Genomic DNA, 144179 nt, shown 5'->3' with positions numbered 1-144179 from the left:
TCTACCCCAGAGGGCTGTGGATGCTCAGTCGTTGAGTATAAACAAGACTGAGTTTGATAGGTTTTTGGACTCTAAGGGAATCAAGGGATATGGGGATCAGGCGGGAAAGTGGAGTTGAGGTTGAAGATCAGCCATGATCTTATTGAATGGTGGAGCAGGCACTGGGGGCTGTATGGCCTATTCCTGCTCCTATTTCTTATGTTCTTATGTTCTTAAATACAGGCAGACTGCATCACTGTAAATGGGTGCTGAGCCACTTCTGCTACCCTATTCCAATTATTGAGTTCTCTAACCCCATTTCACCTGGAGACTAAGGCCCTGATTTTAACCCAACCCGCTCAGCTGAAATTGGGCAGGTCCATGTCGGTCGCCTGTTTTACACCCCGTGTGATTGTACTCTCCATTGCCTTGAATGGAGTAAAATTGGACAGGGTGTAAAACAGCCAGACAACCTGAGGCTGCCCATTTGCTGCCAGGCAGGTTATGTTATATGTTGTTCTTAACTCTCTGTGTACCATGACACGTACGATCCAACAGTAATGTATTCAAAATTTAACATCTGCAAGTACTTCCTGTCTACAAAATGTTATTTCCTGTTGTCATGTTTTTTGTCACACTCCTGTTCCAACTTTAACACATTATAAATTTTGATGTTCACATTTAAAATGCCTATGTAAACTTGTCAGACTGTAATTGAACCCTCCTGTCAGCCACAGCACTGTACCACTCCAATTTTGCATCTCACATCTCCTCAAAAAAACTCCTATACTGCAACCAACTCAACTTCTAATCCCCAAATTTCTGTACACTGTGCTATTTAATTATAAATAATATCAAATCAAAGTTATGTATAAAAATGACAGAATATATAATTTGAAAATGGGTACTGAATTACATACGTGTGTCCTGGTCTATTTATCCACCATCCTCTATACCTGTTTCATCTGCAGACTGCACATGGTCTTAACTCCCTTACCTCTTGTTGACATGATTTTGTATTATAACTTTGCGACCACTCCCAGTTATGTGTCAGCCATGGCTCAGTGGTAGCGCACTGGCTGCTGAGTCAGAAGCTCGTGGGTTAAAGTCCCACTCCAGGGAATTGAGCATAGAATCTAGGATGACACTTCAGTGCGGTACTGAGGGAGTGCTGCATTGTTGGAGATGCCGTCTTTCAGATGAGATGTTAAACCGAGTCCCCATCTGCCACCTCAGGTGGACGTAAAAGATCCCACTGCAATATTCAAAGAAGAGCAGGGGAGTTCTCCTGATGTCCTGGCCAATATTTATCCTTCAACCAATATCACTAAAACAGGTTATCTGGCCATTATTTCATTGCAGTTTGTGGGATCTTGCTGTGTGCAAATTGGCTGCCTCGTTTCCTACATTAGAACAGTGGCTACACTTCAAAAGTACTTCTTTGGATGTAAAGTGCTCTGGTGTGTCCTGAGCTCATGAAAGGCGCTATATAAATGCAAGTCTTTATTCTTAAAGGGAAGGGAGATGCACGAGTCTGGAGTGAGAGAAACAGAGATTGAAGTGGAGGTTGTAAGAATGGAGCCATTTACAGAGGTATGAAGGGGCCATGCAATGAATGGATTTAAATATAAAGAGAACTTTGAAGTTGAGGTGTTGGAAGACCAGGAGCCAATGCAAATCAGTGAGTTTAGGGGTGATGGACAAACAATTCTCGGTGGAGCATTCAATATGGGCAGCAGCATTCAGGTTGAGCTGAAATTTACAGGGGGTGGAGGATGGGAGATCGGCCAGAAGAGAATTGCATTCATCGAGTCTGGAGGTGGCAAAGATATGGATGAGGGTTTCAGCGGCAGAAAGGTTGAAGTAGGAGGAGGGCAGTGAAAGGTTACAGTGAAGCCTGGAAATACAACCCCCCTTCAATCTCTCTGTTTCTCTCACTCCAGACTCATGTGAATCTCACTTCCCTTTAAGAAGAAAGATTTGCATTTATACAGCGCATTTCACGAGCTCAGGACACCTCAAAGCACTTTAATAACACAAAACTTGGAAGTGTAGTGAATAGTGAGGAGGATAGTGAAAGACTTCAAGAGAATATAGACAGGCTGGTGGAATGGGCGGACAAATGGCAGATGGAATTTAACGCAGAAAAGTACAAAGTGATACATTTTGGCAGGAAGAATAAGGAGAGGCAATATAAACTAGAGGGCACAATTCTAAAAGGGGTGCAGGAACAGAGAGACCTGGGGATATATGTGCACAAATCTTTGAAGGTGGCAGGGCAGGCTCAGAAAGCAGTTAAAAAAGCATATGGGATCCTGGGCTTTATAAATAGAGGCATGGAACACAAAAGCAAGGAGGTTATGATGAATCTTTATAAAACACTGGTTCGGCCACAACTGGAGTATTGTGTCCAGTTCTGGGCACCGCACTTTCAGAAGGATGTGAAGGGCTTAGAGAGGGCGCAGAAGAGATTTACTAGAATGATTCCAGGGATAAGGGACTTCAGTTACGTGGATAGACTGGAGAAGCTCGGGTTGTTCTCCTTAGAGCAGGGAAGGTTGAGAGGAGATTTGATAGAGGTATTCAAAATTATGAAATCTAAACAGAGTACTTAGAAACTGTTCCCATTGGCAGAAGGGTCAAGAACCAAAGGGCATAGATTTAAGGTGATTGGCAAAAAAAAACAAAGGCAACATGAGGAAAAACCTTTTTACTCAGCGAGTGGTTAGGATCTGGAATGCACTGCCTGAGGGGGTGGTGGAGGCAGATTCAATCATGGCTTTCAAAAGGGAATTGGACAAGTACTTGAAGGGAAAAAAATTGCTGGGCTACAGGAATAGAGTGGGGGAGTGGGACTAGCTGGATTGTTCTTGCAGAGAGCTGACATGGACTCAGTGGGCCAAATGGCCTCCTTCCGTGCTGAAACCATTCTATGATTCTATAATTCTAAGTATACACAGGGGCAATCAGCAGCTCAGACAGTCTTCATGTCATGACAGTCTGATACGGATTCCACTTTGTCCTGGGCCATTTCTTATTTCTCCGCTAGCTTCCAGGCCTTACTGTAACCTTCACTTTCACCGTGCTCTCTGATATTATATTCTCTATTGACAGCTTCTATTCCACTTCCTGGCCTGCTCCCACATGCTTGATTTCTGTTCCTTTGCTTGGACTTTGCACTCTACACTGGGCTAGCTCTGATCCATTCCTGCTTCTGCACATCCTTTGCGATGTCCGAATGCCGTGAAAGGTGTTATATCAGTGCAAGTCTTTGTTTCTTTTCTTTCTTCCTGAGATGAACCAATCCACCGAATATACAGCCTGTCAACTGGCAAGAGTGACTTCTGCTATCTTCAGCTGACAGTTCATGCTGGGATATATATGAAGATCCTGTCAATGAGAGTTCTGTACTGCTAAGAGGATTAAATAGCAATTTTCTTCATTATATATAATCCACTAATAAAATGACATTATCTCTTATTCTTCTAGTGGGCTCAAAAGTTTAGAAAGAACCAAGATTTAATAATTGGTTTTATTGACATTATGATTCTATGATTCTATGATTCAGTGAATTTGGCTTCAGGTACCAAGGTCTCATTTCTTTGGGCGTAAAAATACACCTGCCAAATAAACACAGAGGGCCAAGTATTTTTCTGAGAGAGAAGGCTACATTGTTTTTTGCACAGGAGGGAATGAGAGTAAATTGACATAAGATTTCTTTTTAAATGGAATCAAGAAAGCAAGATACCTATAGATCACTTCTAATTCCTCGGTCCCAATTCTGTGGGGCTAAAACGACCTAATGGTAATTCAAATATCAGCAAGATAGGGTGAAATGAGACAACGGTCAGTCAGTAAGAATTGCAGCAAAGCCATCTCCAGAATAATGCCACATTTATTAAGAACTGAAAGTAAATAAATAAAAGACAAACTAAAGCAGCAAAGTAACAATTAAAATGCAAGTGCAAATATACCTCTCGTACACACTAACATAGAAAACACAAAGAAATCTTTGGTTTGAAACTTGACAGTTATGTACAGTAAATAATCCCAACTCTTAGCATTTACATTGGTATTTTTCATAAATAAAGTAGAAAAATAGATCAATGCAAGAAGAGGTTATGTAATTTAAAGATTTAAGAAAAAAAGGCAGAGTTTTTTTTTGAAAAGTTTTTTTTTTCATCTGAACAAAAGCTAAACTTTAAAAATAATAACACATCATATCTGCTTACACATCTTCCATGGGAAGAAATCAAAGTTATAATTTGAGCATCATTTCATTGTACAATAGAATGACTTGGTTGCATCTCTTTTCATGTCAGACACAGAAATCTCTCCAATATCCACTTGTAACCTTATTGCTTTGATTTGTACTCCAGGCACCTTTCAGCAAAGGTGTGTAAAACTGGGGTGGGGGAATCAGTCATCTACCTCATTGATTTAGATCTCCATACTCCATGGTCTATGCACGGATCTATGTAGCTGGTTGTGGGTATCTCTTCCAAAATGTAAGTTTGCACTGTCATAACAAATATGTTATGCGCACGTTGAGAGAATTCTTGACAACGGGGAGTAACATTTAAAAATCCTTGTAGGACCGAGCCATCTGGCGGGAGGGCTTTGTGCATTCAAGTGAATACTGAGTTTAATTTTATTCAAAATCAGATGTACAGTACCTTTTTATTTAAGGTGGAGAGTTTAATTTTCCGTATTACACGTACACATATATGAAGAACATTCTTATTTAGCTGAGACGCTTGGATTACAGCCAATCAATAGAATAACTAGAGGTCAGAATGGATACTTGTCACTGCTGGTACCTGCTTTCCCTTAGTTCAACTCCATTCCTGCAGGTTAAAGATAATACAACAGAACATTGGCTCAAAACATGCTGGGTTTCACTAAACTCTAGTTAAGTAAATAGAAAAAGTACCAATGTTAACATCTTTAACACCTTAGTGTCTGTGTTTTATTAAGATTGTTTCTCAATAGACATATATAGGTAATTTAGTTAACTAATAGTACTATAAATGGACTATTACTAATACCAGGGCAGGAGTATGACCTGCATTCATCGGTACTAAACCCACACCAGTAACACATGGGGCACATGGGGAGATGAGTACTGGTCCAATTTGAGACCATTCCTACAAAAGTTTAATTCCTGTGTTATTTCCCAGTTTTATGACATATTTTGACCTTACAATTCCTGGCTCTGGCCAAAACTAAGCACTATTTCAATTGGATTAGACTGGTACATTTAATGCTCTACTATCTTCTAATTAGTATAGTCAGACCAATCGAATTACAACAAGAAGTAGTCAATGAAGAAGTCATGAAGTCTCTACCAGACATTTTTGTTTTGTAGAACTTTAAGTGCCAGCCTCAGGATAGGAGATTTTAGCATTCCCTCAGTCACTAGTCAGCCTTGTAGTTATTGGGTGGTTACCGTGTGAGGGGGAGGGGGGGCAGGGATATGGACCATAAACCACTCTTTACTGTCCTATTATGGGCTGTGAACAACCAGATAGATTTAGGATTCCCAAGGCACCCTCATATCTGAATATCTACTGGACTGAGATTTTGTAACATCTGAAATAACCTGGTTTAGGATGACTGGAGTTAATAGCGCCTTTGACTCACCAATAAAGTTCAACGCTCATCTTTCTCGAGTCAATCCTGAAAACTATTGTAGATAAGGAATAACCTGGAAAAATGTCTATATTTACAAAACTACAGTCAAAACTCCCAACTTTCCTGCAATTCTCCAGAGAGCACAGCCAACAAACACCCTGCAGTGACCAGGGAGCCATGCCCAGTGGTGTTCATGTACCAAACAGGAAGCAGCAATTGCCTCATTTACATACAACCTCCACCTCTTAAACACCAGTGTTTGTTCATATGTGAATTCAGCTGTTGTGAAGCAAAGTAGTTTAAAAAATGATAGTCTACCTGCAAACATCAATCCACAGCACTATGCTTTAATCAGCAGCTTTGTTATATAGTCCCAATGAATTGTATTATTCTCTTTCAAGAAATATTAGCTGGTGAGCGCCCTCCCCCATATTAAAGCCAAGATCTTTTACTGACCGCATTTGATAAACAGGGTTTTAATGCTGCTCTGTGTCTGCTTGTCATTTTCAGATCAGTGTCTATCGACTGCAGAAAACCTCTAGTAGGATTGATAGATCCAAACTGCGACACAGTGCAAGTTGTCTATAAAAGTCACTAAATACCCACTGTAATCCTTAGTCCGCATTGAATTATTGGTGTGGACTGACAATGCCTCATTAGCACCACATCCCATTAAATTCCGAGGGAGAACAGTCACTCCCTGAAGCCCTCAATTACCTCTTGGCAAAAGCAAATGATTAATGGTTCAAACATTTTGCCGGCTAACAGTTGAGACTGTCTCGTTTCTCCTTTTAAGGGGGCAAAAAAGATTTGTACCATATAGAGAGATTCTGGATGGGAAAATCCCCTTTAATCTACTAAAATGTCAATGTTTCAATATTTTCTTCCCTGGTACTTGGGCCAAGTCATCTCAAAATCTGTAATGTCACACTGGAGGCAACACAGTGGGGTAGCACCACACCAGCATTAAAGCTTCAACTTGGGTTGGAAAAACGTAAATAGAATTAACCTTATGAATTCTGCCTGTACCTGCTAGGCACAAAGATTTTCTTTGCATTACTTTAACTGTTGCCCATTCCTTACTAATGCTCTAAGCATATTGAAAACCCAGGAGTATGTAAATCATGATCAATATAATCAATCAATTCAGAAACCTCCATTGCAGGGCAGTATTGTTCAAGAATGTGCTTACTGTCACTTAATAATGAGAATAAGATTCTGTTGAGTTTCATTGTAAAATAAAGGAAAGAGCTTGCATTTGTATGAATGCTTTCCTTGTTTTCAGGACATCTCAAAGTAGTTCATAACCAATGAACTATTTTTGAAGTATAGTGATTGCTTTGACTTCAATGGAAAATAAAATTGGGTGGTGTGTAAAATGGTCGGCCTAAGCACTATCACACCAAGGTTAACTTCACCCCCAATTTGCACACATGGTCCCACAAACAGCAATCAGGTAAATGACCAGCTAATCTGTTTTGATTGTTGGCTGAGGGATAAATGTTGGCCGGGTCGCTGGGAGAACTCCCCTGCTCTTCTTTGAAGAGTATCATGGGGTCTTTTACATCCACCTGAGAGGGCAGACAGGACTTCAGCTTAATATTTCCGACAAAAGACAGCACCTCTGACAATGCAGCACTCCCTCAGCACTGCACTGAAGTGTCGGCCTAGATTATGTGCCCAACTCCTGGGGTGAGGCTTGAACCCACGATCTCCTGAGTTAGAGATGAGAGTGTGCCATCGGAGCAAGGCTGACACTACAATTTTAAGGGATGTTAACGTGCTGCCTCTTGTGCCTCGTGGCCACGGAGACTATTTTAATTCTAAATTTAATGAAAGCATCTTCAAAGAAACAGGCATACATGGGTCTAAGCTCTGTGTTTTAATTTGCTTTTGTTGACCTTATAATGTCCTGGAATGAACTGAAGGTTACAACGTAACTGTGTCACACTGGAGGCAGTTACGTCTGGCAGTGGCGGAAAACTGGTGGAAGTGGATTGGCTGCCCGTTATAAAGCCCGCTCGATATTCCTTTCCAAGGACTTCAATCGGGCAGGCTGTATAACGGGCAGCCAATCCGCTCTCCCCTCAATTTTCCGCCACTGCTGAAGGTGAAAATGGCCCTCATTGTGTTTTAAATATACACCAAAACTAGTCAAATAGGTGGAGGGTCCACGCCCGAAACACAGGGGGTGAAACTGGTCTTCAGCAATAGCACAAAACAAGCAATAGTGAACAGGCAGCCCGTTTTACACCGCCATTTTAGTCAGCACCAAAGATAAAAGGGTGTGATGTGAAGCTGTTGCCCGTTTGGCACTAACACCAAAAACCGCTAACCCCCATCATCTCCCTCCGTTCTCCCCACGGGTTCTGAATGACCCTTCGAACGTTGCAGCATTTTCTGTTTTTGTTTCAGATTGCCAGCATCCGCAGCATTTGATTTTTTGACTATTTCTTTAATTAAGACGTCTTGCCACGTGTCAGTTGAGGAAATAAAACTATTTTGTCAACTTTTGCTATCAGTTAGGCATATTAGCCCCTGTGATGTCACGTAGCTGTGGGTCTCACGTACGTCTGTTACACTGACTGTGAGGTGACGTAGAATTTCACAACTTTGTTTACCGCTATTCTAAGATTGCAGAGCTGACCTTGGTTGAAGAAAGCCTCGGGCTAGACTGCACTGGTCAAAGGGCAAAAGGCAGCCATAGTGAGGTTCTTCACCATTTTCTCACCAACTCTATTAACTAGTACAAAGAACCGTAGGGTTGATTTGAACTTTTGGCAGAAAGTGGTCAATAGTGGATTGTCCACCTGTTGTACACCAATGGAAAGAAAAATCGGATGAGAATATGACAGGCAGCCGATCTGCTAGCGCTTATTTTCTGCGTATAACTTCTTTAGGTGCAAAGCCTTTATTTCACAGCATCCCAGCTGTATTCTATTGATTTTCTGTATGTGATAAATTGTGAGAAATGAATATTAATTAAGTTATGCAAATTGTAAAATGTGTGATCTTTTTACTCACACTATTTTCTTTATCATTAAATCACAGCCTGTGTAAAACTCTTTATTACCCAATGCGAGTGGGTGTACCACACATTGCTGCTAATTGTTTTTACACATGCAAATCTAGTTCAAATAAGAAACAAATTCTACTCATCTGTGGATTAAAACTAATAGAGCAACCACAAGGTAATAATCCAGTCTGGGGATTCAGGCAACATCATAAGCAAAGAATGCAGGTATCATCTCAAGGTTTTGATAACCACTGTCAGATCCTTGAGGTGATGCCACAGTGTTTAAGTTAGGTTGAAGGTGATGGGATGTTAATGCTGGGGAATGGAACACTTTCCACTTTACTGTGCTAGTATCAAGGAGTCCCCGGTGAGGTATAGTATGGTTAGATAGAGTGAAGCTTTCTCTACTCAGGCCAAACAATGGAGGTGAAATTGTTTTGGATAGTCACTGGGGTAGACCTTGACTTTGTGTGGTAGTGTAAAGGGAGTGATAGTGAGTCATCCCATTTTACATCTCTCCCAATTAACTTCAATGAACACGGGCTGCCGATTCGCTATCACCTGAGGCACATTATCTCACAAAGTCAAAATCTACCCCAATGTAACAACATAGAATTACCATTTTTTAGCTTTTGATTTGTAACAGTTGTGTTAGTGAGGCTGGATGAAATTGAACCGTTGCACTATTCCAACAGTATTGAATTAAAGTAACTGAGTTAACGAATGAATTAAAATTGGACACAAAGGAATATCACGCGAATATGCCGACACGTGTGTTACAACTCCCGCTGATGGTAGTTACTTCTCCAGTGGGCCTTGGCCTTGATTTGAGAAGAACACCCCTTATGGACCAGTGTGACATTTTCCAATTCTGTGGCCTCTTTGGGTGAGACTGCCAGTTCTGGCCCAATTAATGCCCAACTAATATCTGCTATTTTCAATACAAGTTGAAATTGTGTTGAGTGTTGATGTTGATGCTGTTGATGCTGAGGGACTTTGTGACACTATTACTACAGATTTATAAAGTAACCATCTGCCGTTAGTTACCAAGAGTTACTGTGTCCTGTATTTATTAAACAAAATTTAATTTGGCCTCCAATTACGTACCACACACAGACGGGTTGACTATTTAGCACAGTGCAGTAATGAGTACAAGATATTCATTAAAACCATAAATCTTGTAAGAAATGTTAACTTAACAGTTTGTAGAAAATAACAGGGATCGCTATAAAACAGAGATCTGAGTGACCCTGCCAGTCAGGTTTATTCAGCAGTGTTCCCAATATAGATACAAAATCATGCACCAAAATTAATGGGGTCACTTAGGGTTTCATTAACTCGATAACATCCCTGTAGCATCCAACCTCCTTAAGCATATATTATTTGAAGCTGTTCAGCACAATAGCTTCTCTTTAGATGCCATGAATATTAATAAGCAGAATACTAACAGCCCTTCTCTGCATCAATAATAAACCTATAGCGTGACGGAAAACAGAAATCCCTTAACTGTTTGTCGACCCCAAAATAGAAAGATAACAGCTCTGAAATTAAGCCACAGGCATTAGCATATGAACACTTAACATGTTTGCCTGCAATTTATCTCCACAATGTTAGCAAATGGCTTATTGCTTCTGCTAAAGTAGCAGAGTGAGAAATTTCAGATGAATGTTAGTCCGTTAGTATCTAACAGTGAAATGTGTAGGGACATGAAACAGGTTGGAGTGCTTCACTTACTATCGCTCTCATGGGCCTGCCCTAGTTGGGATGGGTTTTTGTATTCTAAGCCAGTTATTGTGGTGTAGTGGCTTAGCAGAACACAAAAGCAATGGCCATCAAATATGGTGAGAGTAAGGGTTTCTGTCAGTGCACCGAGTATCAGGACAGTCTGGAGAGATGTCCAGTACAGACAAATTGCCCCTCCCCACCCAATGACGGACAAATCATGTGCCCCTTGGGATCTCAGTGTAATACTAAAAGGGAGCTGGAGATAAATCCCGTGTATGGCCTCGCAGACAGGGTGCTGTCAAGAGATAGGAAGAGGAGTAGGCCATTCAACCCCTCAAGCCTGTTCCGCCATTCAATTCGATCATAGCTGATCTCTGCCTCAATTCCACTTACCCGTCTTTGCTCCATATCCCTTGATTCCCATACCTAACAAAAATCTATTGATTGAAATTGACCCAGCATCCAAGGCCTTCTGGGGGAGACAGTTCCAGATTTTCAGATCTACAGAAACAGCAGAAAATAAACCTAACGGAGGAAATAATAACATTACATTGTAGACCTCACTCCACTACAGACCCACTGACAGTGGAACATCAGATAATAACACCAAGAGATGGTCATAAAAGAGTTTGGGATCTCAACCGTTCTTGGCTAAAATCAGTCATGTGATGCAAGAAGTTCTGTGCATGAAAATACTGTACTTAGAAAAATGAGGTCAGGAATAATCGTATGTTTGAGCGTTTTTCAATTTTCTCACATGGAACAATAAAATGAAGAGGAGATCAATGAAAAAGAGCAGTGAGGCATAAAAATGTAAACCACGGAGTAGTTTCTGGGTCTAATAACACGCTTAACATAGCAGTTTGATATGAGGCCAAGATGTTAATTGATAATTATATTTTTTCACCGAGCATTGCTACCAAGTTGCATACTGTTTATATAATGTACGTATTAGCTTATAGTATTGTACTTCATATCCATATTTTACAAATTTATTAACTTTGTGGCTTTACCTGATGCATTGTAGAGGATTAACTGTTAAATAATTGCAGGGCTGTAATATAACAGCCTTATAAGTAATACAATCTGGAGAGACTCAGGACTAGAAACTTAACAATGTCTCTCGCTGCCTGTAGTATAAAAAATGATCTATGGTTTTTACACTTTACTAATTCTACTTTATAATAGTAAATATTAAAATTTTCATTCAAACTGTTTTGAGGTGGAACATATAAAGAGCTTGATGTGAACACTGCAACTCACACTATGAACAGCTTCAAAACACAGCCACAGTCACAGGCCTGGCACCTCTCAAAGCCTCGTGCTCCTCCATGGACTTCAGGAGAGGTGAACAATGCAACTGATTTAAAGGTCCATCGCTTTGTTTCAAACTCAAATAACATTTTAGGAGCCCAAACCATACAAATTACAAATCTACAACCCTTTCTGTTAGCCAGCCTATGCAAGAATAAGTTCTAGATAAACATGTGTCTGGTTCAAACATGGAGTCACTGCACCAAATAATTGTCCCTTCACTTCTTAGAAGACAGATACTGCGCATTCCTGTTAGGTTTAGCATTTCAAAACTAAGAGCTCCTTTAGACTCTTAACTCCAATGTTCAGGGATCCAATCTTGGATTAAAAGAGTCAAAGTACAGGTGTGGGAATGATACTCTACTCAGACATGTCTTTGACAGGCTGGTCACTGAACGTGCTAGGGAAATCAAGTGATAAGACAGCAATACAGCATTGGTCCTTATTTTTATTATATTAACAGAATGTCCATATTGGACATCGTTGGTATTAAATTGGCCGCTTGGACATATGACTAGATTTAACCTTGGTGAGATAAATGACTTTATGAGTGTGAGGCACCCAGGGCTAACAAGCACTGCAGGCCCCACATAGCTCAGTTCAGCTTTTGTGGCAGTGCCTGAAGGTTACTGGTCAGATATTCGGTGTAATGGACATGGCTCATGGCAAGGCCTAGAGATCATTTGGAATAACGTCCAGGATATTTGCTGTAGTCCATTGATTCTGCAGGCACTGAAATTCCCAATCGCACACACAAAATAAACCCTTTCACCATCAAACCTGGCCTATAAGTGACAGCTTCATGTCTTCCAACTTTAAAAGTCTAGAAGAGTCCAATTATTTGTCGAACCAAAACGGTAAATAGAGGGGGGCAATTAATAGACTGATGCAATTTAATATGAGTTACTGGTAGATACACAGGCCTGATCCAGGCTTTATATATTTCCTAACTGGTCCTGATTTCAGCGTACTGAACATGTCAAACCATTCCCAAGTCAGAAGTGTAATCTTTAAAACTGCAACACCAGGCAAAAGAACAACCAGTAAAGTCTCTGCACTGTTCAAACTTCGACTCAGCTGAGAATAAATGACTAAATAATTTTTTTTTGTAAAATTTGTACATTTTTAAACCATTTGTAGAACTCCTAATGCCATAAAAATGCTGATCTAAATCCTTCCTGGTAAACTCATTGTGTATTAAAAGGGAACTCTGCTCCAATACATTGCAGCAATAATTCAGTGTTAGAACTGCACAGGGAAAGTAATGCAGTTCCTGGAAGTGTTAACTCTGCAACTCTATCAATCTCCTGTAGGCAGCTTCCTTTACACAGGACCATATCTCCCTCCTCCGTTATTGAAGTCAGTGCACTCTTTTGGAACAAGGTACTTACACATTGCCCCATGCCCTTTCCTTGTTTTTGCAGTTAATTCAGTGTCAGTTTGGTGTACCAAGGAGTTGAATGTGGCCTTTACCACTTCTCAGCAAGGTTCAGTCCTCTAGAGAAACCATCCTGCCTGAAGATCATCCATTATAAAATGATTGGTAATGATCGTAAAATAGCTTACACTCTTTCAAAAAGAATGTTTTTTTTCCCAAGGAGTTCTGTCAGGAGAGAAGCAGTACCCATCTCTTGTGTTTTATATTAAAGGCAAAATTGTAAAAGTCTGATGTTCAGCCATTTTGATTTCCATAGTGCCTTATTGTACGTCAGCCTCGAGCTATTGTACATTCTGTAGTAACCGCTTGCTGGCTATACATGTATACCCGGGCCGTTCGTGCACATTAGCTGTGCCCTCATGATCTGGATGCTGCTCAGAATCTTCTTCTGATGTCCCATCAAAGTTATTCCAAGCCTTCGGACATCCCTGTGATTGAGCGGCAAAGAGAGGAAGGAAAAGAAAAAGGCAATGAGGAGTTTACACCCACAGCAAAGAGTCCAGAGTCACACAGAGTTCACAGCTTCTATGGAGCTTAATTACATTCAGTCCCAATTAGTTCCTGCATGGATATTCGTTCTTTAAGCTGAGTGGGCAGAGTGCTAAAATCAGTACAAAAAAATAGGTCGTCATTATCTAAGTATTGAGTTCCATTCCATGGAAAGCAACAGAACTGAATGCTAATTGGCCTTTGTGTAGGAAACATTTTCTGAACTGTTTGAGTGTCAGAATGATGCCTGCCCTATTACATAAAAACACTGAGCTAAAACCAGTCAGCAAAGGTTATCAGTTAGAGGAGGAACAGAGTTTAGGGAGTCAAAGCTTCACAGATGCTCAGCCAATGATTTCAGTAGGTAAGCAGCTCGTAAAGATGGATCGCCGTATTTGAAGCAGCACCACAGCACAGTGCCAGAGAGAGTTCAGACACCTGTAGGCCCCCACACGCTGGACTTATGAGCCAAACTGTGTCACTAATAAAGCAGAGGAGGTGCTAAACAGAGGCCAGGCCCTCTGCACAGAAAAGGAGCAGACTGTGCCCCTGCTCCCAGGCACCTGCTGTTGATTAGAGAAGGTGGAGGGCTGGAGACAGAGCATGTGGCCTCTCCGTTTGAGAAGGTGCATCATGCTGGGAGATTCGAGAGTGGGGAACGAGGGGGAAATATCTCTAAATGAAGAGTGAGCCTCAAACAAAGAGCAGCCGTATTTAAAGGTATGATGGTCAGAGCCCAGAATTTAACATGAGAGATTTCAAAGCCCTGTCTTTCCAAAACAAGTTTTAATCTATTTTGTTAGGTGAGAATCTACCAGTGAATCAACTGGTCATAGCATGAAATGCAGAACGATACACTGATTCCACTCTAAATGAGTTGAAGCTGAGAAAAGGGACAATGAATGGACAGATCAAATAGAACTACTTCAGATAATGTTTGGAAGGGACTACCCAGGGAAATGATTGAGGCTGATAACTGCGATAATTTTAAGAGGGAGTTAGACAGGGATTTGATGAGAAAACCAATTGAGGGATATCGGTAGGGAGCTGTGTATTCTGTTTGAACTCTGTGGCTGGCCTGTACGTTCCATCATTTCTATATCCATATGAAAGTTACCAGTCTTACAAAGGAGGACATGAAAATCACAACTGCACATCACCTCAAGCTACCTTTTAACCTCCTGACACCTGGCTACATTGTGAAGCTGTCAGAGCCCTGTGAGCAGGTAATCTAATCCTCCCCCCTCACCCTCACCCCTTCCTCACCCTCATCCCCGTCCTCAGGTGCAGATGGTTCACTAGACTTATGGTTCACTTGGACAGACGAACCACAACTTGGGGAGAAAAAGAAAATTTGAAGCACTGAAGCCATTTTGATGCACACGTAAAGACCCGTCAAGGGTTCAGCCAGGAGGAGTGTCATCAAGTGGACTCGCCGTCCCCAAGTGCGGTGGTGAAGCTGTCGGGGGTCATTATTCCAATTTTGAGCTGTCGACAGGAGCCCCACTGGGAATTTCAGTGCGCATCACACCTGCATTTATAGTCAGGAAACTCAGTGCCACGGCCCAAATTTCCGACATGCATGATCGTCGGGACAAGGTGTCCCGCATTTAGCAGAAATGGGAAGATTATCCGTATTATACCAGAAGCTCGCTGAAACTTTGCGGAGAAGCTGGGAAGCAGGCTGAAAGCCTTAGGGAGCATGAGTTAATAAAACCTGTTTGTTTTTACACAGCCGATGTTTTTATAGGAAGAAATTCCCCATTCTGGGAGAATCCTCATCATACGCGCACTGATATTTTAAAACATTTGTAGGTGTGTCTGCTTCTGTGAGTGCTGATTGCCACATGTGTACATCCCAGCAGATGTCTGTCTTTTAATTAATCATAACCAACAAAAAATGAGAGACTTGAGCTTCAAGACACTTTTGTTGAAGTATGGAGTTGCAACCTCCAGGCAGAAACATCTCAATCACTAGAATAGTTTATTCTGTTTATGGGGATAGAGCAGACTGTTGATTGATGGCAATTGGACAGATGGGAGGAAAGTTTTTTTTTTCTGTGACGGCTGATCAAAGCAAAATGGGTTTCAACAATTTCAATCCCGTTCCCCAAGGATGCAAGCCCACAGCATGCAACTGGCAGTAATTTGGCACTAATTGAGCAATCTCATTCAGAGATACCACAAGGTTTGATGGTATGGGATATGGAAATGAAGACCTGGTACAGTAAGGGTAGCTGAGGTAAGGTTATGGTTGTGGCATGTACCTGGAGTTTAACCTGTGACCTGCTGACTTGATCCTTTCACCGCAAACAAAGTGAAAATAAAGCTTGCATTCCCTCACCTGATGAAGACTACAATTCGCGAAAGGATTTTTATTTTCAAAGTCCACTGATGTGAGAAAGAGAAAACTTGCATTTATAAAGCGCCTTTCATGACCTCAGGATGTCCCAAAGAGCTTCACAGACAATGAATTACTTTTGAAATGTAGTCACTGTTGTACGGTAGGAAAGCAAGGAGGCCAATTAGTGCACAGCAAGCTCCCACAAACAGCAATGCGATAAATGACCAGATAATCTGTGTGTTTGGTTGAAAAGAAACAATCGTTCAGTTGGCTTATTTTGCCTGACTTGTGTTTCCGATGTTGTGCCAAGGCGGGTGTGGGTCAGTGATAGGGTTCCTGGACTATTGTCTAAATCGTGTTTCGGAACACCAACACTGGCTGAAGGCAATCTGCTAACAGAGTCCTGAGGCACCCCAGTCTCCTTGCTGTGTCACTAGAGCCTATTACAGCTTCTGAAATCGGTACTCAGAACAAAGCAAATGCTTTTTTTAAATGCAGTAAATATTTGATGAGGCGGCAAAGAAAACAGATGAAAAGATCAAGTTATATCAGCAATGAACGGAGAGCTGTTCCATCAGATACAGATCCCTGGCTACATCAGACTGTGGGCACTTTGTATATTAACCTCTCCAGCTGAACAGCTTTCACTGAAAGCTCCAATACAATAAGTGAACTGCAAGCTTCCTGATTGTTGATCTTTAAAGGACTAGTTCCATTTGAGGAAGAGTCTTTCACCCGAATATTAACCTTGATGGACCTGATGAGTATTTCCTGCATTTCTGTATTTCCAACATTTCCAGTAGTTTTTAAAATTTTTATTTTAACAGGATCTTTATTTGATTTCTTCAGTAGCTGCGTACGTATCAGTGCTACACAGGGTTTTAAGCAGAGCATTTCTTTGTGCTATGATGCTTGGAGCCCATTCTGTTTACATAGTCTTGCCTAAATAAATAAATCAAAGCTGCTCCAATTGCTTAGTGGGTAATTGCACTGCCATATCTGGTACTGAGCCGCACAGGCCAGGAGGACCAGCGTGTGTAATTGTAGCTGATCTCAGCCAGGGTTATAGCACAGGCACTTAGTGCCCCTAGCTTAAGGAAAGCAAAATCAACCATGGTTCCTGCTCCTGATTGCTAACCAGTGACTCCTGACAGGAAGTGCATGTTCGTGGCCATCTTGTGAGGGTAAGATCAGAATCAGTTGAATTGCCGTTTTTTGTCGTTCATGGGATGTGGGCATCGCTGGCAAGGCCAGCATTTATTGCCCATCCCTAATTGCCCTTGAGAAGGTGGTGGTGAGCCGCCTTCTTGAACCGCTGCAGTCCGTGTGGTGAAGGTTCTCCCACAGTGCTGTTAGGAAGGGAGTTCCAGGATTTTGACCCAGCGACGATGAAGGAACGGCGATATATTTCCAAGGCGGGATGGTGTGTGACTTGGAGGGGAATGTGCAGGTGGTGTTGTTCCCATGTGCCTGCTGCTCTTGTCCTTCTAGGTGGTAGAGGTCGCGGGTTTGGGAGGTGCTGTCAAAGAAGCCTTGGTGAGTTGCTGCAGTGCATCCTGTGGATGGTACACACTGCAGCCAGTGGTGAAGGGAATGAATGTTTAGGGTGGTGGATGGGGTGCCAATCAAGCGGGCTGCTTTGTCCTGGATGGTGTCGAGCTTCTTGAGTGTTGTTGGAGCTGCACTCATCCAGGCAAGTGGAGAGTATTCCATCACATTCCTGATTTGTGCCTTGTGGATGGTGGAAAGGCTTTGGGGAGTCAGGAGGTGAGTCACTCGCTGCAGAATACCCAGCCTCTGATCTGCTCTTGTAGCCACAGTATTTATATGGCTGGTTCAGTTAAGTTTCTGGTCAATGGTGACCCCCAGGATGTTGATGGTGGGGGATTCGGCAATGTCAAGGGGAGGTGGTTAGACTCTCTCTTGTTGGAGATGGTCATTGCATGGCATTTGTCTGGCGCGAATGTTATTTGTCACTTTTCAGCCCAAGCCTGGATGTTGTCCAGGTCTTGCTGCATGCGGGCTCGGATTGCTTCATTATTTGAGGGCCTCCCAAAGTTGAACAGTCTTTCAGCTGCCTGGGCTCACTTGGGCAAGGTCAGTCAGCCGATCTCGATGTGTGCTTGAAGGGTGGGAGAGGGGATGCTACGTGGCTCCCGGTGCTGGGAATGCTCTTATCTGATTCCTGAGCACAACATGAAGAAAGCACTCCAGGAGGAACAGCAGCAGAAGGATAAGCTGGGGTTGGTCACTTCTTCACAAAGGAAAATGGTTCGAGCATCTGCACCAGACCACCCCCCTTGCTAGAAGCCGATGCCGTTTATCCCTCCTCAACATGCTCCCTCCATCTGCCCCTTTTGATCAGAAATACTCAAAACAATTTTTTAAAAAATAATTTTCAGTGCTTCTCCTTGAACATTTAATTTGGCTGGCTGATGAAAGATATTGGAAAATAAAATATATATATATAAAAATACATTAAATGTTGAATGTCTGCATGCACTTTCTGTGTCAATGTTTTCCATTATAAATTCCTATGTCTAGATTTATAATGGAAACTGCCTCTGTAAACTTGTCACACTATAATGACACTTTCCTCCCAGTGGAGGCAATGTAGTGGCTCAAATATGTGTCTCCCAGCTCTTGTACTGCAGTAAAACTCCTATACTGCACCAAACTCTATTTCTTTGAATCCCAAATTGCTGCAAGTTTTTTAAGTATATTATATAAATAAAAAAGGAGTGAATATATGACTATAAAATGCAGACTGAATTACATCTGCACAAGCTGGACCAATTATCTTCCACTCTCTAATCCCATTCCGCCTGAACAGGGAGAGAGACAATTAAATCAATTATACCTAAAAGATCTTTTAAATTTACTTTATATTTTCGAAAACATCAACATTTATTTAGATTGCCTGCAAATTGTAACAGAAATATTGGAAAGAAGACATTTAGTTGATTATTTAGTTGATTATTTAGTTGATTATTTAATTGATTACACTTTAGATTTTTTTTTACTTTTAGTTTCTAAAATTTAAGAACCTCATTACATTTTGAGCCCTAATACGTGCATTAATTTTTTATGAAAATACAATTACTTTATTAATTATGCTTTAATTATTGTTAGACATAACATGCCAACCAAAGAGGATTGAGCTTGGTTGCATGAATTGGTTGGCACGTGTACAAACTTCAAATTGTTAGCGAGACCTCTGTTTGAAACGATTACATTGTTTTGGATCGATGTATGGACTAGTTGGGACTACAGATTCAAAACTGATGTTGTAATCCAGAGATGGCTGCTCACTTAGCTGTTAAACAATCACACTTCATTTAAACTCTGAGTGAAGCCAAGCTGGTTCCACTCTACAGTGAGAAACCTCATGGACCCTCATTGTGTTTGACTGAAGATTCACTTCACAATAAAAGTTCACCTGATAGGATTGAAAGAAGGGCTTATTTAAAGGCGGTTTCAAGTCATCAGTGAGATCAAGTCATCTCAGGTTGATGTTTTGGAATATGTCCTGTGAAACGACACTCCAATCCACATCAACAGGTCCAACTGGAGTACACTGCACTGTCACACACTGCCGTGTAAACTATCACTACATTACTGAAGCAGAACTGGAGTCATGCCGTGTTCTGTGCCTTATGCTTTTTACATTAAATTTATGATAAGGATAAAAGATTTTAGTGCCAAACACATAACACTTTATCTCATTTTACGCACCGCACCAGCTTGGAACTGCCTCCACTCTGCCCAACAACCTACGTTTACTTCAACCTTAGAACACTGCTACCTGCATAAACATAGGAACAGGAGTAGGCCATTCAGCCCCTCAAGCCTGTTCCACCATTCAATTAGATCATGGCCGATCTGTACCTCAACTCCATTTACCCGTCTTTGCTTCATGTCCCTCAATACCCTTACCCAACAAAAATCTATCGATCTCAGTTTTGAAAGCCTATTTAAGGGGAGGGAATTCCAGATTTCCACTACCCTTGTGTGAAAAAGTGCTTCCTGATTTCACTCCGAAATGGCCTAGCTCTAATTTTAAGATTGTGCCCCTTTGTTCTGGATTCCTTCATCAGAAGAAACAGTCTCTCTGTATTGGATCCTTTTATCATTTTAAATACCTCAATCAGATCACCCCTTATACTTTCAAACTCAAGGGAATACAAGTCAAGTTTGTGCAACTTGTCCTCCTAATTTAACCTTTTAAGCCCTGGTATCATTCTGGTGCATCTGCGCTGTACCACCTCCAAGGCCAACATATCTTTCCTGAGTTGAGAACTGAGTGCAGTATTCCAGATGGGGTCTGACCAAGGCTCTGTACAACTTAAGCAGAACTTCCTTCCATTTGTATTCCAGCCCCGTTGTGATGAAGACTAACATTCCATTCACCTTTTTGATTACTTTTTGTACCTGTGCACAAGCTTTTAGTGATTTGTGTACATGAACACCAAATCACTTCGCTCCTCCACAGTTCCCAGTCTCTCACATTATGAAAATATTCCAATTTGTCTTTCTCAGATCCAAAGTTCATGACCCATTATTCCCCACATTGAACTCCATCTGCCACAGTTTTGTCCACTCACTTAATCTATCTATATCCCATTGTAACTTCCTGCTCCCATCCACACAATTTATTGTGCCTCCTAACTTAATGAAATATCTGCCTTTCACTTTGTCTTCTTTGTGGTCTCTCTGAAATGATCAATTATGTGGAAATTAATGTCAAATTATTGCACTGTAGACAATAATGTATCTTTTGTTAGTCTGCGGGGAGGGTGGGGTGGGGTGTGGGGGGCTTATATCTTGTGGTGGGATAGTGCATCTGAACTGAAATACAAAAAGCTCATTGCAAAAGTTCATGTTGCAGAATAACCCTGTGTGGCATCTCGTTTGAATGAATGCACACACCAATTAGCCAATTGTTCATGCGTCGATTATGGGTAAACTGTGGGATGAAATTACTAAATGCTTAGAAAGGCACAGGCTAATCAGGAACAGTCAGCATGGATTTGTAATGGGAAAGTCATGCTTGACTAATTTAATTGAATTTTTTGAGGAAATCACAGAGTATGTAGGTAAAGGGAATGTGATGGATGTTGGATACAAGATGACACATGAGAGGCTTGCGATGAAAAGTATGACACATGGTATTAAAGGGAATGTAGAGCATGAACAGAGGGACGGCTAAGAGACAAAAAGCAATGAGTAGGGCAAAATGGATGCTCTTCAGACTATCAGAAAGTGGATAGTGGTGTGTCCCAGGGACTTGTGCTACGACCTCTTTGTTTTCCATTTATATAAATGATTTGGACATAGGCATGGGGAACAATTCAAGTTTTCGGATGATGCCAAAATAGGTAGAATGGTTAACAGTGAGGGAAACTGCATGGGATTAACAGAGTGAGCATGTTGGTGGTAGATGTAGTTTTATGCAGAAAAATGTGAGTACTTTATGGGAAAAAGAACAGTGAAAGGACATATACCCTAAATAGTAAGGCCTCAAATTTCCCAAATTTCCTCAGGGGTTCCACCGGACTTGCACCATAACTCCGGCAGATCCTACTGAAATCAGACCAATTGCACCGGGGAAGAAGGGGGGGTGGGCGCGGAAGGGGGGCTCGATAGCAATAGGCACAAATGGCAGGCAGGCCCTGGATTTTTTGGTTGCATGGGGCTGGGGGGCACTGGAGATGGACCTATAGTGGCACAGGTGCCAGCTGGTCCCAATCAAATGACTTTACATACTTCACTGCTAGTAGAGTAAAGGAACAGAGAGATCTAGGGGTGCAAATATATAGATTGTTAAGGTGGGAATGCAAGTAGAAAAGGCCATAAAAAGAACAAATGGGCTTGTAGAGTTTATACATTGGAGCATTGAATATAAAAGTAAGGAAGTTATGTTGAATTTGTACAAGGAATTGGAGAGGCCACAGTTGGAGTATTGTGTGTAGTTCTGGAAACCCCATTATAAGAAGGATATTAGAGCCATGGAAAAGATATAGGGAAGATTCATAGAGCAAATGAAACGTACAGCACAGAAGGAGGATATTTGCCCATCGTGTCTATGTTGGCTCTTTACTTGAACAATTCAAAACTGACTCCACTGCCCATAGCCTTGTGTTTTTCTCTATGTCCAATATCAGAATCAAGAGCTCCCAGGTCAGGCGTGCAGCAGCCAGGTCTACTCTCGCCTGTGCAGGAGGGCATTACCTATTATACCAATGTGACAACTTTTCCATGTCCCACACCAGCCACCTCTAGGCCTGAGTGATGTTACAGATAGGCGCCAGATTTAGCACAGCTTCATTCTGTAGGTCGATGCCCATCAAGGGCTGGATTACGACAGGACAAGCTCATTTCACACAGGTTGCTTACAACCAACAGAGGAGACTATCAGCAGTCGGATTTAAACTCTGATCCCAGGATTGAAAGACCATTGTGTAATCACTGCACCATCCAGTTCCCGTTTACTAAACTGGTACCAGGAAAGAAAGGTTATAGATACGAAAAAGGGTTGAAAAATGGGAACAGAGCAGGTTAAGAGGGGATCAATTGGAGGTTTTGAAAATTATAAAAGGCTGTGGAAGGGTAAATAGTCAAAGATTATTTCCAATGGTTGTGAATCAGTAATAAAGGTGCAAAGGCTCAGGATTATCACTGGAAGATAAAAGGAAACAATTAGAAGAAATAGTTTCACACAGAAAGTTGCTTTACCGCAAGTGTTAGTCATAGAGTCATAGAGTTATACAGCACGGATAGAGGCCCTTCGGCCCATCGTGTCCGCGCCGGCCATCAGCCCTGTCTACTCTAATCCCATATTCCAGCATTTGGTCCGTAGCCTTGTATGCTATGGCATTTCAAGTGCTCATCCAAATGCTTCTTGAATGTTGTGAGGGTTCCTGCCTCCACAACCCTTTCAGACAGTGAGTTCCAGACTCCAACCACCCTCTGGGTGAAAAAGTTCTTTCTCAAATCCCCTCTAAACCTCCCGCCTTTTACCTTGAATCTATGTCCCCTTGTTATAGAACCCTCAACGAAGGGAAAAAGCTCCTTAGTATCCATCCTATCTGTGCCCCTCATAATTTTGTACACCTCAATCATGTCCCCCCTCAGCCTCCTCTGCTCCAAGGAAAACAAACCCAATCTTCCCAGTCTCTCTTCATAGCTGAAGCGCTCCAGCCCTGGTAACATCCTGGTGAATCTCCTCTGCACCCTCTCCAATGCGATCACATCCTTCCTGTAGTGTGGCGACCAGAACTGCACACAGTACTCCAGTGTTATTGAGGCAGAAACTGTAACATCATTGATTTTGTTATATTGTTTCATTTGAAAGTCCCCTCAGCGATGAAGCAGCCTACAAATGGTGCAGGAGCTAAAAGTTTAATTCAAACATTTTTCCAAATCGAGGAAATAGTCACGCAGAACTCAAAATCTAACACAGGGAGTGATTTATTGGGCTGGGGAGAAATGGAAGTTAAATAAAGTTTAATTTCGATATATTTTACTGCAAAATGGGCATTTAAATCCATCATATTAATTCACTGTATTAATCATCCCCAGTTTCTCAGTACTTACTCGATGTTCATTCTCATTACCAGACCCAGTGATAAATAACCTGCAGCTGCAAAGTTGTCTTTATATCGTCCCATTTTAATGACATCCAGCCATTCATCCACCGAGGCAAAGGATGTGAAGTTGGGAATGTTTCTGTTTAGGAATGGACTGTTGAGTCTGCAAGATAGAAAGTGTTTGGCAACATAAAACTGATACTGAGAATCCCATCATTCATTAGACATTGTTCCGTGGTGACTGTATTATGTCAATATATTCTTCTACAGCATCTGAAAGAAATTGGAGACATGTCCTTGCCTGTAGCCTTTAAGTCTTAATTATGAAGTTTTAATTCATGTATTAGTCACCCCGGAGCTTCCACATTCTGCTATCGAGAGCAGCGCATTTAATTTTTCAAATTTGTAGCTAATCCCATTTAAAAGACACCATGTAAATGAGACAGCCTGAATCAATCTGGACAAATTACAAATTAAGTCATGGATCTCATTTTCTCCCGAGTGCAGTGTTTAAGAAGAAATTAAATGGTGCCCGGATGTTAAAGGGGAATCGGTGTCATAGGAACATAGGAACAGGAGGAGGCCATTCAGCCCCTCGAGCCTGTTCCCCCATTCAAATAGATCATAGCTGATCTGTATCTCAACTCCTTTTACACAGCTTGGCTCCATATCCCTTGATATCCTTAATTAACAATATACCCTTACCTAAGGGTACATGTCCTTTTGGAGAAATTTAAATTCCTGGAAAACAGAAGGGTGTCTCTCCTCTGGATAGTCCACTTTAATACTCCTGTACTAGCTGATAGAACAATCTGTGATGTTCTTGATGTGATTGTTTTCATTTATGGTTTCAGGGAGTCGGTGGGATTGTTTTAAGAGGCTTGATAAAAAAGTAACTTTTTTTGCACAGTGTTGTCATGCGTCACGAACTCCATTACTGCACATCTCCATTTACAACCAGTTGGTAAGATTATTAACTCCTAGTTTGGCCAGTGCCCCTTTAAGTTTTGTCTAGTATGTTTAAGTGTGGTTCAATACTTTCAATGCCAGTTTCTGCTATCATTTAAAGGAGTATTTATTAATTAAAGGGCTCCCTGAAAGCTCCCCTGTTGCCTTCACAGGCCAGAAAGTCTCAGGTTTGGTCCCCAGTTTGTCCAAAGATAGTTGAACTAAGCTGAGGCAGCTGATGGGGTACTATAATTAGCCTCAGTACCCCCGGGGTAGGCTGGGGAACTATTAGCCATTGTTCCCAGCCCTATTCCATATCTAGTTACCCTTCCTGGTAAGTGCACTTGCGTAGATGTTGGGCGAGGACAGGTTGCATTGTAACTCCCCCCATGGTCAAATAGCCAGCTGACACTCACTGTCTAGACAATCATGTAAAGAATGGTCACTTGGGCAAAGTACTGGAGGGCTGCTGGTTCCTGCGGAACCCATACATCAGGTAGAGTCAACTCCTTTAGAAGAAGAGTGAAGAAAAACTCCAAAGAAACTCTCCTCCCAGATACGTAAATGCTGTGACAGTGGTCGGGAAGGAAATCCCTAATATAACTGAGCAGTGACAATCTTTTCTTAAATTTGTTCTCAAGATGTGGGCGATGCTGGCAAGGTCGGCATTTATTGCCCGTCCTTAGTTGCCCTTGAGAAGTTGGTGGTGGGCCTTCTCCATGAACCTCTGCAGCCCTTGTGGTGATGGTGTTGCAGCTGCATCATCCATCACACTCCTGACCCGAGCCTGCAGAATATCCAGCCTCGGTCCTGCTCTTGTAGTCACGCCATTGATATGTCTGGTCCAGTTCAGCTCCTGATCAGTGGTGATCCCTAAGATATTGATGATGGAGGGCTCAGCGACGGTCAGGGGAAGGTGGTTGGACCTTTTTTCATTGGGATGATCATTGCCTGACAGTTATGTAGCGCAAATGATACCTGCCGCTTGTCAGCATAAGCCTGGATGTTATCCATGTCCTGCTCTTGGCTAGCATGGGCTGCTTCAATATATAAGTTGTGAATGAGGCTGAATCACTGTGGAATCATCAATGAACAGCCCCACCTCCTGCCCTTATGGCTGGCTCGGCCGAGGACCCTGCCCCGAGGGACTACAGCGGTGATGGCCTGGGACTGCAATAATGGGCCTCCAGCAATCACAGTCATCCTCCTTTGTGCTCACTGCTACCTTTTGTTTTGTTCAATATAATCCCAAGGCAAGGGATGTCAGCCCTGGAGAACAGGACACTCTCAGGACTGGTACACCAAAGGCTAGAAGGAAATTAAAGTACCCTCAACACTACCTCAGTCCCTAGATGATCAATCTCGACTACAAGATAATGGCGTTTCCATTTGTCCCACCAGTAAACCCTTCTTTCTTATGGCTTGTGTGAATGAGACTTCCAAATTAGTGTCAATTTGTGGTTAGTTTTGTGTAGTAAAATACCTTTACTAGGATTTCGGTTGGGATTATTCATCATGCCTTCAGGAGATTGTTGGTATGGCCCTGTACTTCAGACATGTATGAGTAGCGTACTCCACATATCCTATTCATTCTAACAGGATCGCTGACATCCTTATGTAGATGGGGATTAGATTTAATTTAATTTATTCAATTTGTTAAACAATATCTGAATAGAATCTGAATTCCGAATGGAAGTGGGGTTTCAGAGAACGTAGCTCCAGGCAAAGATTGCCGCCATCAAGCTTCAATCAGTTGCTTTGTGATTTATTGCTGAATTTCGATCAAAGCAACAGTGTTTCTCTAAAAGTATTTTGAACACCTGCATTAAATGTCAATGGGGCTTGAGGTGAAAACAAATATACCAGACTCTGTACAGCTACAAACCTGTCACTTAACATACCACTATTTTTGATTCTGAAAGTTGCATTTCATTGAAGAAGTCTTGGGAGAAATTTGGGACACAGAATAACATTTAAGTGTCAATGTTTACAATGAGACAAGATGACATGGAATAGAGCTCACAGTTACAGAATGTCTGTAACATCATTTCATATGATGAAAGGTAACTCCAGCAAAGCATTTAATACCTGGCCTAGTGGGCCATAAGTTTGAACCCAACCTTGGCAGATACTTGAACTCTGATGACTTTCACTGGCAGTATTTTGCCAGTTCACTGTGAGCTCCAGGGCTTCAAGTTGAAGTCTGCCATTCCATCTAGGGTCAGGAAGTGGAAGGAAATGAACAGGCAGGCAAGTTGCACCAATTGCTGACCAGTCAGGGTAGAGTTATAACTGTAGGTAATAGCTACGAAACAGTCCATAGTCAACACCAACCCTTCCTCCTAATGGTGGGAGACAACAGTGAGGAAACTTCAGTAAAAAGAAAAAGTATATCTATTGGAAGAAAAGGGTTTTCTTAATTAAGTAAAGCAAATACTTTCAGCAGCTCACTTTGATCTACCCCTCTCACCTTTTCTTCAAAACCTTCATTGTCCACCCCACACCCAGCTTCTTTCCTCTCTTTCTTCCCTCATCCTTAGTTATTTCAATCTCCGTCTCAGCTTTCCTTGCCATCTCTCCTCCAAATTCACCACCCTCCAGTCCTTCCTAAACCTTTCCCTCCGTATGAATTACTATCCATATTCAGGGCTGTCTCCCATGACCTCTACTCCTATGGTCTTGATTACTGACAAGGTCATCTCTGACCAGTTCCTTGTATCACTCACCATGCACACCCTCATCACTTTCCAACCCTACTTCCTTCTGCATCTATTTCTGGAAAATACTCTCCTCCAAGTCACTTACAACCCATTTTCAAACTCCCAACTGCCTAACCATTATGCCTCTAGTCATCATGATACTTCTGCAGCTGTTCATTTTTTCAACCAATCTTTTACCTCTACCTTTGAAACCCTCGCCCCAGGCAAAACCTTCACTGTCTCCCAACCCTGTTGTCCCCCTGATCAAGCCCCCATCTTTGCTCCCTCAAATGCAAGGGGCAAAACCTTCAGCATACCTGGTACACAACTATCAACTGATCTGGGCCAACCGCATCACCGGACTCTACCGGGCCTCACTCTCCTCTGCCAAAACCACCCACTGCTCCAGGATAATCCTGGGGACTACAGATAATCACCATGGTTTGTCTTCTCTACAATCAACCATTCCCTCTCCTCTCCACCTTCATCAAGACAGAGGCCATCCATTCGCCCCTTCCCCTTGCCCAACAAGTCAAACCTTCCCTTCTAATCCTACCCTGAATGAATGAAGAGTTCCTACAGCTCAATGTCAACAAGACTGAAACAATCTTGTTAAAACTCCTGCCAGCACCAGTGCACCTCTGTCTCCAACTCTGTCATCACAGGTGCCCAGTCAGGCTGAAGCCGATAGTGTGAAGTATCTGTAGTCTAGCTGACTCTGGGCCGAGCTCTCATAGAATCATAGAATCATAGAAATTTATGGCACAGGAGGCAGCCATTTGGCCCATCATGACTGTGCTATACAGAGCTATACAGCTTAATCCCATTTTCCAGCACTTGGTCCACAGCCCTGTAGGTTACGGCACTTCAAGTGCACATCCAAGTACTTTTTAAATGAGTTGAGGGTTTCTGCCTCTACCACCATTTCAGGCAGTGAGTTCCAGACCCCCACCACCCTCTGGGTGAAAAAAATTCTCCTCAGCTCCCCTCTAATCCTTCTACCAATTACTTTAAATCTATGTGCCCTGGTCACTGACCCCTCTGCTAAGGGAAATAGGTCCTCCCTATCCACTCTATCCAAGCCCCTCAAAATTTTATACACCTCAATTAAATCTCCCCTCAGTCTCCTTTGTTCCAAAGAAAACAACCCCAGCCTATCCAATCTTTTCTCATAGCTAAAATTCTCCAGCCCTGGCACCATCTTCATAAATCTCCTTTATACCCTCTCTCGTGCAATCACATCCTTCCTGTAATGTGGTGACCAGAACTGTACGCACTACTCAAGCTGTGGCCTAACTAGTGTTTTATACAGTTCTATCATAACCACCATACTCTTATGTTCTATGCCTCAGCTAATAAAGGAAAGTATTCCGTATGCTTTCATAACCACCTTATCTACCTGTCCTGCTATCTTCAGGGATCTGTGGACATGCACTCCAAGGTCCCTCTGTTCCTCTATACCTCTCAGTATCCTCCCATTTATTGTGTATTCCCATGCCTTGTTTGCCCTTCCCAAATGGATCACCTCACATTTCTCCGGATTGAATTCCATTTGTTACTTTTCTGCCCACCTGACCAGTCCATTGATATCTTCCTGCAGTCTAACGCTTTCCTCCTCACTAGCAACCACGCGGCCAATTTTTGTATCATCTGCAAACTTCTTGATTATACCCCCTACATTCAAGACCAAATCATTAATATATACCACAAAAAGCAAGGGACCCAGTAATAAGCCCTGTGGAACCCCACTGGAAACAGCCTTCCAGTAACAAAAACACCTGTCACCATTACCCTTTGCTTCCGGCCACTGAGCTAATTTTGGATCCAACTAGCCACTTTCTCTTGGATCCCATGGGATTTTACTTTTTTGACTAGTCTGCCACGTGGGACCTTGTCAAAAGCCTTGCTAGAATCCATGGACACTACACCAAATACTTCACCCTCATCAATCCTCCTTGTTACCTCCTTAAAAAATTCAGTCAAGTTAGTGAGACACGACCTCCCCTTAACAAATCCATGGTGACTGTCCTTTATTAACCTGCGGCTTTCTAACTGACGATTTATGCTGTCCCTCACAATTGATTCCAATAATTTGCCCACCACCAAGGTTAGACTGACTGGCTTATAATTACTCAATCTTTGCCTTTCTCTCCTTTTAAACAATGGTACAACATTATTAGTCCTCCAATCCTCCAGCACCACGCCTTTCAACCCCATATCTAGACCATCTCTAAGGCAGCCCTCTTCCACCTCCAGAACATTATCCATTTATACTCCTACCTCACTCTCACTGCTGCTGAAATTCTTAGCCACACCTCCACCACCTTCAGGTTTGATATCATAAATTCTCTCCTTAACAGCCTTCTCCATCTCCACCCTTCATAAGTTTCATCCTATCCAGATTCCTGAGTGCACATAATCTCATGCCTAGCCATTGTGATAAGTATGAAGCAGTTTTGTCTTGTTTTTGTCTGGCAACTGTCCCTTTAAACCAGGCACAATGTGAATTTTTGAAAAGCTAGCCATAGCCTCAACCTATTATTTGTAGACAACTGGTTGTTATAGACAGGGGTTACTGCTGGTACGTACATCGTTCCACCACTTCCCCCTCCCCCCTGTGAATTTAATGAACAGGAAAATCAGGTGCTGGTGATCCACAAGTAGAAATTCCCAGACACTGTCTCCCTGGTAACAGGCTCGACAGTCAGTCTATATATTCAGACTTTGTGATTGTTTCAGTTATTAATACGATTGTCTGTTATTTTTTGAATGCGGCTGGTGGTTATAAACTCATCACGAGCCTCGGCAGCAGGCTGAGATTATATTAAAAAGGAACGAATAAGCGGGAGCTCGCTCTGTGTAATTGGATCTCATGAACTGAGATCTTCATAGAAAGAAAGAAAGATTTTAGCAAATTCCCAAAGCATGTAAGGTGATAAAAAAGAGGGGATCTGTGAATATGATAGTTGTTTATAGTGAAACAGGTTAGCATTTAGATTTACAATCTTTTATTGTATCTCCTCCCTTTGAGAAGATACATAATAGAAATTCTACTGTAAATGCACATAATATAGTAACAGGCAGGAGAAGACCTTCAGTCCATCTAGCCCACCTATCCACATTATTCCCTTGGTGTGTTTCTAATAACCCTGAGTCCCATTTGTTCACAAGAACCTGTCTAGTTCCTGTTTGAAACCCATTAAGGTTTCTTGTTCCACCACCTGTGACAGTAATCTGTTCCACATACTGTCCACTCTTGTAGTAAATAAGTTCCTCCCGCAATTCCTATTTTCTTTCGTTGCCCACATATATATGTGTATATATATTTACTTATTCATTTTTTATTTAATAAATTTGCTTAATATTTTCAGACCAAATAAAGGCTTGATGCCTGGAGATATTGTGGAGACATAAGAATAATTCCAGTAGGTTAAAAATATTTGAGAGGAGCAAGGATTCTGTATCTCAGAAATCCACCTCACCCTCAACTTCAAATCCCTCCACAGCTTCACCCCACCATATCTGGGAGATCTTCTCCAACCCTTCATCCCAACCCATACCCTCTGTTCCTCTGACACCAGATCTCCTCGGTTCCCTCTGCTCGCCAATGGAGGCAGATCTTTCGGTCTCTGCTCTCTGGAATTCTCTTCCAAAACCACTTTAGCTTGCATTCTTTCCTTGCTGTTTTTTTTTTAGCATTCCTTCTGTCTCCCTTCCCCATCTTGCTTCAATTTGTGCTTAGTGTCCACCTCTCCTTTTTACAAAGCACTCCATGATGTAGATCTATCTGAGGAGTGCCACATAAATGTAAGATGGTTCTGTTGTACGTTGCAAGTCATCCAACATGGCAATGGAGTCACTTCTGTGACCAGGACAATTTGTGTTGAAGCAGCCTATATTCTATCACCTTAGATGGTGGACATCTTCAGTTCTCTTGCCACAGGTGGAATCCCACAGTTAAAGACAATGTAGTGTACTTTCTCACTACCTCCCTTGTCGAGAAAAAAACAATAGTTTTGGATGAAATGGACGCTTTATCCTCACATAAGTCACCACAATGTTGCAGTGTTGAATGACTATTAGTGAGAGAACAGATTCTCTCCATTCCCCACAGGTGGGGTAATTGCACTAACTCCCTCTTACAAGGTAGTACACTGGATGCAAACTTGTCTCAGGACACAGGCTGAGAGATACCGAATGATAAATTGAATAATAAAATATTAACACATATTGGAACAAGAAGGATATCTTACTCCACCAAGAATATCAGGGTATAAAAATTGTCTGTATGCACTCTCTCACTCTGTCAATGCTAAACAGTCCTGTCTCTACAGAAGGCTAATGGAAAAAGAAGCAATTCCACAGGAAGAATGAAAGGATCATCCAGGAGAAAAGTCGCTTAATTACTTTTTGCTCAGTTACCGCTGGTTAATGTCTCATGTAAGTCCCTCTAAGGTTAGCAAGAAGGGAACAGACAGCATTTAATGAAATTACTGTGGGTGTGGTTGTCACCTTACTGGATTTTTTGACCGTTTTCGACAGAAAGGATTTGGAGAAAAAAATGTTATATTTCAGGTTTGTATTTTAAAGCAAAGTGTATTCACACAAGTTTTTATTTAAAAGGCATTGATGCCAAAAGATAGTTAAAATGTTGAAGTTGTTTCCCTAAAGACTGCAAGCAATATGTAATGCATTTCTCTCAGTGATCAATAAACACCTCACACCCACAGTAGTGGGAGGTCACTAGTCCTGAGCACTTGGCAAGGCTTGTCTGACATTACCACTCCCCTCTGCTTGTAAAGACAGGGAGATAAAAAAGAGGATAAAGGTACATTCAATCATTCAGGTGTTTTTAAAAAGCAGAAAGCTGCCAAGGCAGTCGGATCAAGCAAAGGCTGCAGCAAGGCTAGTATACAGGAAAGTAGTTAGAGGCAGTCAGGCAAGACAACCCATTAATGCGGGGAAGTATAGCATATTCATTATTTTGTATTAATATGTGAAGACAAGTTGTACTGATTGAAACTGCCATGAATGGCGGAACAGGCTCGAGGTGCTGAATGGCCTATTTTTGTTCCTATATTCATAAGTGACTCCAATCATAACTCTTCACTATCTATGAAATAAAGCAGCAACAATTCGTATTTGTACTTGTCTCACTGAGTGTTTTCTCAGTCCATCTTTGAAAAGATTGAAGAAGCACCTATGAGGTACCATGCAAAAAACACAATATCCAGTTTGTATGTCAAGGGGGACATGTCGTTACAGTGGTGTATTGAGACAAGGATTGATTCACTGTGTGTAAATAAATCAACAAGCTGTGTTTGTACCAGCACTTCCAACTGCATCTGAACCTTGATTAAACCCAGACCTGCTCCACAGCTGCAGTAGCTGAAGGATTACTACATTAGCTTTTATGCAGTGTGCACTGTAGTTAATCAAAAGTAACTGCCTCCCAATCTTTGTTCCATTATCTTGATACTCTAAATATTCTATGAATTTCCAGCATTCTGGACATATTGTAATGAAGAGTTCTTCCCAGCCTTCACCATTGCAGCAGTAAAGTGAAGGTATCATTAGTCCTGTTATGTGCAACTTTAACTGAACCACTGTCTTTCAATAATTCAGAACAAAAGATGTTAAAAGTAATGGGGTAGATCTTGACTTTGTGCAATAGTGTGAAATGGATGATAGTGAGTCAGCAGTCCATTTTACATCTCTTCCGATTTTTATTTCTATTGACTTCAATGGAACTAAAATTTGAGAGAGATCTAAAACGGGCCACCGATTCACAATCATCCATTTTACATTATCGCACAAAGACAAGATCTTCCCAATGTCTGAAATAGCTGAGACGGTTGCTCATTTAGAACAATGGTATGTGCAGGTCTATGGAGTATAGCACAGCTCCTTCCTTATCACATCCACTGTCTCTGCCCCATATTTGAATGCAGCTGCCCCCCGACGAAACAAAGCTTTTGTTACTGGTTTCTCACCTGCTTGTGGTATCAATAATCTTGAGGGTGGTAGGGTTCCTAATGAGCTTGTCCAATACACTGACAATCTGGATGAACTTGGGCCTCTCGTTGCGGTCTTTCTGCCAACAGTCTAACATTAGCTGATGCAGGGCTGCTGGGCAACCCATGGGGGCTGGAAGACGATAGCCTTCCTCCACGGATTTAATTACCTGCAACACAAAATAATAATGCGACTAATCTTTAAAACAGGAGCTCAGTGTGTGTTAGCAACAAAGAAAAACATCTGATACCCGCAGCTGCAGCACATTAATTCCATACAGCAATTCGTATCACACGATGAACCATGAGACAAAACTCGAGGAATTTATGAATGCCAGTGGAACCTAGAAGTAGACCTCTATCATTTATTAATCTTTAATATAAAGTCTGCCACCTCTACTCAGTCATGTCTACATGTGATTCGAGTCCGCACTATCTGGTTGACATTTAATGCCTTCTGGAATGGTGTAGCAAGCCACAGAGTTGTCATGGCAACTAGGGATGGCCAATAAATGCGGCCTGGCCAGTGTCACCCACCTCCCAAAAACTGGGTGTCAGCCTTGGCTCAGTGGTAGCGCTCTTGTCTGTGAGTTTGAAGGTTTAAGTCCCACTCCAGAGTATTCAGCATAGAATCCAGGCTGACACCCGTGCAGGACTGAAGGAGTTCTGCACAGTCGGAGGTATTGTCATTTGGATGAAATATTAAACCAATGCCCTCTCAAGAAGACATAAAAGATCCCACGGCACTATTTGAAGAAGAGCAGATGAGATTCTTAGCCGACATTTATCCCTCAACCAATGCCACCAACACCATATTGGAGCACAAGTCGCTCCTGGAATAACGGAGGAGCTCAACAGCGCTTTCCGTTTTTAGTGGTGAATTGAAGGACCAAGTTCCGATGTTCGCACATGTGCAGTGAAACGCGGAAATCCGGAACTCACTCCTAGTGGTTCGCCGGCAATATGACAGCTTTGAATTAAAGGGCCATCGCACGCTGCAATCAGGGAAATCATTGAAAAATCGCAAACTTACTTATCTGCCCAGCTGGAAAGTAACTAATTACTCCGCCAAACAGGTACGCTTAAAAATACAGGTCTAAACAAAGTTTTAACAGCTCATCTTCATGACTGCCAAACATTACTCCTTATTTTAATAGTTTTTGGTCATTAAATTTTTTTTTAATTAAAAAATTATTTTTTTTTACTTTTTCCTTCTGGCTCTTTTATTTAATTCAATTATTTCCCTGGCTTTTTATTTTAAAAAATTAAATTTTTATTTACAATTACATACAGAATCCTAACTTTCAATGAGTGAAGTCTGCTTGCCTGCTTGAGCAATGCAGACTGAATCTGTGGGCGTGTCTTCTCCTCTCACAGACTTTTCCAATCTGGCAACCCATGCTGCTCAGAGACCGGGTGGATAGCGCACAATTTTTTTAAAGTTCAAATTCCAGTAATTCGACACCACAGAGCCCGCAGTAAGTCATTTTGTTAATTTTCGTTGCCTCGCTGCTCCGAGTGATTTCTGGCCCATTACCTGGTCATTTATCTCACTGCTGTTTGTGAGGCCTCGATGTGTGCAAAATTAGCATCCACATTTCCCTACTTTATAACAGTGCCTACACTTCAAAAGTACATCATTGGCTGTGAAGTGCTTTGGGACATCTTGAGATCTTTCTTTCTTTCGCAAATAAAGAAATATATATCATGATCTCCAAGGAAGTGCATAAATATTGCACAATTCAATACAAATCTGGTGGAAAGTACACAGACTGCTGTTTGAGACTAGGTACACTTGCTTTTTTGATGGGTTTCCTGATAAGATATTTCTGGTGATGGCTAACAGTGAGGATATTTGTTACTGGATCAGAGCATTGTCTGTGATGATTAAATATGATGACATAACAGGGTATATTTTCAAATCAGTTAAAGAAAGACAGAACTTGCATTTATATAGCGCCTTTCATGATCTCAGTATTCCTCAAAGTGCTTTACAACGAATTACCCTTTGAAGTGCAGTTACTGTGGTCTTGTAGTCAAATATGACAGCCAATTTACACACACAAATGAGATAAATGACCAGTTAATCTGTTTTTTAGTGGTGTTGGTTGAGAGATAAATGTTGGGGCCAGGATAATGGGCGATCTCCCCTGCTACTGAATCTTTTACATTCGCTTGAGAGAGCGGATGGGGCCTTAGTTTAACACCTCAGCCAAAAGGCAGCACCCTGGACAGTGCAGCACTTCCTCAGTACTGCACTGAAGTGCTCAGATCCTGGGGTTGAATTTTAACTCATAACCTTCTAATATCAGAGGCAAGAGCGCTACCAACTGAGCCAAGGAGCTCTGATTATTGGTCTTCAGGCCAGATCCTATTTTCTGGAAGAATTTTTCACTGGCATCAGAAATGCCTATCAGTTTGCTGTTAATTATATTAATATTAGGTCCTGATGATGTCATTTAGATGTGCACACAATTTCTCAGCCAGTATAGTACTCAGTCATCTACCTGTTCAAACAATATAAGTGCCCAGGAATGGTAGGCTGTGCTATTTATATAAGTGTATTTTAAGAGCCCAACAGCAAGCATTTTGACGATTTTCTGAACCTTTTTCTTGCTTTTTAAAATGTCTTTCCTGTTCCCACCAAGTTAGGAGTCTTTGTGCCAAGTGTTCTGGCACTGCCATTTATTTGGAACATCCCTGATATTTGCCCAATGGGCTTCCCAATGGGAATTCTCCACTATGTATGTTTTTTTAGAGAGAGAAGAAGAGGAACAAGGGAAGGATTCGAGGCAGACTGTACCAGAGCTGACTACATCCATCTACCAGTTCTCTCTGACCCACGTTTATAGGCAGAGGTGTACCTACCTGCCAAGGACCATGCAGAACTTGCTGCATAGGCTCCAGGTCAGAAAGCTAGATGCAGAACTGTACCATCTGTTGCAAAAATACCTGCGGCTAACATGCCATCGAGAGCTTACAATGCCAATAGCTGTAACAATCTTCTGCCTCCTTCCAGGCATCCTGCAGTGCCATCCTATGTGGGTACCCTGGAGTGGTAAAGCAGGACCACCCTCCTTACTATTACCCTTTCCCATACCACCCTTACTTCACCAGCCATCAAACAGGAGTTTGGGCTGTTGCCCAATCAATCTCTTGGCCACAGATTTAATCCTTGCATCCAAATTTATTGGCCCAGCCACTGGGATTTTCCATGGCATTTTTGTTACCCAAATCGTCTTTACCAAAATAAAAAAAAAAATAGCAGTTTTTGTAAAGGCTACCAACATTTACATCTTCATGTGCAACCACTTGCCTTTAAATGTCTCCATCCCTTTAAATTTACTCATCACCCTCGTAAACAGTTTCACACATGATTCCCCATGCTCCCAATAGGGAGCTCCTAATACCAGTCCTAATATGAACCAGGAGCTCACTCATATTATGGAAATGAAGCTGACCCTGTAAAATCAGGCTTACTCCTGAATACAAGGAGTTAGTGTGCTGACAGTCAGTGTGCTGACCCCAGTCATTCCCCATAACACCTGGTGTTGGATGTTGGTGAGAGGGAATGACTGTCAGCAGGTACCAATATGACACCAGCCTAAAACCCAATCAGAAGCCCAATTGATAACTCTAACTCTACTGCAAAAATGGCCTCTTTCTAGAACGCATCACAAATGAGTTCCAGAACAATACACTGCATCAGAACAAGAGGTCCAAGATTAAGCTAATAAATATCTGTTAATATTCCAGGTTTTGAACTTAACAGGTACACATTAAAAAAATGGTGATGTGATTCAATTGTGTTGAACATTGATTTCCCTCCTTGCTCTATATTATGCCTTCAGTAGGGTGCAGAAGTTTTAATTTAGATCTTGCATGTTATAGTTGTGTTAATTCCATAGTAATTCATATCCTTAGATTCTTAATTAATCTACTTTGCCTTCATGGACACCGATGATCTCACAGCCTCAAGTGAGGCCAAACCCAGTTTTTGTGCATTTAAAATCTAACCTTTTTCTAACTGTGGCACCATCCAAAATAGAACAAAAAACTCATTTTAGATCACTTTGCATTTATCTTATTCCATTTTCTAACCGTCGCTGTATAATGCCAGAAGAAAATCAGTTTTGCGGATATTTTACGAGAGGAAGTGGCAGACTGTGCGCTGTGAATCCCGGAGATGTCTTTCAGTTCTCAAAGAGCTGACAGGAATTCTCAGCTCCCAGATGTGATTTTCTCTTAGTGTTAGACTGATGCATATTTTGAATCTGCCTCTCCGCTTCAGCCTACTGTATTATGTAAAATACCAATCATGGAAGGCTCTATCCTACTGCAACCTGGGGGCTCAATTTTAAAAGGGTGGTGAGATGGCAGCGGCGGGGGGGGGTCAATGGGCTCTCGGCAAACCTGAATAAAAAAATCTTACCTTTCCCCACGCGATCGCAAGGTAATTGATGCTCGTTAATCTTGTTTCCGGGTTTCACACCCGGCAGACAGCCTGATTGGCACAAAGATCGGGGGGGAGGGGACAAAGATGAGGGTGACACAAAGATGGGGGGGGGGACATCAGACATTGTGCGGGGGGAGACATCGGGAGTCATTGGGGGGTGGGACATCAGAGAAGAGACATCGGGGGGTGAGACATCGGGGGGTAAGACATCAGAGAGGGAGACATCGGGGGGTGAGAGATTGGGAAACGTCGAGGGGTGGGACATCGGAGAAGAGACATCGGGGGGTGAGACATCGGGGGGGGAACATCGGAGAGGAGGACTTCGGAGAGGGAGACTTCGGGGGTGTTGAGACATCGGACATCGGAGCAGGAGGGTGCAGGTGACATCGTTTGAAAGGTAGGTTTATTTATTTTTTTAACTTTGTGAAATGTTATTTTATTTAATTTATTTAGTTTATTTTTGCCTGATCTGGCCCTTTACGTCTGGTTTTACCTGGCATGAATCTAAAGCCGCCCAGGTAAGTTGAAAATCGTTGTAACTACCTACTATATAACAAATAAAGTACCTTAAGTACCTCAATGAGGTATATTTGCATCTTTAAATATCGTCCCGCCGGCTTTAATTGCCGACGGGACTTCCAGATTGCAGAAGTGTGCGCGCACCCGGATCCGTCTGTGTGAGACGCGGAAGTCGGCGGTTGGAGCCGGGTTCCTTACCCACTCCGGGTTTTTTGCTGCCCCCCCCGCCCCGTCATAACGCACCTGGACTTTCATTTGATAATCGAGTCCTGGGTGTCTGAAACTAATAATGTTTTAAGCATCTGTTACAATACCAGAGAAGCTGAGTATTTCCACTGAATGATGTAAAGTAGATCCTGCTTACCTTTAACCCCAGATAGAGTCAGCCAGTCCCATAAAATCAGGTTTTAGATGTTGGTTAGAGGGGTGGCTGGAGAACTATGATTGAAGCAGTGGAGTATTCATGTAGATATCTTTTCTCATACTTTAGGCATGATTTTATCTCGGAGCCGGGAACCCGGCGTGTCCGAAGATATTCGCGTGGGGAACCCAAAAGCCAAATGAGTGCGTCTCAAATTGTGATCGCAACTCAACTGAAGGTGAGTACTTGTGCTTCTGGGTTTTCCACATGCCAGGCCTGTCAGGAGGGAAAGGACCCTCAAGTCAGAGAGGGAAGAGGGAGGGAGGGAGAGATCGTGGGCCGTGGAAGAAGTCAGAGGGTTGGGGGGGGTGCGGGGGAGGTGGGGGGACGTGGACGACATTGGGTAGGCCTTGGAGAAGATCGGGCAGTCTACCATCGTGGGGGGAGGGGAGGGGAGTGTCCACCATCGGGGGGTGTCCAACATCAGGGGGAGGGGTCCAGCCGATCACAGTGGTCCTGTCAGCCAGGTGATCGTGTTCAGCCTGGATGAAGCCCTCCTGCTCCTCCAGGCCCACAAGCAGTGCAATGAAGGCCCCCACTCACCTCATGGATCCTGCCCTTCTCGCCTGCTTTCACCTGACGTGAATCAGAAGTGATGGGAAACTCGAACTGGTAAGGTTAAATTTGTTTTATATTTCTAATACACAAAAAATTAAGTGCCTCAACTATCGTAATGAGATACATTGTCCCTTTAAGTGTTGGCCCGCCAGCTTCAAGTGGGGACGAGACTTCTGGGTTTCTGTTGCGTGCGCACATCCTAACGTACCTGGGTTATACCCGGAAGTAGACGCGTTGGAGCCGGGATGCGTCCCGCTCCCATGTTCAACTATTCTTACTGCCCACCCGTCCCCAACCCACACGTTTTGGGGGTTAAAATTACCCCCTTTATAATACTCGTTATCTGAAATGTCCAGACCAGTCATGTGAATGGAAATCCAATGTATCGATCAAGAGGGTTTGGTTTGTTATGCAATTATTTTTACAGTGATTTTTACAGCTCGAAAGCCTAGCAAGTGTCAGCTGACATCATTACTGCAACATAGTAACAGGGGCAAATACTCTGCCAGCCCAGAGCAGGCGGTGGATACAGGGTAATAGTTCTGTGGCAGTAAGGTGTGAGGTGGCAGTCCTGATGGTTGTAAACACTCAATCCATGAGTGAATGTTGGAGTTGAATGATATTCTTCATAGTACACAGTCTGTAATTTATTTCTTAAATTTTCCATTAAGTTTCTTCCCAATATGGGTACTAAACTAAACTTCATAGAGGTGGCAGGTGGAAGGTTAATAAAGATGGCATGACTGACAGTATTGTGTGATCCTGCACTTATTCCAATGTTCTTTGAAAGCAGATTAGCAGGAATACATCACATGCAATACAATGCAGCTTCTTGGGTCTATTAAAAATCTTGCATGAAACAATCTGCAGCAGAATGAATCCATTATCTGTTGGACACAAGTCTATTACTGCAAGGAAAACAGATAATAGAAGTGAATAATAATCCGATAATTCAATGTCAATTAGCACTGATTCAACAATGCTCCTCGGAGACACTCAGGGATTAGAAGCTGAGAAATTGCAATGTCACGCCTCGAGGTTGTTCTGAAGGGCTAAGTTACTTTGTCAAGTCAACAAGGAGTTCTGCATTGCATCTGGTACGTTCACAATACCCGCTGGGACATCCCAAGGCTCAGTCAGCAGAAGGCAGGCGCTTTCACCACTGGGGGTGAGGTCAAATTGTTGGTCAAGTAGACCAGGGTCCCTGCTTCCCTCGCCCGCTGCTATTCTGCTGTAACCATTTACACCTCCTCTGGACCCATCTTTTGTTTCTACACTTGCCCAATACCACTCCCTTTTGCCTTGCACCAACATCCCTTTTGTCATGTAATCACTCCTGCCCTCCACCCTTGCACAGACCTTTCCCTTCTGTTCTTTTCCTGCCCCCTTTTCCCTGGCTCTGCACTTGCTTAAAAGTACATTTCTAACATCGAGTAACATCGAAACTACAGCACAGAACAGGCCATTCGGCCCAACTGGTCTATGCTCCACACGAGCCTCCTCCCTCCCTACCTCATCTAACCCAATCAGCATACCTTTCTATTCCTTTCTCCTCATGTGTTTATCTAGCTTGCCCTTAAATATATCTATACTATTCGACTTAACTACTCCGTGTGGTAGTGAGTTCCACATTCTTACAAATCTTTGGGTAAAGAAGTTTCTCTTGAATTCCCTATTGGATTTATTAGAACATAAGAACATAAGAAATAGGAGCAGGAGTAGGCCATCCAGCCCCTCGAGCCTGCTCCGCCATTCAACAAGATCATGGCTCATCTTCTACTTCAACATCATTTTCCTGCACTATCCCCATGTCTCTTGATGCCTTTAATATCTAGAAATCTATCGATCTCTGTTTTGAATGTACTCAATGACTGAGCCTCCACAGCCCTCGGGGGTAGAGAATTCCAAAGATTCACCACCCTCTGAGTGAAGAAATTTCTCCTCATCTCAGTCCTAAATGACCTACCCTTTATTCTGAGACTGTGACCCCTCATTCTAGATTCCCCAGCCAGGGGTAACATCCTCCCTGCATCTACCCCGTCGAGCCCTGTAAGAATTTTGTATGTTTCAATGAGATCACCTCTCATTCTCCTAAACTCTAGAGAATACAGGCCTAGTCTACTCAATCTCTCCTCATACGACAATCCCGCCCTCCCAAGAATCAGTCTGGTGAACCTTCATTGCACTCCCTCTATGGCAAGTATATCCTTTCTTAGGTAAGGAGACCAAAATTGTACACAATACTCCAGGTGCGGTCTCACCAAGGCCCTATATAATTGCAGTGCGACATCTTTATTCCTGTACTCAAATCCTCTTGTTATAAAGGCCGACATAGCGACTATTTTATATTAATGATCTCTAATTTTGAACTCCCCCACAAGTGGAAACATTTTCACTACATGTAACCTATCAAACCTTTCATTATCTTAAAGACCTCTATCAGGTCACCCCTCAATCTTCTCTTTGCTGGAGAGAAGAGTCCCAGCCTGTTCAACCTTTCCTGGTAAGTATATCCACTCAGTTCTGGTATCATCCTTGTGAATCTTTTTTGCACCTTCTCTAATGCCTCTATATCCTTTCTATAATATGGAGACCAGAACTGTGCACAATACTCTAAGTGTGGTCTAACCAAGGTTTTTTTACAAGTTTAACATAACTTCTCTGCTTTTCAATTTTGCATCCATCTAGAAATGAACCCTAGAGCTTGATTTGCCTTTTTAAAGGCCTTATTAACCTGTGTCACTACTTTTAGTGATTTGTGTATCTGTACCCCTAGATCCCTCTGCTCCTCTAGCCCATTTAGACTCTTATTTTCCAAGCAGTATGAGGCCTCCGTATTCTTCCTACCAAAATGCACCACCTCACACTTATCTATATTGAAATGAATTTGCCAATTATTCGCCCGTTCAGGTTTATCAATGTCCTCTTACATTTTGACGCATTCTTCTTTTATATTAAAACTACACCCCCCCAATTTAGTGTCGTCCACAAATTTTGAAATTGTACTTCCGATTCCCGAATCCAAATTATTAACAACAGTGATCCCAGCACCGATCCCTGTGGAACACCACTTCTCACCTTTGGCCAGTCTGACCTTTAAACCCTGCTCTCTGTTTTCCGTTTTGTAGCCAGCTTGCTATCCATTCTGTTACTTGTCCTCTGACCCCACATGCTCTGACCTTAGTCATGAGTCTACAATGTGGTATCTTATCGAAAATCCAAATATAATACATCTACCACGTTCCCCTTGTCTACTCTTCCTGTTACATCTTCAAAGAATTCAATAAGGTTGGCCAAGCATGACTTTCTCTTTTGAAATCCGTGCTGACTGTTCTTTATTATATTTCCACTCTCTAGATGTTTTTCCGTTACATCTTTGAGTAAAGATTCCATTATCTTTCCTACCACCGACGTTAAGCTAACTGGTCTATAGTTCCCTGGATTTGTTTTATCTCCCTCTTGAAATATCTTCCAGTTCTGGTGAAAGACCTGAAACATTAACTCTGTTTCTCTCTTCACAGGTGCTGCCTGACCTGCTGAGTGTTTGCAGCATTTTCTGTTTTTAACAAACACTCTATGGCTTGTTGCAGTCAAACACAAACAGGCCACATGGCCAAAGAATGGTGAATAAATAAAACAAAGCATCCCGAGAACCAAAAATTAAATTGTCTTATTTCTCTTCATCCCTCACATGTAAGAGAGCTTGACAATCTCCTCCAGTGGATCAGAAGGTAGATGGACCATCTGGTGTTACAGAGCAGCACAGAGCAAAGTGGATCCCGATAATCTTCATTGCCATCTGTCCTGTTTGAACGGAAAGGAGCTGTCCAAAAATATATCTAGAATATAAACTGGTTACCAAAGAGCTGGGGGGATAAATTGGATAGGGCCTATAATTGGGCGGGGGTAGCACAATCCGTTATTGCCCCGCGCCCAATGGCCGCAGCGCAGGCAGGACCAGACTTTCGTCAGGCGTGAGGATTCACCTTAAAGCAGCGTTCCGAATCAGTGTTGACATGAGGATTCAATTCAATTCACACTTTCCATCAGCAGGGGAAGCCTCAATCTCTTAAAGGCAGGCTGTCTCTTAAAAACCTCTTAAAGGTAGCTGGTACTTACTATTTGCTGAAAATAACAGCCTGCTGTCTGCATGGAATCTGAACGGAAATCAGACATCACACATGCAAAACACAGATGCAGCTCCCGTCCTTATGTTTACAAACTGATCAGTTATGTTAACACATTTAACAAAAGTTGCGCACTACTAAATCCCACATCCTCCAATCTGCACGCCAGACCTCACCAATCTGCCGATCTGAGTTGGTACCAGGCCTGTGAGAGTGCATGCACCAAGGTTCTCTACTGATGCACTAGAGACCTTGGTGCAAGAGGTGGACAGAAGGAGGGACATCCCATAGCCGCAGGGTGGGGGGGGGGAGCGCGGAGCAAGTGGTCCTCCAGACATATACTCAAAAGACAGTGGGAGGCAGCGGGGGACGAAGACAATGCTGGGGGCACAGCATCATGAACATGGATGCAGTGCAGGAAGAAGTTCAATGCTTTGACATGAGTGGTCAAGGTGAGTGAGGTCAACTGTCAAGTGGTGTCTCCTACCAGCTGCTCCACACACTACACCCCCATCACCCACATACCAACAAACTCTTTCCATCAGTACTCAACTCTTCCAATCAGATGCTTCCTCTCACCCACACACATTACCACTGTTTCAAGCCGCCCACCCACAACTCACAGGCCACACTGGCAGCTATTCAACCATGACAGGCACATCACCCAGACACACGTCCCGCTTTCTTGCAGGAGAAGGTGGTGCATAACAGGAGGCAGCAAGTGGCAGTGGCATTTAGCCCCTTGAGCCTGTTCTGGCATTCAATGAGATCATGGTGGACCTGTGACCTAACTCCATATACCCGTCTTAGCCCCATATCCCTTAATACCCTTGGTTCGCAGAAATCTATCAATCTCAGATTTAGAATTCACAATTGAGCTAGCATCAACAGCCGTTTGCAGAAGAGAGTTCCAAACTTCTCCCACCCTTTGCGTGTAGAAGCATTTCCTAACTTCACTCCTGCACGTCCTGGCACTAAATGTTAGGCTATGTCCCCTAGTCTTAGTATTCAAGTATAGGAGACCTCCAAAAACAGTCACAAATATCTCGGCAGCCAGAAGCAATCTGTAAATCCTGCATGGTCCCTTTAAATAGCGCTGGTGGAGGCTCCTCCAGGCACTCTAAGACATGTTCAGATGGTCGGGGTTAAGACTATGCATTGAGTTGAGTGTTAAGTCCCAAAATGGTGTCTATCACTTTAAATCGCGTTACACACTGATTGTATCCACTTTCTTCTTACTTTACATGCAGCCGGCGTTCGTTTTTTGAGCAGGCGCTAATTCCTATACCAAGATGGCGTCCGGCGCACAAACACCGAAACAACGGGCGCTACACGGCCCAATTTAGTGCTCCTCATGTTCTGAATTTGCAATCCCAGCTGGAGAATCTCGTCCTCCAGTCACACATACCTGGAAATCACACGTGCACTGGGCATGGATTTACATCCGTTACTGGACTGCAAACTGTGGGCAGTGTACCCCTGATACATGGGATATGGGCGAGGGCCCCTTCTCGTAGAACAAACTTGGAACAATTATCCTCCCCCAGTGTGTTTTCGAGTGTGAAACTTGCCTCTTCCCTTTCTCTGGAACCGCACAGTCTCTGGCCTTATTTCAGCAGCACCTTGTCAACTGGGAGATAACAAAACTCACCCCAACCTCCCAACGTCCTACTGCAGTGCAGCCTCTCACTGGCTGAGAATTTCTGAATTTACATCGTCTCTGGCGTAGCCTCTTTTAAGTATCACATTAGGTCTCTGGGGAGTCTGCACTTGGCGAAGCAAAGTGCCATTTTATCCGTCGGGGCGAGGCGGCTCTGTCAATGATCAGTTTTCCCATTTTTATTAAGACAAAGTTATGAAAACATTGCACTATCGTCAGTTTACCAAATGAGAGCGTTCCTTTACGATGCACTTTAATATGTGATGTTTAGATATGTCAATGTGATGTTGGTTGGAACAGTTCATCCTGTCTGGATATGGAAAGGTGGAAAGGATTTGTGTGAACTCAAAGAAGGTGAAATTGGTTTTTGCCCATGTTTGACCTGAGGCCATGAGACTTCATGGGGTCCGGAGTCAATGATAGGATTCTCAGGACCTCTCCCTCTGACTATATAATACTGTGTTTGCACTAGTCAAGCAGCAGCATCATAGTCATACCCACAGAATTACATCTATCAGGCATCACCATCCCCGGTAATGTCCTGTCCCACCGGAAGGGCAGACGGGTCTGCCCTTCCGGTGGGACAGGACATACCCGGGGATGGTGATGCCTGATAGATGTAATTCTGTGGGTATGACTACGATGCTGCTGCTTGATTGGTCTGTGGGACAGCTCTCCCAACTTTGGCCCCAGTCCCCAGGTGTTAGTGAGGAGGACTTTGCAGGGTTGACTGGATTGGGTGAGCCTTCGTCCTGTCCTCATTTGATGCCTGGGTCACAGCCGAGTGGTCCATCCGGTTTGATTCCTTATTGTAGCTGGTTTGATACAGCTGAGTGGATTGCTAGACCATTTCAGAGGGCAGTTACAAGTCAACCACGTTAGTGTGGGACTGGAGGCCCAGACCGGGTAAAGACGGCAGGTTTCCTTCCCTAAAGGACATTAGTGAACCAGTTGGGTTTTTACGACAATCTGTCAGCTTCAAGGGGCTTGATCGGGTGGATGCGGTAAGGATGTTCCCAAAGATGGGTGAAACTAGAACTAGGGGGCATAATCTTAGAATAAGGGGCTGCTCCTTCAAAACTGAGATGAGGGGAAACTTCTTCACTCAGAGGGTGGGAGGTCTGTGGAATTTGCTGCCCCAGGAAGCTGTGGAAGCTACATCATTGAATAAATTTAAAACAGAAATAGACAGTTTCCTAGAAGTAAAGGGAATTAGGGGTTACGGGGAGCGGGCATGAAATTGGACATGATTTTAGATTTGAGGTTAGGATCAGAGCAGCCATGATCTTATTAAATGGCAGAGCAGGCTCGAAGGGCCGATTGGCCTACTCCTGCTCCTATTTCTTATGTTCTTATGTTCATGGTCGCCTTACTGATACCAGCTTTTCCAGATTTATTTTGTTTTTTTTAAACTGGATTAAAATTGACAAACTACATTCATTGTGCTGTAAAGTTGGAATGAGTTGAGATATTATCCAGTTGGCACTGTGCCAGAGCTTGGTCTGTGGCCTCCTTTACAATGCTCTTAGGAAGCAGCTTGTTTTATGTCTTTCATCTACAGACAAGCAAACAGAAAGCAGCTGATCAGCTGGAGCAACACCTGCTTCCATTGGATTTACGACTATGATCCCTGTGCTCTCCTTGATGACTCAATAACAATGACATTTGCATTTACATGGCGCCTTTAACATAGAGACAGGCCCAAGACGCTTCACAGAGGTGTAATCCATTGTTAAGTGTTTACAAAACCAGGCAGGTTATAAATTCAATCCTACCTCCGGGCTGATTTGAACTGGACTGATGCTACAATTGACCTTAGTGTCCCTGGTTAGGGAGTGCTCCTGGTCCTGAGCTCGATCCAGTAATTCCTGTGGAAAGGGGCTGCCCTGTGAGTATGGGATGATTCTGCCCACCGTGGATTCAGCCAACACTCAGACATGAGGAGTGGACACTAGTGTGAGGTGACAGAAGCTGTCGACAGCTGTGGAACTGTACCTGAGCCTTCAGTGAAGGAAGGGAGAAAAATAAATTTAAAAAACAAATGGTTTCCGTTTGCCATTTTAAGCCACTGAGGTCGACTTTAACCCCCAGTGGTTGGGGGACAGGGCATGTGCGGAACACACTCACTGGCCTCAATTTCAGGCTCGGGTTATTTTAACTCGTTCATGTGCCTCCGGTCAGTTGCCCGCCTGAAATGGGCAGAAAGCAGCAGCTGGCTGACGGCAACGGAGGTTCAGGCGGCCAGAGTTCACTGGCCGATACCAGAAGAAGGCTCGTTGGCAAGAAGGTAAGTCTCGGGGAGGGGGTTTCAGGAGGAAAGGGGATGGTGGTTCTGGGACAGGGAGGCCTGGCCCCAAAAAAAGGAAATTTTTCCACATAACTTGGAGGGTCTCTTCATCCTCCCGATAGCTGCCGACCTGCCTTTACCTGGTGGGAAGGCCCTGGTGGTTTCCCCACTCGGAACTGGTTTACTTTCCATTGACATAATGGGACCCTGATTCGTATTAACTCATGAGGCTCCCAGCAGGAACCTCAGCCTGCATTAAGTGGTTAAAATGTTGGCCAGCGGGAATGGGGCAGTGGGGTCGAACACTCCATTTTAAAGGTCCCCCTGACCCATTCCTGCCGGGTGGGGTGAGTTAAAATCAATTCCTTTCTGTATCTTTCCCAGTTAACGCAGGTCCAAACAAAAGACCACGGAAGAACAGACAAGCAGAACCAGTGAGACACAGAATTCTCGTTCTGATTTGGCAGAAGCTTTTGGATTTTCAAACTTGTGCAAAGAGATAGAAATTCCACTGTTACATGTGCAAGTCTTGGAATCTTCACTCACTAAGAACATAACAGTTCTTGCTGAGGGAGGCACCAGAATACTGTCCATTAAAAGTAATATTTATATAATATGTGAGCATTTCAGTTTTGTGCTGGCAAAAAACCAATCAGCACTGGAGATTCTCACTCAGTGACTTGCCAGGAGCAAGTAATATTAAAGCTTTGGTGAATTCAAGAACAAAGTAATTTGTGTTCATCCTTGCAACTCCAATCATTCAACATTGTAATAATATTTGTATAGGCAAAGCTACAAATTAGGCACTTGCTGCAGTTTAAAAGTTCACAGCCGCTATTAGGTTTAACCAGATGGAACTAGTTGGGGCTACTGCTGTTGCCACAGGGCTGTGTAACAGCAAGGAATCGGCAGGAAAGGAGCTGTCTTGTCAGGTCTCTTGGGAATCCCTCCTCTCTTTGCCCCATCATTGGCAGCCGCGCCTTCAGCTGCCTCGGCCCTACGTTCTGGCGTCCTTTCCCTAAACCTCCCTGCCTCTGTACCTCCCTCTCCTCCTTTAAGGCTCTCATTAAAACCCACCTCTTTGAACAAGCTTTTGGTCACCTCTCCTATCAGATCTTTTGGCTCAGCTCTGATTTTTATCTGCCAGTTTTTGTTGTTGACTATGAGTGCAGAAGCCATCTTTACAATCCTGATCATTTGTACAATCTGCAATCTAAGGCCTGGGTGGGTTTAAAAACTCATCCACTGCTCCAGAAATGAGGTCCAGGGTATTTTAACTCCTGGGCCTCATTTCAATCCGTTCTGGCCGAGAAATCTGAATCCTATTTGTCCTCCAGCTCCATCTCTAACCTCACTGTCTTCTGTCAGGTCCTCAAATACATTGTCACCTCCCAGATCATTACAAATCAATCCCAGTGCTCCCTGTTCGAATCCCTCCAGTCCGGGTTGCACCTCATGGCGCAATGGCTGACCTAGTCAAGGTTAGCAGTGCCATCATCCATGATTGTGACCATGGTGTTCTCTGTCCTTATCCTTCAAAACCTCTCCACAGCCTTTCACATGGCTAAACATGGTCTCCATCACCTCTGCTCCTGACTCCACCAAAGTATCTGGAGTCAGGGGGAGGTTACATGTAACTGGTGTCACTATGGTTGGGGTTTATAATGCAGTGCTGGGCAGTCATCCATTTTGTCTGCCATCAGTCCCAGCCTCAACACCAGTGGCAGTTTTTCAAAGGTTGTCCGCCCACTTGTAAGGAGGGCTGATTTCTTCCCACAAATGGCATTTTCCTTTGACCAAGTAGGCTCCATGATCGAGGGGCAAGTGTCGGTGTGCCTGAATTCCCTTCCCCTCTGATATCAGTGTCCATTTTCGGGGCCGTCTGAGGTTCCATCTCAAACAAGCCCCGCGGAACGTCAGGATCTGATGTATCCGGGCCCCGCCCAATTTATGGACTGTGTCCTGCCTTCCTGACAGACGGGTACATCTGAGGGCCACCATTCTTCAGCCCCAGTATCTAAATACAGGGCTGCTGATACTGCAACAGGTAACACTCCCTCACTCATATTAGAGGAAAAAAAACAAATATACATGAAAGCTTGAAGGAGAATATACAACCGGTGAATTTCTTGTGGGCCTGGAGGCAAGACTACTCCTGAAAATGTGAGTTTTTACATTGATAAAGGTGAACTCTTGTTCATTTTAAGCGCCTATATGCTTTACAATTGATAAATATTTAATCTAAATATATGGAAAAAAAATCTTTTGGATTTTCAGCAGATTACCCAGACCACCACTCTTCCAGGTCAAATCACTCCCACCCCAGTTCACAGAGACTCTCTACTCCCTCCACACCTCCTAGTTCAGACTCCCTCTCCCCTTCCAACTCATGCTTCCAGTCTCCTCCCTCCCCCACTCCAAAGCACTGCCTCACCTCACTGCCCTTCTCTTACACCTTCAGTACCGTCTACTTCCCTCTCCCCTCCCCAACCCTCCTGATTGCCACTGGTAACAGCAGTGATGACCCCCACTCCACACTCCTGTTCCTATAAGAATTGTTGCCCACAGCATGCAGTGCCCAACATCACTCCCACCTTTGACTCTCACCTTTGGTGGCAGAGCCTTCAGCTGCTCCAGTCCTACTCTTTGCAACTCCCTCCCCAACCCTCCCACCTCCCACCCCCCACCCACCAACTCTCCACCTTCCCCACCCAGCTTTAAAACCTTCTCAAAATGCAAAATCTCCTCAGTCATGCTTTTGTCACTCCTAACCTTCCTACAAAATCTTGGCCAACTCATTCTTAATTTCATCCACGAAGGACATTTTTCTACCTTAAAGATGCCATATAAAGGGTTAAATTGCTTAACCCCCGAAAATATGTGCTGGGATCGCAGTGCATGATTAACCTGTGCCCGGTCGTTGAGGTGCAGGTAGCACATAACATTGGTGCTGCCTGCTGTTTTACATGATTGCTGCGTGTAGTCAGCCCTACCTGTACTGTTGAGTGGCTGCTCACCATCAGGGGACCCAGATATCGCGAGTAGCTAGCACCACTTAAAGGCAGCCTGCACCTCTTGAAGGGAAGGTGCAGTGTGGCTGCAGGAAGTGGTGGAAGTCAATGGCGAAGTGAATTTATGCTGCAATATAGTGAAGTACGGTGATGATGGGAACTCTGGAATTTTTAATGAGCAACAACTTGGCTGCTCAAAGTTTGCGGGACTCTGATATTTTCAAAATATAAGATACAGTGTTGGAACGGAGTCTGATTGGAGATCAGAAATCGCACACTAAAACACAGATGCAGGTCCTGTCCCTATGTTTAAAAACTGTTGAGTTTCTTCAAAACATTGAATAAAGATTGCTCAGTACTACACCCCCCCGTCACCCACATACCAACAAACTCTTTCAATCAGTACTCAACTCTTCCAATCAGATGCTTCCTCTCACCCTCACACATTACCACGGTTGCAAGCCGCACACCCACAACTCACAGGTCACACAAACTGACAGCTATTCAACCATCACCCAAACATCTTGCAGGACACTCACCGACATACATACTGCATTCTTGCAGGAGAAGGTGGCGCGTAACAGGAGGCAGCAAGTGGCAGTGGCTCCATGCAACATGAACCTGCCCTTCTCTCTCAGGATGACAGCATTCCTGTCTCACCCCTGCCACTCTGCCAGTGCCCTTGCTGTTGCCTGTCAGCTAGCCCACTCCCTATAGAGTATTGAAACTTTATTATAGAAACATAGGAACATAGGAACAGGAGTAGGCCATTTAGCCTCTCAAGCCTGTTCCACCATTCAATGAGATCACGGTGATCTGTGACCAAACTCCATATACCCGCCTTAGCCCCATATCCCTTAATACCCTTGGTTAACAAAAATCTATCAATCTCAGATTTAAAATCAGCAATTAAGCTAGCTTCAACTGTCATTTGGGGAAGAGAGTTCCAAACTTCTACCACCCTTTGTGTGTAGAAGTGTTTCCTAACTTCACTCTTGAAAGTCCTGGCTCTAATTTTTAGGCTATGTCCCCAGTCCTGGTATTCAAGTATAGGAGACCTCCAAAAACAGGTACAAATGTACAGCAGCTAGAAGCAATAATCCAGCAACTAACCTGTAACTACTGCATGATCCCTTTAAATAGCGCTGGTGGGAGGTCCTCCAAGCTGTCTAAGACCTGTTCAGTTGTGCAAGGTTAAGGCAGTGCATTGGCTGGAGTGTTGAGTTCCAAAATCGCATCTGTCCCTTTAAATCAGCGTTGCACACTGATCTACATAATGGACGCTACACAGCGCAATTTAGACCCCAAAGTGTTTATGTATCTCCCCAATATATCAACCAGCTGTGTGTGTGTGTGTGTGTGTGTGTGTTACTTCATGTATATGTGCCTGTGTGCCTCTGTGTATGCATGTGTGTCTGCGTGTGCGTGTCTGTCTGTCTGTGTGGGTGGATTGTAAGCAGACAATGTATAATTTGCCAAAATGCTTCCCATTAACACCTCCACCTGTGTCTCTGCAACACTGAAAACTGGAGGGACTAAGTTGCTTGGTGACAGCTAAATCAAAATCAGAAATACTGAAATAATTTAAATCGTGATCACACCAGAGGCCAGAAGCTCAGTAGTTTTCTTTACACTGTAGCAGCTTTCTAAGGGTTTAAACGATGACTAAGGTGGGAGATGAGGGGAATTTTTTTAAAGCAGTGAGTTGTTATGATCTGGAATGAGCTGCCTGAAAGGGCGGTGGAAGCAGATTCAATAGTAACTTTCAAAAGGGAGTTGAATAAATGGGGAAAGAGCAGGGCAGTGGGACTAATTGGATAGCTCTTACAAAGAGCCAGCACAGGCACGATGGGCCGAATGGCATCCTTCTACAGGGTATGATTCAATGATTCCATGTGTGGAGCATTTATACACGCAGGCAGTAAGCTCCACACACTAGTCTATAGCAGGACTTGGTACTTACATCTCTGTTTGTCATATTCCAATATGGTCTCTCTCCGTACGATGTCACCTCCCACATGACAACCCCATAGCTCCACACGTCACTGGCTGAGGAGAACTTGCGGTACGCGATGGCCTCTGGAGCTGTCCAACGAATCGGGATCTTCCCTCCCTGAGCACAAAATTTAACTTTTAGAACAGGTTCGAAAACAAAATCATGCTGAATATATTATTTCACTCTACATATATTAGACACACCTGCAACCTTCAAGGCCATAGAAATAATTAAATATTGAATACTTGATTAATACTTGAAAAGGAAAAATTTGCAGGGCTAGGGGGAAAGAGCAGGGGAGTGGGACTAATTGGATAGCTCTTTCAAAGAGCCGGCACAGGCACAATGGGCTGAATGGCCTCCTTCTGTGCTGTATGGTTCTATGATTCTATGACTCTATGAATATTTAATAGCCATTATGCATTAAGAAAGAGCAGTAAAGGGTTACAAAGAAAGTGGTAAGAGCCGCAAAAAGGAAATACGAGAAAAAAGATTGTGAGGAAAATCAAGGAAAAGACTAATGATTTTTACAAGTATATTCAGAGAAAGAAGGTGTCTAAGAGTAAATATAAACAGAAAATGCTGGAGAAGCTCAGCAGGTCAGGCAGCGTCTGTGGAGAAAGAAACAGAGTTAACGTTTCAGGTCAAAGTCCTTTCATCAGAACTGGAAGATGTTAAAAGAGTGAAAGTTTTTGAGTAGGGAAAGGGGGAGGGAAAGGGGGGGAGGAAAGAACAAAAGGGAAGGTCTGTGATAGGGTGGAGGGCACGAGAGATTAAATGACAAAAGGGATGATGGTGCAAGGCAGAGTGGGTGGTAATGGGACAGGTTAAGGAACAAAAGATTGATCAGGAGTAGCTGTAAATGGCAGCAGCAGAACCATTACCAGCACCTGCTAACCGAAAAAATGGGAGCAGTGGTTATGATCTGAAGTTATTGAAATCAATGTTGAGTCCGGAAGGTTGTAAAGTGCCTAAACAAAAGATGAGGTGCTGTTCCTCGAGCTTACGTTGAACTTCATTGGAACAGTGTAAGAGGCCGAGGTCAGAGTGGGAGTGGGACGGGGAATTAAAATAGCAAGCGACCGGCAGGTCAGGGTCACACTTGCAGACAGAGTGGAGGTGTAGAGCAAAGTGATCACCCAGTCTGCGTTTGGTCTCCCCAATGTACAATCCAGGTGAAACAGTGATTTACTTGTACTTCTTTCAATTTAGTATACTGTATTCACTGCTCACGATGCGGTCTGCTCTACATTGGGGAGAGCCCTATATAATTGCAGCAAGACCTCCTTACTCTTATACTCCAACCCCCTTGCAATAAAGCCTAACATACCTTTTGCCTTCCGAATTGCTTGCCTTACCTGTGTGTTAACTTCTGTGATTTGTTTGCAAGGACACCCAAATCCCTCTGAATACCAACATTTCTTAGTCTCTCACCTTTTAAAATATATTCTGCTTTTCTATTCTTCCTACCAAAGTGGATAATTTACCTTTTCCCCACATTATTCTCCATCTCGCCCACTCACTGAACCTGCCTATATCCTTTTGCAATCTCTTTGCATCCTCCTCACAGCTTACTTTCCCATCTAGCTTTGTACAATCAGAAAACTTGGATACATTACACTTGGTCCCCTCGTCCAAGTCATTGAGATAGATTATAAACAGCTGAGGCCCAAGCACTGATCCTTGCGGCACCCCACTAGTTACAGCCTGCCAACCTAAAATGACCTGTTTATTCCTACTCTCTCTTTTCTGTCCATTAACCAATCTTCAATCCATACTCATATATTACCCCCAATCCCATGAGCCCTAATCTTGTGTAACAACCTCTTGTGTGGCACCTTATTGAATGCCTTTTGAAAATCCAAATCTGTATGTAGATTAAAGTCACCCATGATTATAGTTGTACCCTTCTTGCATGCGTCTCTAATTTCCTGTTTAATGCCCTCCCCTATATCTCCACTCCTGTTTGGGGGCCTATAGAAAATCCCCACCAACGTTTTCTGCTCCTTGGTGTTTCTTAGCTCCACCCATACAGATTCCACATCCTGATTTTCCGAGCCAATATCCTTCCTCACTATTGCATTGATTTCCTCCTTTACTAACAACACTACCCCACCTCCTTTCCCTTTTTGCCTGTCCTTCCTAAATATTGAATACCCCTGGATGTTCAGTTCCTGTCCTTGGTCACCGTGCAGCCATGTCTCCGTAATCGCAACTATATCATAACCGTTAATATCTCTCTGCACTGTTAATTCATCTACCTTATTGTGAATGCTCCACGCATTAAGACACAATGCCTTTAGACTTGTCTTTTTAAGATTGCTAGTCATCTTAGTTTTATTTTGCACTATGGCCCTATTTGTTTTTCACCCTTGTTTTCTCTGCCTTCCACTATTGCTTCTTCCCTTTCTGTCTTTTGTTTCTATCCTTGTTTCCCCCTCCTCTGTCTCCCTGCTCAGGTTCCCATCCCTCTGCCATTCTAGTTTAAACCTTCCCCAACAGCACTAGCAAACACCCCCGCGAGTACATTGGTCCCGGTCCTGTTCGGGTGTAACCCCTCCCGCTTGTGCAGGTCCCACCTTCCCCAGAACCGGTCCCAATGTCCTAGGAATCTAAATCCCTCCCTCCTACACCATCCCTGCAGCCACGCATTCATCTGGTCTATTCTCCTGTTCCTATACTCACTAGCATTTGGCACTAGTAGTAATCCTGAGATCATGACCTTTGAGGTCCTGCTTTTGAATTTATCTCCTAACTCCTTAAATTCACCTTGCAGGACCTCTTCCCTATTTGTTGAGCATTATGAATTATTTCTTTAAATGTTTGCCATTGCTTATCTAACGTCATATCTTTTAATCTAATTCCCCAATCTACCTTAGTCAACTTGCCCTTTATACCTATATAATTGGTTTTGTTTAAATTTAAGACCCTAGTTTCACACTTGACTACATCACTCTCAAACTCAATATGAAATTCTATATTATGATTACTCTTTCCCAGAGGATCCTTAATTGTAAGATTATTCAAATTGGCAGGAACGGGACTTGAACCCACAACCTTTTAACTCAGGGGAGAGAGGGCTACCACTGACCCACAGCTGACACCTCAGATGAGGTAGCAGAAACAAAAACATTTCCATGAGCAAAATGCAGCTGGATGGTGCAATGAAAGAGCCAGGAACTGAGACGGATAAGTTTCTATGGGCTGAATGGCGTTCTTTAATGTTGACTTCTTTTATGTTTTAATCAGCTGAGTAATTGGGACGAGGGGAAGAGATAAATTTCCTCCATTCGGTAATTTTACCAAGACCGTAGTCACAAGTGTAAAGCAGCTTTATATTCACATCAACATTAGTGGGGAGGAGCAAGTGGAGTGAGAGCACTGGTAAATGTATTATCTTTCACAGAAACCTATTTTTATAAAAGTTTAAAATAAGACTAGAAGCGTATAATACTTTAATTTTAAGAAGAAAAAAAATGAAAAGAACATAAAACAAATAAAACTCCTTAAACCCTAAAATTTATTGCCTCAGACCTCATCACTGAAGCTCTCCTCTGGTTCTGATATGAAGCTCCTTTATGTGATGTTCAGTTCATAGACGCTTGGCAATAAATCTTGCAGGTGCTTGAGATTTATTGAACAAATCCCAACGGATTGTTTCCCTCTGATTTTCAGTCATATATGGGATTTAACTGAAGGGTAAGGAATTCTTCCTACCATATTTTTAGAAAGAAAGAAAGAACTTGAATTCATATAACAAACTTTCATGTCCTAAACTAAACACAGACAATAAATTACTTTTAAAGTGCCATAACTATTGTTTTATAAGCAGCCAATTTGCCAATAGCAAAGTCCCACAAACAGCAATGAGATGAATGACTAATTAATCTGTTTTAGTGATGCTGGTCGAAGGTAAATGTTGGCCAAGAGACTGGGAAAGCTCCCCAGCTCCTTTTCAAATAGTGCCATGGGATCTTTTACATCCACGTGAGGACAGATGGGGCCTTGGTTTAACGTCTCATCTGAAAGACGGCACCTCCGACAGTGCAGCACTCCCTCAGTACTGCACTGAAGTCTCAGTCTAGACTACATACTCAGGTTTAGTAGTGGGGTTAAAACCTACAACCTACAACCTTCAAACTCAGGGGCAAGAGCACTATCGCTGAGCCAAGAGTGCTACCTAACAAAGGTTTTAGTATTAGGATGTTCAGAGATACAGGACAGTGTGACAATGTATTCAGAGAAGGACTACTTTAGGATGGTCATAAATTTTGAACAAGCACTGTTTGCATTAAAAAATGCTTGACAAATCTTTTTGTCTGAAGAATCTTGTGCTGGTTTTATCACACTGATGTTACATAGAAGTTAGAACACAAAACAGGCCATTCGGCCCAAACAGCCCATGTTGGCGTTAACCCTCCACATGAGCAAATAGTGCCAATAACGTTTACCCACTCTTCTCATATCCCTTTATCTACCTATCCAATCTAACCTTGAATGTTGACATAGTTTCTGCCTCAACCACTAACCCTGGAAATAAATTCCACAGCCTCACAACTCTCTGTGTGAAGAAATTTCTCCTGCCCTCTGTTCTAAATCTCTTCCATTTGATCTTGTATCTATGACCCCTGAACTACTGAAAAAAAGTCTGCTTCTATCCACCCTGTCCCATCTATTCATAACTTTAAACACTTCCACCATATCACCCCGTAATCAGCACTGTTCTAACAAAACAACATACAAGTGGTGAGGTGATTTCCCCCGTATCATCGTATTGCGTGCTTGTCGACAGAAGAAAAATGGTTTGCAAAACACTTTTTCACGAATTCATTGACCTGTAAACAAAAGGCCTCAGTGGTGAACTAAAGCAATTTTTTAAAGATATTGGGACTTTCAGGATCTGAAATCAAGTCATTTCTTGCGCGTTCTAATTTAAACAATTGGTTGACACACCAGTCGAATATTTTTGAACGTAATCTAGAGAGGGGGCTGAACTGAGCACATTTAGAAATCGCTCCAAGCATAGTCTCATACTGCGCATCCTAAATCAGGCTGAGTAAATCATTGAGTCGCAGAAATTTCAGCACAGGACGAGCCCATCTCATTCCTCTGGCTCGTACCAGACATAACTCTACATCAGGTCTACCTCAGGTCTGGCTGATCGAATTTCATTTCCGTCCTCTAGTCCTGTTTAGTTTCAAGTGTTTTTGTAATTCCTTCTCATATGACTAAGTTTCAATCGTTAATGTATTACATATTCTAAAAACCCTCTGCATGGAAAAAAATATTTTAACTGCTTCCTTTCTGCTTCCAGCACTACTCCTAAATATTTGCCCCTTTGTTAATGATTCACTGACCACAAGGAAATAATCTCCACCATTTCTAGGCTCCAACTTTTCTTGATTTTGAACACAGTAAGTATAATCCTAGATTTTCAAATCTCTCATCATAACATATCCTCTCATTCCTGGGTTTCATCCTAGTGAATTTAAACTGTGTCTTATTCATGGCTCCAATATCATTTCTATACTGGGGGGCCCAAAACTGCACAAGTACTTTAACTATGGCTCGACCCATGCCTTGTACAGATTAGCAGCACTTCCTTGCTTCTATATATTTATCTACATTGAACTGCATTTGCCAACTAACTGCCCGGCCCCTAACCTGTCTCGGTGCTCCTGCATTATTCCTCACCGTGTGCTGTGCCTACATATTTGCTTCCACAAGGAAATATTGATATTATTCTCTCTATACCTATGCACAAATTATTTACATATATTAATTGATTTCCCATGGTGTTGCACACACTGGGGTAGACCTAGACTTTGTACATAGTGTAAAAAGGGTGATAACGAATCAGTACCCATTTTACATCTCTCCTGATTGACTTCAATGGAAATAAAAATCGGGAGAGATGTAAAACCAGCTGCCGATTCGCTGTCACCCATCTTACTCAATTGCACAAAGTCTAGATCTACCGCGGGGAGTCAAGGCCGAGTGTGGTCTTATGTAGATATTTGGACCAGGAAATATTTGGTTCCCTTTTAAAAGTCATACATTCTGCTCTTGTTTTTATATTTCTATTATAAATCCCTATGTCCACATTTATAATGAAAACTGCCAACGTAAACTTGACATGATATAACTGCATTCTCTAAAACAGCATCTTTGCAACTTTGGAGAAATAAGAAGGTTGAGAGGAACAATGACAATGGAAGCATCAATAAAATGGAGAGACATGTATAATGTCACAATGAAGGCTACAGTTATTATTAAATATAATAACAGAATTTTATTGTAACTAAGAATAAAGCAATAAGTTGGTAGCACCAGATGCAGTATCATGAGATTTCATCTTTCCCACCTTCATGTATAAAGACGATTTAATAATAGATGACACAGCAGGTCTTTACACACAGCCCGAGCACATCAGACAAGCAGCGGGGGGGGAGGGCACAGTGGAGCTGGGCTCTTGAAATATTTACCATAGCACCTTGACCTGGGATACAACTACAACTTCTCTTTGCACTAAGATTCTGCACCATGTTTAGACCATTATTAAGAGAGGATTGGTGAGGTATGGATAACTCCAACATTCAAATCAAACTATAAAACCACCAGGACTAATGATAGACTAAAACAGAAGGGTGCTGTTTACATCCAATTTTCCTGTCAGATTATTAGCATAATTTCAAGTGTAAGTTTGGAGGATCTATAAATGATAGGAGCATGTAAGTCAAAATTAAAGGGGTGGGGGCGATTAAAGGCGACAGTCACAATAGGGGGACAAAATTCTGAGAGCCTTTGGATTGACTCAAATGCTCTCAACCCAATATCAGCCTCTGCCAAGACGGAAAGGACAGGGGACTATGGGACAGGCAAAAATGAAAGGACATGAAACCCGAGGTGCAGGCATGAGTCTACAGGCAAGTGATGGGGTAGTGCAGGGCCCCTGAAATGGAGGTGATGCTGCAGGAGATGTCACTCAGAAGGTTATTAGAACATGGAGTATTTTACCACAAGTGGCTACTGAGGCAGAGTCCTTGGGGTGGAAATTCCTGGAAGAAGCGATCCCTGCGCCTGAATGAGGCCCGATGCTCACCTGATATTGGACCATGGGCCCTCATTTAAATTTCACTAGCGATCTGTGGACACCTATTGGGCGTCCCCGGGCAGCTCACCGGCGAAGAGGCCTGGAATATCAATTCAGTCTTTAATGAGGAAGGGAAGGCAACCAGGGCGGGGGGGGGGGGGGCGGGGGCGGGGGGGAGGGGTGGGGTGGGGGGGGGGCCAAGGGTCGGGGAGGGGGATGGTGCCGGCAATCGGGAAGTGTCAAAGGCAATTGTGGGGGGGGGTGGCTCCTGTGATCAGAGGCCCAGGTTGTGATCAAGGGGGTCGAGATCACGATCGGCGGGGTGAATGCGGCGATCATCAACAACAACAACTTGCATTAATATAACGCCTTTAATGTTGTAAAACATCCCAAGTAGTGATTATCAAACAAAATTTGACACCGAGCCACATAAGGAGATATCAGGACAGGTGACCAAAAGCTTGGTCAAAGGGGTAGGTTTTAAGGAGCGTCTTAAAGGAGGAGAGAGAGATAGAGAGGTGGAGAGGATTAGGGAGGGAATTCCAGAGCTTCGGGCCTAGGCAGCTGAAGGAACAGCTGCCAATGGTGGAGTGATGAAAATCAGGGATGTGCAAGAGGCAAGAATTGGAGGAGCGCAGAGATCTCGGAGGGCAGGAGGGCTTGAAGAGGTTACAGAGATAGGGAGGGGCGAAGCCATGGTGGGATTTGAAAACAAGGTTGAGAATTTTAAAATCGAGGCATTCCAGGACCAGGAGCCAATGTAGGTCAGCAAGCACAAAGGGTGATGGGTGAACAGGACTTGGCGCGAGTTAGGATACGGGCAGCAGAGCTTTGGAAGAGCTCAAGTTTACGGAGAGTGGAAGATGGGAGGCCGGCCAGGAGAGCATTGGAATAATCGAGTCTAGAGGTAACAAAGGCATGGATGAGGATGCTGGAAGCAGAGATTAGGGAGTGGGGAAGCGGAGGCCAGCAGCAGCCCATGGTTTGAATGTGGAGCTGGGAGGAGCACCCCTTTGAGGATTGTTAGTTAGGCTGCTCAGCACCAGCTGCATTCACGGTAACCCAATCTAGTACAGGGGGCCTCAAACAGGCGTTAGGCCCTCTATTTGCATATGCAAAGACGAAAACATCTGTTTCAGAGTGGGCCCTGGGGACCTATTTTTTTTGCCCACACCAATATAGTGGGTGGCACACCTCCAGCTCATTATGAGCATGTACTTCCTGCCCACTTTATTGGAGGCTTAGGCGCCCATTTAGCATCCAAAAATGTGCAAGTGCATTGAATTTCTTGGTCTATTACACCATTTATAAGGGAATTGGATGCGTATTTGAAAAGGAAGAATATGGGGAACGTTCAAGGAAATGGGCTCCAGTTGAAGAGCTAGCACCAGTGCAGATACAATGGGCTGAATGGCCTCCTCCTGCACTGTAATTTCTATGATTCTACTGCCATCTCAGCTAAGATCATTGCAGGACAAAGATTGAACCATTCCCCATCCCTATTGGGAACTACAGATATCCAATAGGGAAGCCACACTGAGCAGTTCTAATGTGTGGGAAACAGTTGAAAAAAAGGCACATTAATACAGAATGGCCTGCCTCCAACATTCCAAAAAAGGGGCAATACATTGGAAAGATATTCGCAAACAATATACAGTGAAGAAAACTTTGAAACTCGTTGTCACACAGTGAACTCTAACATCCAACTACAGGTCATATGGTCACCAGATAAGGCAAGGCCACCTCCCAGATCACCGCAAGGGTCTCCTCTACAATGCAACCCAGTTTATAGGGCACCTGGGGACTGATCAACAGTCCCGAGTAGCAGGCTTCAGAAACTATTTGTCAGCGTTAAAAGCACTTTATCTGGCCAGAGAGAAAAAAAAAAATCTGTGAAAATATATGTGGAGAAAATCAATGGCAATTTCACCCAGACAACATCCAGTCGTATGAGTGATTTTTTTTAATGGTTGCTAGCTTAGTAATGTTTTTCAAAGGTTCTTTTGTTTCAATTTAAATTTACAAAATCTACTCCCTAGTGGCTTTGTCTGCACTTTTCTAAATGTTTTTGACTGACAAATTCCTACATTGTCACAGTGAAAATCTGCTGCCTTTTGTCCTTGGAGGATTGAATGCAAACACTAAATTCCACTTCATTACTCCCATTTACATGGGCAAATTGAGCGTGTGCAGATCAATTTGTATTAATGCAGGCCATTGACCAAATTAATGACCTCAAGAAACAGCTAAAAGGTGGGCTCAATGCTGATTGTTTTTTCACAGCCTTAACACTTTGAGAACCAAAAAATCTTTCATAAAACATTTACCGTACATTTCTGACAATGAATGTTATAAATTAAGACAAGCAAAATATATAGAATCAAAGAAGAAAATGCAATGGAAATTCTGTACACAGGGAGGTGAATTTCTTTTGATTCCCCATTTATGCTGCTGTAATGTGACTGGTTGCCATGGGACTGAATCAATCCTGTTTATATAGCAGGATGAGTTTCAACACACTGGGATTGGGAGAGGGATTAAAAGCAGTAATACTGCAAACTCAGGAACTTTCCAGCAGCTACATGTGCACCGGGTTTAAAGTCCTGTCTGTGAGTTTCCCATTCTGTGGTTGAGCCACTCCTTTATATCGAGGCCACAGTGTCACAATCTCGTCGCTCAGAGTATAGCTGAGCTGAGCTCACTCTGCCGATGGCCTAGAGTAAGGTGACTGGCTTGAAGCAAAGTTCTTCTGTTGCCACCTTAACGGCTGCCAGCATTTAGTTCCCGGGGTGTGCACACTGCCATGTTTATAGTGCCAGGCCTATCTAAGGAGACTTTGCTGTAATATGACTTCATATCGATTCCACAATTGAAAGAAGCTGATATTTTGCGCAGTCCCGTGTCACACTGCATCATCTCTCAAATGGCAGGAAAAGGACAGCAGCATGATAGAGACTGAAGGGAAATAATTCCATAAGGAGCTGGGCAGCAGATTGTTACAGCAAGTAATCCGATCTCAGACTGCACTTTCACTGTTTATAACATCAACGCTGGATTCAATTACTGCATTTAATCCCTCCATGCACCCGCCCAGTATCCTCTATATGTACCTGATGCTGTGTACACTATAATTCCCCTTCAAACCCAATATCCCCCGTGTATGTGATTGTGTGTCAGCTGTGGGTAGCACTCTCACCTCTGAGTCAGAAGGTTTGTGAGTTTAAGTCCCACTCCAGAGACTTAAGCACAAAATCTAAGCTGACAGTCCAGTACTGAGGGAGTGATGCACCATCAGAGAGTGCTGCCTTTGAATGAGACATTAAACAAAGGCCCTGTCTGCCCTCTCAGGTGGACGTAAAAGATCCTATGGCACTATTTTGAAGAAGAGCAGGTGAGTTCTCCCTGGTGTCCTGGCCAATATTTATCCCTCAACTAACATCGAAAAAACAGATTATCTGGTCATTATCACATTGCTGTTTATGGGATCTTGCGGTGCGCAAATTGGCTGTCGCATTTCCTACATTACAACAGTGACTACACTTCAAAAAAGTACTCAATTAGCTGTAAAATGCTTTGGAATGTCCTGAGGCAGTGAAAGGCGCCACATAAATGTAAGTTCTTCTGTTCTTTGAACACTGTAATTCCCTCCCACCCACCCAGTATCAGAGATAGAGGGATCTGGTAACAATAACAAAAGCCTAAAGATAAAAGAAACAAGAGATGAGAGTAAAGGTCAGACCAGGGTAAGGAATAAAGATAACATAAACGGTTAGGAACAAATACAGTTATAAAACAGAAGTATAAAAGGACTATTAAAAATAAATTAAAACAAACAACTATCAAAGGTGATTTAAACTGCCTGTACAGCAATGAACACAGCATTCAAAATAAAACGGGGGAACTGGAGGCAATAATCTGTAGCGAGGAACCAGACGTGTTAGAAATAACTGAAACATGGCGACATAAAGAACAGGACTGGCAACTAAATATTGCAGATTATAACATCATCAGAAAAAATAGGAAAGTAGAAGGAGATGGAGTAGCTGTACTAATTAGAGATAATATAATGGCAGCAGAAAAAAGGGACATCACTAACAGAAGGATAGAAACAGAATCCATATGGATTGAAATAAAAGATAAGAGATCGATCACACTAATAGGGGTTTACTACAGACCACCTAATAGTGGAAAGGAGGTGGAGGAAGAAATATATAAGCAAATCTGTGAAATGAGTAAAGGACATAGAATAATAATCATGGGAGATTTTAACTATCCCCAAATAAATTGGCAAAAAGAGATAGGTAGAGGGGTTCTGGGAATGGAGTTTTTACAATGTGTGCAGGACTCCTTTCTTACCCAGTGTGTAAAAAGCCCAACAAGAAAGGAAGCACTGCTGGATCTAATAATGGGAAATGAACCAGAACAGATAAGAGAAGTAAGTGTAGGAGAACATCTAGGCAATAGTGATCACAACACAATAAGGTTTAAGATAAAGATTGAGAAGGACATAAGTAAGACAAAGGCCAAAGTAATAAATTGGAAAAAATGTGATTTTCAGGGGATGAGAATGGAACGAGGGAAAATAAACTGGAAAAATTCACTGACAAACAAAGAAATAGAACAGTAGTGGGAAACATTTAAAATGTTGATCAAGCGAGTCCAGGAAAAATATATCCCACTAAAAAGCAAGTAATGATACACCATGGATGAACAAAGAAATAAGGGCAAAATTAAAACTAAAGAGAGAGGCCTACACTAAGTATGTAGACAATCAAGGAGAGGATGACAAAAGGGAATACGAAAGGTTTAGGAAAGAAGTTAAAAAGCAATTAGGGAGGAAAAGAGAAACTATGAAATAAAATTATCAAGGAATATAAAAGGAAATAGTAAAACATTCTACAGTCGCAAAAATAACAAAAGAAAAATCAGGATAGGGATAGAGCCACTTAAAGATACACAAAATAAATTCCACAGGTAATGACAGCGATATTAAAAAATTACTTTGCCTCAGTATTTACCAGGGAGACTAACAAGGTGGGCATAACATTAGAAGAAGAGATCAAAAAAGATATAAAGACATTTAAGGTAGAAAGGGGGGAGATAATTGATAATCTAATCAAACTTAGAGAGGATAAAACCCCTGGTATATTGAATGAGGTTAGGTTAGGGAGGAGATAGCAGAGGCACTATTATATATATATATATATATATAAAAATTAATTCGAAAAGAGAATAGTGCCAGAGGTCTGGCGGACAACTGATGTGATTCCTATATTTAAAAAGAAAGATAGAACATGGGCGACGTGGACATGTTGGGCCGAAGGGCCTGTTTCCATGTTGTAACTTCTATGATAAGACTATGATAAGTCCAGGGAACTAAAGACCAGTTAGCTTAACATTGGTGGTAGGAAAGATAATGGAATCTTTACTCAACGATGTAATAGAAAAATATTTAGAACCTAAAATATAATAAAGAATAGTCGGCACGGATTTCAAAAGGGAAGGTCATGCTTGACATATCTTATTAAATTCTTTGAAGAAGGTTAGACAAGGGTAATGTAGTAGATGTAATATATTTGGATTTTCAAAAGGCCTTCGATAAGGCAGCGCATAGTAGACTCATGACTAAAGTCAGAGCATGTGGAGTCAGGGACAAGTCGAAAGACGGATAGCAAGCTGGCTACAAAGCAGAAAATAGAGAGTAGGGGTTAACGGTACTCAGGCTGGCAAAAGATGGGAAGTGGTGTTCCACAGGGATCGGTGCTGGGACCACTGTTCTTCACCATTTACATAAACGATTTGGACTCACGAATCGGAAGTACAATTTTAAAATTTGAGGACAACAGCAAATTGGGGGGTATAGTTAATACTGAGGAGGACTGCGACATAATACAGGAAGACATTAATAAACTTGCAGAATGAGTGTGCAGTTGGCAAATTAATTTCAATATGGATAAGTGTGAGGTGGTACATTTTGGTAGGAAGAATAAGGAGGCCACTTACTCCTTGGAAACTAAGAATCTAGACAGGGGAGAGGAGCAGAGGGATCTGGGGGTACAGGTGCACAAATCACTAAAAGTAGCGACAGATAAGGCCACAAAAAAGCAAACCAAGCACTGGGGTTCATCTTTAGAGGGATAGAATTGAAAAGCAGAGAAGTTATATTAAACTTGTACAGAGCCTTGGTTAGACCTTGGAGTACTGTGAACAGTTCTGGTTTCCTTATTATAAAAAGGATGTCGAGGTACTGGAGACTGTGCAAAAAAGATTTACTAGGATGATACCAGAACTGAGAGGTTATACCTATCAGGAAAGATTGAACAGGCTGGGGATCTTCTCTCTAGAAAAGAGAAGACTGAGCGGTGTCCTGATGGATGTCTATAAGATTATGAGAGGGTTTGATAGGGTAGAAATGGAGAAGATGTTTCCACTTACGAGGGAGACAAGAACTAGGGGCCATAAATATAAGATCGTCACTAATAAATCCAATAGGGAATTCAGGAGAAACATCTCTACCCAGAGAGTGGTTAGAATGTGGAACTTGCTACCACAAGGAGTAGTTGAGATGAATAGCATAGATGCATTTAAGGGAAGCTAGATAAACACATGAGGGAGAAAAGAATAGAAGGATATGTTGATGGGGTAGATGAAGTAGGGAGCGAGGAGGATCATGTGAAGTATAAACACTGGCATAGACCTGTTGGGCCGAATGGCCTGTTTCTGTGCTGTATCATTCTATGTAACTCTTGATTACATTGTAGCTCTAATTGTCCAAGCGACACTCCCAATTGAGTGCAGCTCTCACTTTGAGCACAAATTTGCTGAATTTGTCCTCAATTCTTCAAGGTGCAGTAGTCTGCGGGGAATCATCTGATCTCCTGCCATGACTCTGTTTATGCTGTTTCCATGAGGATCTGGACAATCTTTCACCGGATTTATATCTGGAGATCTGGAGAACCCATGCAGAATTTCAGGGTCTCCATATCTAACCTTAAAATATTAGAGTTTAACATATGTGACTTTGTTATACATTGCAGCCTATCCGCTCCTGTACCCTCACTCTCAGACCAGCCCCGATTCTTGCTCCCTCCAATAGATTGCGTGGGTCACACGGCCTAGATGGTATCATCAGATCATCAGATCTGCAACAGAATCAACTAACGGGAGGAAGTGAGAGTTTGCCTTACAAGCAAAGAAACACAGGAATAGGAGTAGACCACTCACCCCCTCACGTCCGTTCCACCGTTCATGGCTCACCAATATCTCAACTCTATTGATCTGCCTTTGATCCATGGATCTTGATACCCTAACCCATCAAAAATCTATCAATCTCAGTCTTGAAAATTTCAATTATCCCCCAGCATCCACAACCTATGGGGGAGCAAGTTCCAGATTTCCATTACCCTTTGTGTGAAGAAGTGCTTCCTGATTTCACTTCTCAATGGCCTAGGTCTAATTTTAAGATTGAGCCCCTTTGACCTGGATTCACCCACCAGAGGAAATAACTTCTCAAATCTACCATATCAAATCTCTTTATCATTTTAAATATCTCAATTATATCACACCTCAACCTTCTGAACTCAAGGGAATACAGGTCAAGTTTATGCAAACAGTCTCATAATTTAACCCTTCAAGCCCCGGTATCACACTGGTCAATCTGCACTTTACCTCTTCTAAGGCCAATATATCTTCCCTGAGATGCAATGCCCAAAACGGAACACCCTACTCCAGATAGGGTCTGACTTGAGCTTTATACAACTGTCACATAACTCTTCCCTTTGTAGTCCATCCCCTTGAGGTAAAGGCCAACATTCCATTAGACATTTTGATTACTTTTTGAACCTGTATATTAGCTTTTAGTGATTTGTGTACCTGAACACCCAATCGCTTTGCTTCTCCATAGTGTGTTGTCATGATTAATTATTTTGATTTGTCTTTCTTGGATCCAAAGTTGATGACCTGACACTTCCTCAGGTTGAACTTCATCTACCAGAGTTTTGCCCACTCATTTAATCTCTCTATGTTCCTTTGTAACTTCCTGCTCCCACCTACTGTTCCTCCTAACTTAGTGTCATCTGCAAACTTGGATATACAACTCTCTATTTCTTCATCCAAGTCATTAATACATATGGTGAAAAGCTGAGGTCCCAGTACAGATCATTGGGAATATCACTTGTCACATCCCACCAATCAGAGTACGTTCTCTTTATCCCTGCTCTCTATTTCCTACCTCCCACACAATTCCCGACCCATGTTACAAGATTTCCTCCAATTCTGTGCACTCTCTTTTTTGCGAATAATCTCTTGTGCAGAACCTTATCAAATGCCTTCTGAAAGTCTATATAGATAACATTCATAGACACTCCTCTATCCACCATGCTAGTGACCTCCTTAAAAAAATTCAACTGAATTAGTCAGTCATGACCTGCCCTTCACAAATCCATGCTGACCCTCTTTGATCAGCTCACACTTGTCCAAGTGCTCAGTCACTCTGTCCCTGATGCATTAATGCTGCATTTACACGACTGAGATGCTGCAGGAGAGATGGTGCTCGTGCCATTGGCATACAGATACCCATATCAAGAGGAGGCTTTTCTTTGTCTCGTTGGAGGCCACCTGAAAATAATATCATGGAGCGCTGTCAACTGGGCTGGCGGAACTGTCAGCTCACCTGTCTAAGCCAGCGTTCCGAGTCTGTGCGATCCATTTGCCCCAAATCAGAGAAATTCCACAGTTAAAAACCTAAGTTTCAGCTTTTGAGGAACTGCAGATACAATGTATAACATACAATGTGTTTCACTTATACTGCATGTGGTTTGTCTGAAGAATCGGCTAAAACAAACAAAACCAGTTTTCCCAACTTAAAAAAAGACTTGCATTTATATAGCGTCTTTCAGGACCTCAGGTCGTCCCAAAAGGCCTTACAGCCAATGAAGTACTATTGAAGTGTCGTCACTGTTGTAATGTAGGAAACACGGCAGCTAATTTGTACACAGCAAGCTCCCACAAACATCAATGTGATAATGGCCAGATAATCTGTTTTAGGTGTTGGTTAATGATAAATATTGGCCAAGGCACCGGGGAGAACTCCCCTGCTCTTCTTCGAAATAGAGCCATGGGATCTCCACCTGAGAAGGCAGATGGGGCCCTGGTTTAACGTCTCATCCAAAAGAAGCACCTCTGACAGTGCACTGAAGTACCTAGATTTTGTGCTCAAGCCTCTGGATTTAATGCATTAAAAGTAACACACATTTTGTGACCAGGATTATGGGAATATTTCTTTTCTGAGGTTTATTAAAGCTGGAGGAGATATGGGTTAACCGGTCAACATTTGACTTTATCTTTAATTATTTTTCTCTCTAGGAGGTGAACAATATGCTACATTTTACTTCCAGTTGAGGAAGCAGAGCTGCAGTCTCCAAAGGGTTAAAATGTCACCATTTGCTCTTCATTGTGGGACTTCTTTGCCATGAATTATATTTTAATACCTTTATCAAAGGTCCACACTTGAAAGGAATTCAGTTTAAAACTGGAGCACCTTTGTACGATGGCAGTATTTGTCGAGTGAAACAATATTATGGATGTTATGCTTTACATTCATCAACATCCACTGGCCAACCTTCAATCTCCAATTCGATTATAAAGCACCTCATGGGAACAGACAGAAAGCTTGTGTAAATAGAAAAGGAAATAAAATTAAAGTAACTACTGTGGAAAATAGTTTTTTTGACATTAACAGTCTGGAGTTTCATTTCCGATATGCTGTTCATAAAAAATATATATAACGGGGACTGTGAGGAAAACCACCGATCAGAAAATGAGCAGTAAGCATTCTGAGAAGCTGATTAGATTTTACATTTTGTTGCTTTTCATTTGAATACAGGAAATGCTTCAAAGGAAACCGTATCCAGGTTTTCAAAAGATGATTTTAAATTTCCATAGTTTACTCAAAGCAAATATCTTCTCATGAGAACCAAAGACTAGAATATGAGTGAGAGATGGCCTCTCGGCCCTGCTGGTTTGCTTTGTCACTGAAGACTCATTTTATAACACAATCCTACCATTTTCACCTTTATCCTACCTCTGACCTACCTCCTCTCCTCCCTGCTGAATCACAAATTCATCCAATTCCCTTTTGAATGCTTTAACTGAATCTGTGTTTATTGCCCTTGGTGACAGTCCAATACAGAAATCAAACAAGGTATTCAATTTTCTCTACAAAGTTCATTTTCTATAGGTAAACCGACCTACTGAAGTGAAACTGTTATTAAGTATAAGGTAGTATAATAGTTATGTTACTGGATTAATAGTCCAAAAGCCAGAACATGTGAGTTTAAATCTTACCATGGGCAGTTTGTGAATATGATTTCAGTTTAAAACAAAATGGAAATAAAAAGACTGGTATCAGTAAAAGTGACCAAGAAGCTGTAAAAATCTATTTGGTTCACTAATATCCTCTAGGGAAGGAATTCCACTCTTCTCACCTGGTCTGGCCTATACGTGACTCCTGTCCCATGTGAAAATGGTTGACTCTGAAGTAACCACTCGGTTACATCAAATTGATACAGCAGTTCAAGGAAAAGACCCGTCCCACCTCCTCAGGGAAACTTGGGATTGGTTATAAATGCTGATCTTGCCAGGGATGCCTATATCCTTAGAATATATTTCCCTTTATCTGATCGCGGGTAACTATATGATAAACCTTTCTGTTAAAAACATACAAAAATATAAAGCACAGATTGAGAGAAGGGCCATTCGTCCCATCAGCCATGCCTTCCACTGTGTACACTCCGTTCTATCATGAAGCCCATGTAATCTCCTGGGGAAAGGTTGTGCAAAGTTTCTCTTTGTCCCACCCTCCCAAGGACAATTCAAGTAAAACTCGTAGAATGTGTCATCACCTGCACTAAGGACCGCTCCCCATCGTCCCATCCTTCCACAATGTTCCACTGGCTTTCTGTGTCCCAAAGAACTGACTTTAAGATTCTTGTCCTCACTTTCAATTCTCCCATGACCTCGTTCCTCCCTGTTCACACCCTCCAGTCCTCCAAAACTGACCTACTTCTCCCTCCCCTCCTGACAAAATAACAGTGACCACAGTTCAAAAAATATTTCATTGACTGCAAAAGAATTTGGGACGTCCTGAGAATGTGAAAGGCACTGTATCAACGCAGGGTCATTATCTCTGTGATGCATATAATACTTGATCATCTCCTTCTGTAGTTATCTTAATAACTCAGCCACATAACCAGCTATTAGTATGTTTCATTTTCACAGAGGTTAACTGAGCTCCTTGATAACTCAGCTACTTAAGGCCAAGAAGGAATAAGTAGAAACTCTTATCACTGGTGGGAGGGTCAGTAACCAGAGCTCATGGAAGATAATTGGCAAAAGAACCCGTGGGGGCATGAGGAGAATTTTTTTTACGTAGCGAGTTGTAATGATCTGGAATGCGCTGCCTGAAAGGGCGGTGGAAGCAGATTCAATAGTAACTTTCAAAAGGGAATTGAATAAATACTTTAAAAGGAAAAATCCACAGGGCTATGGGGAAATAGCAGGGGAGTGGGACTAATTGGATAGCTCTTTCAAAGAGTCGGCATAGGCACGATGGGCTGAATGGCCTCCTTCTGTGCTATAAGATTCAATGATTCTAAGGTCAAAGGTTTAATGCCTGATCGCTGCTGAGCTCAGCTGGCCCAGCACTTCTAGGGAAGGGGAAAATCAGCCAGTGTTCCCACTGCTTATCGCTATCTCGTGATCCCTGCTGGAGGTGTGTGTATGTGTGTGGCTGGCGCAAGAGGACAGGATCAAGCTCGGCTCTGAATCTCTTCAGTCTCGAAATAGTCATTGCCTGGGCACCCATGTAACACACCCCTGCAAAGAGTCATGGGATTTGAAGGAGAGGGGAAAATTGGCAGAAAAAGGTGGAAGAAAACAAATAATGTTAAGTAACACAGCATTAACTGCTTAAACTTGTACTTTGTTCCACTACAGTGTCAAATATTAAAGGAACAGGGTTCCATTTAAAGCCATGGTTAGCCATGTGGCTGACAATGGAGGGGAACTGTGGTCAAACAATTAGCAAATATCCATGGTTTGAGCAGTGGGAATCGCTGGCTTGTTTTATATCAACATTGGCTTTTGGTTTTCACAGAAAATGGAAAGAATTGCAGAATGTGATCCCCATGTAATGAAAACAGAATTCGACTGATTCAATCACCACAAGCAGCGCTCCCAATTAATGACAACTGGTTTCCATTTTCATGAAAAAATAGACAGAATCTCAGATTGCAATCATCAGACCCTACAGTACCGCTCAAAATCCCGCAATCCAATGTAATAAAAACAGAACTTGACTCAGTCACCATAAAACTGTGGTCTTGAATATGAGAAGCCAGCTATCAATTATAGTGCAGGGCCTCCAAAACCAATAAGCGACTGAGCTACTTAATCCTCTTTGCTAGTCATAATGGTGTATCACTCTCACCACAGTTCCTTCAGGGGACCAATTAAGCAATCACTTTAAATCATTGTCGACAACCTTTAGCTCAAACCTTGAATAATCTTTTGAAAATGGTGATAATCACCATTGCCAAACAAACTCATTTCCACACATACACTGGTGGAATGTTTTTTTTTTGTCAATAATACTGCTGGGTGAAAGGGATTATGGCATGGACCATTTTAGTGGGAATTTACAGAACAGCATTCACAATATGAAAGGATAATTGCAGCCTGATTGCTTTTGGTAACAAACGTCCTTTAACAGTTGGGGCAGTTTTATTTGTACCCAACTGAAGCAAAGTTGATGGTGTCTTAGGGCACAAGATCACAACCGATGAGGAAGGAATTCGGCTCGTCTTAATTCATCCATCCAGAGAGATCCTAAATTTTCCCCATTTCGGCATCCAATTGCTTTTTAACTAATTCCAGGTTTTTGCCTCCACTAATCTTCCTGGCAGTCCATTCCAATGTTGATAACTCTTTTAGTGAAGAAAAAAATTCCTGACATCAATCCTAAATTTGTTGGTTTGAACCTGTGCCTCTTGTCCTCTCTGATAATTAAACTTGACGTAATATTTTGGATCGATCCTCTCCATTCCCTTAACCATTCGATATCAATCTATAAGATCAGATCTCTCATGCCTCCTGTCCAGGCTGAACTTTCCTTTATTAATCCACACTTGTCCAGGTAACTATTAATTTTGTCCCGGATCATCATTTCTAAAAGCTTCTCCACCACCGAGGTTAGACTGACTGGCCTGTAGTTGCTGGGTTTATCCTTACACCCTTTTTTGAACAAGGGTGTCACATTTGCAATTCTGCAGTCCTCTGGCACCACCCCCAGAATCCAAGGATGTTTGGAAGATTATGGCCAGGACCTCTGCAATTTCCATCCTTACTTCCCTCAGCAACCTAGGATGCATCCCATCCGGACCAGGTGATTAATCTACTTTAAGTACAGCCAGCCTTTCTAGTACCTCCTCTTTATCAATTTTAACCCGTTCAGTATCTCAACTACCTCCTCTTTTACTGTGACTTTGTCAGCATCTTTCTCCTAGATAAAGACAGATGAAAAGTACTCAATGAGTACCTCAGCCATCCCCTCTGCCTCAATGTGTAGATCTCCTTTTTGATCCCGAATCGGCCCCACCCCTTCTCTTACTACCCGTTTACTATTTATATGCCTGTAGAAGACTTTTGGATTCCCTTTTATGTTAGTTGCTTGTCTATTCTCATACTCTCTCTTTGCCCCTCTTATTTCCTTTTTCACTTCAGCCTGGTTCTCACTTGTGTTATCAGCCTAACATCTGTCATACGCCCCCTTTTTCTGCTTCATCTTACTCTCTATCTCTTTCATCATTCAGGGATGTGGAGATGCCGGTGATGGACTGGGGTTGACAATTGTAAACAATTTTACAACACCAAGTTATAGTCCAACGATTTTTATTTGAAATCTACAAGCTTTCGGAGGTTTCCGAAAGCTTGTAGATTTCAAATAAAAATCGTTGGACTATAACTTGGTGTTGTAAAATTGTTTACAATCATTCAGGGAGTTATGGCTTTAGTTGCCCTCCCTTCCCCTCATAGGAATGTGCCCAGACTGTACCCGAACAATCTCCTCTTTAAAGGCCGCCCATTGTTCAATTACAGTTTTGCCTGCCAATCTTTGATTCCAATTTACCCGGGCCAGATCCGTTCTCAACCCACTGAAATTAGCCCTCCTCCAATTAAGTATTTTTACTCTAGATTGCTCCTTGTCCTTTTCCATAGCTAATCTAAACCTTATGACACTATGATCACTGCTGTTATTTGATCATTTAGACAGTCCCCTCACAAACTAACCTGCAAGAGGCATGTCCATTTACACACACACAAAACTGAGATACAGGGTGGCCGCTTAGTTATCATTCATCTATCTTCAAATTTCCAATATTTCAGCTTGCAGGACAAATCTGCGCATGGCAGGAGGAAACAGATCTGAATTGGAAGAGGTCTCCCTCGTTCTAATCATTCCAAGCCGGCCATGGTGGATGTGGTGGCACCTGAGATCATAGAGAGAGTGGGCCACGGTGAAGACGGAGTGGGCCATGGTGAAGGTGATGGCATCACCAAAGTTCACAGTTGGTACTAACCTTTTTCCTCCCCTCACTAATTGCCTCACTCACTCACATGCGAACATTAACATAAACCATCATACTATTAGCTATGTAAGCTCTGTTTCAGGTACATCTACTCTGGGAGATTGAGTTGGATGTATCAGGTGAAGTATAGAGCATGCGGGAGCAGGAGCAGGCATTGGAAATAGAGGCGGTCAAGGAACCTGCTGCTAGGGCCACCCTACATCTTTATAATGAAACCTGGGATCTGAACCTTATATTTAAAAGAAGGATACTGTCTGACTACTAACATTTGTTGGGGGCATTAGAGGACATGCAAAGCAGCCTTCAAGGGCTGGTAGCAACTGTAGAACAGTCTATTACCCCCATCTGTTTATTTGTGAATGATCATTTAATAGAATTGCAACCTAGCACAAACTGTGTGGCAATTCCAGGGCTACCTGCACTGAATTCCCCATTGATAAAGATCCTAAATCTTGTGAATGTTCAGACTACAACTACTGACATTTTGGGCTCCAATCTCAACAGGTTGTCTTGTAGCTTTCAATATGAGAGAGACCTCGTGGCCAATCCCTGGACAGGGAGGGAGTCACGGGTCAAGTCTTTGACTTCTTGTCTAGCTAGAGGACAAAGGACAGGGTCAGTAGGGAAGATCTGCTGAGAGAAGCAGCTGGGTGTATTGAGGTAGAGCTGGTCAGATTTAGAAAAGGCTGACAAGTAAATGTGAGTATTTAGCCCACTAACAGGGGCAGAGTGGCAAGTTTAGTGTTTTTTTGTTATCAAGGGCGATACCAAGTCACGTCAAATTGTAGTGAGATTACTGAAAATGTTTCTTTGTTTGTTAACTTAACAATTGTACAATAAACCAGTTGAATGATTTCATTCAAGTGAATCAGCCTAACGTTCAGAAGAGAAGTGTACATGGAGACTTGTGTGAGATCGAAATACCCAGTCTATTTAACACAGGGCTTTATTGTTGTGATCCTGGATCATTTTATTGTATGACCAGATATTAGATAGTAAAGGTAAACTCCTGATTGTAATGGACGTGGGGTCCGCTTATGGGAGAAGCCAGTGATGCTGAACCCGAGAGAGAATATTTAGGGCAGACCCAAAATATGGAACAAGTACATACAGCACACAGTGTCGCCAAGGGGGAGTATTGAATCATTATCGCCAAGCACATACAACTCACTGATAGGGTAATAAATTTGGTGATACTTATTTCGCTTGCGTCCAGGAAGGTTTCTTGGGTGTAGAATAAGATAATAGAAGATGAAAGGACTTGGATCTTGGCAACTGAGTTCGCGCAGGGGTCAACGTTGATGAGTTTGTCTATATGTGGAGGACTGTTAAGGCATTAGCCGCATGTTGCATTTAGGTGAAGGTTTCATCAATGGCTGCCTGCAGGATGACTCATGCAATAGTAGTTTATCTCTTCTCTCTCTATCTTCATCTTAGTCTGCTGTTGGCTGTGGTTGGGTGCCTTCCTGTTTCACCTGCTCCATGGTTATGCTCCTTTGGATGGCCATTGGGTGACCATAGCAGAGCTGTATTGTAAGATGCCTCCTTGAAGTGTCCAGGCATCTGAAGTATTGCTTCAAGGTGTTTATAGTGTGCTGGAGTGGTTGCATGGGCCTCATTGTATCTGCATTCTGCTGTTGTTGATGGCCGTCTCAGAGGTTTCTAGATCCAGGGCTGAAGAAGGAAATCTAGAGCTGCTCGGAGTCAGCCTTGCATTCTTTCTCTGTGAAGTAATCCTGACATGGTGGATTACCTTAAAAGGAAAGATTCATCACTACTGTCGGGGAAGTGAGTATTCACTTACATGATTTTGTTTTGATGGTTACTGATGGCCTCAGATCGAAGCAGTGACAGGTTCATGAAGGTGATGGATTGTGTTAGGAGCTTGTAAGGTGCTCTCAATAATTCTCTGGACTTTGGTAAGTCCTGCTAGCTGAAAAAATCCACTTCTGCCAGCTGCCCATAGATTAAACTGTGTTTGCCGGTGAACAAACACATCAGAAAGAATATGTATTTATATAACACCGTTCATGATCTCAGGATGTCCCGAGGCATTACACAATACATTTGAAGTGTAATCACTGTTGCAATGAAAGGAAGTGCAGCAGCCACATTGCGCACAGCAAGGTCCCACAAACAGCAATGAGATAAGTGACCAGATAATCTGTTTTAGGTGTTGGTTGAGGGATAAATATTGGCCAGGACACCTCCCCTGCTCTTCTTTCTTTAGTGCCATGGGATCTTTTACATCCATCTGAGAGGTCAGACGGGGCTGCGTTTTAATATCTCATATGAACTCCCTCAGTACTGCACTGAAGCGTCATCCTAGATTATATGCTCAAGTCCTAGAGTGGGGCTTGAACCCGTAAACTTTTGTCTTAGAGGCGAGAGTGCTACCACTGTTCAAAGGCTGACTCTGTACATCAGTTACCTGCTTAATACAGGTGCAGATTGACTGATGTTTCTGATGTCCCCTGTGACAATTTAGAATGTCTCAGATGCATAAAGATGGTAACCGTGACAACAACCGGCAGTGCCGTGTGTGATGGAGGAGTTTAAACTCCAGGAGTGTGCACAGTTCTGTCACTGCCTTCTTACTGAAGTAGATTTCCTTCCAGAGTCCATGGTAGCTGTGGCTCTGCCTGTAGATATGATGCCATAGGTGAGGGCAGTTGTGGGCTGATGGAGTATAACATTCCTCACGTCAATTCTTTCATCTTCCAAATAACATAAAAAGGGAAATCCCAATTGGAATTCCAATTTTCAAAACTTAGATTGTAACAACTACAATTCTGGCAGCAAAACGTCATGGGTAAAAACCTGACAAAAAATAACGTGAAGATAAACCATGTTTTCAGATATTCTTCTACGAAAACCATCAGACCCCTAATTTCCTGTTCGCCCAGGATATACTTGCCCCAAAGCTCATTTTATACAGGCGAACTCACAGCCCAATCCCAGTGATAGTCACAGGAAATTGCGTGTGTGCAAATAATCATGTCACAGCAGTAAATTATGGGCTAGATATTATGCTCCCAGCGCAGAGCCTCACACGATAGGAACAAATATCAGGAATCTGGGCTTGGGGGCCATCGAGCACTGCAGGATTCCCTCTCGATAATGTGAGGGCGCTGAACCTCCAATTCCGATATGTCCACATCATGCACAGATTTGCACCAAGAGCCCTAATTGTTAAAATCTAGCCCATATTATTAAAACGAGCATTCCTAAGGCTTGCCTTCACGGTTGATTGGGAGTTCTTGAGTGTCACAGACTGGGCATAGATCTGGCCTTCTCAACATCTGTTCTGTTCCAGCACCATCAGCGATGGTGACGAGAAACCTTTGCTTTATATTAACACTTACCACAGTATGAAGCGTTAATTTGTCTCCAAATCTCAAACTCCAATTGAATCATGTGATATATTACCAGAACCAGCCCAGTAAAATTTCATTGTTTTTATTAAGTTTTTTTAACTAGCTTTGCAGTAGTTTTTTGTGTTCAAAGTGAAAGTTGCTTTATCAATGTCCTAGGGTAAAATTGTTGAATAATCCCTGGGATGTCTGCAATTTAATTGCACTGTGAATGGGGCCACAGTTGAGTAATGACAATAAGAAAAACTATTAGTATCATAATTTGTCTCCTTATTCTCAATTATGTTAAAAATGTGATTGCCAGTCTCGGCTCTTGGCACTAATTATAGCTGGAGATTAGAAAGCCGGGCATTCCAAGTGTTGTTTCACGGCAGCAATTTTAGGATGAGTCGAGAATGCACAATGGGGAGAAGCACAGTGGACAGACGAGGAATACTGCATAGTCCATAAATTCAGGAGAAAGTAAGTGTCCCGTTGTGAGTTGATTTATGTTGTCCAAAGTTCCAGGAAGGTTTAAACCCCATGGCCGCAGTGTGTACTATCTACAGGATGAGTTGCAGTAACTCGCCAAGGCTTCTTTGACAGCACCTCCCAAACCAGTGGCCTCCACCAGGAGGACAAGGGCAGCAGGTGCATGGGAACACCATCACCTCCAAGTTCCCCTCCAAATCACACACACCATCCTGACTTGAAGATATATCGCTGTTCCTTCATCATCGCTGGATCAAAATGCTGGAACTCCCTAACACCATTGTGGCAGCACCTTCAACACGTGGACTGTAGTGGTTCAAAAAGAAGGCCCACCACCACCTTCTCAAGGGGCAACTATGGATGGGCAATAAATGAGCACGGCGATATTGGAAAATCCGTCTGGTCGGAGCACACTCCTCTCTGATATTCAGTGCCCAGGTGACCCACTGACTCCAGGCATAGACTCGGAGAATTGTCCCTTAGAACACAACTCACTCTCCTTGTTTGCCGACTAATTATATTGTTAGGATTTTACTACTACTTGCTATTGGACTACTCATACCCTCACTATTGGACTACTCATACCCTCACTATTAGACTACTCATACCCTCACTATTGGACTACTCATACCCTCACTATTAGACTACTCATACCCTCACTATTGGACTACTCATACCCTCACTATTGGACTACTCATACCCTCACTATTGGACTACTCATACCCTCACTATTAGACTACTCATACCCTCACTATTGGACTACTCATACCCTCACTATTGGACTACTCATACCCTCACTATTGGACTACTCATACCCTCACTATTGGACTACTCATACCCTCACTATTGGACTACTCATACCCTCACTATTAGACTACTCATACCCTCACTATTGGACTACTCATACCCTCACTATTAGACTACTCATACCCTCACTAATGGACTACTCATACCCTCACTATTGGACTACTCATACCCTCACTATTGGACTACTCATACCCTCACTATTAGACTACTCATACCCTCACTATTAGACTACTCATACCCTCACTATTGGACTACTCATACCCTCACTATTGGACTACTCATACCCTCACTATTAGACTACTCATACCCTCACTATTGGACTACTCATACCCTCACTATTAGACTACTCATACCCTCACTATTGGACTACTCATACCCTCACTATTAGACTACTCATACCCTCACTATTAGACTACTCATACCCTCACTATTAGACTACTCATACCCTCACTATTAGACTACTCATACCCTCACTATTAGACTACTCATACCCTCACTATTGGACTACTCATACCCTCACTATTAGACTACTCATACCCTCACTATTGGACTACTCACATCCTCACTATTAGACTACTCATACCCTCACTATTAGACTACTCATACCCTCACTATTAGACTACTCATACCCTCACTATTAGACTACTCATACCCTCACTATTAGACTACTCATACCCTCACTATTAGACTACTCATACCCTCACTATTAGACTACTCATACCCTCACTATTAGACTACTCATACCCTCACTATTAGACTACTCATACCCTCACTATTAGACTACTCATACCCTCACTATTAGACTACTCATACCCTCACTATTAGACTACTCATACCCTCACTATTAGACTACTCATACCCTCACTATTAGACTACTCATACCCTCACTATTGGACTACTCACATCCTCACTATTAGACTACTCACATCCTCACTATTAGACTACTCATACCCTCACTATTAGACTACTCACATCCTCACTATTAGACTACTCATACCCTCACTATTGGACTACTCATACCCTCACTATTGGACTACTCACATCCTCACTATTGGACTACTCACATCCTCACTATTAGACTACTCATACCCTCACTATTGGACTACTCACATCCTCACTATTAGACTACTCATACCCTCACTATTAGACTACTCACATCCTCACTATTGGACTACTCATACCCTCACTATTGGACTACTCACATCCTCACTATTAGACTACTCATACCCTCACTATTGGACTACTCATACCCTCACTATTAGACTACTCATACCCTCACTAATGGACTACTCATACCCTCACTATTGGACTACTCATACCCTCACTATTAGACTACTCATACCCTCACTATTAGACTACTCATACCTCACTATTAGACTACTCATACCCTCACTATTGGACTACTCATACCCTCACTATTGGACTACTCATACCCTCACTATTAGACTACTCATACCCTCACTAATGGACTACTCATACCCTCACTATTGGACTACTCATACCCTCACTATTGGACTACTCATACCCTCACTATTAGACTACTCACATCCTCACTATTAGACTACTCATACCCTCACTATTAGACTACTCATACCCTCACTATTAGACTACTCACATCCTCACTATTAGACTACTCATACCCTCACTATTAGACTACTCATACCCTCACTATTGGACTACTCATACCCTCACTATTAGACTACTCATACCCTCACTATTAGACTACTCACATCCTCACTATTAGACTACTCATACCCTCACTATTGGACTACTCATACCCTTACTATTAGACTACTCATACCCTCACTATTAGACTACTCATACCCTCACTATTAGACTACTCACATCCTCATAATTGTATTTTTCACACCCTCACTAATGTAATATTCACACCCTCACTATTGGACTACTCACGCCCTATTGTGTTATTCACACCCTCACAATTGTAATATTCACACCCTCACAATTGTAATATTCACACCCTCACAATTGTAATATTCACATCCGCACTATTGTATTATTCACACCTCACTATTACACTATTGTGTAACATTATCCTCACAGTTGGAGTGTTTCTGGTTTCCCCTTTCATTATGTGACAGGACCTGATTACCTCCCGCATTGCTTCCTCAGGCTGCGTGATCTGAATCACCAACTTCTCCACAGAGTCAATGCTGCTCTGGGGCTGACTGTAAGCGGAGTGAGCTGAGTATTGACACTAATCTCCAGTTATTGGTGGATTAGGGAAACCATTAGAGCATTAATAGCCACACTGTTCTTTGTAATTGTGCTGCACTCAGTTCTCCAGCATTCCTAAAATTTGCTGGGGCATTAATATTTCTTATGTGAAGTCAGTGTGGAGGTGATACCAAATAGCACGAGCCACAGGCTCTGTTCTCCAGACTCCTCAGGGGCCATGGTCAACTGCCAGCTGCCCATTTCTCACCGGAACAATGGGTGACTGGCAGCTGAAAATCAGGGGCGGCGTCACCTTGACCGCACCATTGACGTCCAAGGACCACCGAATGTAATTTTTGTAAATGGACGAATTGTTTGCCCGCCTGTTTCTGGTGGGAGGCTGCTTAAATAAGCAAATTGGTGTCCTTCGCCGGTTGTAGGACATGTTTACAATTTACAGTTACCAATGGAGACAGCGTATGCTGCACACGCTCTGCCCACTTGTACCGGGCATTGAGCGGCTTAACCAATAGTCCTTACAGGGACCGCATATCTAGCTGAGCAGGGAGAGTGGATTTCAGTTTAATATCTAATCTAAAAGCCAACCCCTCTGACAATGCAGCACTCTTTCAGTACTAACCTGAAATATCAGTCTAGCTTTCTTCTGTGGCTCAATGGGTAGTACTCTTACCTCTAGATGCCAGAAGGTTGTGGGTTCAAGTCCCATTCCAGAGACTTGAACACAAAATCTAGGCTGATATTCCAATGCAGTACTGAGGGAGTGTTGGAGGTGCTGTCTTTCAGATGAGATGTTAAATCAAGGCCCCATCTGCCTTCTCAGGTGGACATATAAGATCCCATGGTACTATTTCAAAGAAGAGCATGGGAGTTCTCCTAGTGATCTGGCCAATATTTATCCCTCAATCACTAAAAAACAGGTTATCTGGTCATCATCACCTTGCTGTTTGGGGAACTTGCAGTGTGCAAATTTGCTGCTGCGTTTCCCTATATTACAACATTGAGTACACTTTAAAAGTACATAATTGGCTGTAAAGTGCTTTGGGACGCCCTGAGGTTGTGAAAGGCACTACACAAATGCAAGTCTTTCTTTCTTTATATGCTCAAGTCCTGGAGTGGGGTTTGAACCCACAACCTGCTATTGTAGAAGTGTGAGCGTTACCATTGAGTCAAGCTCGCACTCAGAACTGAGACTGATCTACAATATCAACAAAAAGTAAAAACATCTTGCAACTAATGTAAATATTTTAAGAGTGGCAAACTTTTGTTTAGAGTTTCAAAGTCAACCAGTCCTTGAAAATGCTTCTGTTACTACTCTCCATTAGTCTCCATTAGTGTTTAGCAATCAAAGTCACAGAAGCAAAATTCCACCCTTCTTTCATTAAGAATAGCCAGAATGAAAAGGAACTAGCCTAGGTTATGCAGAGTGTTTGTTGGTGAATTGAAGGTTGCTAGTTTTGCACTTTGACCTGAGTGAATGTCATGGCCACAGGTGTGAGTTCTGAACTGCTAACACCTTTATATTTCAATATTCACACCAAACCACACCTATATCGACAAGACTGTCAATGCCAGAATATCAATAAGAAGGTGAAACTCTAATTAAAATTCCAAACCCAGTAACCGTACAGTGGTGGTGTAAGCTGCATCCGGATCATCTTCCAAAATTCGGGACAGGCCAAAGTCCGACACTTTACACACCAAGTTGCTGTTGACCAGGATATTGCGTGCTGCAAGGTCCCTGTGTATGTATCCCAAGTCAGACAGGTACTTCATTCCAGCAGCAATCCCACGTAGCATTCCAACAAGTTGGATGACTGTGAACTGCCCATCGTGTCTCTGTAGGAACAGGAAAAAGAAACAATTCCTCTTCAGAGCTACAGTAAGAAGTCAATGCTAGGAAGTCACTCTCCATAAAGGGAAGATCGAATTTAAAAAACAAATCCAAATTTTAAGTTGGGTCACAGACACAATCACTGCCAAGTGATCCTAGTGTTGCTGCCCATAATATGGCACCACTAATGGGACATCATGGATTCACTCCCTGGGCAGTAATCTGGCGGAGCAGATCTGCTGTAGAACCCGACCGATTTTCATCCCAATGGGATGAAAATCGGCCGGGTTCTACAACAGATCTGCTCCGCCAGATTACTGCCCAGGTGGGTGAAGGTGAAAATTCTCCCCCCCCACCCTACTAGTTATTCCTTCTTCCTGTTGTGCAGCCACAAATCATATGTTTTCTATGTTGCAAAGTTTTATTAGGAAATTACATAGAAAACCTTCAGACTGTAAGCCAGTCACACTCAGACTGGGTGAAAGTGAAACAATGGGTCAGATACTTGGCAAGAGAAATCGACCATTTATTTGCAGTGGTGGGCAATGGTGGATGAGCCTTCGTCCTCTCTCTCTGCTCTTTCTTATTATCGGGTGCTGTTTTCTCAGTTTTAGCTCCTTATATTTGTGGATTATTTGGAGACATAATTCTAGTTCCTCGGTGCTGTAAAAGCTGTCTATAATTCACACTTTCTGGGCTACCAATGTTGCCTTCATACTTCTGCGTCTGCATCGGGATGTAACTCAGAAACCAATTTGAGATGTTGGCACTTCCCACTGATTTGCACTTTTCATAGGCGGATGTGCGAGATACAATCCCTAACACATGCCGTTTCTAGTTCACGCAGTGTATTCTGGGTAAGGTACTCTGGAAGTGCGCCATGTCATTTTCCGCAGGTTAATCCCATTTAGCGGTATGTATCCTTGGGCTATTTTTTCAGGTGTAGTATGTCACAGTGCCTATCGAATCCCAAACACACAAACTGTGCTAAACATACTGGAAGTAAATACACAGTCCAGTTAAGTGTACATAACAATGGTGGAGCGGTAACCAGTTTCACTTTATAGAGTTAACACCTTTAACAGATTAGGTGAGCATTTCTTAAGTGTATTCGAGGAAACAGACTCATATATTTGAGTCGAACATGCCCTTTAAGGATTGTTTATTGTGAATTATATTTTAGTGTTGCTCGGCAATGGCTGGTATACCCACTGGCAAAAGCATCATCCCCATCCCATGAGGGAATGAACAATCTCCAGAGAGAGGAGTTACTGCATCTGAGCTGAGTTTTCAATAGGAGGGAAAGATTGGAGGGTGCTTAGATAACTGCGGCATCACAGAAGCTTCCAGAAGACAAAACAATGACACAGGCTTCGCCCACAGGAAAAGGCCCAATCACTGCTTCTGCCAAACAAGGATTATTAAAGAATGGTTGGGGATGGTTTAGTATGGGATCATGAAATCGCATGATTTAAATTGCAAGGTGCTTACTTCCATCTAGATCTGCTCTTCTACTTACCCCCAGCATACTATTTGCGTCAAATGTAAGGAGACAGGTGCACCTCTACTTTTAAACAGAGTACAGAAAACAGCTGCCAGCCTTGAAGAATGCTGGAGGGTCTGGTAGCTCTAGTGTTTGCTCCCCTCCCCCCACCTCCTACCACCCCCCCTTTCCCTCCGAAGCTGTCAAGTTTAAGGGTTGGGTTTGCCAGAGATTCCGCTGTTGCCTATTCTCAGACAAGCAGGGGAACTGAAGCCCTGCCGTACACAGCTCGTGCCGCTCGAACTGTAATTGCCGCTGGCTGGCCGGACAGTGGTAATGACCATGCAGGCAATGATCGGGGCCACCCTGCCCTCCTCACTGGAGACAGGCAGTTTACAAAGGGAGAAAAGCATAAAGAAAAGGGGGGAAAAACACCGTTATCAGTCATCCGAATAAACACAAAACAAGAAATATTCTTCATATAATTTTAATCTGTTTTACTGGAATGAAAATGGCATTAAAATTTCAGGATGTATTGCTCTTGTGTATATATGAGGTTTTGGCTGAAAACACAGTAAAATATATAAATCATATTTTAATAACATTTCCTGATTACCACTGAATGTAACATTTCCGCAGGATGTTTTGATTTAGCTATTCCTCTCACTGACATTCTAATTTGACTTTCAGTATGAGTGAGCATAAAAATAATGTTATCTTTTCAGGGTTAGATCCATTTCTAGTAATAGCTAGTTTCGGTGTTAAAATAAAATTTGAGTCACATTTTGAACTCTACGCATAATTCCTGATCCACAATCACATTACAAATGGCAGTGGTTGCAAAACCTAATTTAGAACAAAATATTTAAGCCTGACAGCTATAAAATATAGCCCTACTTCACTTGAGTGTTCCACTGAGTAAACTCACTGAAGAGGTAAACATGTTTATAAAGAGCAGAGAAATCGGAAAAATAATTGAATCAGTCAGGAATTTGATTTTCTTCTCATTTTGAATATTTTCTTTTCTTTTAATTTAGCTCCAAAGGTCAGGAATTATATACTGCCTCCAAAAACTATCTAACTCACATATTCAGCATAACGATCAGTATGAATAGCTTTTTAAAAATTACATTTAATAAGGTTATATGAGAAGTATGAACCCAAGTTGGTTTAATATTCTGATAGCTTAAGTGCAATGAACTTACCCTCAGAAATGAATCCAGTGATCCATTCTCCATATAGTCTGTAACAATCATCACTGGTTTACCTGGAAATGAGATGTCCATAAATTAGCCCATCCTGGACTGAACACAGGGTCATTCTATGATCAACGGAGATGCATCACGCAGGGTTAACAGGAAGTGGGAATACGGGACAATGGACCTCTGAAAAATCAGTGTTGACTCTGATTGACTGTCACAGCCTTGTAAACCTTTCTAGAATGTTCTTTTTCTGCTCTCCCTAAACGTGATGCCCATTTAGATTTCAATTCACTCTGCAAATGATTTAGCCCTGTTGCTTGTCTCACTATATTCTGCACTTCTCTAACATTTGTAGAAGGTCCTCAGATCTAGATTCTGTCCAGTTTGATCTCCAGCAATCCCGCCCTCATCTACCTTTTCTTACTGAAACTCACTCGCCACCTCTTTCTGCCTCTTTCTCCTTTTAATTTTCCTCTTTCATCCTCTACTCCAACTTCCGATCTGCAAGAGTTGTGTGCCTTTACCTTCAATGTGACATTTCTTTAAGCTCCCTTGAATCATCTAAATTCGACCTCTGGTGGCTAAAATATCTCTCTCACCTCACTAAATTCACCAGCTGTCCGCGATGTCCCTCCTAACCTTCATCACTCTCTAAAACTTAGCAAACTCAAATCTATCAACTTGAACTTCCCCTCTCCTATAATCATTATTCTTGGTGATTTTAGTGTTCACCATCAGCTGATGATCAGATCCATACTATTACCATTGTGTCATTGTGGCAGACATTGAACAACATGTCAATCAATGCTCCCATATCCTTGGTTGATTTTGTACTTCAGCTAATCCCCTGGACCTTTTCCTCATCCCCAATGCTGACTTCTGCATTGCATGTGTTCCCTCATTGTTGGGCCGCTGTGAGCACTGCCTTATATCTGTTTCATACAAAAAATCCTGAGAAATATTGCTTTAATCACAGTAGAACAATTCTGTTTTGATTGGTATGTTAAATTAGGATTACAGTAGTCTAATGGTTATGGTAATTGACTGAAAACGCAGAGATAGTGGGAGAGAAGTTCGACTTGTGCCCAAAACGGGCGGTGAGTCAGTGGAGCAAGTGCCAACCTGAGGCCAGAGCTAAATTCGGCACTGAGTTATATCGAATCTGCAGCACAGAAACAGGCCATTCGGCCCAACTGGTCTGCTGCTTCTCCTGGGCCTCAACACCCTGAAAATTTCCTAGGCCGTTGTTTGAGTGGTCATTTCAAGGACTGCTGGTTAGTCCACTCAAGATCTTGTACAATTACCAGAATTTCGCATACAGGGTCCTATAACCAAAATTAGAACCTGATTTGCATATTTAAGGAGCCTAATGCTTGTTTCAGGCCGGCAACCTGGATGACTAAAAGTTGTCTGAGCCAATATGGTGTCCAGAGCAATTCGGGCGCAGTTCGGGCGCAGCGAATCGGAACATGATATTCGGAGGTTTTACGCTGGAAAAACGGGCAGTTGTGAGTTGAATTTCACCCTTGGAATGTTTAGTGCAGGTCTATTGAACAGAAGAAAGATTATGAGATGGTGAAGATTACAGATGGTGCTGGGGCAAACATGTAGGAATGGTAGAGGGGATTAGATCCAGTGTGTTGGTGCGGGGTGAGTCGAGTACAGAGAGGCACATGGGGCTGTTTATCTTGGGGATGCGGAGTTACTTTTAACTAAAAGTCTGGTCAATTAGCCCTTGCTGCACTAGAGCTGCCTTGAGTGCATCAGCCGAGCCATTTCTCATCCTCATCCTCCTCTACGGGAATGGTACAAGGTCACCTATCAGCCCTTCTGGCTACATGGCTTCTCCTCTTCTATTTATTGACAAAGTTATGCAGCATGCAGCAAACACAAATGATCTTGGGATCTCAGGGCTGTACAGTTGGACTCCATCCGATCTGTCCAGACATTGGAAGCGCTGCCTCAGCAATCCCAGTGGTATGTCCCACAAGAATTCAGGTGGAGGGGTGAACCTCATTGTACTGTCTTCCATTGTCAATGTGAGGGTTCCTGACTGGTGTCAATAGTCAGGACAGCGAGGGGTATCCCTGGCCCCCCGGCAGTCACCCATACACTCTTCTTGCTCCTTCTGGTAGCATCCCCTGTCACAAGATGAAAGCTCGGCTGTTGCTATATTACTTTGCTTCCATCTGCATTATTTGGTGGTGGTGGTCTGAATTAAATCTTTTTCCATTCACATCGGCCCTGTGCTTTTTGTTTGGTGCCCTGATGTAAGCCATCTATCAGGCTTTGCTGGGCCCTTACTAATTTTCTCATGTGAAATGAGGCCCTCACGTTGCACGGACTCAAAATTTAAAGACTTCTTCCTGATTGCGCTGGCTGCACATAGTGCTGGTGGGGGACATCTATCTGAGCGTATCACTTGGGAGATGTATCAAAGTCGGCAGGTGGTGCTAAACCAGGAGGAAGAGTGAAGGAGAGCAGAAAATTGCAAAGAGAAAGTGAGTGGGCAGAACACTGGCAGATGCAGTTTAATGTAATGAAATGTGAGAGAACACACCTTGGATTCGAGAATGACAGATGAAAGATCAACTAAAAGGGAAAGCACCAGGTAGGATAGCTGAACAAAAGAATATAGGGCTCCACATAAATAACTCATTAAAAGCTGGTTCACAGGGGGCAGAGAGACCAATGGGATGATGACCTTATCACAAGAGGTTTAGAATATAAAAGCAAGGAAGTGTTACTGCAATTATATAGAGTGCTGGTCGGGCCTCATTTGGAATATTGTGTTCAGTTATGGGCACCCTGTCAAGGGAAAGCTACAATGGAGCCCACCTGATCTTGGAGAAAATCCAATGACCTTTCACCAGGACAATAGCTGGGATGAAGAGACTGAGTTATGTTGACCGGTAAACTTGGGTCATATTCCCTGGAGGTGAGGAGGTTAAGGGGAGACATGGTTGAGATGTTTAAAATAACAAAGAGAAGTGACAGAATAGATGGGGAAATGAATTTCCACCGTGTAAGAAGAACCTAAACAAAAGGACAGGAGCTTAGAATCTAAGTAAAAGTGAATCCAGGAAAAATTTAGTTACACCAAGAGTCAGGGAAATAGGGAACACACTGTCCCAGATTCTGTAGATGCAAGGTCATTGAGTTGTTTAAAAGGGAAATAGATACTTACTTGGAAAATAAGTGTATTAAGAGAAAAGAGTGGAATCTGGGATTAAAAACAAGGAGCTGCCAATGGCAACTAAAATGGTGGAGCAGGCTCAATGGGCCGAACATTCCAGTCCTGCTCCGAAGGGGTCAATTTCTCTCATGAAGTAAATTTTAAGAGAGTGTAACTTGGGCTGATAAGTGGCAAGTAATATTTGCACCACACAAGTGCCAGGCAATGACCATCTCCAACAAGAGTGAGCCTAACCACCTCTCCTTGACATTCAATTGCATCACAGAATCCCCCACCATCAACATCCTGGGGGTCACCATTGAAAAACTCAACTGGACCAGCCACATAAATGCCACGGCTACTAGAGCAGGTCAGAGGCTGGGTATTCTACCACGAGTGGCTCACCACCTGACTCCACAAAGCCTCTCCAACACCGACAAGGCACAAGTCAGGAGAGCGATGGAAAATGGTGAAGAACACTGATCATTGTGGTAAATTTACTCAGAACATTATAATTCTTAATACTTGCAGCATTCCTCGCAAACTGAAAGGCAATTAATGAAAGCAATGAGGAAACAGCTCCTTGCTAAAGGTTAGTTGATAGCTTATTAATGGCTGTTGAAGTCAGATGGAAAGAAATTCATTCTGTAGTCCTCAGGGGAGGATTAAATCAAAAGGCAGATATTTGTCTCCATTCAGATCTGGTGTTAGCTTTCGAACAGAAGGCCAGGCTGAGTAGCAATAAAACACTGGGAACCTGATATCCTGCCGACCTCTGTTGGGATCAGCACGGAGGTCATTTAATTTAAATAAAGTGCCACGTGCCACCAGCAATGTATCATGGGCACCCGACTGCCCCAAGAGGATGCGAAATGAGCGTGTCGGGTTGGGGGGAGGGGGGGGAGCAATGGTGGGTCAGGGGTTCAAGGGGGACGGTGGGTCGGGGAGTCGGGGGGATGGTGGGTCGGGGAGATGGGGGGATGGTGGGTTGGGGGAAGGTGGGTCGGAGAGTCGGGGGGATGGTGGGTCGGGGAGTCGGGGGTATGGTGGGTCGGGGGATGGTGGGTTGGGGAGATGGGGGATGGTGGGTTGGGGAGATGGGGGCTGGTGGGTTGGGGAAAGGTGGGTCGGGGAGATGGGGGATGGTGGGTTGGGGAGATGGGGGCTGGTGGGTTGGGGAAAGGTGGGTCGGAGAGTCGGGGGGATGGTGGGTTGGGGAAAGGTGGGTCGGAGAGTCGGGGGGATGGTGGGTTGGGGAAAGGTGGGTCGGAGAGTCGGGGGGATGGTGGGTCAGGGAGTTGGTGGGTCGGGGAGTCGAGGGTTGGTGGGTCAGGGGTTCAAGGGGGATGGTGGCTTGGGGAGTTGGGGGGATGGTGGGTTGGGGGAAGGTGTGTCGGGGAGTCAGGGGGATTGTGGGTAGGGGGAGTCGGGGGAAGGTGGGTCGCGGAGTCAGTGGATGGTGGGTCGGGGGATGGCCGGTCGGGGAGTCGGGGGGATGGTGGGTCGGGGGTCAGGGGGAAGGTGGGTCGGGGACTCGGGGATATGGTGGGTTGGGGGATGATGGGTCGGGGAGTCGGGGGGATGGTGGGTTGGGGGATGGTGGGTCGGGGAGATGGGGGGATAGTGGGTTGGGGGAAGGTGGGTCGGAGAGTCGGGGGGATGCTGGGTCGGGGGAAGGTGGGTCGGGGAGTCGGGTCGGGGAGTCGGGGGGATGGTGGGTCAGGGGTTCAAGGGGGATGGTGGGTTGGGGAGTTGGGAGGATGGTGGGTTGGGGGAAGGTGTGTTGGGGAGTCGGGGGATGGTGGGTCGGGGGTCAGGGGGACGGTGGGTCGGGGAGTCGGGTCGGGGAGTCGGGGGATGGTGGGTCGGGGGTCAGGGGGAAGGTGGGTGGGGGAGTCGGGGGGGATGGTGGGTCGGGGAGCCGGGGGGATGGTGGGTCGGGGGTCAGGGGGACGGTGGGTCGGGGAGTCGGGGGGGATGGTGGGTCGGGAAGTCAGGGGGATGGTGGGTCGGGGGTCAGGAGGAACGCTGTGAATGGATGTGAAGTTTACGAGTCAACGGTGAGTGGGCGTTTTCCACTTTTGTGCTCATCAGTCCGGGAGTTTGTTCCCATTCACTGTGATTGGCAGAAAGTGTTGGAGTGTCGAGACCAGGAGTGGGGAATCCCAGCCAATCTGTGGCACTTTGATTGCAACACAGAGCTGCAGTCTCAATAGTTAGCGATATAATGGCTATACTGCAGGCCAGGATCTGTAGACTCACCATTCATTGATTTCTTGCAAGCTTTCCCTTCATTTCATTCATTAAAGAAACAAAGCCTTGTAATGTGCGAAATATGTCTATCCTGTCCAAATTATAAAGGTGCTGACTTAAACTTAGATTTGAATGTGTGAGTATTTCATTATTACTTTGACAAATTGACCCATTATGAGTTCAAGCCAGCTTCCTTTGATTTGAACAGTGCAGATATATTTGTCGCTTTGTTCAGTTCTTATGAATGAAATGGAGGAAACAGCTCTCAGGAATTGAATGAATGGTGAGGTCACAGTTGAGGCCTACACATCAATAACTTTTGATTAATTACTGATTTTGTGTGAGTCAATACCTGGTACATTATTTTGTGGAAGCAAATGATGACAATTTATTTGCAATTAAGAGCGTGAATGCATCCTGCACAAGTTTGACAAATAGAAATCGAAGGGTGAAGGTTTCGCTGCAGTGAAATTACCAATCAGTGTGTCAATATTTCAGGTTCACCAGCAGTTGGGTCAGGCCTGGTTGGGTCAGATGTTGGGAGCAGAGGTCTTAGCCTTGATATTAGCAGGGAGGCGGGATGGCAGCGGGGCAGTGGGGGGTGGGGCGATTGGGCGAGTGGATAACCCACCCAATAAAAAATGCCCGTTTCCCACCCGATCGCAAGTCAATTGGAGCCACTTAACGAGGCTTCCGGGTTTGCCGTTCGAAAGCTGCGCAGCGGGCGGACTGCGCACCCGCATCACAGGCTGTCAGCTGGAGGAGCTCTTTTTAAAGGGGCAGTCCTCCAATGGCTGCTCCTGGAGCAAACACCCACACAGCACAATGGAGCAGCACAGGGGAAAGACTGCTCCTAGATTCGGCGATGCCTCACTCCAGGTGCTACTGGATGGGGTGAGGAGGAGGAGGGATGTCTTCTACCCGGCGGACGGGAGGAAGTGACCTGCCTCTGCCACCAAGAAGGCCCGGCTCGAGGTGGCAGAGGAGGTCACCAGCAGCAGCAACATCTCCCGCTCCTGGATCCAGTGCAGGAAGCGCTTCAATGACCTAACTAGGTCAGTCAAAGTGAGTACACTTACTCATTCTCCTACATTACGTCTTCCACATCACCGCCCCCACCCCCCAACTCATTCTGCACTGTCAACACTACTCTATCACATCACTCCTCACACCCCCTCAAAGCTCATCCTCAACTTACCTGCACTTCCTCACCTTCCCATTACTCACCCCATCACTACCACTCAACCCAATCCTCATACAATGTCATGGCTCTGTCTCATACTCACCCTCTGATGCATCTCTTTCACTGTCAGCCGCACCCAAACCAATGCATTCAGCGGTTGGCCACGTCACCATCACTCGGTCACGCGTCAGCAATTTCTCCCCTTATAGGAGAAGAGAGCCCAGAATTCACGGGAGAGGGTGAGGACCGGAGGGGGTCCACAACAGACAGTCGTCCTCACTGACATGGAGCAGGAGGCTCTGGGGCTGAGCCGAACCCTCGAGTGCCTGTCCATCGGGGACGCGAGACTGGCACCCGACAAACATCTGGTGACAGAACTTTAACATTCAGCACATACAATATGAATTGATGTTAACATGCTTTGCCATCTTCAGCACCTCAGCATGCTCATCGCAACATGATACATCTGTGATCATGCTAAATATTGCCTTCTGTTCTCTTACAGGGACTTCAGCAAATGCTGTGACAGCAGAGGGTGATTCCTCAGAGGACCTGAGGTCTCTGAGAGTGCACCGTCACATCTGAGCGAGCCATCCACCAGCGCAGATACTCACAACTCGTGGGTCCCCGTCCTCAGTTAGTTGGGTTGGCACCTGGTGAGGTACCACACATGTGAGCACGAGCAGACACTGGTGGCAGGGGCAGCTATGGAGAGTCCGTGTCGGTGGGAGCACTGCTCTCCAGGCTCTGCTCAGCTGGACACAGATGCTCAACCCTAGGGGCCATCCTTTAAAAGGAGAATGATCGAGGGACAGCAGCACATTTGTGAGGCACTGGAACAGGTGCCACGCGCACTCTCCACAATAGCGCAGAGGATGGAGGAGTCCAACTCCTGCATGAGTGGAATGGTGGCACAGGTACAGGAGGGCATCTCTGAGATAATGTCACAGGGACGTGAGCAACTCCCTGAGATACTGTCATGGGTAAGTGCGTGAATGTCTGCGATGGAGAGAAGGCTAGCCTCATTTGCGCTTCAAGCATGGCTCACAAATGAGTCCATTTAGGCCCTGACAATGGCCATTCGGACTCACAGTGAACAACATTCTGCTGCCTTAAACAGACAGGCAGATACACTAGCACTGGCCTTGTAAGGCATCACACGTATCCTCCAAACTGTTGTCCAGCAGAGTGTAGGAATGATGTGGGCTTGGCCCAGGGGAGGGATGATGGTGAAAGGGGACATGGAAGTGAGGACGCCACTCAAAGCGCTCCCATGTCTCACCTGTTGCCCCCCTCTCAACCAGTACCCGCAATGCTGCCTCCTCTCCAGTGGCCGAGTCTTCTCCTACACAGGTGCAGGTGGAGCAGTCTTTGGAGGGGCCCTCATGGGCACCAAAACCCAGAGGGCATAGGCCCAAAGCATCTAATTGGTCAGGGCATGAACAAGAGCAACCTGCCACTACCTCTGCTGCAGCCACAGGGGATGCACCACGTAGAAGTAGTCGGAAGAGAAAGGCGAAGGTTTTGTGAGCACGAGGGGGATGCACAAGGGGGTTTGACGGTTGGGCATTTTGTTTATTTATATTTGCTTTTTGTTAAACTCACATTAAATATTATTATTGTCACCATTACTGCCACGTCTTGGCCATTCTTGACTGGCTTCTGTAATAAGGTCCTTTTATGAGGTTCACCATGAACGCCCACTCTTGATGCCACCCATTGGGTCACTCTACAGTGGGTGTAGGTGTAGTTGCAGGACTGTTTTGTGCAGGGGGCGGGGGAGGGGGCTGGTGTGGGCGCTGCTCTATCCAGGTGGTGTGAGGACTGGACTCTTCACACTGTCTGATGTTAAGAGAACCATTCACATATCAGTGACTCCCTGGCCTCATGAGCAGCCAGGTGAGCCACTGCTCTGCCCACGGGTTGCTCCTGCTCCTCCTCATCCTCCTCAATGTGAGTGGCAGATGTGGATGGGGCCTCCTCAGGCGGTGCCCCTCTCTGTTGCCCTCCGTGCTGTTGTGCAGGTGCCTGTGGTGCAGCACTGTGTTGTGGAGCTCCACGTGGCGGAGGTGGACACCGTGCCTGGCGAGGCTGGTGATGTTGCTCGTCCTCGGATGTAGTGGTGAATGTAGCCATGGCATCCCCATCCTGACGGTGTGAGTTTGTGGGGGTCCACAAAGTAGGTAAATGTGTTTGAGCAGCAGAATTTTGAGTGGAAAGTAAGAATTTTCAGTGAAAACACAAAGATCTCTCAGCAAAAACTTAGTCTGAAATAACAGAGTGCCCTGTTGCAATAAATGACTTTTTCTCCCCATCTATTAGATAAGCATCTGAATCTCCCACTGGCTGACGGCTGAAACACGTCTGTTGCAACAAGGAGTGTTTCCCACAGCACAGGAAACACGCTGAGGATCCTTCAAAATCGCACCCCCGCCAAAATGTGGAGAAAATTAAGTACTTCACGCACTTAAACTACCTCAACAACTGTGTAAATGATCATCCCGCCGGCTTTAATTGCCAGTGGGACTTCCGCATTCGGGAGGCGTGCGCGCCGCGTCAGTGGGGAACCCGGAAGTCTGCGGGTTGGAGCCGGGCTCCGAACCCGAATGGGAGTTCCCCGATTTTTGGAGCTCCCCCCGCCCCCAACGCACCCACTCCTTCACTGGAAATTCGAGCCGGTCTCAGACCTGGAGATAGGCCGTACCTGAGAGCAGCCTTGGTTTGCTAATAATTTGGGGCAGGTCCTGAGAAACGTCCCACTTTCCTGTGCTAAATAGCTGGATTTCCTGCCCCTTGCTCTCTCCCACTGGTTGAGGAGCGCGTTAGCTGCTTGAGACTGGCTATCAGCGCAGGTACGTGCTAACTGACCAATCACATAAAGGCTACTTGGGAACATCACCCATCAGTTTGATTGACAGGTGCTAAATACGAGCGGAATAGTTACTTCCTAACATCTGGAAAGAGATAACTTTACCCTTCAGTGTCAAATTTCCTGAGCAGCTTCAAGCTTTTGAGACGTGACTGGAGATGGACTGATTCACGTGCTCGATAAATTGGGTCGCACTAGTTTGTGGACAAATATTTTTCAGTATTTAGTGCAAGAAGAAAGTATGATAGATCATCTGCTGTCTTTGGGAGGTATTCAGAAAGGAGGTTGTGATGAGGGCATATTGCACAGAGAGTGCTTTATTTAGCTGCTCTATTTGTAAAGGGAACTGCAAACAACAGACATATTAAAGTACACGGTATATCACAGAGTCTTGAGGGGCCGTGTTCTGGTTATGTGGTGGGAAGCTTTGCTCACTGTATGCAAGTTTGGGAAATTTGGATATGTTCTGCACATGGTTTTTTCATCGTTAATTTAAATGGTTCAAAAATGATGAGCAGCATCCACCCTAATTTCCAATATGAATCGTCAACAGGCGAGGGATCCAATAGGATTATAAAGGCCAAAAATTACCTATTGAGGGGGAAAATGGAACAAAATAGACCAGTACTAAATTTCATTAAAAAAGAGTTGACATTTTCTGCAAGACTAGAATCGTAGAATCTTAATGCACAGAAGGAGGCCATTCAGCCCACTGTAACTATGCCACTCTTTGAAAGAGCTATCCAATTAGTTCCACTCCCTCTACTCCTTCCCTACGGCATTGCAAATTTCTAATTTTCAAGTATTTATCCAGTTCCCTTTTAGAAAGTTATAATTGAATCTGCTTCCACCGCCCTTTCAGGCAGCGCATTCCAGATCATAACAACCCACTGCGTAACAAAAATGTCTCCTCATCTCCACCCTGGTTCTTTTGCCAATTATCATAATTAATGAGAAGTCATGCTGTTTAGTATTTATGAGCTTCAAACTTATTGTACCCCAGATTACCTGATACAAGACTTATTTATTCTTTACCATCAGCAACAATTCTGGGATTGTACCATTAACCCTCAAAGTGCTGACAATATTTTTTGAGTAAATTTCAAGTTATACATTATAGCCCAGAGTTTCCTCAGAGCTGATCCCGCCCTGCTGCCGTAACTTCATTGTAATCAAGGGAGCAGCTCCGAGGAAATTCTGGGCTGATGAAATGTTTCTAATATCCAGAGAAAGTACTTTGCTGTAAGATACATTCATTCTTAAATCGAGTAATATTTATTCATGAAATTACTGCCATTCTAATACTTACTTCTAGTAACAACTCCTTCTAGACGAATAATATTAGGATGGTCAAATTGTCCCATGATGCTGGCCTCACTCAGAAAGTCCCGTCTCTGTTTTTCTGTGTACCCTGATTTGAGTGTTTTTAAAGCCACAGGGATCTCTCGCTTTGCTGGGAGTTTCAGACGACCATAGCACACCTCACCAAATTCACCTGCACAACAGCAAAGCGATAAATAACAACACACAGAAACTGGTAGACTCCAAGGGGTCGAGATTTGTCTTGAGGCAGCAGCACTAAATGAGCGGCATTGCATTAGCCACCTGCTCTCTGCCCAGTTTGATATTCCGTTCTATTGAAGTCAATGGGGCCAAATGTCGGGCGGGCGGCAGACACGATACTGCCCATTTTTGCACCACTGCCTATGATGGAATAATACCCACTAACGCCCTCAGAGCAACTAGGGATGAGCAATAGACACTACTTTGCCCATATCGACCGTGTCCCACGAATAAATAAACACAGAAACAGCAAAGGGGTCCTCCAATAATCACAGCTGTTGTTAGAAGAAAGAAAACAAATAAGCTTCTCACCCGAGCCAATAACTTTCTCAATTTTTATTCGTGACGCCTCTATTTCTCTGGCAAATTCGCGGACTGCTTGACTTGGATCTTCATAGGTGTGAGGGTCGACGTAAATCTTTGGGTCTGGGAATCTGACTGTTAAAATGGAGAAATAACACTCTGTGTAATATTATTTTAAACATTAAAATAAAGTGAGAACACTCACTGTGGTGAATGATCCAGTAAAGTTAGTAGAAAATTTGGTTTGAGATTCAACTTTCAAAAGTGAACTGAACAATGAATCTTAATTATTAACTCTGTATTTAAATCACCATGGACAAGATAAGCCGTCCAACCCAAGCGAAGAGTGGGTCATTTCACGTGCTGCTACATGGATACAAAATATCAGGGTAAATTCAATCATCTTCAGTCCCAATGTTGACTTGCTCTTGTAGCCATTTGAGCACAGCTCAACACTGGAAACGCAAGAGTGCTGAATTTACCTGATAGAATGCAACTACAGATCAACAGAATTATCAAAACAACATGCAGGACAAGGAGAAGATCAGTCCTACAAGCACGTTCCTCACTGACTTAGACAATAAGCATAAGAGACAATTGCTTGGCATTCGCTGTACTAACTTCTACCTAAATGAAGAGGTAATGAAGTATTAACAATTTCAGGTATTATACTGAGTTCACTGGTTTGGAGATGTGAACAATAAACAGCTCATTCATAGAATTCTAATGCTAAGGGAAACAGATCAAAGGCAGGTATTTGGGGGTGAGGTATGGATCAGTCATGATCTCATTCATTGGCGGAAAAGGCCCGAGGGGTTGAATGACCTACTCCTGTCCCTATGTCCAGGCCCGAGGGGCTGAATGACCTACTCCTGTCCCTATGTCCAGGCCCGAGGGGCTGAATGACCTACTCCTGTCCCTATGTCCAGGCCCGAGGTGCTGAATGGCCTACTCCTGTCCTTATGTACAGGCCCGAGGGGCTGAATGACCTACTCCTGTTCCTATGTGCAGAGGATAAACATAATGGTTGGGAGATTGACATTCACTTAAAACTTTAAAAGGAGTAGAGAACAGAGAGACATAGATACACAAATCTTTAAAAGTTGATAAAGATTTTAAAAAAAGGTTTTATAATTATGAGCATAGAGTACAAAAGGAGAGGTAATGCTACACCCAACAGATCATTGGTTAGAATACTGTCTCCAGTTTTAGGTGCCATACTTATGGTTGGATGTCAAGGTGACAGAGAGGGTGCAGGAGAGCGTCACGAAGATGATCCCGTAGATAAGATAATGGGGCTATTTTCATTGGAACAAAGAAGGTTAAGAGGAGATCTGATGTATGTGTTCAAAAATTATGAAGGGATTTGCCCAGGTCACTGTGCATGCTCACACATGGAGAATGGCCCCTTGGGAGAGGTACTGAAGGACTTCCGCTGCCTGAGGAACTGTACACCAGCTTTAGCACGGCCTCCAGGAGAGGAGTGGAATAAAGGGAGCCATGAAATATGAAGGCAGTTCAATAGCCACAGAGGGGCATCAATTCTGTCTTCATCTGACGTCGACATGCACTTTCATTCAGGACTCATCAGATAGTCAACAGGACAGGGAATGCTGGCCGATTTTTATCCATACTTTGCCTAGAGATACCATGCCTAATTATAGTGCCTCCAATGCCACACTGGCTGAGATCAGCTAGCCCAGCACAGACTGGGGGTTAAGCATGGGAGATTCCTGACCTGTGTGGCTGAGTACTGCGCCATGATTGTGTTTACACTGAGTGTTTTGTCTGTTTAATACCTCAATATTTCTCAGATTGTTTTTTCTGTTGGCTAAAAAAAAAATCAAATTTGCCAGGGTGCCTCTCTCATGCTGCGAACAAGAGCTAATCAAGGATTTATTGATCCACTGACAATCACAGCCCTTTCATTGCTTGAATGCAGTATAACGTCACTGGGGAAGACTTTACACTGGAGTTATAACTTAAACTACGTTTTTAAAACAAGGACTGATGAGGCATCTGAAGTGCAGACTGATTTTAAAGATTACCAGGACAAATACTCTCTCCTGTCTCTTGGAGGAGTTGTCTGCCAGTTACATAAATGTAAAAGATTCCATGGCACTATTTGAAAAAGATCAAAGTTCTCCTGGTGTCCTGGTCAACATTTCTCCCTCAACCAACACCACTAAAATGTAGTCACTGATTCATTTGCTGTTTGTGGGACCTTGCTGTGTGCAAATTGGCTGTTGTATTTGCCTCCATAACAACAAGCACTGAACATCAGTTAATCTACTGGTTGCAAAGTTCTTTGGAATGTCCCAAGGATGTTGTAGAGCAATATATGAACACCAGTTCTTTCTTCTTTCTTTACAGATGAGAGAGGTCTTTTTGCCTATCCTACCATAGAAACATTCAACACGAGCTAGTTATCTCTTAGCTCAGTAGGCAGCACTCTTGCCCCTAAATCAGGGGGTTGTAGGTTCAAATTCCCCTCCAGGAACACGCACATAATCTAGGCTGAAAGGAACACTGCACTGTTGGAGATGACATGTGATATTAAACTGAGGACCTGTCTGGCCTTTCAGGTGGATGTAAAAGATCTGATAGCACTATTCGAAGAACAGGAGCTGTATTCTGGTCAAGATTCTCCCTCAACCAACATCTGGTTGTTTATCTTAATGTTGTTTGTGTACAGGAGTAGGCCATTTAGCCCCTCAAGCCTGTTCTGCCATTCAATGAGATGATGGCTGATCTGTGACCTAACTCAATATATCCCCCATAGCCCCATTCCTAATACCCTTGGATAACAAAAATCTATTAATCTCAGATTTAAAATTAACAATTGACCTAGCATCAACTGCCGTTTACAGAAGAGAGTTCCAAACTTCTAGAAGTGTAGAAGTGTTTCCTAACTTCACTCCTGAAAGTCCTGGCTCTAATTTTTAGGTTATGTCCCCTAGTCCTCAACTCCCCAACCAGCGGAAATAGTTTCTCTCTATCTACCCTATCAGATCCCCTTAATATCTTGAAAATTTCAATCAAATCACCCCTTAATCTTCTAAATTCCAAGGAATAAAACCCTAGTTTGTGTAATCTCTCCTTGTAATTTAACCCTTGGAGTCCAGGTATCATTCTAGTAAATCTACGCTGCAATCCCTCCAAGGCCAATATATCCTTCCTAAGGTGCGGTGGCCAGAACTGAACACAGTACTCCAGGTGTGGTCTAACCAGGGCTTTGTCAACCCCCTTGTATTCTAGTCCTCCAGATATAAAGGCCAGCATTCCATTAGCCTTTTTGATTATTTTCTGCACCTGTCCATGACATTTTAATGATCTATGTACATGGACCTCTAAGTTTCTTTGGACCTCCACTGTTTCAAGTTTTTCACCATTTAGAAAGTACTCTGATCTATCCTTTTTAGGTCCAAAGTGGATGACCTCACACTTGCCTACATTGAAATCCATTTGCCACAGTTTTGCCCATTCGCTTAATGTATTAATATCTCTCTGTAATTTTATGCTTCCATCTACACGACTTACAATGCTACCTGTCTTTGTGTCATCGGCAAACTTGGATATGTGGCTCTCTGTCCCGTCATCTAAGTAGTTAATAAATACAGTGAATAGTTGAGGCCCTAATACAGATCCCTGTGGGACACCACTAGTCACATCCTGCCAATTTGAGTACCTGCCCATTATCCCCACTCTCTGCCTTCTGCCACTCAGCCAATTTCTTAACCAGGTCAATAATTTGCCCTCAATGCCATGAGTTTTAATTTTAGTTAACAGTCTCTTATGAGGGACTTTATTGAATACCTTCTGGAAGTCCATATAAACAACATCCATAGACATTCCCCTGTCCACTACTTTAGTCACCTCTTCAAAAAATTCAATTAGGTTTGTCAGCCATGACCTACCCTTTACAAATCCATGCTGGCTCTCTCTGATCAGCTGAAAATTTTCAAGGTGTTCAGTCATTCTATCCTTAATTATGGACTCCAGTAATTTTCCAACAACAGATGTTAGACTAACTGGTCTATAATTCCCTGGTTTCCCCCTCTCACTTTTCTTAAATAGCGGAGTGACATGTGCAATTTTCCAATCTAAAGGAACAGTTCCTGAATCGAGAGAAGTTTGGAAGATTATAATTAGGGCAGCTGCAATGTGCTCACCTACTTCCTTTAAAACCCTAGGATGGAAACCATCTGTTCCTGGGGATTTGTCACTCTTTAGTGCCATTATTTTCTTCATTATTATTAATTTGCTTACATAAACTATGGTAAGTCCCCGTTCCTGATTCAAAATTAGTATCCTTGGGGTGTCCGGCATGCTATCCTCTTCCTCTTCTGTAAATACTGACACAAAGTAATTATTTAGCATGTCTGTCATTTCCTTATTTTCATTTACAGTATCACCTATATCAGTTTTTAAGGAGTCCACATTGCTCTTGACCACCATCTTGTTCCTAATATAATTTTAAAAATGTTTGTGTTGATTTTGATATCCCTTGCAAGTTTCTTTTCATACTCCCTTTTTGTAGCTCTTACTATCTATTTTGTCACCCTTTTCTGTTCTTTGTATCTCTCCCAATCGCCAAGATCTGTGCTATTTTTTGCATTTTTGTATGCTTTTTCTTTTAGATTTATGTTGTCCCTTAACTCTTTTGTTGTCCATGGCTGTTTTTTTAGGCAAGTGGGTCTTTTACCCCTCAGGGGTAGAAACTGGTTCTGTATCACGTCAAATTCTTGCTGTGCATAAATTTGCTGCCACATTTCCCTATATTATCACAGTCACTACACTACAAAGGTACTTTATTGGCTGTAAAGCAGTTTGGGACATCCTGAATGGGCGTGAAAGGTGCTATATAAATGCAAGTTCTTTCTTGAATGATTCCAGAATTTTTGCGTCCACTCTCCTACCCAGAGGCCATTTCAGGTATTAATCACTCTGTATGTGACGAGGTGCTTCCTGACATCAGTCCTGAGCTCGCCTTTTATTTGTTTGTACCTATGCCCCCTCGTCTTGCAGACATGGTTTAATCTGTAGATTTCTGTTCTCAATATCTTCACCAGAAGAAATGAAAGCGTTGGGTAATATTCACAGCATTCATTAAATGGAAAATTATAATAAATGTAGAAGGCAATTAATTCTCCATGGGCTCATTTCAACTTTACAATCAACTGAACATTACTGCTCGTGGTACTTACGGTGTCCATTTTGGTAATACATCTTTTCTTCATCGGGATCCTGAAATGCTTTACTGTACCCACACCTTCTGCAAGAAAAATACATTACAGTAAAGCCACAGTTACAACGAGAGGGACCCTCAGTTTAGAACAATGTCCTACATGAAAACCTAGCCCAGAGAGATTAAGATTTCATCTCTTGGGTAACTATTACATACTCTATCAATGAACTGGCATTTGGACCAGTCCAAAATCATGCCGGTGGTTTTCAAGACCGATTAGCTTTCTGCAAAAACTTTCTAACGTTCATTAATTCTTGCAGCCAGCAGTAAAAAAAATGAATCATGTATCAAAGATAGCAAACACACACCATAAAAAAGGAAAGTTCTTGACAGCCTTGTGGCTGACCTCCTCCCTCCACCTGGTTTCATGTCTATAAAATATAATCTTCATTCACTGAGTCACTTTAGAGAAAACCCAGCTGGATCTGTGGCCCGTGACTGAACATCTGCATTGGTGGACACTGGGGTGAATTTCTATCTTCAGCACACGGGCGGTAATCTGGCCGTGCGGATCACTGCCCATTATAGAACCTGTCCCATTTTCAGTTCACTAAACCACATATCCACGTGTGAGGCAGTTTTCAAATTCTGCAGAGAAAGTTAGTTATCAATCTGTGACAGTCAGCCTATACAGACGGAGGGCGGAGAACAAAAGTTATCCACATTTTTTAGCATTTGATGGAGCTTTTATTCCTGGAGGGAGTCACACATGGACAACAGGGTAGAGTAGCCCAATTTTTAATGATACAAGATTGGCAACCAGCAGGTCAGGATTTCAAATCCCACCATGGCACATTATGAAAGTGAATTTTAAAAATCTGGTAATTTATTGGCTGCCACTAGAAAATGACCAGAAAAGCTGAGGTATTGTTGTAATAAGTTCGACTGGCTCACTATTGTCCTTCAGGGAAGGGAACCTGCCTCCCTCTACCCACTCTGGTTTATGTGTGACTCCAGTCCCACACTATGTGATTGACCCAATGCCCTCAGGGCACCTAGGAATGGGCAATAAATGCCGGCCATGCCAGTGTCACCCATATTCCAAGAACAAATATAAGATAAATCTTGGGGATGCTAAGAATGCTGGCGATCCCCTCCCTTTATAGAGGAAGACGATGGGAATTGCTCAGTAGGAATCAGTGTGTGAAGAGCTGTAGCCTCGAATCAGCCAAAGCTTCCATCTTCAATTCTATACTCATCTGGCAAGAAGTTTCACTTTGTCTTAATTTTTAGGTTCATGGTTGTGGGTTTTGCAAATTTTTCAGCACAATTCCTTGTATCAAGAATGAAGTAAGGAATATATTACTTTTATGGGCAAGGCTGAGATCATTGAGTACATTTTTGACATTTATTATTGCACTTATACATTATATATTCAGACATAAAAGAGTGGAGACTAATTTTCTACTGTACCTATGCTCTAGAACAATCACTGTTGTAACTTCTATTTATTCTACATAGTTAAATTCTCTGAAACAGCACGTTTTAATAATGTCTCAATGTTGGTACACATTTCTACATCTGTCACACAGCAACAATAACTTGCATTTATATAGCGCCTTTAAAGTAATAAAAATGTCCCAAGGCGCTTCACAAGAGCTTTAGCAGACAAAATTTGACACCGAGCCACATAAAAAGATATTAAGACAGGTTGGTTTTAAGGACCAACTTGAAGGAGGAGAGCGAGGTAGAGAGGCAGAGAGGTTTAGGGAGGGAATTCCAGAGCTTAGGGCCCAGGCAACTGAAGACACGGCCACCAATGGTGGAGCGATTAAAATCAGGGATGCGCAAGAGGCCAGAATTGGAATTGGAGCACAATATAAATATAATAAAAGCTTGAAGCTGTCAGCCTGTTCCTGCTCCTGGCAGTTAGTGCTAAGCCCACAGTGTAGTACTAATAACATATACTGGTGCTCTCGTAATGTTTAAAGACTAGTCATAGAACTGGAAATTTAAACTAGGGGCTGTCAGGTTATTAAATCTGACAATTATGGGTCCTATACCGAGCATCAGGTTTACTCTTAGTCACTGTTTTCAAGTCAAGACCTTCTGGAGAGTTGAAAATCACTTCCAATAAATACCTGGGTGATATTAATGCACTCTTGGCTCTGTTATAGTCCTGGCTAAAGCAAACTTCCTGACGGTTCATTATTCCTGCTGTTTGGCAGCAGGAGCGCTGTCTAATTTGGATCCAATGTTTTCATCCTTGTTGTAACTAGGTCAATCTTTTTCTCAGCAACAAAGGTTTCAGCCAATAAAACAATTCTTTAAAAGCCGTTGTTCCAGCTTAGAGTGGAGAGCGAGGCAGTAGGAAATTACGTTAAACATTTTAAACTTAAAACTGGTCAGGATAGGTGGAACAGTGGCAGATTCAGTAGAATAGAGTGAAAGTAAAAAAAGGCAGAAAATAAGGACAAAATTGGGAAAGTGACAGAAATACAAACAGTAAATTTTATATAAAAATTGAGTTTAATTAAGTAACAGGGCTAATCTTACAACTAATAAAGCTATTCCAGATGTTTTGGTAGTTTTTTTATATCACTGTTTAGGCCCCAGCCAGAGTATTATGTTCAATTCTGGGCACCACACTTTGGGAAGGATGTCAAGGCCTTAGAGAGGGTGTAGAAGAGATTTACTAAAATGGTACCAGGGATGAGGGACTTCAGTTACGCAGAGAGACTGGAGAAGCTGGGGTTGTTCAACTTAAAGCAGAGAAGGTGAAGGGGAGATTTGATAGAGGTGTTCAAAATCATGAAGGGTTTTGATAGAGTAAATAAGTTTCCAGTGGCAGAAGGGTCGGTAACCAGAGGACACAAATTTAAAGTAATTGGCAAAAGAACCAGAGGCGAGGTGAGCAGAATCTTTTTTACGCAGCGAGTTGTTATGATCTGGAATGCACTGCTTGAAAGGACGGTGGAAGCAGATTCAATAATAACTCTCAAAAGGGAATTGGATAAATACTTGAAGGGAAAAAATATGCAGGGCTCTGGGGAAAGAGCAGGGGAATGGGATTAATTGGGTAGCTCTTTCAAAGAGCTGGTACAGGCATGTAGGGCCAAATATCCTGCTTCTGTGCTGTATTATTATATTATAGAATCATAGAATCATAGAAAGGTTACTGCACGGAAGGAGGCCATTCAGCCCATCGAGTCCGCGCCGGCTCTATGCAAGAGCAATCCAGCGAGTCCCACTCCCCCGCCCTACCCCCGTAGCTCTGCAAGTTATTTTCCTTTCAAGTACTTATCCAGTTCCCTTTTGAAGGCCATGATTGAATCTGCCTCCACCAACCCCCTGGGCAGTGCATTCCAGATCCTAACCACTCACTGTGTAAAAATGTTTTTCCTCATGTCACCTTTGGTTCTTTTGCCAATCGCCTTGAATCTATGTTCTCTGGTCTTTGACCCTTCCGCCAATGGGAACAGTTTCTCTCTATCTACTCTGTCTAGATCCTTCATGATTTTGAATACCTCCATCAAATCTCCTCGCAACCATCTCTGTTCCAAGGAGAACAACCCAGCTTCTCCAGTCTATCCACGTAACTGACATCCCTCATCCCTGGAATCATTCTAGTAAATCTTTTCTGCATCCTCTCTAAGGCTTTCACATCTTTCCTGAAGTGTGGTGCCCAGAACTGGACACAATACTCCAGTTGTGACCGAACCAATGTGTTTTAAAGGTTCATCATGACTTCCATACTTTTGTACTCTATGCCTCTATTTAAAAAGCCCAGGATCCCGTATGCCTTTTTAACCACTTTCTCAACCTGCCCTGCCACCTTCAACGATTTGTGCACATATACCCCCAGGTCTCTCTGTTCCTGTACCCCTTTTAGAGTTGTGCCCTTTGGTTTATATTGCCTCTCCTCATTCTTCCTACCAAAATGTATCACTTTGCATTTTTCTGCGTTAAATTTAATCTGCCACATGTCCGCCTGTGCCACCAGCCTGTCTATATCCTCTTGAGGTCTATCACTATCCTCCTCACTGTTTACTACCCTTCCAAGTTTTGTGTCATCTGCAGATTTTGAAATTGTGCCCTGTACACCCAAGTCCATGTCATTAATATATGTCAAGAAAAGCAGTGGTCCCAGCACCGACCCCTTGGGAACACCACTGTACACCTCCCTCCAGTCCGAAAAACAACCGTTCACCACTACTCTCTGTTTCCTGTTCTTTAGCCAATTCTGTATCCATGTTGCTACTGCCCCCTTTAACCCATGGGCCACAATCTTGATGATAAGCCTACCATGTGGCACTTTATCAAACGCCTTTTGAAAGTCCATGTAGACCACATCAACCGCATTGCTCTCATCTATCCTCTCTGTTACCTCATCAAAAAACTCAATCAGGTTAGTCAAACACGATTTGCCTTTAACAAATCCATGCTGGCTTTCCTTAATCAATCCACCCTCGTCCAAGTGACTGTTAATTCTGTCCCAGATTATTGTTTCTAAAAGTTTCCCCGCCACTGAGCTTAAACTGACTGGCCTATGGTTGCTGGGTCAAAATCCTGGAACTCCCTTCCTAACAGCACTGTGGGAGAACCTTCACCACACGGACTGCAGCAGTTCAAGAAGGCGGCTCACCACCACCTTTTCACGGGCAATTAGGGATGGGCAATAAATACTGGCCTCGCCAGCGACGCCAACATCCCATGAACGAATAAAAAAAAAATAACGATTCTATGATTCTACACAGAATGTACAGCACAGTAACAGGCCATTTGGCCCAACTGGTCCATGCCGGTGTTTATGCTCCACACGAGCCTCCTCCCACCCCTCTTTATCTAACACTATCAGCATATCCTTCTGTTCCTTTCTTCCTCATGTGTTTATCTAGCTTCCACTTAAATCACTAACATTTCATTTTCGGGTTAGCTGAAAACAAGATGGAGCTGCAAGTTCCCTAAACCTGCTGGCAGTTAGTGTTGATCTATTTAACTCTACATTGCGGCATGAACAGAATCCTCTATGAATGCAGACCTCAATGTGACTGGGGTCTGCACAGTGTATGCAGACATATAGTGTTCTCGAGAGACTCAGTTCCACTCATTCCCGGCAAAGTTTGCCAAATACAATCATATTTCATATCTGCTCCTGCATTTAAATAAATGCATTAAAGTTGCTTTTGCTTTTGTTTTTTCCATTGTCTAAGTTTATTTTTCCTCCTCTAATTTCCTCTCTGGTTACCCCCCACCCCTCCCCCATCTCCAGAAGCCACTGACCTTCCCTAGTCAATACTACATGGTATATTTATCCACAAAGTTAACTTGGGGGACGGGAATGGAATATTTTGAGTTACAACCATTAGAAAGGAGTCAGCTCCTTTCTGTGAGGGGAGAGTGATGTTTGTGATATCACAATAGTCTACCTGTGATAATACAGCCAACTTGTGCCCAGTGGTTCACGTGTTCTGAGTCAGCTGATCTTACTTAGAGCAGTGAGCAAGGGTTACAAGGTGCCAGCTGTGGCTCAGTGGTCACACACTCATCTCTAAATCAGAAGATTGTGGGTTCAAGCCCCATTCCAGAGACTTTGAGCACAAAATCCAGGCTGACGCTCCAGTGCAGTTCTGAGGGAGTGCTGCGCTGTCAGAGATGTCGTCTTTGACGGTGAGACATTAAACAGGCTTCTGTCCTCTCAGGTGGATGTAAAAGATGGCACTATTCGATGAAGAACAGAGGAGTTCTCCCCAGTGTCCTGGCCAATATTTATCCCTCAACCAACATCACTAAAAACAGATTATCTGCTCATTATCTCATTGTTAATGGGAGCTTGCTTTGTGCAAATTGCTTACTACATTACAACTGTGTGATTACACGTTAAAAGTACTTCATTGGCTGCAAAGCACTTTGGGATGTCCTAAGGTTGTGAAAGACACTATATAAATGCAAGTTATTTCTTTCATTACCCACTCAATGTACTTAGAATCACAGAACCGTTGAGATTTACAACACAGAAGGAAGTTATTTGGCCCATCATGTCTGTGCCAGCTCTTTGCCAGAGCAATTGCAAACTAATCCCATTTGCCCATTGCTCTGTATTACGCCAAAACTAATCCCACTTCCTCGCTTACACCTCATAGCCCCGTATTAATCCCACACTAATCCCACTGCCCCACTCTCTCCCCATTGCACTATATCAATCCCACACTAATCCCACTGCCCCGCTCTCTCCCCATTGCACTATATCAATCCCACACTAATCCTACTGCTCCGCTCTCTCCCCATTGCACTATGTCAATCCCACACTAATCCAACTGCCCCACTCTCTCCCCATTGCACTATATCAATCCCACACTAATCCTACTGCTCCGCTCTCTCCCCATTGCACTATATCAATCCCACACTAATCCTACTGCTCCGCTCTCTCCCCATTGCACTATATCAATCCCATACTAATCCTACTGCTCCGCTCTCTCCCCATTGCACTATATCAATCCCAAACTAATCCCATTGCCCCACTCTCTCCCCATTGTCCTGTATCAATCCCAAACTAATCCCTCTGCCCTATCCCTGTATCTTTCTCTGCTTCAAATATAATATCCTTAAGTTAGGAAGGAGAAAAATGAGCTAGGTTTTCTGCTTGTGATTGCTTCCCAGTGACCTCTGTAAGTGCGTGAGTGGACTTTATGTGAGGATACATTGGCAGAATTGGACACAGCGGTGATTCTATCCCCCTCCCTCGCCACCAAGTCATGGGGCAGAACTTTCACCTTTGGTGAGGGTGTAAAATGGACGGTTGATCCGCTACCGACAAATATAGAAAAACTCCCAAAGATTTATTTGTGCCCGGTGATTGACACTAACACATAGACAGCCTTTGACTACTTAATAATGTTCAAGTAGACCAGGAGCCTTTTTTTCCCACAAGATGTTTGGAATTGGCTGTCACTGGTGACATATTTTGTTTACATTGAGTGAGACAATGATCCCAATAACCTCTGCTCAGCCTTTAAATCATTTCTGCAATGGTGTGTACACATGTCAGCTATCCAGACATAACTCACTTGGTGTGAAATATCACCATTCAACGCAGTGAAATGATCCATTTCTCCAATGGAGAATGTACTGTGATACAGAGATCAGCTCCATTTTATTTGTGAATTGATGAGTCTTCTCGTTGCATCACAAGCCTTCATTTATCAAAATACGATATTAAATGACTGCAATGTTTGCTTTTAATCACTTTATGGTTGCACTTCTTTGTAAATAAGGCTGCTCAGAGCTTTTAGTGTTATGTTTATTGTTTTTCTTGAATGTTCAATGGGTTTGTGCACTGCAGCATGGAACGGCTGATGTTGGTCCTTCCCTCTGATTTGCAGGGACAGTAGAATTGAAAGAGGCAACCCAGAGATTACAGAATGGGTTAAACTGAATATATGATTGGGCCGAAGAATGGCAGATGAAATTTAATGCAGACGAGCGTAAAATGTAAAATGGGCAACATGAATACTTTAGCGGAACAGGCTCGAGGGGCTGAATGGCCTACTCCTGTTCCTAAGTTCCTGAAAGAGCTATAGATGAAGCTGAAAGATACCCAGGATTCTTAGTAAACTCAACGTTCAACATGCCCAACCAGTCCAAAGCCACAATCGACAAAACCAATAGGATGTCGAACTCCAGTCAAAACAGTAGAATATAAGTCAGAGGACAAATGTAAGCAATCTTACAAGCTTTCGGAGCTTACCTCCTTCGTCAGGTGAGTGAACCTCACTCACCTGATAAAGGAGGAAAGCTCCGAAAGCTTGTGATTTTCAAATAAAACTGTTGGACTATAACCTGGTGTTGTAAGATTCCTTACATTTGTCCACCCCAGTCCATCACTGGCATCTCCACATCATAAGTCAGAGGAGGCAGTGATCAACCTGCTCAGGGCTCTGGTCAGACGGCACCCTGAAAACTGCATCCAGTTCTGCTTGCTAAGAATCAAGGGAGACCTTCAAGCACCGGAGGCAGTGCAGAGAAGGTCATGGAGGCTGATCCCCAGGGTCAGGGGTCTGAGTTATGAGGGGGGACTGGAGAGACTTGGGCTTTACAAGCTAGAAAGGAAGGGTTTGGGAGGTGATCTTATCGATCAATATAAGATCACTGAAGGAATGCAAAAGATTTGTCTTGAATATTACTTTAAATTAAACTGTGTGAGTAGGACAAGGGGTCACAGGGTCAAACTAGTAAAAGGTAACTTTAGGACTGATGTCAGGAAGTCCTTTTTCACACAGAGAGTAATCGACACTTGGGATGGACTTCCAAATGGAGAGATTGAAGTGAACACTCTGGATGTATTTAAGAAACAACTAAAAACAGCAATGGGGGAAGTGTACAATGGTTCAGGATGGATGAATTAAGATGGGCCGAATGGCTTTCACCATCCATAAGTATCATTTTTAAGCATGAAATTGTTTGGGGAAATACCAAGCAGTCGACAGGTACATTCTGAGAGGTCAACAGGTGAGTTAACTCAGGTTGCTCTTGCATACAAGGCCTGTTTCAGAATGGTACAGGGCCAATTCTGCACCAAGGTTGCCTGAATCACAATAAGCAAACTGATGGGTAGGCTTGATGGATCAATGGTCTCCTATCCAAAAGGTTACTGTGTTATTGCATTACTTTTACCTTTTCTTGCAGATAAACATTGCCAGGAGAACGATGAGCCCAGTCACCAAAGCAAAACAGATCCAGATTATGGTGGTGGTATCATATCGGAGAGACACTAAAAGAGAGAGATAGAAACACTGTTGATGTAATAAGATGTCCCACCAGAACCTACTTTTGGATTTTATTCCTACTCTCTATGATTAAGCATCATTAAAATAAATGAACAACCTGATATTTTCCTTTAATAACCTGTGATTGAGACACATGAGATATGGAGCCAATTTCCAGTTATATGTCGTTTCTATGATGGTTGCCATGGAGACCATTATTAATCAGAAAATGCATTTGAAGTCGACATCTCAATTTTCATGCAAGTTAAATAGTTTCGAGACACTTCTGATAGATTTTATGCAGATGTTTAATCACAACTGAGGGTTGAAACTATTGCCCCTTTGGTTACTATGGTGACCTCAAATGTGCAGCCCATAACTTGCACTTTGTGACACCAACAGAGACAATGCTTGTTTTTGTATTCTCTTCAGTCAATCAGACTTATCCAAGGGTAGAATGTGTGCATTATCTCTGGTATCGGCAGTGTGTCTCTCACTTTCCCTCTTTAAAATTAATCAATGAAAGAAAGTTCTCTTGGGGAAGTGCGGTGATAAATCTCGAATTCACCTCAGCTCGTCCTGACAAGGCGGAAGAGGTGAAATCAGACAGGACTCTCAAGAACATGCACTAGCCACAGATTGCTACTAGACAATGCACACGTATGGATATTGAGTGAGGGCAGAATTGAGTTTGTTTCCACGGCCCCTTATCATTGAACAGCCTGTCAACACACGGCCTAAAGAGGCTTCTGATACTGAGACCCCCAGGGTAGATTTTCTTGGTGCTGCACCTGGGCACAGCACATCGACCAGGTAATCAGGGAGGGAGGAGTGCACACCCAAAAGGGAACTCACCTAATCCTGCGTCCATTCACTTAAATGGCTCTGTTAGTAGACTGTGCTCTATTAGTGCTGGGCTCTGTCAGTAGGCTGTGCTCTATTAGTGCTGGGCTCTGTCAGTAGGCTGTGCTCGAATAGTGCTGGGCTCTGTTAGGGGGAGTGTGCTCCATTAGTGCTGGGCTCTGTCAGTAGGCTGTGCTCTATTAGTGCTGGGCTCTGTCAGTAGGCTGTGCTCTATTAGTGCTGGGCTCTGTCAGTAGGCTGTGCTCTGTTAGTGCTGGGCTCTGTTAGTGCTGTGCTCTATTAGTGCTGGGCTCTGTCAGTAGGCTGTGCTCTATTAGTGCTGGGCTCTGTCAGTAGGCTGTGCGCTATTAGTGCTGGGCTCTGTCAGTAGGCTGTGCTCTATTAGTGCTGGGCTCTGTTAGTAGGCTGTGCTCTGTTAGTGCTGGGCTCTGTTAGTGCTGTGCTCTATTAGTGCTGGGCTCTGTCAGTAGGCTGTGCTCTATTAGTGCTGGGCTCTGTTAGTGCTGTGCTCTATTAGTGCTGGGCTCTGTCAGTAGGCTGTGCTCTATTAGTGCTGGGCTCTGTCAGTAGGCTGTGCTCTATTAGTGCTGGGCTCTGTCAGTAGGCTGTGCTCTATTAGTGCTGGGCTCTGTTAGTAGGCTGTGCTCTATTAGTGCTGGGCTCTGTCAGTAGGCTGTGCTCTATTAGTGCTGGGCTCTGTCAGTAGACTGTGCTCTAATAGTGCTGGGCTCTGTCAGTAGGCTGTGCTCTATTAGTGCTGGGCTCTGTCAGTAGGCTGTGCTCTATTAGTGCTGGGCTCTGTCAGTAGGCTGTGCTCTATTAGTGCTGGGCTCTGTTAGTAGGCTGTGCTCTAATAGTGCTGGGCTCTGTCAGTAGGCTGTGCTCTATTAGTGCTGGGCTCTGTCAGTAGGCTGTGCTCTATTAGTGCTGGGCTCTGTCAGTAGGCTGTGCTCTATTAGTGCTGTGCTCTGTCAGTAGGCTGTGCTCTATTAGTGCTGGGCTCTGTTAGTAGACTGTGCTCTAATAGTGCTGTGCTCTGTCAGTAGGCTGTGCTCTATTAGTGCTGGGCTCTGTTAGTAGACTGTGCTCTATTAGTGCTGGGCTCTGTCAGTAGGCTGTGCTCTATTCGTGCTGGGCTCTGTTAGGGGCAAATATTCCTCTACACCCAATTTTCCTGTATTTGCGGATTCCAGGCAAGAACAATGGCAACTTGCATTGATATAGCAAGTTATAGACATTGAAAATGCTCCAAAGAGCTTCACAGAGGCATGAGGAAAAACACTGACATCAAGCCAAAGAAGGAGATATTAGGAGGAGCGGCCACAGACTTGGTCAAAGAGGTGGGTTTTAAGGAGGGTCTTAAAGGAAGAGATGGAGGTGGAGCGGTTTAGAGAGTGAATCTCAGAGCATGCGGCCGAGGCAGCTAAAGGCACAGCTGCCGACGGTGGGGCAAAGGGAGGGGGGAATGTACAAGGTCAGAGTCAGAGGAATAGAGAGAGGGAGGCGGAATAGAGGAGGTTACAGAGATAGGGAGAGATGACTCCATATAGGGTTTTATACACAAGGATAAGAATTTTAAATTTAAGACATTGGGAGATTGGCCTACATTTACTCCCAATCAGGACAGAATTCCATAAAGTAACACAGAATCTGCAGCACAGAAACAGGCCATTGAGCCCGACTGGACTATGCCAGTGTTTATACTCCACACGAGCCTCCTCCCACTCTAATTACCTCTTCCCACCCTCCATTCCCTTCTCCCCCAGGTATATATGAAGCCTCACCTGAAGTGTGGAACTTGATGTAGGATATGAAAACAGCAGTGAGTTTTGGATGAGCAGAAGTTTACGGAGTGTGGAGGGAATGGAGGGCGGCCAGGAGAGCATTGGAATAGTCAAGTCTGGATGTGGCAAAGGCGCGAATGAGGGTTTCAGCAACAGACAGGAGGGTTGGCGCTGTTATGGAGGTGGAAGTAGGTGGTCCTTGTAATGGAGAGTATATGAGATCCAACACACCCAAGTGCACATTCAGAAAAATCTACCCCTCCACCCCCCTAAGAGGAGTCCTGATGGGCAATCACCACTTTACACGCTTAACAAAGATTTGACCAATCTATTGTTTGGGAGCCCGCGCTGCACATACCTGATTTCCCAGTTTCAATCTCTACAGTCTGGCTGAATCGGCCACACCCAGCTGATGTACGAGCTCGAACCTGAAATACATAACGAGTTCCAGGTTTCAGGTTGGAGACTGTCACACTTGTTCCCCTGGCTTTCAGTGTGGAGTAACTCTGCTGTTCCTTACCCTGTGGGACAGTAAAAATACTCCATTTGAGGAGCAGCTTGAGGTAGACTGCTAGTCATTACTCATATTACAAGGCAGCGGCTGCAAACTCAGATAGATATAGAATTAAGAAGAGGGATGTCAACTCTGGTTGAACCATATTCTGTTTGGTTTCATCACATGACCTCCTGCCTCCAACCATCCCATCCATTGGTTGCCAATATGTCAATCAGTCAAGTATGGTGCCTACAATACCCACAATCCTCTGCGCTCCAAAAGCCACACTATCCATCGCGTGGTTTTACCCCAGCGCGCATGTGCCAGGGCCGCACTGCATCCTGGGAGCGCTGCGGCTTTGCTATTTGCAGTGAGTCTGGTTGGAGTGAAAGACGAGAAGTAAATGTCGCAGTGATTTTTCTCCCGGGTTTTGCTCGCAGGCGTGTCCGGGAGATTAATCTTTAATTCCAGGAGACTCCAGGGCAATCCGGGAGGGGTTGGCAACCCTAATTAAGGAGCAAAAAGAAGAGAAATGGAGAAAAGCTGAAATGAAAACTATTAATGTTGGAAAGGCACAGCAGGGAAGTGATCATCTAGAAGGAGGAAGATGACACTTTATTTTGGGCTGGACTAAAGACCTATCCAAAACCCTAAAAAAAAATTCAAGGAGGAAACTAACACAAGACAACAACAATTTGCATTTATATAGTGCCTTTATCATCATAGAATCATAGAATTATAGAAAGGTTACAGCACGGAAGGAGGCCATTTGGCCCATCGAGTCCGTGCCGGCTCTATGCAAGAGCAATCCAGCTAGTCTCACTCCCCCGCCCTTTCCCCGTAGCCCTGCAAATATTTCCCTTTCAAGTACTTATCCAGTTCCCTTTTGAAGGCCATGATTGAATCTGCCTCCACCACCCCCTCGGGCAGTGCATTCCAGATACTAACCACTCACTGTGTAAAAAAGTTTTTCCTCATGTCACCTTTGGTTCTTTTGCCAATCACCTTAAATCTATGTCCTCTGGTTCTTGGCCCTTCTGCCAATGGGAACAGTTTCTCTCTATCTACTCTGTCTAGACCCTTCATGATTTTGTCGTATCATGGTAAAATGTCCCAAGGCGCTTCACAAGAGCGTAATCAGTCAAAATTTGACACCAAGTCACATAAGGAGATTTTAGGACAGGTGACCAGAAGCTTGGTCAAAGAGGTAGGTTTTAAGGAGTGTTTTAAAGGAGGAGAGAGAGGTAGAGAGGCGGAGAGGTTTAGGGAGGGAATTCCAGAGCTAAGGGCCCTAGACAGCTGAAGGCACGGCCGCCAATGGTGGAGTGATGGAAATTCTGCACAAGAAGCCGGAATTGGTGTTATACCAAAATCTCAACAGAACTTAAGAGGGATAGATGTTAGTCTTTATCGCCAGGGTATTAAGCATCATGTGGGTGGAGTGCAGAAAGGAATATCTGGCGGGGAGGTTTCCATACCAGCGACAGGGCCTGCCTGATTATCCATCCATTTAAATGAATGGAATGTATATCAGGGGGGTTCCAAACTCCACGTAGGATTCTGCCTCTCCGTTATTCCTCTCTGTGCTTGGCCCAATCAATACCTAATACAAGGGCACTAAATAGGACAATCTCAGAGGGATAGATTTAAAGAGGGGATCTGACGAGCAAGACTCCTTATAAAAATAAAACACTCACAAATAATTGCAATGCTTCTTTAGCCTCTGAGGTTTTACTTTATCTTTCTCAGTTTATTTTGAAGACTTTGGTTTGAACTTGATGATGGGATCAGGAACTCACTCGAAGCACTCACTCAATGTGAGCGAGCTGAATTAATTTTTTTTTAAAAGCGCTCGCACTAACGGGGTTCCTGTGTGGACCTGCTACACCCACCCCATGTTCCACAGCAGTCAGAACACACGTTCGTTAGTAGGGAGTCTGTTCAGTATCACTGGTGTCAGTGCACTGGCTTCAATAGAGACAGATTATGGGCAGCTGTGTTTTTGTTCAGTCTCCAATGTGTATGTGTTATGTTTTAGTGAATACTTAACCGACACACAAAAATAAATACAATAAAATAAATTTCCACCAAAATTGGTTGTACCGAAATGAATGATGCTGAACAGATGGACGGGAACCTTGTGCCAACATGTCAACCCTGGTCTGTACAGCACCAAGTGGAGGGGAGTCTGTCCAGCTTAATCTAAGTAAATATATATAAACGTGATATCCAAATAACTCGTTGGTGCTGATAGGCACTAACCATTGAGAATATTTCCTATCTATAGAACGTAATGATGCACAACAGCTTAACATTGTACCTGCCACAGCCAGTGTTGTTCATGATATTTATGCCTTGCATTACCATCTCCTTTAATCAGGATTCCCTGTAACAATTTAATTTTGAGAGGGCCCTGATGGTGGATTGTATCGTAAACGTACGATTCAATCACAGTGGAGCACAGTTTGTGAAACACCATGTTAAGATAAGTGAATATTTCTGATAATTCGGCTCTTGTTCTGATTTGAGCAGCATTAAATCAATGTGATTAAATAATTATAGACACAGGGGATGTTGGAAGACCCAGCAGCTTCATGTAATTGGTCAGTTTGGAGTTAGTTAAATGGTGCCCCACTGTAATTGCAAATGGTGTCAACTGTTGTGCAATACATAACTCGGGACAAGGTACTCGTTGCTCTGATTGGACCTGACAGATATGTTAACCCATTCACAATCATCTAGTAATTAGTGCTGTAATTTCCCTTAGTTGGTTGCCTGCCCTCCTTCATTCACCTACCCCTAGCCAAGAGGGCGACAGGCAGACTGTCTCCCCAAACCTCTGCCAAAGCTACACCATAGGTGTTCTTACACTCTTTGGGTTTTTTAATCCCTGTTTGGGGAGAGTGAGCTTCTGTGTCCACCCGGTCGAAACAGGAGTGTGTAATACTGAAGCTGAAGTGCAAGATGTGGGATTGTTTCCCTACGACAGGAGACCCTGGTCTGGTGTCAGGTTGGTCAGGCGATAAGTTCATCTGCTGAAATTACAATGGCTTCTCTGCAGGTTTATGTTCCTGGTGAGAGAAATGTTCAGTAGGTTTTCGTCTTAAGTGTCTGGTGTTAAAGCATCGCCTGGGTGGAGGACAGAAAGAAAACCTTGGCAGATTTTGTGATTGTTCCCATTGGGTTGTCCTGACGATACTTCATGCCCAGGCAGTGAAGACAAACATCTACCCCCTCCATGGGCATGATTTTAGCCCGGAGCCGGGAAGAGGCGGGGTGGGGGGGTGGAATTCCTGATGGGAAACCCGGAAGCCTGGTTTCCTGGATGTCCTTATGATTTTGATGTAAGGACGTCATTTTTTTTTGCCAGTTTCCCGCCTAACGGGAGAAGAAGGAAGAGGACATCATCAGGTAAGTGTCAGATGGTTGGGGGGGTGGCGGTGGGGTGGGCATTGGAAGTCCCTGGGTTGGCGGGATCACTGGGGCTGGGGGGGGGTGGTCAGTCATCGGTGGTGGGGGTGGGGGTCGGGGGTCATTGTGGGGTCGGAGATCGTAGGAGGGGTCGGAGATCGTACGGGGGGCTCGGAGAATGTGGGGGGCATGGAGATCTTTGTGGGGGGTGGAGATCGTTGGGGGGGGTCGGAGATCATACAGGGGGGGCTCGGAGAATGTGGGGGGGTTGGAGATCGTTTGGGGGGGGGTCGGAGATCGTGAGGGCTGATCGCTGCAGGTAGGCTTGTTGGGCTTGGGGGAAGCACTCCTGCTCCTCCGGGCCCACTATAAAGGCACTTACCTGCAGTTTAGGGCCTTCTCACTTTCTATCACATGGTGTGAAATAGAAGGCCCAGGAATCCCAGCCCCAGGGGCTGAAATCAAAAAAGCTTTGAAAATGGAGTCCTGCAGCCTACTTGAAAGCTCTTAGTGAACAACCCGCCTCCTGAGAGCTGGTTGGTCGTTGGCCCCTTGTCCTGCCTCCGTGAAAACTGGAAATGGGCAGGTTGGAGGCGAGTTGGGGTCGGGTTTTAGATTTTTGCAATTATTTGCCCCCCCCCTCAATCCCAACCCACCCGTTTTTCCAGGCTAAAATTATGTCCCACCTGTCTGTCATCAGCTGCGCTCCTCAAATGTAAAAGTGCCTTGTAACTGCTGACAGGTACATGACAGGAGACTGTGTGACTGTCCCCCTCACTGTGGGGAAGTACCTGTCCCTACACACCCTGTCAGACTGAGACTTGGGACTCATCTCCTGGAGAAACTGAAGGGCTTTTCACACATTCTTAATGAACAATAAACGCTGAGGTCTGGAAGCATCACAGACATCCTATTATTTATTTACTCTTAAACTGCACAGGTATTTTACATGGCTGTCCCTAAATAAAATGAAGGTGAAATGCCTCTGTCACTCACAGAGTCGGACGGGCCCTGGCACATCTTTAATTCATCTGAGATTATAAACGGCCCTAATAAGCCGCAGATTTGTTTGGCCTTGACACTCCATTACGTGATATACTGATATTGTCAGTTGTGTCGTGAGGGTCAATAGAAAAGGCAAATGATCAACTAAGGGCTGTCAACAACAATTGAGGCCTAACTGACACAAAGACCGTGTGAAGGAGCAGATGATCTGAATGATGCAGGAGACGAGCAAATGACCTGTACAGCACTGTGAGAAATGGGATGGCATGTGTGGAAGTAAAGGAATTTTATAACACTTTGCAATACAGCACACAACCCAATCGCCATTTCATCTCTATATGGAATGGAAGTTCCTCAGCCCTTCTATGAGAACATTCGTTCTTTTTGTGAAATTTGCCTGCTGTTTATACTTCTGTGAAGTCGATGGAAAGTAAAATTGGGCGGAGTGTGATCCAATCCCATCAGTTTCCCGCTGGGGGGGTTAGATTAAAATGATCTCAACATGTTTCTGCTGATGTGAAGGATAAACACCACGTGGGCTGGTTAGGCTGATTGACCTGTTTCGGTGATGTAATTTCTATGTAATTTATTGGTTCAATGTTCAATAAATCAGTCTGGCTGTTTGTAGCCTACAGCACCGGCTGTTACACTGCTCATTTTTTCACAATCAAAGATGAGGAAGTCAGTGGCTGCAGGTGGTATATCCAAAAGGCAGGAATAGTGTTCAACCCCTGGGCTGGCCACATTCACCTAGATATTGGTCAGGTAAAGATTCACTCTGGGTCATAGGGAGCAAGCAGTCACTTATGGGAGTGATCTGTGATGCTGAACCTAAGGGAAATATATAGTGTAAAATATGTAACAGGCACACATGATGAATGTAGCTTATTACCACCTTGTTCAAATGCCAAATAAGGCAAGGCCAGTCTACTACTAAAGCATGGGTGTTCACTAATAATGCAAAAGCTAGAGGAGTGATAATCTTAAATACATGGTTTGACTTTCCAGGTGTTGTGAATCTGAACACTATTTAGTATTCACGAACTGAATTTCTCATCAAAGCTGGATGGTAGATTGGGATAGTTACCTTATGAACTCTCAGGGATCTGGGTGATAACCTGATTGAATGCCATTGTACATAAAACAGGACAGTTCAAACATCACGCATTAAGGGGCTTTTATAGTTAGTGTTACTGAAGTTTCGGTCTTTGGAGATCGATGTCTATGCTCCAGCTCCCTGGGTCTTTACTTCACTCCCTTGTCGCAGCAGCAGAATCATGGACCCAAGGGTATATAAGACTATCAATTTCTCATCGGGATAAGGATGGGTAAAGATAATGCCCGGGATGGTAATTCAGACCATAAGGTCCCAGGTTTAACTTCTGGGATCATGATAAAGAACGATTTGAGCACAGAACGCAGCTGCCCCATTGTCAGGTCTGCTGGAGTTGGAGATTAGAGGCAGAGACAGCAATTTCTCTCTGGGCCCTCACTGTTCTTCTTGTCTAGATCTTTTAAACTCAGGTGTGAAGTTTCCTCCAGCAAAATAGGAACTCATTCTGTCCTGAAAGGCACAGCCTGGCCCAGGTCTGGAGTTCTACAGAAACTACTGGGAACCAGGCCTGCATTAGCTTTTCGGCCTTATGAGGTTTTACGAAGCAGTTATCACTTGGTCATCATAATAAGTTCCCAACGAATGGGATCGCCAAATACTGTCTGTAAGTTGACAGAGAAACCTAATTCTCTAAAGCAGGCAGGTTTGTGAACCAGAAACGTGGGCTACAGATCTGATTCCAACATCCAGTGCGTCAGTGGTGAGCTGCTGCATTAGGTCTTGCGTCTGAATAGTGTTACTTTACTTCCTACGGTCATTAATTGGATGTTTTGACAGTCAGAGGGAAAGGCTGTTAATTATGACTGATCAGATGGGTCGACGTCTGATTTTGTTGTTGTGACTTTAAGCGTGTGACTGAGAGGGCCCATGAGCCAAAGTTAAGATACTGTACTGCATTTTCCATTCTGCACTTGTGTACCAGGTTTAACAACTCATTTAATGTGTAGAAAGGAGCTGTCACACTGAACTGGAATTTGATAGGTATTTTCCATTCTGCATTTTTCAACAAGCCTTTAGCTCAGCTTGTCACAATCAAGGAAGAAAATGGAACAGGGCTCTTCAGAGCAGAATAGAAAGACTTTAGCTGTGCCAGTTTTATCAGCAATACTGATTAACCTGCTCTGCAATGTCACAGAATCATAGTTTGACAACACCAAAGGAGACCATTCAGTCCATCATGCCTGTGCTAGCTCTCTGAAAGAGCTAGCCACTTAGTCCCATTCCCCTGCCCTTTTCCAATACCTTTTAGAATTTTCTTTTTCAAATATTTATCCACTTCCCTTTTAAAAGCTATTATTAATTCTGCTTCCCTCACTGTTTCTGGTCAAGCATTCCTTGTCCTAACAACTGCCTGTGTAAAAAATAATTTCCTGCCCTATCCCTTCATCCTTTGGGTGATGATCTTAAATTTATTATATAGAATTTACAGCACAGAAACAGGTCATTCGGTCAAACTGATCTATGCCGGTGTTTATGCTCCACACGAGCCTCCTCCACCCTACTTAATCTCATCCTATAATTATGTCCTCTAGTTACTGACTCACCAACCAGTGGAAATAGTGTCTCCTGATTTACTTTATTAAAACCCTTATCATTTTGAACCACTCTATCAGATCTGCTTTTAAGAGAGAAGCAATATTCCTTTTAATATTCTAAAAGGGATTTGAATCAGCTGGAGGATGTACCGTGTCTGATTAATACCACACGTCATTCTATCTGCTGGATTGGAAGATGTATTTATTTGTTATGATACCATTTAATTTGTGGCAATAATTTTGCTACTATATAAATTTTAGTATAGACATTGAAGCTTGCTTTGTTAATGTCAGTGTAGCTAAAGCTCACCACTTTCAGTATTGTTATTGTATGTATTATACTCCTATCTTTTAACCGTACCATCATACGTGTAGATGGTATCAAATGAATTAGCTTTGTTTAGTGTTACATCGAGTGTTGTGTCAAGTTCCTGATTTCTCTAAGGTGAGCTAAGGGTTTCTTTGTGCTGCAGTGTACTTCCAATAACTCGTGGTGTTAGTGCATCTCGCATTTTGTGAGACTCACGGCCAGAGGACAGAAACTCCAACTGGCGAAGTTCATATACAAATGCCTAACTTGCTTGTACTACGTTTCTGTGCATTATTTTTAGGCAGGCATTAACCCTTCCGTTTTACTTCTGTAGTTGGAATTTCTACCCTCAATACTCCATCTTACGGAGAAGAATTGATCCACAAGTGGATTCTGCAGCGGCAACCTGCTTAAAATATTTCCCTCGAGGAGCCATTACTTTAAGTGCTGTTTGACTCTTGATCAAGCTCATTATCCTGTGACAATGGAAACTGTTCTGTGGATTACTGCACAAGAAATCTTTGTTCGGAAAGAGGTCTCCTCCACGTGGACACTTCAGCTGAGGCTAATGTTGCTGTTTTAGAGGATAGTTCACCCATTACAGATTTAGAGCCTAGGGAGTGGATTCATTGTGCCTTGCAACTTCTGAGGTATCACATGATACGATTGTGGAATCAAATTGCTCCTTCAGGAAGCTTCCTGATTCCCAATTCCACTTCTGATACTCTAAGGACGAGTATCTGGGCACCAACAAGACCTGTAGGTGTATTTAACCCTGCTCACCCAGCAGAAACCGGGCGAGTGGGCAGTTAAAATACCCCGCCTGAATCCCGCCATTTCCAATATGCGAGTTTTTAAGCACCGGAGTGCAACTTTTATCATTCCTCCTCCTCCTGGCCCCACAAAAATAAAAGTTTGGCCCACTTTTTGAGCGGCCTCCAACATTCCCTTTAAGGACCATTGGTTAGGATGCTCAACGCCAGTACACATGGGCGGGGCATGTGCAGCACAAGCTCCGCCCATTGCAATCGGCGTCCTCTGCACGTTATTTGACCCCAATGTGCGCGTTACAAGTGGTCCTTCGCAGGATCCTACCCAAGATGGTGGTGACTGGAGCGCCACCATAAACTGGGCAGTAAGTGACCCGACCCGACCTTCGGCCCCAGTGAGTGAGACTCATGACCAGTTTTTAAAGAAGTATCAGTGGCTAAATTTTAAAATATTATTCCAACAATTCTTTGATAGCAAACCACCACTGGACGTAGCTCCAGTATGGAAGTATAAGAAAGTCCTTCACTCTAGTTGGATATCCTGTGGACTGGGACTCCATTACAACAAAGCGGCTAGGCCCATTTGCTTCTCTAAGACACACAAGGTAATGACCCATATCACACAACACAGAAGGAAAGGGTTTACCTTCTCAAAGTACTTGATCTCGTACTCCAGTATGATGCCATTGGGCTGGTCAGGTTCATGCCACATCAATGTCACACTGTTCTGGCTGGTGTTTTCCTGTTTGATGACCAAGATCTGTGATGGGGCTGGAGGCACATAGACACCATGGGCATAAAACAGCTCAAGTTAATCTCCAGATTAAAGCATTAGCAAGTAGTAGTTACTTTTAACTGGTTAATAATGAGCAAGGGCAGTATGTTTAATTAGATCGATATGCATGTACACCAGTAGTCAATCAAGTGTGTAGCCTAGAACACTGTATTGCTGTTAAATGCGTCACTAAGTTTCCAACATATGTTTACACTCTTATAATGAGGTCCTGGGTAAGTGGAGTAAAGCTGACATATACTCCAGCACTGTGTTAATTTATTGGAAAACATGCCATTTTACTTTCATATCAATAAGGCACCTTACAGGTCTTTGGTAAACTTAAAATATAAACTTTACATTGGCTGAATTTCACCTGAACAACTGTGAGATTACAGTGAAGGTGAGGCAGTGACCTTTCACACTGGGGCACTGGTGACAGCACCGTGAGATGGATTCAATCCCCCAACTCACTGAATGAATCTCGACTCAGCAGAAGCCAGGTTAAAATTGGAGATGGATTGATGTTGCCAGGGTTCTGTCACCTGCCTCCCAGCCATTGCCTGGGAGTAGCATTGACAAGGGTCTAAAAGCAGATCACCAGCCTGGCCTCTCTGTCACAGGAAATGCCTGGCCTGGCAAGGAATGCAGGAAAGTAAGCTTTAAAAAAAGTGGTTTTTAAAAGAAAAATGCATTTACAGGGATGAGAATAAAGATCGACATTATAAGTAATGAACTGAACAGAACAATAACCTTTACTGCGTACTTTGGAAAACAGGCTTTCATAAAGAAACAAATGGGAAAAACAGCATATTTTATCAAATTACACTTAATACGTATTAGGAGATCTCACGTGGCATTGCTCATGGGCAGTCTGAACCTGAGGTGTGGTTTAACCATGGTCCTGCTGGGGCCTAAATGTGATAGTAGTTCACCCATCGCTGCCATATGGAAAATTCACTGAAGCAAGGTGTGTTATGACTCATACCTGAGTGATACTGCAAGATTCGGGTCTTAATAAGGAGTATTTATAACACTATTTATTTAACGTTTTACAAAACTTGCTTAATTGGAAAATAATCTGAAGAGATGGCTGAATGTATGTAAGAATCCGCTTTCTACTTGTGTGGTGTCAGCTCACACAGCATCGCCACTCCACAGTGTACCCTGGGTAGTGTGGCCAGCTCCCAGGAATCTGCAGCTTGGTCCTCACAACAGGAGTCTATGTTACCAGCCTTTGCAGTTTTGATGGAAGCTCAAATGGCTGCCACCCAAACTCTGGGCTCCACCTTAGAATGGCTGGTGTTTAGGGGGCTTTAGAAACGGGCTTTGAAGACATAATTCAGCTCCGGTGGGACTGATGAGCCGCAGCCCCGTGGGAGTGGCAGTGGCATTACGGGAGAAGTATGTGTTGCCCTCTCTCAGGGTGTCAGCACATCTTGCCCTTCACGACCCCTTCAAACAATACCGCCATGGTGCCAGCGTTAGCTGGGCTACATTGCCCCCACAGCAGCTTTAGGTACAACAGTCCGCAGCCGGGCCCTCACAGGCTTGAGCACCAGATGTCACCGGCCGTGGGCATCTCAAGGGTTCCAACATGAACAACAGCCCCTTCCACCAGCTTTGCTGAAGCCACTAGGGGAGCAGCTTGTAGGAGTAGCCAAGTTAATAACCCCAGGTGCTATACATTGAGACTTGGGTGAGAGATGAATTGTTTGGCATTAAATTAATCACCTTTATCATATTTTGCACATTGGTCTACAGAATCTTTTCATAGAAGCTTCTGAGTTGTCAATCCTACAGGATGTTCTTTAACGCAGGGTTAAGGGAGTGGTGAAAGGACTGTTCATGCAGAGGGGCTTTATGTAACTTTTCAGCAGAAAGGATTGAGCAGGTCAGCGCTGGTCTATCAACTGATCCCTGGCCTCTCTGGCTGCCACCATCTTCAGCTTCTCCCTCGCTTTCATCCAATTCTCCCTCATCAGATGATGACTCTTCCTGTGGCTCTCCCTCCTCCACCTCCACTCCTCTCTGGATTGCCATGTTGTGCAACACATAGTACGTTACAATGATGCAACAGACTTTGTGTGGGGCATATTGTCGACCTATCCAGGCACCTGGACCTTTGCTTCAATATAGCCCTATATTGTGCTCAGTGATGTTCTTGGTGGTCCCATGGCTGTGATTGTACCTGAGCTGTTCAGACATGGTGAAGTTGCTGAAGGGCGTCATGAGCCATTTGTGCAAGAGATAGCCCTCATCACCAATCAGCTTTCCTCTTCCGTTCCTGGAAGGATGGAATAGGGTGGGGGAATGGATGAGTGTCGTAGGATGAAGGTGTTGTGACAGCTGCCTGTGAAACTGGCACAGACTGGCATGATCCTTCTGTGGTGATCACACACCAGCTGGTCATTAATGGAATGATAACTCTTCCTGTGGATGAAAGTTGCTGGCTCATCTTCTGGTGTCTTGTTGGCCACATGAGTGCAGTCCTCAACGCCCTGGACACGAGAGAAGCCGGCCACTGCTGCAAATCCCAGAGCTCTCTCATTTTGAGGATTGGCGTCCATGGGAAAGGTGCTTTATTGGTTAGCCCTGGCCAAGAGGGCATTGGTGACCTGCTTGGTGCACCACAGATGGGGAGATGCGGGTGATGTCCCCTGCAAAAGTTAAGGGCGGTGGTGACATTGCCGGCCGCTGGCAAGATATGGTTCCCATGGTCCAGCAGGCAGTGGGCCCTGCTGTAGGAGGCTGCATAGGTCAGCGACAGCCTGCCCAGTGTAGCACAGCCTCCTCCTGCACTGCTCCTCAAAGATATCCAGGGAACTGCCTCTGCCTATAGACCTTGTGGGCAGGGTAAGACCTTCTATGAGTATCCCCACCTCACCTGCTGCTCATTGTGGTCGGTGAGGCCGAAGCTGCTGCTACCCCCATCCAAAACAAAACTCCCATCCAAAACAATGAAGCAAAATGATGAGCTGTGAGAGATTAATCAGGCCAAGCGAACAAGCAATCTCCAAGCTCAAACTTCGCACACAGACCCCTATGATCTGAGTGCCCCTTTAAATAGTGCTTCCAGTCAGTTAATCAGTGCCTACATCAATCCCACAAGGTTTTACTCAGCGGTGCCGCTGTTAAAATAGGGTCAGGGCATCTCAGACACCTAAGTGAAGTGAGCAGTTAAAATTGCAGCCAGCACGATTAAAGTGGGACCAGGGCGATAAGTCAAATCGCTCGATTTTAATGGCCGCCTTCTTGCCCTGATGAGCAATGCCACAGGAGTCCTGCTAGTGTTATCACATTGGGATTTCACACTCAGTATCTAAGGTAGTGAACACATTCTAATGGAACCAGGCTGAATTACAAAAAGAAAAAGAAAGCCGGGCTTGTCTTGGGGCTGAAGCATTTGTGTTTTTCTCCCCTCCACCATAGGAGGGGACATTTTAAAATACCCAGTGCAAGTTTCCATTCTCCCAGTGGTGAATATGAAAATGCACAACAGTGAGAAGGGAATGATGGAACCAGTTCCATATACAGAATTTATCACAAATCAGCTCGATCCAAAGATACAGTGAGTCATGTTAGCCTCACACTGATCGATTTTGATGAAATAATAGCCAAAAAGTGGCTCCCAAGTTACGTAATGTAACAAGCTTGACGTTAAAACATAAAAACAATGAATAGCAAGACTTCACATAAATGTCCCCATTGAAAGTCCCTGCTCTGCAATCACACATTCCTTTAAGATGTGGGATCCAGACTTGTTGCTATTGGTCTATGTGTGTCTCTCTGACTCAATAGTACAAATGATCTTCAATGAACCAAGATGCTACTCAACCAAATAGAAAAGGCTGCAACTCCATGTGATCATGTATTCCTTTCACTAAAGTAGGCTGAATGAGGCTTATTTTTCATACCTGCCTGGTTAGTGGTGACATTAAGAGAAATGAACTGCCGGGGCTCGAGGCTAAGATCGGAGACTCCATTCACTGCCTCGACCTTCAGTGTATAGTTGGTGTGCGCCAGTAGGTTTATTACGCTGATGGCCGGCTCCGTCAGTCCCATCTGCTTTGGGTTGAATCGTATCCGGTTGCCACAAGCTTCGCACTGGCTCGACTCCCAAGCACACTTCCTGCAGATCACATTGTATCGGATGTCACTCCTTCCGCCTGTACTGGAGGGCGGGCTCCACTCCATGTTCACCGAGGTACCGTTCACACTGGAAAGGGCATTTACAGGGGCGGAGGGAGGCCCTGATACATTGGGAAGGATCAGAGACAGTGAAAGTCAGAACACAATTGAAATGTCATGTAGCAAGTCTTTAAATAGTAGCATTTTGCCTTTTAGCAAACTGACAAGAATGAAATTGAATTAAATTCTTTTGCTTATTTCAAGTTCCTTTCCTATAGTGCAGCAAAAAGCTAATTTCAATAATGTGCCATTCCAGCACTCCACACCATTAACACATCCCTGGGATTCTGCTAATGTTCGTCACATCATACAATGTGCACCGTCCAGGAATCGCCTTAAATTTATTTAATCCTCTTGGAAAGGCGAATAATGATGTGCAAAACCATAAGAAAGAGAATAGTCTGAACCTTCTGCCTGGCCCCAAAGGCAATTGAGTGAAATTTTTCAACCTGGCTGATTGCATTCCGCCAGTAGATCTCCCAGTCCCAACAAGATTGCAGCTAAAGAGCCAGTAAGTGTGATCGTTATACACAAAGTGCCAGACAAATGGCTGGGAGTTACCACCCAGCACAGTTAACCAACTGAGGGGTTCAGGGAGTGAACTCCAATCTTCAGTGGTTTGTGAAGGTGACTGAATCCTGATACCACATTCACAGGTTTTACAATTATATCCGATATCTGACAAATTGCGCACTTCAGGCACAAAAAGCACACCTTCTAATCCATTCCATATTATGCATACTGAGCATGGGGTGAGGCTGAGGAGATGTGATAAAGGAAAACAGCACATTACAACATTATTGCCCAATAGCAATCGCTGTTTCAGCCACATGCACTAAGTTTAAAAGAAAGCTCTGTACACACTATACAGGTAAATGTACTTCACCGGTATATTTACTTAAACATCTACCACCGTTCAGTGTGAAACTTTGCAGTCAGAGAATCTTACAGCACAAAAGGAGGCCATTCAGCCCATCGTGCCTATGAAAGAGCTATCCAATTAGGCCCACACCCCCTGCTCTCCATCCAGACCCGCCCCCTCTCTACATCCGGACCCGCCCCCTCTCTACATCCGGACCCGCCCCATCTCTCCATCCGGACCCGCCCCCTCTCTCCATCCAGACCCGCCCCCTCTCTCCATCCGGACCCGCCCCCTCTCTCCATCCGGACCCGCCCCCTCTCTCCATCCAGACCCGCCCCCTCTCTTCATCCGGACCCGCCCCCTCTCTCCATCCGGACCCGCCCCCTCTCTCCATCCGGACCCGCCCCCTCTCCCCATCCGGACCCCGGTTGGATTCTTCTTGCCCTTTGCCCTGTTGGAGCTATTTGTTATTGGTTGGGTTTCTTTCTTCTGGTGGTCTGGAACGGTTATCCCGATTGGTCGAGCTGATCATGGTGCCAGCCCCCCTCTCCATACAATGTTATTGGTGTTTCCATGGTGCTGAAGTCTGGTGATTTCACCCGTGTTGCACAACATTTTAGCAGGCGACCAATAAACAGTAACAGAAGAAGTAAAACACACTCAATGATCACAATCACACACTCTGCTTTTCATCTTATCATTTTAACCAACAAATATACAAAAAGTATCTATTATTCATTTTTTATTCACTAATCCAAAATGCCATTAGTCACATCTGGATTCCTAATTAGCCACATGTGGCTATCTTATTAGACAACACTGGTTCATTCAATCTGGTATCGTAGGTACAGTGGTGTTATAAGTTTCATAGCAGGTGCGGTTTGCTAGATTAGTAATTAAATACGCTCCCAATTGCATTATTTACTTTTAAATAATTATTGGATCAACAGAATAGAGTAATGATGCACTTATGATCCTTAAGAGTCTGATTTTATATTTGACAGATTAAAGGGATGATAAACTGTTGCCCTGCAATCATTATTAACCACAGATTATCCAATAAAGATGCTGCAGCTGCAGATTTTTTCTCATGTTGTTCCATAAAGTACCCAGAGATGGACCAGGCTGCAGTGGTGATTGGCTGACTGTGATAGAGCTTCTTAAAGTGAGGGAGTCTCACCATTAGAACCCCTTTCAAACTGTTAAAGAGACCAGTTAATTGCTTGTGACAGTGTCAGATTAGTGAGATTTCTGATCAAAAACACCGGGGCCAATTGCAAATCCTTTTAAACCTATTGAGGTGAGACGTAGAATCATAGAATGGTTACAGCATAGAAGGAGGCCATTCGACCCGTCGAGCCCCTGCCAGCTCTCTGCAAGAGCAATCCAGCTAGTCCCATCCCCTGCCCTTTCCCTGTAGCGCTGCATGTTAATTTGTTCTTGGGATGTGAGTGATGCTGGCAAGGCCACATTTATTGTCCATCCCTAGTTATCCAGAGAGTGTTAATGGCCAACCACATAGAATGGGACTGGAGTCACATGTTTGCCCAAACCAGGTAGTGATGGCACGTCCCCTTGCTGAAGGACATTAGCAAGCCAATTGGGTTTCTTTGAAAGTCCGACAGATTCTTTGGTCCTTTCCTAGCTGGTAGTAATAATAATGATGATTGTATTTATAGAGCACCTTAACGCATTGACTATCTCATAACGTAACTGTGTTTTTAAACTGCAGTGAACAAGTCTTGCTCGAAATGAGTGAGATTCACAGGTCTAGAATAATATTGGGGACTTTTTCTGTCAGCTGTTTTAAATATATATTCATTTAAAATTGTAAATTAATTCCAAAGGAATTACTGAGCCTGTAGCTTGGAGTGAGGATTGGCATGAGCAGTTGAAATGACAAAAGTAACTGAAGCACTACGGAGACATGACAATCCCGACAGTCGATTATGTCCTGATAGTCGGATTGTGTTCCCGACAATCGGATAGTGTTCCCGACAATCGGATTGTGCTCCCGACGGCCGGATAGTGTTCCCGACAATCGGATAGTGTTCCCGACGGTCGGATAGTGTTCCCGACAATCGGATTGTGCTCCCGACGGTCGGATAGTGTTCCCGACGGTCGGATAGTGTTCCCGACAATCGGATAGTGTTCCCGACAATCGGATTGTGCTCCCGACAGTCGGATAGTGTTCCCGACAATCGGATAGTGTTCCCGACAATCGGATTGTGCTCCCGACGGTCGGATGGTGTTCCCGACAATCGGATAGTGCTCCCGACGGCCGGATAGTGTTCCCGACGGCCGGATAGTGTTCCCGACGGCCGGATAGTGTTCCCGACAATCGGATAGTGCTCCCAATGGTTGGATAGTGTTCCCGACAATCGGATAGTGCTCCCGACGGCCGGATAGTGTTCCCGACAATCGGATAGTGTTCCCGACAATCGGATAGTGCTCCCAATGGTTGGATAGTGTTCCCGACAATCGGATAGTGCTCCCGACGGCCGGATAGTGTTCCCGACGGCCGGATAGTGTTCCCGACAATCGGATAGTGCTCCCGACGGCCGGATAGTGTTCCCGACGGCCGGATAGTGTTCCCGACAATCGGATAGTGTTCCCGACAATCGGATAGTGTTCCCGACGGCCGGATAGTGTTCCCGACAATCGGATAGTGCTCCCAATGGTTGGATAGTGCTCCCAATGGTTGGATAGTGTTCCCAATGGTTGGATAGTGTTCCCGACGGTCGGATAGTGTTCTCGACAATAGGATAGTGTTCCCGACGGTCGGATAGTGCTCCCAATGGTTGGATAGTGCTCCCAATGGTTGGATAGTGCTCCCAATGGTTGGATAGTGTTCCCGACAATCGGATAGTGTTCCCGACAATCGGATAGTGCTCCCGACGGTCGGATAGTGTTCCCGACAATCGGATAGTGTTCCCGACAATCGGATAGTGCTCCCGACGGCCGGATAGTGTTCCCGACGGCCGGATAGTGTTCCCGACGGCCGGATAGTGTTCCCGACAATCGGATAGTGTTCCCGACAATCGGATAGTGCTCCCAATGGTTGGATAGTGTTCCCGACAATCGGATAGTGCTCCCGACGGCCGGATAGTGTTCCCGACGGCCGGATAGTGTTCCCGACAATCGGATAGTGTTCCCGACGGCCGGATAGTGTTCCCGACAATCGGATAGTGCTCCCAATGGTTGGATAGTGCTCCCAATGGTTGGATAGTGTTCCCAATGGTTGGATAGTGTTCCTGACACTGCCAATCTCCCTATCTCCCACACAATAGTCTTACAATGACCTCATCAGCATTTTGCGTTGAATCAAAAAAAGTCTACAGAATCTCAGAAAAAACATAAATGGTTATTTAAGTTATTCATCGTTCATTTTAGCTTTTGAAAAGCTGATCAGAAGATTCCCTTTTTAAAACTCATTCTTAGCCCCGTTTTAAATGTTCCCCTCTTTCCAATGACCCAGTAGAGTGAACAGGGCATCGAACTACTCACCTGCCTCTACTAATCTTATTATGTTGAGCCAACTCTTGGGAGGTGGTAAGGATCCGCACAGAGTGATCCCACACCACACTGTCTGGGATGTGCCTTGATCTCTACTAGGACCATCTGATAGTCCAGCTGATATCAGAAGCTGACCAGGGTGAATTACGGAGGTCAAACGCAGATGCTCTAGTCTGCAGTGGAGAACGAGAGTGCGCCAACTCCAACACCCTGCTGTGAGACTCCTCACTACACCAGAGTGACACTTCCTCACTTCCTCACTCCCCACTCTCCCCCCTCCTCATTCCACTGTGTTACCCCTCACTACGTTGCAGCAACTCTTCCCTTTAAAGTACCAGAATGAAGCATGCAGTCTGTGACTGATCAGATCATAAATGGCTATTAGAAAGCAATTTGATTAGTTGTGTATGCGAAGAGTGGACGAGAATAGAATGGATAGATTAATTTCAAATTGGTCCCAAATATGCATGAAATTGTTGGAGAAATGCCAGTGAGTTTATGGTAAGTGGAAGCTAGTTAGATGCACAAGAAAAGCAAGTTAAATGGACTTATGTTAATAAGGGGAAAAATCCTGTCAGTTCTAGCTGACTGGTTTCTCGTTATTCTCTAACAACCCCAGGCCTGACTCAGTTCTGAAGCCCAGAGAACATTCTCCATCATAAGTGTTCTTTGAAAAGTGTGAATTATCACATTTCTTTAAAGTGAGAAAGTGCTATTTAAAAGGTTACAGAAAAAATCAAAGGCTCATCAAAACATGGGGGATAAAATTGGAATAGGGCAGTGACGCAGAACTAGGAGCCTCAAATATGAGATAGTCAGTAATAAAATCCAATAGGGAATTCAGGAGCAACTTCTTTACCCAGAGAGTGGTTGGAATGTGGAACTCACTCCCACAAGGAATTGTAAACAATTTTACAACACCAAGTTATAGTCCAACAATTTTATTTTTAATCCCACAAGCTTTCAGAGGCTTCCTCCTTCCTCAGGTGAATGGTGTGGACACCTGAGGAAGGAGGAAGCCTCCAAAAGCTTGTGGGATTAAAAATAAAATTGTTGGACTATAACTTGGTGTTGTAAAATTGTTTACAATTGTCAACCCCAGTCCATCACCGGCATCTCCACACCACAAGGAATAGTTGAGGAAAATAACATAGATGCATTTAAGGGGGAGCTAAATAAACACATGAGGGAGAAAGGAATAGAAGGATATGCTGTTAGGAATAGATGAAGAAGGATGGGAGGAGGCTGGTGTGGTGCATAAACAACAGCATCGACCAGTTGGGCTGAATGGCCTGTTTCTGTGCTGTAAATTCTATGTGATTCTATGTAATTTTTTTATATAAGCAGTATAGATTCCTTTGCTTTATGCCAAGTACCCTGGTCTCCCAGCACCACACCTTGTCTTTGGCTGAGCAGGAGTTGAATGAGCTGCTGTGAAGCCTCCACCATTGTCCCTTTGGGACAGCCACCTGGCCTACATTTGACTCCAGTCCCACACCAACTTGGTTGACTCTTATCTGCCCTCAGAAGCGGCCTAGCAAGCCACTCAGTTGCATCAAACCGCTACAAAGAATAACGAGGACAAAATAGTGGGAACACTTTCACCGCACGGACAGCAGCGGTGCAAGAAGATGGCCCACCACTTTCCAAGGACAAGTAGGAGTGGGCAATAAATGCCGACCTTGCCGGCGATGCCCACATCCCGAAGAATGAACAGAAAAGGATTTGATCAGATCTTCCATAGGACACGACGGCTGGTGTGTTGCTGCAAGGGCTGGTGAATGTTCCCAGGATCTCTCCCAATCCATTGCCATAACTACAGTGGAGATTTGGTGGAAACCCTGTTTGCAGAGTGTCCACTGAACATCCATCGGGATTATGGGACGGCTGAGCAGAAGATGTCCTGAGGAAATTCTGCCATAAGGAAATATAACCAGGAAGGACAGAGTAATGGCGTTTGTAAGTTCGATAGATATTCTGATGTAATGCTTCAATTACGCTGGGGGTTAGACCGGGTATTTATGCAGGACTATGGGTTTGAGTCCCCTATAGGGCGGATTGGACAGGATCTGTGGCAACAGTGGCACTCAGTGCCTGCTCCTGCTGGTGCTGCTCTCTCCCCCCAGCTCAGTGCCTGCTCCTGCTGGTGCTGCTCTCTCCCCCCAGCTCAGTGCCTGCTCCTGCTGGTGCTGCTCTCTCCCCCCCAGCTCAGTGCCTGCTCCTGCTGGTGCTGCTCTCTCTCCCCCAGCTCAGTGCCTGCTCCTGCTGGTGCTGCTCTCTCCCCCCAGCTCAGTGCCAGCTCCTGTTGGTGCTTTCCCTGCCCAGTTGAATATTGACTCCCATTCCTGTTACTCTCTCTCTTTCTCTGGTCCTCCTAATCAGCTGGTTTTAAGAACAGGTAGAAAAAGTCGAGCATTCGGGAGGACGATGACAGAAGGGCAGTTTTGGAGAAAAAAAACCTTCATCTGTTTAACTCAATTAAACGCAAAATACACCAGCACAAATCGCATTGTATTCCTTTTTTAAATATTCCTTTCACTGAAGACTTAGTCAGTATTGAAGAGTTACACGTGGAGAGCGCAGAGATTAGTGTATAATTCGTGAAGTTGAACTGCGTCGATATCTGCTGTCATTACAATCACCATCACTTGTGCGGGAATGGAAAAGGAATCAATGAAAGTGAGTAAACCAAGCAACAATGAACGAGGACAAAATCCTAATCCAAAATATTAAAAATAAACACATTCGATCCTGCAGTTGAACAAGTCATGGCTTGGATCGGGGCCTTGACCAAAATTTAACAAGTATCCTTGCACCAAATTAGAAATTAAAAACAAATAGAGAAGGTTCTTTATTCAGGGTGAACTCGGATATCTTTGAAAGGACCTGGATTGCTATCTGTTCAGAAGCAGGATTGAGTGTTATAGAGATAATTTAGCACTCTTAGAGTAGGGGAACACAGGTAGCAGTAGTGGGGGAGGGGGAGAGGGACATCCAGGGTACAATGGGGGAAAGGGGAGTCCAGGGTAGAATAGGAGAGAGGAGGGGTCCAGGCTAGAATGGGGGAAGGGGGGAGCAGGGTAGAATGGGGGAGAGGGGAGTCCAGGGTCAAATAGGGGAGAGCGGAGTCCAGGGTAGAATGGGGTAGAGGGGTGTCAAGGGTAGAATGGGAGAGGGGGGCTTCCAGGGTAGAATGGAGGGAGGGGAATCCAGGGTTGAATGTCTGAAAGTAGGATCCAGGGTAGAATGGGAGAAGAGGGGGGTCCAGGGTAGAATGGGAGAAGAAGGGGGTCCAGGGTAGAATGGGGGGATGAGGAGTCCAGGGTAGAATGATGGAGAGGGGGCTCTCGGCGATAATGGTGGAGAAGGGAGACCAGGGGAGAATGGGGGGGATGGGAGGTCCAAGGGAGAATGGGGGGGAGGGGGGTCTGGGGTAGAATGGTGGGGGAGAGGAGTCCAGGGTCGAATGGGGAGGGAGGGAAGTCTGGGGTAGAATGGGGGAGGGGGTTCAGAGTAAAATGGGGGAGAGGGGAATCCAGGAAGAAATGGGGGAGAGCGGGTATCCAGGGTAGAATGGGGGGGAAGGGGAGTCCAATGTAGAATGGGGGAAGAAGGGTCCAGGGTATAATGGGGTAGGGGGAGGGGTCAAGGGTAGATAGAGGGAGGGGAATCCAGGGTAGAATAGGAGAAGAGGGGGGAGTGGGTCCAGGGTAGAATGGGAGAAGAGGGGGGAATGGGTCCAGGGTAGAATGGGAGAAGAGGGGGTGTCCAGGGTTGAATGGAGGTAGAAGGTTCTGGGGTAGAATGGGGGTGAGTGGAATCCAGGGAGAAACGGGGAAGAGGGGGGGATCCAGAGTAGAATAGGGGGGAAGGGGAGTGTAGAACAGTAGGAGGAGGGGGTCCAGGGTATAATGGGGTAGAGAGGAGGGTCAAGGGTAGAATGGGAGGGGAGTCCAGGTTAGAATGGGGGAAAGGGGAGTCCAGGGTAGAATGGGAGGAAGGGAATTCCAGGGTAGAATGGGAGGAAGGGGAGTCCAGGTTAGAATGGGGGATCCAGGGTAGATTGGGGAGAGGGGGGTCCAGGGTAGAATGGGGAGAGGGGGGGTCCAGGGTAGAATGGGGAGAGGGGGGTCCAGGTAGAATGGGGGAGAGGGGGGTCCAGGGTAGATTGGGGAGAGGGGGGTCCAGGGTAGAATGGGGAGAAGGGGGTCCAGGGTAGATTGGGAAGAGGGGGTTCCGGGTAGAATGGGGAGAGGGGGGTCCAGGGTAGATTGGGGAGAAGGGGGGTCCAGGGTAGATTGGGGAGAAGGGGGTCCAGGTTAGATTGGGGAGAGGGGGGTCCAGGGTAGAATGGGGAGAGGGGGGTCCAGGGTAGAATGGGGAGAGGGGGGTCCAGGGTAGATTGGGGAGAGGGGGGTCCAGGGTAGAATGGGGAGAGGGAGGTCCAGGGTAGATTGGGGAGAGGGGGGTCCAGGGTAGAATGGGGAGAGGGAGGTCCAGGGTAGATTGGGGAGAGGGGGGTCCAGGGTAGAATGGGGAGAGGGAGGTCCAGGGTAGATTGGGGATGGGTTTCATTGGTCCAATGACCATTCCTCGCTGCAAACGTTCTTAAATAAACAAGACTGGTTGAAAGGAAAGTGATCCTCCAGAGTAATAAATCTGCAGCAATTCACTGGGAAATAAGCATTTTCAAAGTGTTGATCGTATTGAATTTTGGTCAGCGTGATGTACAATATATCGATAAGCTAAAAGTAGCTAAAAAAAATGTAACATTAGTAGCAGCAATTTCACATTATTGAGCGAGTGGAAGATCTCCTGACTGGATTAAGAGTGCTGGCCAGACCAGGCCATGTAACTCACTGGTACAAGAGGCAGAGGGACGGTCAGACGCCGATCGGTAGTAGTTGGTGTCACACTGGCAGAAGAGAGCAGCCATAATATCAGAGTGACTGTGAAGAGGGCATTTGGCACACAGCTGATCGCCCGAGCTCGATTTGAAGAATCCTGGCTCACAGGCTGAAATAAAAATAAATAACAGATATTTCTCGAGATTTCCCTGTGACGAAACCCACAATCACTTCAATTATCCTTTCTGATCATTCTCTGAACACTTTCAGTTTCAAAAGGCTGTTACACTTTCACTGATTAATTAACATGTTATCAGAGCAGCAAAGGCCTTGGAGACCTGTGTATAATTTGTATCTCTATTATGCATTTAAACAACCGGCTGATTCCATCAATGATTGTTGAAATCTCTGAGGAGCTCAGCACCTGTTCCTGGAGGCCTGCTAACACACTGAATGGAATTTGAAAGCTACTCTGGGCCAAGCACAGAGCAGTGGATCAAATCGAGGTAACGCTGGCCACATGAACAGTACATGCTCACAATAAATACAGACACACCAACTCAATCATCCACCACATGTGGAGAGGCAAAATACTTTCCTCCTACAGTCTCTGATAAATTACTGTGAGTTTGAAGGCATTCTTGACAGTAGATATTGCTGGTCTTGTACCCAGGGCAGGAGAGGCACAGGCCTGTCAGGGAGCACACTCAGTTTCCCAGTATTTGCTGTTTTCGGGTATTCCAACAGTCTCCCGCACAGGATCAGGAAACCCTGCAAAATTCCACCCTGGGTTTAACTAGCAATTGTCTCTCTTGTTCTATTTTTGTTCTGGTAGAAAATGAAGGCAGGGGAGGATAAAAAGGACAGAAGGGTTTAAACACCACTATACGGTTTAAAGACCCTCAGGCCCATCCATTGTCACCCTTAAACACAAGGGCCCCAATTTTAACTCCAGGCGGGTTTTAGGCGGATGGATAGCCCGCTACTCCAGAAATCAGGCCGAGACTTGATCAACCCCCCGGGCCTTGTTTAAATCCCGCTGGCCGACTTCTCTGCCTCAAAAAGGCAGGAAGTCAGTGGGATACAGCGGAAAATCGTTCAGCGCGGACGCTGGTGGTGCGATCAGCTTCTGGGCAATCCCGCTGGGGTTTCGCGATCGGGGAGTGAGTCCGCGGTAGGGGAGGCCCTAAGCTTTACTTGTGAGGCCCCGGAGGAGGCCCACTCAAAATTTAAAAAAACTTTTACCTGTTTGGGGTTTTTCTGGCCCCTGCTCCTTGTCCCGCTGACCCCACCTGGCGGGAATGCCACTCAGGCCACCAGTTAAAATTGCAGTCGGGGCCCGATGAAATCATCAGGACCCAGCATGCATATGTAAAGAAGGACCCCGTCGGCTTCAGTCGGATGTCCTTGCTGCCTGGTCAGGTAGAGCAGGTTAAAATTCAGAATGCTGCTAGCTCTCCGATGGGTAAGTTACCTGGGTGATTTTAATTGCCCTCCTGCCTGGTTTCCGCCGGGTGGCTAGTGTTAAAATTGCCCCCTAGATGAAGCATTGCACTGCCCTCCCTAACCATGAGTAATACTGCCTTCAGAAATAGAGAAGAAAATTATGGGAATTTCAGGAAAAACTCTGGGGAATTTCTCCCCAGGTCCACAAGTCAATCAAGCCTCTTCTTTACACTGGCAGGGATTGGAGGAGAAACAGACTGCTCCCGAGGGATAACGGTCGAAGTAGTTACTATAGCGATGAGAAGGAGATTTGCTTTGCCTTTGACTGGTGTCAGGTTGGATGTGAAAATGTCTGATGTTGTCAGTGAGTGCAAAGTTGGAAAGATTTTTTTGTTTTGAATCATTGTGAGTTGCAATACTCTGAACCTGAACAAAGGACTAATGGCAGGAGATCAGTGGTCTTTGTACATCTGTCTGAATTCTGCTTTAACAATCCGTAGCTCAATTATTCATGAAAAGAGCCCAAATATTTAAACTGTAGAATATAACTCGAAATCATGGGGAAAAGTCGCTGACAGTTTGATTTGTACTCTGTAGACTTGATGGATGTACAAAGCTCCCTACTGCCATCTCCACATAGCTATCAGGGAACAAACTGATGCTCCAGTCATAACCAGCTCTATACTTTCACCGCATTACCACAAAACAAACAGAATTTGGACACCAGCTGAGAGACTTTTTTTTAAAAATGCTTTCTTTTACTAAACAATACTGCCCCACAGCACTATGGAGCGGCACAATTCTCCACTCATTGAGTTACTGGCCTCTTCCCTTTTGTAGAGGGACACGATCGGACGCCACATCCAACCTCGCGGGGAGGAAATGAGGGCAATCGGGGCAGAGAGACAGCCGGAGGCCTCTCTCATGCAACTCCCAGTGGGCAATATCAGAGTGGAATGAGCAGTACCCTCACAGCAAGTCTCCCAGTTGTCTTTTCAGGCAGGGTTAGTGTCAGCTGGGGTGCGGTTGGGGGGGAGAGACGGAGAAGGGAGGAAATGAATTAAAACAGGTAGAGGTAACCTTACTCGCACACACATAAAAATATCGATAGTTATTTTCATGGTTCCTGTCACAGATAGCAGTGCCTCGTTACCGTAATGGAAAGTGGGGCGGTAACATGGTACATCGAACACAGGGAAACCCGCCCCTACACAAACCTCTCAACTCTCTCAAATCCCAGGGATTAAGAAAATGCTTTCCTACTAATTTTTGGACTTCCTTCCCTGAAGACAGTGCTCCGGGATGGGATCCAGCTCCACAGCCCCCAATACCTCACTCTTATGAGTCTGGGCAATAGCTGCCGGCAGGCTACTTGACCGCAGGGGGCTTCACGGTTGAGTGCCATCCTTTCTTCTGCCGACATTCACACGAACACACTTTCCAGCAGGGGTCACTGGATGCAGATTGGGGCTGGGAACCCTGTTTGATTTTATCCCTCTCTAACACTGGGGCACTATGGCTGATTGCACTGTCCCCCCTGCACAGTCTAGGGGTCAAAACTGAGACCACCCGAGGTCTTTAAGGCTCAGTGCCATACAATAGACTTACCCACTGAGATATCAAGGAACGTGTGATGTTTTAAAGCTAAACAGAACCGGGAATGGTCCATGTTGGCCAAAGTTCAGGGGTTTGAGAAGCTAGATACTGACTACTAGATAGTGAGTCGGGCTCAGTAGGATCCTGCCTCAATTCAGATCTGACTCCTTCCAGCAATTCGTCGCTGTCCAATACGGCCTCCCTACACCCCAATCATTACATACTATTAAGTTTAATCTCCCTTGAGAAACCTCTGGAGAAGAACTCACTGTTTAAACTCTTCCGAAATGTAACGGGAGGAGAGACTGTGAGAGGCTGATGTTCACTTCACCCTGACCAGCACTGTTGCCATTAGTAACACCTTAAGTTGTTTAAGCAGTCATTAAATCAGGGGGAGGGGAATGGCCCTTTAACCATTCCTCAGCCTCTCGTGGAGCTGAATTGACTGGAGATGAAAATAAACACAGTTTCAATGAGCTGATCCCAGAGAATACAAGAGGTAGAAAGAAAGCAATAAAAACTCTTCGGGGATCTTTGCATAAAAAAGGATTTGCATTATTAAAAATGTCAATTATATGAAAATGAAGATAAAAAAAACTATTTTCATAACAATTATGGGTGCTGTGTGACATGTGATCATTATCATTTCCCGAGTCCTGCTCTTATTACATCTGATATCTGTGGATCTACTGCATAATTCATAAAATAATGACTACATTATCTTTAAAGCTACAATGGGAGAGAGGGAATGTAAATGACTGTTTGCTTTGACAACTTAATCAACACAATTTAGTCACATTGTCTTTTGTGAAAGATTTGCTGATATTTAACACTCTGTAAATTGCTAATCTTTGGCGTAAACCCCAGCCCTAGTCTGGACTTCAAACTGCTGACACAAGATTAGAATCAGTATTGTAATTATGGATCATAATATTGAGGCAAGTATTTAGACAACACAATTGTTTCTTGAAGAGTTCATGTCACTGGCTTTAAAAACTTGCTTGGAGGGTTATTCTGGTTTGCGTGTGGAAACAGCTGATAAACTCACTCACACTGGATAACTCGTGCTTTACATCTCTTTATATCATCGAGGAGAAGGCAGAGGCTTTATTTACAATCTCACTGCTTGCTTCTCAGTCACTGCATCCGAGCTTTCACAGTGAACGGTGTTATAAGGGCCCAAGTAATCGCTCGGCCTGCACACCAGGTTGTGAGTAATGGCCATTTGGTGTTCTTTTGATGCTTCTGAATTTTACAGCAAAATGTTCTTTCTCTTCCTCTCCATCCTTTTCTCTGTTATCATGCTGCACGACAATTTGACACATCCAGATTTTCCCAAGCTAACCTTGAAAGTACAGTACAACTCCCCACTGCGCTATCACACCCTCATCTCTGGAAGCACGAGTAGCTTCAACTCCAAGCACTGATTTGTTTCTGCCAGCCTCAGTGTAACTGCCTTGCACAAGCACCCGTGCAATCATTTAAACGGTGGAGTGTCCTGTTATAATGCATTCTATTTTCTTCTGACACTGACAAGTTCCTTTTTTGACTGGGAGGAGATGCATTGAGGTTTCAGTCAGTGTATGCAGCAGCTGCGTGTGTGGTGAATGGCTGCTGCAGTCCCCTGTCTAATAGGCCCCGGTGTAAGGAAATCAGCTGTTGGCAATTTGACAGCAGGCCCCGGGCCCTGAGTATAACATTGTTATCTGTATTTCACACGTGCACAAATCCAAACACATACACAGGCTCATGTAGTCCCCGATATTTACGGGGAGGTGGGGAGAGAGCCAGAACGGGGGGTTGCATCGTAGCGACCGAGAAACCCAGGAATGTGGGTAACCCGGAGATCCTGCCGCATTTAACAGCAAGACCTCATTTAAACTTTGTGCCTCCATTTCCCAACCAGCAGCCAGATTGAGAGGCTGGCTTTGGTTGGGAAGGCCTGCGGCATCAGGCTGCAGCTGGGGAGCAGAGAGGAGGGAGGGAGAGACCATGGAGGCCAGGGGAGAAATCACAGTAGCCGTGGGGGAGATTGGAAAGGCCGGGGTCTGTCCGATCGCAGAGAGGGGGAAGCAGGTTTGCTTGAGAGGCCGGAGGGAAGCACCCCCTGCTCCTCCCGGCCCACAGCAGTGCTGGAAAGGTACTTTCCTGCTGGATCTGGCCATTCTCGCCTCCCTCCATCTGCCGGGTTTCTTGAGTCCTGGGAAACCCGGCCCACAGGCATTAAATCTAAAAGACTGGTAAAATTTGAGGCACACAGCGTCATTAAAATATTTAAATGACGGACCTGCCCCCCAGAGATTAAGTTAGTCGCCAAACCCGCCTGCATTAAAACTGGAAATTGGAGGTGGGTTGGGGTCTGGTTTCCGATTTTTGACATTTTAACCCCCCACCCGCCCCTCTCCCACCCGTCCTTGGGGGTTAAAATTCCCCCCATGTACACTGTACCCAGGCTAATCACAGTATCTTTCAATTATCCACCTAATATTATTTGATCCAGGTTGACAGTAAGTGATATTTAAATTAACAAAGCTAAAGTAAACAGAAGTAATCGTTCGTAATTCAAATTCCCCATAGTCAGTCCTGTGGTGAACACTCCAGTGTCAATTGATTAACAAATAAATACTCGTAACCCAGTTAATCATTTCACTATAGAATACAGACAATAGGAAGTGGATACGGACAGTATAACAATGATTCGCTACCCTATTAATACACAACTGACCATCACAAAAACATTACACTGGATTGTCAAGCATAAAGTCACTCAAACCTCTCAGGCCAACTCATTGCAGGCTTCTAATGGCCTATAAGGAGAGAAGAGGATTTTCTGTCAGGGCACTTGGGATATGGGAGTGTTATTGGTCCTTCACTTTAATGGACAGTCTATCATGTGACCTGTAGAGCATCCACTGGTGAAGCCCTGATGAGAGGTTGTGTTTCGATGTGCAAGGGAGGATGGAGTTCTGGAGCATGTTTTACACTGATGTACAGTACCACATGTTTTACACTGATGTACAGTACCACATGTTTTACACTGATGTACAGTACCACATGTTTTACACTGATGTACAGTACCACATGTTTTACACTGATGTACAGTACCACATGTTTTACACTGATGTACAGTACCACATGTTTTACACTGATGTACAGTACCACATGTTTTACACTGATGTACAGTACCACATGTTTTACACTGATGTACAGTACCATGCTGGCTCTCCCCCCTCATTCCCACAGAGTGAGGAGAAAATGACAAGTAGAGGTCAAAGGTTAGACTCTTTCCTCTCCAAAGCTCAGGGGTGTCGACCCAAACCACTTGCTCGTGCCAGCTGACGGTTAGTTAAAGAACAGAATACTACTATTAGTATTTGGGGTTATTACTTGAAGTAGAAAGGAGCTATTAATGCTCTTTTTTCAATAAAAGTAATTATACACTCGGTAAAACCCAACAATTCACTCATAAAAAGAAAGACTTGCATTTATATAGTGCCTTTCACGACCTCAGGGCGTCCCAAAGCGCTTTCCAGCCAATTAAATACTTATTTTTTTTGAAGTGTAGTCACTGTTGTAATGTAGGAAATGCAGCAGCCAATTTGCACACAGCAAGATCCCACAAAGCACAATGAGATAATGACCAGATAATCTATTTTAGTGATATTTGTTGAGGGATAAGTATTGGCCAGGACACCAGGGAGAACTCCCCTGCTTGTCTTCAAATAATGGCCATGGGATCTTTATATCCACCTGTGAAGGCACACCAGGCCTCATTTAACAACTACATCTGAAAGACAGCACCTCTGACAATGCAGCACTCCCTCAGTGCTGCACTAGAGTACCAACCTAAACTATGTGCTTAGGTAGGTATCTGGAGTCGGACTTGAACCCACAACCTTGTGACTCAGAGGTGAGAGTGCCACCACTGAGCCACAGCTGACACTGCTGTGAAGGCCAAGCTAATAGGGGCAGAAAAGAATAGGGGGATAGTTAAAGAACAATAAATGTAATGATGCATTAGAACAAGTATATTTCCAGACTGCCGCTTATGGGTCACGTACAGACCCCAGACCAGAATGCCCAGGTCGCTCATTTCTACTTGTGCTTGTATTTCAGACTCACTGAGGGTTTGTCCTGTTTGAATTTCCTGGGTCTGGACGTTCGGCAAGGGCTGAGCTTAATGCTATTGCCACAGAGGTTAGTAAAATCTAAATCAGATCACCGAGATTCAGATCATAGAATCATAGAAAGGTTACAGCACGGAAGGAGGCCATTCAGCCCATCGAGTCCGCACCAGCTCTATGGATGAGCAATCCAGCTTGTCCCACTGCCTCGCCCTATCCCCGTAGCCCTGCAAATTTTTTTGTTTCAAGTACTTATCCAGTTCCCTTTTGAAGGCCATGATTGAATCTGCCTCCACCACCCCCTCGGGCAGTGCATTCCAGATCACAGCCACTCGCTGTGTAAAAAAGTTTTTCCTCATGTCACCTTTGGTTCTTTAGCCAATCACCCAAAGTCTATGCCCTCTGGCTCTTGACCCTTCCGCCAATGGGAACAGTTTCTCTCTATCCACTCTATCTAGATCCTTCATGATTTTAAACACTTCTCTCAAATCTCCTCTCAACCTTCTCTCTTCCAAGGAGAACAATCCCAGCCTCTCCAGTCTATCCACATAATTTAAGTCCCTCATCCCTGGAATCATTCCAGTAAATCTCCTCTGCACCCTCTCTAAGGCCTTCACATTCTTCCTAAAATGCGATGCCCAGAACAGAACACAATACTCCAGCTGTGGCCGAACCAGTGTTTTATAAAAGTTCATCATGACTTCCTTGCTTTTGTACTCTATGCCTCTATTTATAAAGCCTAGGATCCCATATGCTTTTTTAACTGGTTTCTCAACCTGCCCTGCCACCTTCAACGATTTGTGCATATACATCCCCAGGTCTCTCTGTTCCTCCACCCCTTTTAGAATTGTGACCTCTAGTTTATATTGCCTCTCCTCATTTTTCCTACCGAAATGCATCACCTCGCA

At 44.0% G+C, this 144179-nt stretch overlaps 1 protein-coding gene across 2 annotated transcripts; it reads right to left on the bottom strand.

The window, feature by feature from the left end:
* Positions 1 to 23382: 23382 nt before the first annotated feature.
* Positions 23383 to 136360, bottom strand: LOC137301214 (ephrin type-A receptor 8-like). Of its 2 annotated transcripts, none has more exons than XM_067970691.1 (13): positions 136119 to 136360; positions 126607 to 126942; positions 122564 to 122688; positions 113635 to 113797; positions 110537 to 110633; positions 101883 to 101950; positions 96685 to 96810; positions 96119 to 96304; positions 85333 to 85394; positions 82440 to 82649; positions 52192 to 52341; positions 33169 to 33359; positions 23383 to 23691 (listed from the first exon to the last, which is right to left on the bottom strand). In XM_067970691.1, exons 1-13 carry the CDS (start codon positions 136192 to 136194, stop codon positions 23532 to 23534), a joined length of 1950 nt encoding a protein of 649 aa, XP_067826792.1. In that variant the 5' UTR covers positions 136195 to 136360; the 3' UTR covers positions 23383 to 23531. The 2 variants fall into 2 exon arrangements, with proteins under 2 accessions (XP_067826792.1, XP_067826793.1); XM_067970692.1 differs by having other exon boundaries at positions 113635 to 113704.
* Between the last annotated feature and the right edge of the window lie 7819 nt (positions 136361 to 144179).

Source organism: Heptranchias perlo, chromosome 32, assembly GCF_035084215.1.
Source record: "Heptranchias perlo isolate sHepPer1 chromosome 32, sHepPer1.hap1, whole genome shotgun sequence".
In the NCBI taxonomy this organism is placed as follows: domain Eukaryota; kingdom Metazoa; phylum Chordata; class Chondrichthyes; order Hexanchiformes; family Hexanchidae; genus Heptranchias; species Heptranchias perlo.
Note: the sequence above shows the minus strand (reverse complement) of the source record. Positions and strands in the feature narration are given on the sequence as shown.

Bases quoted from the DNA above. Each gene is read 5' to 3' on its own strand.
- LOC137301214 (XM_067970691.1), bottom strand. From the start codon at position 136,194: ATGGCTGCTCTCTTCTGCCAGTGTGACACCAACTACTACCGATCGGCG. The intron at 101,951-110,536 runs GTAAAAGTAATG...TTTTTCTTGCAG, and splicing joins ATGTTTATCTGCAAGAAAAG to AAGGTGTGGGTACAGTAAAG. The intron at 82,650-85,332 runs GTAAGTTCATTG...CTGTTCCTACAG, and splicing joins CACTGGATTCATTTCTGAGG to AGACACGATGGGCAGTTCAC.